Below are 144,179 nucleotides of genomic sequence, written 5' to 3'. Positions count from 1 at the left end.
GGAGAGAGATAGGGGCAGAATGGAGAGACATGGGGCAGAATGGAGAGACATCTGGGCAGAATGGAGAGAGATAGGGGCAGAATGGAGAGACATCTGGGCAGAATGGAGAGAGATAGGGGCAGAATGGAGAGACATCTGGGCAGAATGGAGAGACATCTGAGCAGAATGGAGACATGGGGCAGAATGGAGAGACATCTGGGCAGAATGGAGAGAGATAGGGGCAGAATGGAGAGACATCTGGGCAGAATGGAGAGACATCTGAGCAGAATGGAGAGAGATAGGGGCAGAATGGAGACATGGGGCAGAATGGAGAGACATCTGGGCAGAATGGAGAGAGATAGGGGCAGAATGGAGAGACATCTGGGCAGAATGGAGAGACATCTGAGCAGAATGGAGAGAGATAGGGGCAGAATGGAGACATGGGGCAGAATGGAGAGACATCTGGGCAGAATGGAGAGAGATAGGGGCAGAATGGAGACATGGGACAGAATGGAGAGACATCTGGGCAGAATGGAGAGAGATAGGGGCAGAATGGAGACATGAGGGCAGAATGGAGAGACATCTGAGCAGAATGGAGAGAGATGGGGGCAGAATGGAGAGACGTCTGAGCAGAATGGAGAGAGATAGGGGCAGAATGGAGACATGGGGCAGAATGGAGAGACATCTGAGCAGAATGGAGAGAGATAGGGGCAGAATGGAGACATGGGGCAGAATGGAGAGACATCTGAGCAGAATGGAGAGAGATAGGGGCAGAATGGAGACATGGGGCAGAATGGAGAGACATCTGAGCAGAATGGAGAGAGATAGGGGCAGAATGGAGACATGAGGGCAGAATGGAGAGACATCTGAGCAGAATGGAGAGAGATAGGGGCAGAATTGTTATGATTAGGTAATTCAGAACCACAATGGACCTTGAAGTTCAGAGCACACAAAGTGACCTGACAATAACCAAAAGACATAGGACGAGCTCTGAGACGTGGGAACTCTGCTGACCGCAATCCCTAATCCTATCCAACCACACTAGAGGCAGCCGTGGATTGCGCCTAACGCTCCCTATGCAACTCGGCACAGCCTGAGAAACTAGCTAGGCCTAAGATAGAAAAATAAGCCTACCTTGCCTCAGAGAAATACCCCAAAGGAAAAGGCAGCCCCCCACATATAATGACTGTGAGTAGAGATGAAAATACAAACACAGAGATGAAATAGATTTAGCAAAGTGAGGCCCAACTTACTGAACAGACCGAAGATAGGAAAGATAACTTTGCGGTCAACACAAAACCCTACAAACAACCACGCAGAGGGGGCAAAAAGACCCTCCGCACCGACTAACGGTACGGAGGTGCTCCCTCTGCGTCCCAGAGCTTCCGGCAAGCCAGAAAAATCAATAAAGCAAGCTGGACAGAAAAAATAGCAAACAAAAATAACACAAGCAAAACTTAGCTTATGCAGAGCAGACAGGCCACAGGAACGATCCAGGAGGAAGCAAGACCAATACTAGAACATTGACTGGAGGCCAGGAGCAAAGCACTAGGTGGAGTTAAATAGAGCAGCACCTAACGACTTCACCACATCACCTGAGGAAGGAAACTCAGAAGCCGCAGTACCACTTGTGACCACAGGAGGGAGCTCTGCCACAGAATTCACAACAGTACCCCCCCCCTTGAGGAGGGGTCACCGAACCCTCACCAGAGCCCCCAGGCCGACCAGGATGAGCCATATGAAAGGCACGAACAAGATCGGCAGCATGGACATCAGAGGCAAAGACCCAGGAATTATCTTCCTGACCATAACCCGTCCACTTAACCAGATACTGGAGTTTCCGTCTCGAAACATGAGAATCCAAAATCTTCTCCACAATATACTCCAACTCCCCCTCCACCAAAACCGGGGCAGGAGGATCAACAGATGGAACCATAGGTGCCACGTATCTCCGCAACAATGACCTATGGAATACGTTATGGATGGAAAAAGAATCTGGAAGGGTCAAACGAAAAGACACAGGATTAAGAACCTCAGAAATCCTATACGGACCAATGAAACGAGGCTTAAACTTAGGAGAGGAAACCTTCATAGGAATATGACGAGATGACAACCAAACCAAATCCCCAACACGAAGTCAGGGACCCACACAGCGTCTGCGATTAGCGAAACGTTGAGCCTTCTCCTGGGACAAGGTTAAATTGTCCACTTCATGAGTCCAAATCTGCTGTTACCTGTCCACCACCGTATCCACACCAGGACAGTCCGAAGACTCAACCTGCCCTGAAGAGAAACGAGGATGGAACCCAGAGTTGCAGAAAAACGGCGAAACCAAGGTAGCCGAGCTGGCCCGATTATTAAGGGCGAACTCAGCCAAAGGCAAGAAGGACACCCAATCATCCTGATCAGCAGAAACAAAGCATCTCAGATATGTTTCCAAGGTCTGATTGGTTCGTTCGGTCTGGCCATTAGTCTGAGGATGGAAAGCCGAGGAAAAAGACAAATCAATGCCCATCCTAGCACAAAAAGCTCACCAAAACCTCGAAACAAACTGGGAACCTCTGTCAGAAACAATGTTCTCTGGAATGCCATGTAAACGAACCACATGCTGGAAGAACAATGGCACCAAATCAGAGGAGGAAGGTAATTTAGACAAGGGTACCAAATGAATCATCTTAGAAAAGCGATCACAAACCACCCAAATGACCGACATTTTTTGAGAGACGGGGAGATCCGAAATAAAATCCATAGAGATATGTGTCCAAGGCCTCTTTGGGACCGGCAAGGGCAAAAGCAACCCACTGGCACGAGAACAGCAGGGCTTAGCCCGAGCACAAATCCCACAGGACTGCACAAAAGAACGCACATCCCGCGACAGAGACAGCCACCAAAAGGATCTAGCCACTAAATCTCTGGTACCAAAGATTCCAGGATGACCAGCCAACACCGAACAATGAACCTCAGAGATAACTTTATTCGTCCACCTATCAGGGACAAACAGTTTCTCCGCTGGGCAACGATCAGGTTTATTAGCCTGAAATTTTTGCAGCACCCGCCGCAAATCAGGGGAGATGGCAGACAAAATTACTCCCTCTTTGAGAATACCCGCCGGCTCAGACAAACCCGGAGAGTCGGGCACAAAACTCCTAGACAGGGCATCCGCCTTCACATTTTTAGAGCCCGGAAGGTACGAAACCACAAAGTCAAAACGGGAGAAAAACAGCGACCAACGAGCCTGTCTAGGATTCAACCGTTTGGCAGACTCGAGATAAGTCAAGTTCTTGTGATCAGTCAAGACCACCACACGATGCTTAGCTCCTTCAAGCCAATGACGCCACTCCTCGAATGCCCACTTCATGGCCAGCAACTCTCGATTGCCAACATCATAATTTCGCTCAGCAGGCGAAAACTTCCTGGAAAAGAAGGCGCATGGTTTCATCACCGAGCAATCAGAACTTCTCTGCGACAAAACAGCCCCCGCTCCAATTTCAGAAGCATCAACCTCGACCTGGAACGGAAGCGAAACATCTGGTTGACACAACACAGGGGCAGAAGAAAAACGACGCTTTAACTCTTGAAAAGCTTCCACAGCAGCAGAAGACCAATTGACCACATCAGCACCCTTCTTGGTCAAATGGGTCAATGGTTTAGCAATACTAGAAAAATTACAGATGAAGCGACGATAAAAATTAGCAAAGCCCAGGAACTTTTGCAGACTCTTCAGAGATGTCGGCTGAGTCCAATCATAGATGGCCTGGACCTTAACAGGGTCCATCTCGATAGTAGAAGGGGAAAAAATGAACCCCAAAAATGAAACCTTCTGAACACCAAAGAGACACTTTGATCCCTTCACAAACAAAGAATTAGCACGCAGGACCTGGAACACCATTCTGACCTGCTTCACATGAGACTCCCAATCATCCGAGAAGACCAAAATATCATCCAAGTATACAATCAGGAAATTATCCAGTTACTCTCGGAAGATGTCATGCATAAAGGACTGAAACACCGATGGAGCATTGGCAAGTCCGAAAGGCATAACTAGGTACTCAAAATGGCCCTCGGGCATATTAAATGCAGTTTTCCATTCATCGCCCCGCTTAATACGCACAAGATTATACGCACCACGAAGATCTATCTTGGTGAACCAACTAGCCCCCTTGATCCGAGCAAACAAATCAGATAGCAGCGGCAAGGGGTACTGAAATTTGACCGTGAATTTATTTAGAAGGCGGTAATCTATACAAGGTCTCAGCGAACCATCCTTCTTGGCCACAAAAAAGAACCCCGCTCCCAATGGCGACGATGACGGGCGAATATGACCTTTCTCCAAGGACTCCTTCACGTAACTCCGCATAGCGGCGTGCTCAGGTACAGATAAATTAAACAGTCGACCTTTAGGAAACTTACTACCAGGAATCAAATCGATAGCACAATCACAATCCCTATGCGGAGGTAGGGCATTGGACTTGGGCTCATCAAATACATCCCGGTAATCAGACAAGAACTCTGGGACCTCAGAAGGGGTGGATGACGAAATAGACAGAAATGGAACATCACCATGTACTTCCTGACAACCCCAGCTGGACACAGACATTGATTTCCAATCTAATACTGGGTTATGGACTTGTAGCCATGGCAACCCCAACACGACCACATCATGCAGATTATGCAACACCAGAAAGCGAATATCCTCCTGATGTGCAGGAGCCATGCACATGGTCAGCTGGGTCCAGTACTGAGGCTTATTCTTGGCCAAAGGCGTAGCATCAATTCCTCTCAATGGAATAGGACACTGCAAGGGCTCCAAGAAAAACCCACAACGCCTAGCATACTCCAAGTCCATCAAATTCAGGGCAGTGCCTGAATCCACAAATGCCATGACAGAATAAGATGACAAAGAGCAGATCAAAGTAACGGACAAAAGAAATTTTGACTGTACCGTACCAATGGTGGCAGACCTAGCGAACCGCTTAGTGCGCTTAGGACAATCGGAGAAAGCATGAGTGGAATCACCACAGTAGAAACACAGCCCATTCTGACGTCTGTGTTCTTGCCGTTCAACTCTGGTCAAAGTCCTATCGCACTGCATAGGCTCAGGTTTATGCTCGGATAATACCGCCAAATGGTGCACAGATTTACGCTCACGCAAGCGTCGACCGATCTGAATGGCCAAAGACATAGACTCATTCAGACCAGCAGGCATGGGAAATCCCACCATGACATCCTTAAGGGCTTCAGAGAGACCCTTTCTGAAAATAGCTGCCAGCGCACATTCATTCCATTGAGTGAGCACGGACCACTTTCTAAACTTCTGACAATAAATCTCTATCTCATCCTGACCCTGACACAGAGCCAGCAAATTTTTCTCTGCCTGATCCACCGAATTAGGTTCATCGTACAGCAATCTGAGCGCCAGGAAAAACGCATCAATATTACATAATGCAGGATCTCCTGGCGCAAGGGAAAATGCCCAGTCTTGAGGGTCGCCACGTAATAAAGAAATAATGATCCTAACTTGTTGAACTGGGTCACCAGAGGAGCGAGGTTTCAAAGCCAGAAACAGTTTACAATTATTTCTGAAACTCAGAAATTTAGCTCTATCTCCAGAAAACAAATCAGGAATAGGAATTCTTCGCTCTAACATAGAATTCTGAACCACAAAGTCTTGAATATTTTGTACTCTTGCAGTGAGATGATCCACACATGAAGACAGACCTTTAATGTCCATCACTACACCTGTGTCCTGAACCACCCAAATGTCTAGGGGAAAAAAAAAGGCAAAACACAGTGCAAAGAAAAAAAAAATGGTCTCAGAACTTCTTTTTTCCCTCTATTGAGAAGCATTAGTACTTTTGGCCTCCAGTACTGTTATGATTAGGTAATTCAGAACCACAATGGACCTTGAAGTTCAGAGCACACAAAGTGACCTGACAATAACCAAAAGACATAGGACGAGCTCTGAGACGTGGGAACTCTGCTGACCGCAATCCCTAATCCTATCAACCACACTAGAAATAACCGTGGATTGCGCCTAACGCTCCCTATGCAACTCGGCACAGCCTGAGAAACTAGCTAGGCCTAAGATAGAAAAATAAGCCTACCTTGCCTCAGATAAATACCCCAAAGGAAAAGGCAGCCCCCCACATATAATGACTGTGAGTAGAGATGAAAATACAAACGCAGAGATTAAATAGATTTAGCAAAGTGAGGCCCAACTTACTGAACAGACCGAAGATAGGAAAGATAACTTTGCGGTCAACACAAAACCCTACAAACCACGCAGAGGGGGCAAAAAGACCCTCCGCACCGACTAACGGTACGGAGGTGCTCCCTCTGCGTCCCAGAGCTTCCGGCAAGCCAGAAAAACCAATAAAGCAAGCTGGACAGAAAAAATAGCAAACAAAAATAACACAAGCAAAACTTAGCTTATGCAGAGCAGACAGGCCACAGGAACGATCCAGGAGGAAGCAAGACCAATACTAGAACATTGACTGGAGGCCAGGAGCAAAGCACTAGGTGGAGTTAAATAGAGCAGCACCTAACGACTTCACCACATCACCTGAGGAAGGAAACTCAGAAGCCGCAGTACCACTTGTGACCACAGGAGGGAGCTCTGCCACAGAATTCACAACACAAAATGGAGACATGGGGGCAGAATGGAGAGACGTCTGAGCAGAATGGAGAGAGATAGGGGCAGAATGGAGACATGGGGCAGAATAGAGAGACATCTGGGCAGAATGGAGAGAGATAGGGGCAGAATGGAGAGACTTGAGCAGAATGGAGAGACATCTGGGCAGAATGGAGAGAGATAGAGGCAGAATGGAGACATGGGGCAGAATGGAGAGACATCTGGGCAGAATGGAGAGAGATGGGGCAGAATGGAGAGACTTGAGCAGAATGGATTAACATCTGGGCAGATTGGAGAGATATAGGGGCAGAATGGAGACATGAGGGCAGAATGGAGAGACATCTGAGCAGAATGGAGAGAGATAGGGGCAGAATGGAGAGACATCTGAGCAGAATGGAGAGAGATAGGGGCAGAATGGAGACATGGGGCAGAATGGAGAGACATCTGAGCAGAATGGAGAGAGATAGGGGCAGAATGGAGAGACGTCTGAGCAGAATGGAGAGACATCTGGGCAGAATGGGAGAGATAGGGGCAGAATGGAGAGTCATGTGGGCAGAATGGATAAATGGGGGCAGAATGGAGACATGGGGCCAGAATGGAGAGACATAGGGTCAGAATAGAGAGGCATGAGAGCAGAATGGATAAATGGGGGCAGAATGGAGAATCATGTGGGTAGAATGGAGACATGGGGCCAGAATGGAGAGACATAGGGTCAGAATAGAGAGGTATGAGAGCAGAATGGAGAAATGAGGGCAGAATGGAGAGACATCTGGGCAGAATGGATAAATGGGGCAGAATGGAGAGACAAGGGGCAGAATGGAGAGACATTAGTGCACAATGAAGACATGTGGGCAAAATGGAGAAACAAGGGGCAGAATGGAGTCGCATGGGGAAGAATGGAGACTGTAGAGACGACATGGGGCAAGAGAGCGATGACATTTGGACACAATGGAAACAACATGGGGGCAGCATGGAGACGACATAGAGGCAGGATACAGTCACATGGGGCCAGGATGAGAGAATATTTGAGGCCAGGAATGGGAGAATACAATGGGCCAGGAATGGGAGAACACAATGGGTTAGGAATGGGAGAATATAAGGAGCCAGGAATGAGGATGCCACAAGGGGCCATGAATGAGACATGTGGGGTCCAGAATGGAGTACATATAGGAGCAGGATGTGGGACAGTATTACTATAGGGGTAAATTAAGAGATATTAAGAGACTATACACTATATACAGAGCTCTTGTGTATAATGTAACCAGTGATCACTGCATTACCTGTACATTGACACTATATACAGAGCTCCTGTGTATGTCATCGGTGATCACTGTGTTACCTGTACACTGTCTTGCTTTAGCTTGTCTGGTTGGCTGTCAAAATTGGGGGGACCCCATGCCATTTTGTTAAATGATTTATTTAGATAATTTAAAAAAAAATGTGGGGACCCCTCTATTCTTGATGACCAGCCTTGTTAATGCTGACAGCTGAGGGTTGCTGCCCGCAGCTGTCACTTTTGCCTGGCTGGTTATCAACAATACTGGGGAACCCACGCCGTTTAATTAATTAATTCATTCATTTAATTTATAGCGCAGGCAGCAGCTGATGAATACTCCCATCAGCTGCCGCCTGCTCTCACTGTTATTAGCAGCAGGAGGTGTAGGCTGATGGGAGTATACCGTCACACAGTGCAATTTTGATCGCTACGACGGCACGATTTGTGACGTTCGAGCGATATAGTTACGATATCGCAGTGTCTGACACGCTCCTGCGATCAGGGACCCCGCTGAGAATCGTACGTCGTAGCAGATCGTTTGAAACTTTCTTTCGTCGTCTAGTGTCCCGCTGTGGCGGCATGATCGCATGGTGTAACATGTATCGTATACGATGTGCGCATAGTAACCAACGGCTTCTACATCGCACATACGTCATGAAATTATCGCTCCAGCGTCGTAGATTACAAAGTGTGACAGCAGTCTACGACGCTGGAGCGATATTGTTACGACGCTGGAGCGTCACGGATCGTACCGTCGTAGCGATGAAAATTGCACTGTGTGACGGTACCCTAAGTCCCAACAGCCACCGCCTGCTCTCACTGATATCAGTTAAATATGGCTGTCAACATTCTCCCCTGCTCGCGCTGATCGCAGCAAGATCAGGGAGATCAGGGGAAAATGACGAGAGCTGTTTTCAGCACCCAGCGGCGGTGAACAACGTGAACACTACCACTGCTTCCCAAGCGCCGGTATGAATCGCACTAATAATACAGGGATGTCAACATCAGTGTGCATGTGTGCGGGACGTTTTGCGGCCCGTGCTGCTGTTAAAAATGGACATATCAGCTTATTTTGCCCATGGACACATGGTCCGTAGAAACACACTGACGTGTGTACAGACCCATTCACTTGAATGGGTCTACGTGTGTAAGTGTCTTCGATAAGTGTGAAAACTGTCACCACACGTACCAGACACACTGACATCTGACAGAGGCCTAACAAGTAGCAGAGATCTTGAAAAAAAATGAAAGTTGTAAAAAATGTATTGTACAGTGACTGTTATTTAGAAAGACATAAGACCTACCGTATATACTCGAGTATAAGCCGAGATTTTCAGCCCAAATTTTTGGGCTGAAAGTGCCCCCCTCGGCTTATACTCGAGTCACGGTAGTGGTGGGGTCGGCGGGTGAGGGGGAGAGGGCGCTGAGGTATACTTACCTAGTCCCAGCGATCCTCGCGCTGTCCCTGCCGTCCCACGGTCTTCGGTGCTGCAGCGTCTTCCCCTCTTCAGCGGTCACGTGGGACCGCTCATTAGAGATATGAATAAGCGGCTCCACCTCCCATAGGGGTGGAGCCGCCTATTCATTTCTCTAATCAGCGGTGCCGGTGACCGCTGACAGGAAGATGCTGCAGCACAGAAGACGGGGAGGAAGGCAGGGACAGCGCGAGGATCGCTGGGACTAGGTAAGTATGTTATATTCACCTGTCCGCGTTCCAGCCGCCGGGCGTCGCTCCATCTTCCCGGCGTCTGCGCTCTGACTGTTCAGGCAGAGGGCGCGATGACGCATATAGTGTGCGCGGCGCCCTCTGCCTGATCAGTCAGAGCAGAGACGCCGGGAAGATGGAGGCGCCGGGACCGGACGCTGGGAGCTGCAATCAAGGGAGGTGAGTATGTGGTTTTTTTTTTTATTGCAGCAGCAGCAGCAGCAGCGGCAGCACAGATTTATGTACAGCATCTATGGGGGCAGTATGAACGGCACACAGCACTATATGGGGGCAGTATGAACGGCACACAGCACTATATGGGGGCAGTATGAACGGCACACAGCACTATATGGGGGCAGTATGAACGGCACACAGCACTATATGGGGGCAGTATGAACGGCACACAGCACTATATGGGGGCAGTATGAACGGCACACAGCACTATATGGGGGCAGTATGAACGGCACACAGCACTATATGGGGGCAGTATGAACGGCACACAGCACTATATGGGGGCAGTATGAACGGCACACAGCACTATATGGGGGCAGTATGAACGGCACACAGCACTATATGGGGGCAGTATGAACGGCACACAGCACTATATGGGGGCAGTATGAACGGCACACAGCACTATATGGGGGCAGTATGAACGGCACACAGCACTATATGGGGGCAGTATGAACGGCACACAGCACTATATGGGGGCAGTATGAACGGCACACAGCACTATATGGGGGCAGTATGAACGGCACACAGCACTATATGGGGCATCTGTGCAGCATCTATGGGGCAATATGAACGGTGCAGAGCACTATATGGCACAGCTATGGGGAAATAATGATCTATTTTTATTTTTGAAATTCACCGGTAAATGCTACATTTCCACCCTAGGCTTACACTCGAGTCAATAAGTTTTCCCAGTTTTTTGTGGCAAAATTAGGGGGGTCGGCTTATACTCGGGTCGGCTTATACTCGAGTATATACGGTAATTATCTTAGTGTCAGCCCCACTTTACACTCATCAAAACATACAGACAACATGTTTTATCATTTTTTTATGGTATATAAATCAAAACAACAATAAATTGATCTGGAAGGATAAATCACACAAAATAACTGAAACATGGTGGGTTCTGGTGACATTTCCAGGTCTTGTTTGGCAATCACAGACAAGGTGAATTCTGGCAATGTTCCCGCACTAACTTTTTATCAAGTTATCACTGTGCCCCATTATATCACAACTAGGACCACATTATATAATGGTGATTCTACAATGGAGGGGCTGCAGGGGACACATACACAGCTTTCACCATTATGCTCCTGTTGATTTATAAATAATCCACCGTGGCCCAAATCTTTCTTACTAATACTTCATTGTACATTAACACAAAAACACAAAACAATAGAACAAAATTGCAATTAGCAATAACTCCCACCACCACAAACTATATATAAATGCATGGTATCACCATAATCGCGACCTGCAGAATAATGATATACTGTCATTTACAGCACATAGTGAATGGTAGAGACACGAAACCTCATAAATTGCTTTAAACCTCATAAATTGTCCTTTTTTTTCCATTACACCCGACCATCAGAACATTATTAAAAAAAAATTCAATACATTGTAAATACTCTAAGAATATTGTAAAATACAACTTGTCTCACAATAACTTAACTCTAATAAGGCTAAAAAAAAATAGTTATGACTCTTGGAATGCCAAGAGGAAACAAACTATAAAAAGTGCTGCGTACTCATAGAATTTTTTTTCAACATATGCTAATTCACCAGCAAGACCACTAATCAATAAAGATTTTGCTAAATGAGTACTGTTGGTGGTTCTTAAAGTATTTTGTGCGCTGATTCCGAATTTTTTTTTTTTTCAATAAATTTTGCCTACATATGAAGATATGCCCCTCCTGGTGTCCAAAATCTATTCCGAAAACTACGAGTGGAATATTGGTGGTGATGTGGAGGTAGTAGCCTTGGTGTTTGAGTTGTAACTTTATTACATGATGTTTTGTTCTTTTCTCTGCAGAGACCGCAAAAACCATTTCACAAAAAAAAACAGTGACCACCAAGAAACAATTTGACTCCTGGAAGAAATAATTTCCTGCATCAGCATCTGGTAGTTCAAGAAAAAAATTTCCGTCTGCCACTGCACCTAAAACTTGGGTTGATGAAGAACTTTGTCAAGGCTTTGGCTCGTGATGGCGATGGTTTTGCAGGCCTCAAAAACAAGTTTCCACAAATCAACGAGGTCAAGATCAAGAAAGGAATTTTCATGGGCCACAAGGGACATTTCGAAAGACACTGATTTTGACACAAAACTAAGCGAGACGGAGGCAACGGTGTGGTAGTCCTTCAAAAATGTAGTGGTGAACTTCCTTGGCAACCATAAAGCACCAAACTATAGAGACCTTGTGACTGAGTTATTACAACGCTACCAAGAATTGGGATGCAATATTTCTCTGAAGATACATTTCCTGGACTCACATTAAGATTTTTTTTTTCCTCGATAACCATGGAGCTGCCAGTGATGAGCACAGACAGCGTTTTCATCAGGACATCGCGCTACTTGAAGGCCATTATAAAGAGTAGTGGAGCTCAAAAATGCTCACAGACTACTTTTGGGGACTAAAAAGGGACACGCCTGCAGTTAAATATTCAAGAAATTCAAACCATTTTTTTTGCATAATTGAAAAAAAAAAAATTGTAGTTTTTGTTAAAAATAAAATGTTTAAAAATGTAAAAGCGTGTAACTAAAAATCCCTGCCTGATAGAAAAATTCTGAATGCAGAATTCGGATCAGGGGACAAATTACCATAAGAAATGCGCTATTTCATCCATTTAACACAAAAGAAATAAAATTTTGTAGGCCAGTGTAACCTGGATCTTCACAGCTCATTTATAGCAGACACCTTCTTATCCCTTCTGACTCTTTAACCCAGTGGCAACCTGTCCCCGACACTAACTGACACACCTGGACCTGGGTGTTTATAGACTCCCTGTCTGCTGCTGGGAGTTACCGGTGATATTTTAACTTCCTCCTGTTGAGGCTTGGAGCTATAGCCAGTCGGCTATCTTCCTGTTTGGTATTGCTGGAGGACATCTGTGTTACATCTCTGAGTCAACTCAAGATAAGTGTTCCTTGTATTCGTCTATCCCACCTGTTTTTAGTGGTAGTGGTGATCGACTAGTGCTCTCACTCAGTCATTCCCTAAGTAGGGCTTATCGCCAAGGTCAGGCAGGTGTTAGGTTCCTGCTCGGTGATAGGTGCAGAACCTATATAGGGATGTTTAGGGCAGACAGGGTGACTTTAGATCTGCCTAGGGGTCTCCCCCTTCCCTAGTGATGGGTTCCCTTCCCCTCATCCCTTCATGTTGCACTTAGTCTTTACTACAGTGTGCGTGACAGCAAGTATTATTTTTGTAACCAGTTTCCTGGCCCTCTACAATTCAGCAAAATGGAAGTCAGCTGGTCGTCATTTTGCAGAGTTGAAAAAAAATAATATTCTGGAGATGTTGCACAAACCAATATGCTCATCTCTATTTATTTCCAGGAATGAAGCTGTGTTGATACATGAGAGCTAATGAGGGCAGCAGGAGCCTGGATATAAAGACGTCACATTAAGCCTGTATTACTGAAAGGGACACGAAGAGTCTGAAACTAGGAACAGATTGTAAACTTTAAATCAGAAAACTTTGAGAATGAATGCGGAAATGAAGGAGGAAGCCTCAAACCTAATGTAACTCAATAACTACACCTAATGTGTACAAATTAGTTTTATCATGTCCTTATCTTTTATGTGTTGAACTAGAGAAAGCAGAAAAACATTAGCTCCTCTCACTATTAGTTCCTGAAATATATTGTGTACCAATCAGATGTTTTTAACCCTCCTGCTTGATTTGATATCTTTATAGAACCTTCCTTTACATGTAACGCAGCATGTAGAGGCTCGGTGAAGGTGGCAGTGAAGGTGTGGATGTGTCTGATGGGGTCACCCAGGACATAAAAGGACAACTGCCCGGCCTCATAATCCAGATGTATCCTGACTCTACCACTGGAGATACAGTAAGGTAAATGTTTTGTGCAACCATCATACATCACTGTACTCTTCGAATTTTCGCTCCCTCCAGATAAACACCAGGACTCATAATGTCCAAAGAGAGACCCATATCCCCTTCTGTTTACGCTGGGGTAACACATCCCCATCCTCCATGAATCTGATCTACTGATGTCCACATCCCAGTAATGTCGCCCTGAAGAAAATGTAGTGCTGCTTAGCACCTGGGGATGATGTCTGAATCTTTCATCTGTAGTATAACGATACCTTTTAATCTCTGTATAGTCTACACCTCTCAGGTCTTCAGATATATTAATGTTCTCATTTGCTGTCTTTACATCCAGTAATATGTCTGTAGGATCCTGATCATAGAAGGTCAGATTTACACATGTCATTATATCGGATAATGTTTGTGATATTTGTGAGATCAGCTCCTTTCCCCAATTTTCTCTATTATTTACCCAAAAGCCCTCATCATCACCTCTCAACTCCCCGAAACCATACACCTCACCCTTGTCTGGTTCCTGTAAGACAGTCACTGGATCTGTCATGTTACACAGCTCTTCAATATCCTTAACAATCTTGGACAGCTCATCCTTCTTTATTTCCAGCTTCTGGATCACATCAGACAGTGACAGTGACACCTCCTCTTCCAACCTGGAGAGTTGACTCAGGACCTTCTTCTCCAGGTCATCCACTTGTCTCCTGATGTCTACAAACAGGGTAGTGACTCTCTCGTTTGCATTTTCTTTGGTTTTTCTAAAGTGCTCCTCCAGACTCAGGACTTTTTCCTCAGTCTTCTCCTTCTTTGTTATCAGATTCTGCAGAACATTTCTCAGTGCCGCCTTCTTCTTCTCAGAGGCCTCATCCAGGGTCTCCACCTTGTGTCCTCGATGTTCTCCTGCTGAACAATAAACACAGATACAAGCATTGTCCTCAGTGCAGTAATATTCCAGGATCTTCTTATGGAAAATGCATTTCTTGTTCTTCAGGGAAGTGCTGGGATCAGTGAGGACGTGTTCTGGTCCTTTGCTGTGAACCCTCAGGTGATTATCACACAGAGAAGCCTCACAGTGTAGACAGGATCTAACAGCTGGTGCAGGAGAGTCCATACAGTAAGTGCAGCGGATCCCGGTGATCTCCTCCTGATGTAGCTCAGTAGACCGGAAGTTCTCCACCACATTACACAGAGTTATGTTCCTCCTCAGTGTCGGCCGCTCCTGAAACTCTTCTCTACATTCAGGACAGGAATAAACTCCAGACTCATCCTGTGTATTCAGGACCTGATCAATACAGACCCGGCAGAAGTTGTGTCCACATCTCAGGGTGACAGGGTCTGTATACAGGGTCAGACAGATGGAACATTCCAGCTCCTTTCTTAGACCTGCAGACGCCATCGCGGACAGCAGAAGGAAGTAGAATTCTGCAGCAAACACACTTTGTGTGTGATCCACTTTTATCAGAAAGGGAGCAGCTGAACCTGTCCTTCCGGTTGTATTTTCATGCTGCAAGTCCAGTGACACAGAGTATTTATTCCATGTTATCACCAGGTTCTCTGTGCTGTAAAGAAGTGTGTCCTTTGCAAAAATTACCAGTGTGTAGGTCATTAATTGTGAGAACTGTTTTAAGGTACCGTCACACTCAGCGACGCTGCAGCGATATAGACGAGCCGATCGCTGCAGAGTCGCTGTTTAGGTCGCTGTAGATAGAGCGCCCCCAGACGCAGGGCCGCGGGTTACTCGGTACCGGTCCTCTCTGTCTCAGTTCTGGGGTTGCCACGGTGGCTGGTGTTGTGAATTCTGTGGCTGAGTTCACTTCTGTGGTCACAAGTGGTATTGCAGTCTCTGGGCTTCCTCCCTCAGGTGTTTTGGTGAGCTCGTTGGCTGCCTTGCTATTTAGCTCCACCTGAGTCTGTCTTCCTTGCTCCTTGTCAATGTTCCAGTGTTGGATCTGAGCTACTGCATCTTTCCTTGGGCCTGCTGCTCTGCTAGATAAGTGCTTCTAGTTTGTTTTCTGTTTTTTCTGTCCAGCTTGTTATTATCTTTTGCTGGAAGCTCTGAGAAGCAAAGGGGTGCACCGCCGTGCTGTTAGTTCGGCACGGTGGGTCTTTTTGCCCCTTTGCGTGGTTTTCGTTTTAGGGTTTTTTGTAGACTGCATAGTTCTCTTTGCTATCCTCGCTCTGTCTAGAATATCCGGCCTCACTTTGCTGAATCTATTTCATTCCTACGTTTGTCTTTTCATCTTGCTAACAGTCATTATATGTGGGGGGCTGCCTATTCCTTTGGGGTATTTCTCTGAGGTAAGTCAGGCTTGTATTTCTATCTTCAGGCTAGTCAGCTCCTCAGGCAGTGCCGAGTTGCATAGGTAGTTGATAGGCGCAATCCACTGCTGCTTCCAGTTGTGTGAGGATAGATCAGGTACTGCAGTCTACAGAGATTCCACGTCTCAGAGCTCGTCCTATTGTTTTTGGTTATTGCCAGATCTCTGTATGTGCGCTGATTACTGCACGCTGTGTTGCCTGATTGCCAGCCATAACAGTACAAGGAGCCATTCAATGATTTCCAATAGAGGGAAAAAAGAAATCCTGACATCATTTTTTTTTCTTAGCTCTGTCTTCAGTCTTTTTTTTCCCCTAGACATTAGAGTGCTTCAGGACACAGCTGTGGACATGGATATTCAGGCTCTGTGCTCCTCAATGGATAATCTCGTTGTAAATGTACAAAAGATTCAAGATACTATTGATCAGAAATCGATGCTAGAACCAAGAATTCCGATTCCTGATTTGTTTTTTGGTGACAGAACTAAGTTCCTGAGCTTCAGAAATAATTGTAAGCTATTTTTGGCCTTGAAACCTCATTCTTCTGGTAATCCTATTCAACAGGTTTTGATTATTATTTCTTTTTTGCGCGGCGACCCACAGGACTGGGCGTTTTCTCTTGCACCAGGAGATTCTGCATTGAGTAATGTTGATGCATTTTTCCAGGCGCTGGGATTGCTTTACGATGAGCCTAATTCAGTGGATCAAGCTGAGAAAAATCTGCTGGCTTTATGCCAGGGTCAGGATGATGTAGAAGTATATTGTCAGAAATTTAGAAAATGGTCAGTACTCACTCTGTGGAATGAATCTGCACTAGCGGCTTTGTTCAGAAAGGGTCTCTCTGAAGCTCTTAAGGATGTAATGGTGGGATTTCCTATGCCTGCTGGTTTGAATGAGTCTATGTCCTTGGCCATTCAGATCGGTCGTCGCTTGCGCGAGCGTAAATCTGTGCACCATCTGGCGGTATTTTCTGAGAGTAAGCCTGAGCCTATGCAGTGCGACAGGACTATGACTAAAGTAGAACGGCACGAACACAGACGTCTGAACAGACTGTGTTTCTATTGTGGTGATTCTACTCATGCTATTTCTAATTGTCCTAAACGCACTAGGCGGTTCGATAGCTCTGCCGTTATTGGTACTGTACAGTCCAAATTCCTTTTGTCCATTACCTTAATGTGCTCTTTGTCATCATATTCTGTCATGGCGTTTGTGGATTCAGGCGCTGCCCTGAATCTGATGGATTTGGATTATGCTAAACGTTGTGGATTTTTCTTGGAGCCTTTGCGGTGTCCTATTCCGTTGAGAGGAATTGATGCTACACCTCTGGCCAAGAATAAGCCTCAGTACTGGGCCCAGCTGACCATGTGCATGGCTCCTGCACATCAGGAAGTTATTCGCTTTTTGGTACTGCATAATTTGCATGATGTGGTCGTGTTGGGGTTGCCATGGCTACAAACCCATAATCCAGTATTGGATTGGAACTCTATGTCGGTAACCAGCTGGGGTTGTCAGGGAGTACATGGTGATGTTCCATTTTTGTCTATTTCGTCATCCATTCCTTCTGACATCCCAGAGTTCTTGTCGGACTTTCAGGATGTATTTGAAGAGTCCAAGTCTGATGCCCTTCCTCCGCATAGGAATTGTGATTGTGCTATCGATTTGATTCCTGGTAGTAAATTCCCTAAGGGTCGTTTATTTAATTTGTCCGTACCTGAACACACCGCTATGCGCAGTTATGTGAAGGAGTCCCTGGAGAAGGGACATATTCGCCCATCGTCGTCACCATTGGGAGCAGGGTTCTTTTTTGTAGCCAAGAAGGATGGTTCGCTAAGACCGTGTATTGATTACCGCCTTCTTAATAAGATCACTGTTAAGTTTCAGTATCCCTTGCCATTGATTTCTGACTTGTTTGCTCGGATTAAGGGGGCTAGTTGGTTTACTAAGATTGATCTTCGTGGTGCGTATAATCTGGTGAGAATCAGGCAGGGAGATGAATGGAAAACGGCATTTAATACGCCCGAGGGTCATTTTGAGTATCTGGTGATGCCGTTCGGACTTGCCAATGCTCCATCTGTTTTTCAGTCTTTTATGCATGACATTTTCCGTGAGTATCTGGATAAATTCTTGATTGTTTACTTGGATGACATTTTGATCTTCTCAGATGATTGGGAGTCTCATGTGAAGCAAGTCAGAATGGTTTTCCAGGTACTGCGTGCTAATTCCTTGTTCGTGAAGGGATCAAAGTGTCTCTTCGGTGTGCAGAAAGTTTCATTTTTGGGGTTCATCTTTTCCCCTTCTACTATCGAGATGGATCCGGTTAAGGTTCAGGCCATCCAGGATTGGACTCAGCCGACATCTCTAAAAAGTTTGCAGAAATTCCTGGGCTTTGCTAATTTTTATCGTCGCTTCATCTGTAATTTTTCTAGCATTGCCAGACCATTGACCGATTTGACCAAGAAGGGTGCTGATTTGGTTAATTGGTCTTCTGCTGCCGTGGAAGCTTTTCAGGAGTTGAAGCGTCGTTTTTGCTGTGCCCCTGTGTTGTGTCAACCTGATGTTTCTCTTCCGTTCCAGGTCGAGGTTGATGCTTCTGAGATTGGTGCAGGGGCGGTTTTGTCACAGAGAGGTTCTGGTTGCTCAGTGTTCAAACCATGTGCTTTCTTTTCCAGGAAATTTTCTGCTGCTGAGCGTAATTATGATGTGGGCAACCGAGAGTTGCTGGCCATGAAGTGGGCATTCGAGGAGTGGCGTCATTGGCTTGAGGGTGCTAAGCATCGCGTGGTGGTTTTGACTGATCATAAGAACCTTACTTATCTTGAGTCTGCCAAGCGCTTGAATCCTAGACAGGCCCGTTGGTCGTTATTTTTTGCTCGTTTTGATTTTGTGATTTCATACCTTCCGGGCTCTAAAAATGTGAAGGCGGATGCTCTGTCTAGGAGTTTTGTGCCCGACTCTCCGGGGTTATCTGAGCCGGCGAGTATCCTCAAGGAAGGAGTCATTGTGTCTGCCATCTCCCCTGATTTGCGGAGAGTGTTGCAGAAATTTCAGGCTAATAAACCTGATCGTTGTCCGGCCGAGAAACTGTTCGTCCCTGATAGGTGGACTAGTAAAGTTATCTCTGAACTTCATTGTTCGGTGCTGGCCGGTCATCCAGGAATCTTTGGTACCAGGGAGTTGGTTGCTAGATCCTTCTGGTGGCCATCTCTGTCACGGGATGTGCGTGCTTTTGTGCAGTCCTGTGGAATTTGTGCTAGGGCTAAGCCCTGCTGTTCACGTGCCAGTGGGTTGCTTTTGCCCTTGCCGGTCCCGAAGAGGCCTTGGACACATATTTCGATGGATTTCATTTCTGACCTTCCCGTTTCTCAAAAGATGTCTGTCATTTGGGTGGTCTGTGATCGCTTTTCTAAAATGGTCCATCTGGTGCCCTTGGTTAAATTGCCTTCCTCCTCTGATTTGGTGCCTTTGTTCTTCCAGCATGTGGTTCGTTTACATGGCATTCCTGAGAATATTGTTTCTGACAGAGGTTCCCAGTTTGTCTCGAGGTTCTGGCGAGCCTTTTGTGGTAGGATGGGCATTGACCTATCTTTTTCCTCGGCCTTCCATCCTCAGACTAATGGCCAGACCGAACGAACCAATCAGACCTTGGAAACATATCTGAGATGTTTTGTTTCCGCTGACCAGGATGATTGGGTGTCATTTTTGCCGTTGGCTGAGTTCGCCCTTAATAATCGGGCCAGCTCGGCTACCTTGGTCTCTCCATTTTTCTGCAATTCTGGGTTCCATCCTCGTTTCTCTTCAGGACAGGTTGAGTCTTCGGACTGTCCTGGTGTGGATTATGTGGTGGACAGGTTGCAGCAGATCTGGACTCAGGTAGTGGACAATTTGACCTTGTCCCAGGAGAAGGCTCAGCTTTTCGCTAATCGCAGACGCCGTGTGGGACCCCGACTTCGTGTTGGGGATCTGGTTTGGTTATCTTCTCGTCATATACCTATGAAGGTTTCCTCTCCTAAATTTAAACCTCGTTTTATTGGTCCGTATAGGATTTCTGAGATTCTCAATCCGGTGTCTTTTCGTCTGACCCTCCCAGACTCCTTTTCCATACATAATGTATTCCATAGGTCGTTGTTGAGGAGATACGTGGCACCTATGGTTCCATCTGTGGAGCCTCCTGCCCCTGTTTTGGTGGAGGGGGAATTGGAGTATATTGTGGAGAAGATTTTGGATTCTCGTGTCTCTAGACGGAAACTCCAGTATCTGGTCAAATGGAAGGGTTATGCTCAGGAAGATAATTCCTGGGTTTTTGCCTCTGATGTCCATGCCCCAGATCTTGTTCGTGCCTTTCATGTGGCTCATCCTGGTCGGCCTGGGGGTTCTGGTGAGGGTTCGGTGACCCCTCCTCAAGGGGGGGGGTACTGTTGTGAATTCTGTGGCTGAGTTCACTTCTGTGGTCACAAGTGGTATTGCAGTCTCTGGGCTTCCTCCCTCAGGTGTTTTGGTGAGCTCGTTGGCTGCCTTGCTATTTAGCTCCACCTGAGTCTGTCTTCCTTGCTCCTTGTCAATGTTCCAGTGTTGGATCTGAGCTACTGCATCTTTCCTTGGGCCTGCTGCTCTGCTAGATAAGTGCTTCTAGTTTGTTTTCTGTTTTTTCTGTCCAGCTTGTTATTATCTTTTGCTGGAAGCTCTGAGAAGCAAAGGGGTGCACCGCCGTGCTGTTAGTTCGGCACGGTGGGTCTTTTTGCCCCTTTGCGTGGTTTTCGTTTTAGGGTTTTTTGTAGACTGCATAGTTCTCTTTGCTATCCTCGCTCTGTCTAGAATATCGGGCCTCACTTTGCTGAATCTATTTTATTCCTACGTTTGTCTTTTCATCTTGCTAACAGTCATTATATGTGGGGGGCTGCCTATTCCTTTGGGGTATTTCTCTGAGGTAAGTCAGGCTTGTATTTCTATCTTCAGGCTAGTCAGCTCCTCAGGCAGTGCCGAGTTGCATAGGTAGTTGATAGGCGCAATCCACTGCTGCTTCCAGTTGTGTGAGGATAGATCAGGTACTGCAGTCTACAGAGATTCCACGTCTCAGAGCTCGTCCTATTGTTTTTGGTTATTGCCAGATCTCTGTATGTGCGCTGATTACTGCACGCTGTGTTGCCTGATTGCCAGCCATAACAGGCTGGACCCGGTCCGTGACCCTGCTAAGGGGCGTCCAATAAAAGGGGTAATGAAAGTCGGCTAAGGTTTCGTGACGCCACCTGTGGTATTCGGTAAGGTCGACCGACGCTGCTCGGGGTCCACTGGGGTGATGTGATGGCAGCTAGATGGTATACCTTCCCACAGGTGAAGTGAGTTCCCAGGGCTTCCCAGTGGTGTAGGTGGCGATGGTGTGAGGTGCAGTCAATAACGAGGACACAGGGTTGCAGTCTCTTTACCTCTTTACTGGTGACTTCAGGATCCTCAATCCGGAGCACTGTCAACAGGGCTGTCTGAGACCGGCCGGTCCGAAGGCACATCCAGAGTTCCCTTTGCAGGTGGAAATCGTTACCTACCACTAGCGCCTGTGTGTTGTAGTGCTTCCCTGCTGAGCATTCGGGATAGTCCTCACAACTTCTGTTCTCGTTCTTTCTCGTTCTTTCTATTCTCCGTCCCCCAAGTTTGTTATGGCTAGGACGCACCCGTTTGACGGGAAGGCTCGGAGCTATTCTGGGACCCTAGAGACGCCCCTCTCCACGCTTGCCCCCTATGTCTGCTTAGGTGATGTATGGTAGACAGCCAACCTATAATTAACTGCCCTGCGGTATTTGAACTAAGGCATAAAGTCAGTTACTTCCTCGGTGTTCCGGTCACCGGCTACGCGCCTCAGTAGGATGTTGCCGCTCTCGGGGCACGACTCCTACTGGCTCTCCTTTGTGCTTGATCTCGTTTCTCACTGTCCACAATATCATTCGCTTCGTGTCCTTTCTTTAGATGCCACCGCAAGGTAGTGCAGGTGCGGCTCTGTAACAATCTGTCCTTGTCGCTAAGTCACTGCCAGGTTCCCACGCCTGACAGGGACCCCTCTGAATCTTCCCCGCAACACCCCCTGCCATGGGATGTTGCCTGGGCAAAACCCAGCCAGCTTCTGTCTAACTTCCTAGACAGGGAGCCCACGCCAATTTTTTCAGCGATTTAACCCTTAAATTGCTGAAAGCTGTTAAATTTAAGGGTTAAAGGCAATTTAAGGGTTAAATCGCTGAAAAAATTGGCGTGGGCTCCCGCGCAATTTTCTCCGCCAGAGTAGTAAAGCCAGTGACTGAGGGCAGATATTAATAGCCTAGAGAGGGTCCACAGTTTTTGGCCACCCCTGTCTAAAAACATCTGCCCCCAGCCACCCCAGAAAAGGCACATCTGGAAGATGCGCCTATTCTGGCACTTGGCCACTCTCTTCCCATTCCCGTGTAGCGGTGGGATATGGGGTAATGAAGGGTTAATGTCACCTTGCTATTGTAAGGTGACATTAAGCCAGATTAATAATGGAGAGGCGTCAATTCTGACACGTATCCATTATTAATCCATTTGCATTAAATGGTTAAAAAACACACACATTATTAAAAGGTATTTTAATGAAATAAAAACACAGGTTGTTTTAATATTTTATTGTACGCTCAATCCACTCGCTGAAGACCCTCGCTCTGTAACAAATAAAAAATAATAAACCAACAATATACATACCTTCCGTAGTACTGTAACGTCCCACGTTGTAAATCCATCTGAAGGGGTTAAAATATTTTTCAGCCACAAGCTCTGCTAATGCAGCGCTGCTCATGGCTGTAAACCCCAGCGAATGAAGGTAATGTAGGTCAATGACCTATAGTTACCTTCATTCGCGGTGATGCGCCCCCTGCTGGATGTCCTCATATGACCTCGAACCTGGGAACTTTTCCCACGCTCCAGGGACATCCAGCAGGGGGCGCATCACCGCGAATGAAGGTAACTACAGGTCATTAACCTACATTACCTTCATTCACTGGGGTTTACAGCCACGAGCAGCGCTGCATTAGCAGAGCTCCTGGCTGTAAAATATTTTAACCCCTTCAGATGGATTTACAACGTGGGACGTTACAGATCTACGGAAGGTATGTATATTGTTGGTTTATTATTTTTTATTTGTTACAGAGCGAGGGTCTTTAGTGAGTGGATTGAGCGTACAATAAAATATTACAACAAACGGTGTTTATTTCATTAAAATACTTTTTAATATTGTGTGTTTTTTTTTTTTAACTCTTTCATACAATTGGATTAATAATGGATAGGTGTCATAATTGACGCCTCTCCATTATTAATCTGGCTTAATGTCACCTTACAATAGCAAGGTGGCATTAACCCTTCATTACCCCATATCCCACCGCTACACGGGAATGGGAAGAGAGTGGCCAAGTGCCAGAATAGGCGCATGTTACAGATGTGCCTTTTCTGGGGTGGCTGGGGGCAGGTGTTTTTAGCGGGGGGGGGGGGAACAATAACCGTGGACCCTCTCCAGGCTATTAATATCTGCCCTCAGCCACTGGCTTTACTACTCTGGCGGAGAAAATTGTGCGGGAGCCCACGCCAATTTTTTCCGCGATTTAACCCTTAAATTTAAGAGCTAGAGCGCTGAAATTTTGCACATACACACTACTAACATTAGTAGTGTGGAATATGCAAAAAAAGGGGGATATGAGATGGTTTACTGTATGTAAACCATGTCTCAAATCATGTCGGGTTTTGGCAGGAGAATTGAAAAGCCGGTAATTGAATTACCGGCTTTCCTGCTATATCGCGCTGAAGTTAATATAAATATATATATATGTGTCTGAATGACATATATATATATATATATATATATATATATATATATATATATATATATTTATATATAAAACGAAACTCGACTTTTAAGTAGAGATCGCCGACCGCCGACCCGATCCCAGAGTGGGATCGGGTTGGGTTTCACGAAACCCGACTTTGCTAAAAGTCGGCGACTTTTGAAAAGTGCCGATCTGTTTCGCTCAACCCTAGTGGTAGGTATACCAATTACTAGGTTGTTCTTCATACCTGTTAACTTGTCTGTATATACAGCTCTGACAAAAATTAAGAGCCCACTGCACAGTTGTACAAAAATCCGCTTCTTTCCATGTCTGACAGCCATTCCATTCCAACCAGAGTTCACCTCATTCTACTTAATGTGCTTCTGATTAGGTGATCACCTGAACCAAATCTTATTTAACGATGGAAAGTATAAAAAAACCCTGCTGTGGTGTACACAATCCTCTTGCAGTAGGACAAGCTGGATGGCAAAACAAGTGCTAATAATATCCCAAAAATAGGAATGAAATATAATAACTTTTAACCATGCCTAAGGAAGTGAAAAGAAAAGTCTTGAGTAAGGAAAAGAAGGGCTCAATTCTGGCTTTACTAGCAGAGGGATACAGTGAGTGTCATGTTTCCTGCATCCTTAAAATTTCTAAGACGGCAGTCCATTACAACAAGGTCAAGCAGCAGATATTAGGGACAACAAAGCTACGGGCTGGCAGAGGGCGAAAACGACTCTCCACTGACCGGGTTGACTGTTATCTTGTTCGAATGTCACTCAGCAACCGCAGGATGACATCAAGTGACCTACAAAAGGAGTGGCAAATGGCAGCTGTGGTGAAGTACAGTTCATAACCGGCTCATAGAGGCAGGACTCAAGTCATGCAAAGCTAGAAAAAAGCCTTTTACCAATGAGAAGCAAAGGAGAGCCAGGCTGAAGTTTGCCATAGACCATAAGGATTGGACCATAGAGGGCTGGAGTAAGGTAATCTTCTCTGATGAGTCTAATTTTCATTGGTCGTCTAATGGTTAGACGGAGACCTAGCGAGGCGTACAAGCTACAGTGTCTTGCACCCACTGTGAAATTTGGTGGAGCATCGGTGATGATCTGGGGATGCCTCAATAAGGCTGGAAATGAGCAGGTTAATATTTGCAAAGGACGTATGAGTCAAGCTGCATACAAGGTTATCCTGGAAAAACAGTTGATTCCTTCTGCTCAGGCAATGTTCCCCAACTCTGAGGACTAGTTTTTCCAGCAGGACAATGCACCATGCCACAGAGCTAAAGAAAAAAAAAAAAAAACCGCCGCTCCTACCGCCTAGACACTGTCTGTGTCGGCGCATCCCACGGCACCTCCAGCTGCGGATTGTGCAACCCCGGACCGCGCATCCATTGCATCAGCAATGACTGCACATAGGTCCTTACTAAGGTGACAGACACGGCATGAAGGAACTTTTAACATTCCCGGCCTCACCCCATTTCCTCTGCTGGAAACCTCGAGCCTGCTGAGCCATATAAATAACCAACGTAACAATCCAGATTACAGCCAACCTGACCTTGGACAGATGTCTCAAATTTATCACTGGACTATACTACAGTTCCTGACCATTGCATAATAGAACAATTCAATCCGTCATCAGGGACACAGCCGGACTACCCGTACCTGGCTACATATTACTTTGTCCCTGTACTTACACGACGTATCACAAACAGTTCCTAAGGCACCATTTGTGAACAAGGCCACTGAGTGGCCGAAACGTTAAAACTTGCTGAAACTTGCTGCCTTACTGTTTTTGCCCTCACGTCTTCAATAAACTTTTTCACCTTAACGCATTTGAACTGGATGAGTGCAGTGTTTTGTTTTTTCTTCAGTTACTGGGGGTCTTTGGATCCCGTTCACTAGCACCATCAAGAAACTTTATGTATTTGTCGAGTGCTAGCTCTTTATTTTTTCATGCCACAGAGCTAGGTCAATCAATGTGTGGATGAAGGACCACCACATCAAATCCCTGTCATGGCCGCCCAATCTCTAGACCTGAACCCCATTGAAAACCTCTGGAATGTAGTCAAGAGGGAGAAGGATAGTCACAGGCAATCAAACAAAGAAGAACTGCTTAGATTTTCGTACCAGGAGTGGCATAAGGTCACCCAAAAGCAATGTGAAAGACTGGTGGAAAGCTGCCAAGACGCATGAAAGCTATGATTAAAAATCATGGTTATTCCACAAAATATCGATTTCTGAACTCTTCCTGAGGTAAAACATTAGTATTGTTGTTTCTAAATGATTATGAACTTGTCTTTTTGCATTATTTGAGGTTTGCAAGCACTGCTTTTTTTGACTATTTCTTGTTATCGGAAAATAAATACAAAATTTAGTGCTTAGAAATTCAAAGACATGTTGTCAGTAGTTTATAGCATTAAAGAGCAATTTAAATTTTACTCAAAAATATACCTCTAAAAAGAAAAATCAGACAAACTGAAAATTTTGCAGTGGTTTCTTACTTTTTGCCAGAGCTGTATGTTGCGTTGGTGTCTCCTGGCGCTTATCCTTCATCAGGGCTTGGCTTGAGGTCTCCTACTCCCACCTGGGAGAACATCTTGCTATCACGATTCCTCCTATCATTGTGTCTGGATGTTGTGAATGACAATTCTGTTGTCCAATCTAGGACAGGGGAGTGCTGAGCTGTGTGTTGAGTTACAGTTTAGCTGTCCTATCAGGACCAGGGTGTATTTATGTGTCTTCTGTTCAGAGTAATTACCTAGCTATTTAGCCAGCTCTCTGCCAAATGTAGCTTTGCTCAAGAGGTGTGTGTTTGCTCTGTGTTCCTAGTCAGGTATTCTGATCTTTGCTGCTCAACCTCGGATACACCTTGACCATCCATTTGCCTAGCCCCTTTTCGTGATCCGCTACCTTCTTAGAATTCTGACCTAGGACTGTTACCCGACTATGCCTTTTTCTCACCCCTCTGTTTATGTTGCATCCTCCTGACTTTTGATCTCGGACCTCTTGACTACCCAGCCTCATGGCTTGTCCGTGAGTAATGACTTACGCCACATGTAAACTCACTTTAGTTACTAGACCTCAATTTATTTTAGGAATTTCTCTAGCTTTTTATCATCTGTTTCCATTTGGAACTAAGGGTGAATGTTCGGCCAACAACTATTGTATAACCCCCATTAGAAGTTCCTGACTCCCGAAGAGCCAATTCCACCCTCCACTCACAGGACAGATCATCACAATGCTCAGGCATGTTTTCTTATAACTGGTATTTATTTAGCATAAAATCATAATAACAAAGCATCACTCATTGAAATCTAAGGGTTAATCACACAAGAACGAAACAATACTCTTAAGGTACCGTCACACTGAACGATATCGCTAGCGATCCGTGACGTTGCAGCATCCTGGCTAGCGATATCGTTGTGTCTGACACGCAGCAGCGATCAGGATCCTGCTGTGCCATCGTTGGTCGGAGCAGAAAGTCCAGAACTTTATTTTGTCGCTGGACCTCCTGCAGACATCGCTGAATCGGCGTGTATGACGCCGATTCAGCGATGTCTTCACTGGTAACCAGGGTAAACATCGGGTTACTAAGCGCAGGGCCGCGCTTAGTAACCCGATGTTTACCCTGGTTACCAGCGTAAACGTAAATAAAAACAAACACTACATACTTACATTCCGGTGTCTGTCCCCTCGCTGTCAGCTTCCCGCACTTACTGTGAGCGCCGGCCGGCCGTAAAGCACAGCGGTGACGTCACCGCTCTGCTTTACGGATGGCCGGTGCTGACAGTGCAGGAAAGCACAGTGCCGGGGGACAGACACCGGAATGTAAGTATGTAGTGTTTGGGTTTTTTTACGTTTACGCTGGTAACCAGGGTAAACATCGGGTTACTAAGCGCGGCCCTGCGCTTAGTAACCCAATGTTTACCTTGGTTACCAGGGGACTGGCATCGTTGGTCGCTGGAGAGCTGTCTGTGTGACAGCTCTCCAGCGACCACACAGCGACGCTGCAGCGATCGGGATCGTTGTCTAGATCGCTGCAGCGACAACCCCTTATCAATGGGCCCAGCAAGGTGGGAATAATAAAAAAGATCAACACTTACCTCCCAGACAGGCACCACACCTTCGCACTTACTTCTGGACTTGTGAGGGCTTCAGCCATCATATGGCATTGCAGGACATGGCAGCCAGTGCAAAGGAAAAGTGCCAGTATAGTAGTTGAGTATTGAGGTTTTTTTTATGTCCCTGTGCCCATTGATAAGGTTTTACAGTGGTGGACAATTCCTTTAACCAAGACCAAATGACAACTTTGACATCATGCTTTTTTTGTCTTATTGACTTCCTAAAACCGCAAATTCTTGGGCCTCATTCAGACATCCATGATTTTTCTCATACATTAGAACATGGATTGTTGTTCGTCAGTGTCCTGGTTCAGAGTTTGGTCAGTTGTACGTTTTCACTGATGAAACCATAAATCAATAAAAAAGCTAAATATCCCCTGTACATTGCAATGTTTATCATGGATGGAGCGAGGATTGCTCCCTGATTCTTTCTGTGTGACGTCAGTGATTTTTATGGACTATTGGTAATTTTTATCAAAAACAGAAGTGTCTCAGCAAAGAAATGCGTCATAAACCTTGATGAGTGTTTCATAAGTAAAAAACACAGAGCACGGTCATGAAAAATGGACGTCTGAATGAGACTTAAGGTATAGTCCTATCTCAAAACATCTCTGACTACAAGGTCCAGTCTTAAGGTACCTTCACACTGATCAACTTTCCAACGATCACGACCAGCGATACGACCTGGCCGTGATCGTTGGAAAGTCCTTGTGTGGTCGCTGGAGAGCTGTCACAGACAGCTCTCCAGCGACCAACGAAGCCGAAGTCCCCAGGTAACCAGGGTAAACATCGGGTTACTAAGCGCAGGGACGCGCTTAGTAACCCGATGTTTACCCTGGTTACCATTGTAAAAGTAAAAAAAAAAAAACACTACTTACATTACGGTGTCTGTCACGTCCCTCGCCGTCAGCTTCCCGCACTGACTGTGTGAGCGCCGGCCGTAAAGCAGAGCACAGCGGTGACGTCACCACTGTGCTTTACGGCCGGCGCTCACAGTCAGTGCGGGAAGCTGACGGCGAGGGACGTGACAGACACCGGAATGTAAGTATGTAGTGTTTGTTTTTTTTTACTTTTACAATGGTAACTAGGGTAAATATCGGGTTACTAAGCGTGGCCCTGTGCTTAGTAACCCGATGTTTACCCTGGTTACCCGGGGACTCATCGCTGGAGCGGCGTCACACACGCCGATTCAGCGATGACAGCGGGTGACCTGACGACAAAATAAAGTTCTGGACTTCTAGCTCCGACCAGCGATGTGACAGCAGGATCCTGATCGCTGCTGCGTGTCAAACACAACGAGATCGCTATCCAGGACGCCGCAACGTCACGGATCGCTATCATTCTCGTTCAAAGGTTGCTCAGTGTGACGGTACCATTACTGCCATCATGCCACTACAACTGCCAAAACAGGGACCATCAGATTAGAAAATATATATGAACTGGTGCTATGAACATCCCACCATGAGGTTTATCGATGAAAAAGCACAACTTGTCATTCAGAAAATGTCATTCTACAGTTAATCAAAAGGTAAAAAGGTCAGACTCATCACTCTTGCCAAGGGGTGACCAAACAGTATCTCAAAAAAATAGTAAAAAAAAATGTATATTTTTTCATTTCCCCCCCCCAAAAAAAAGTAATTTAGACTTAATTAAGCCCTAAAATGGTGGCATCAAAAATAAAACTCTACATCCCAAGAAATAAGCTACATCTAGAGAAAAATAAAGCAAAAATGTATAGCTCTTGGAGTAGATTTCTTCCATGTCATCCTGATATCTTTATAGAACCATCACATACAAATAACGCAGCATGTAGGGGCTCGGAGAAGGTGGCAGTGAAGGTGTGTAAGTGTCTGATGGGGTCACACAGCTCATAAAAGGACAACTGCCCGACCTCATAATCCAGACATATCCTGACTCTATCACTGGAGATCCCGTGAGGTAACCGGATCTCTTCACTCTCATGCAACAAGAAATACTTATTACAGTTATTGTATGCCTCCCCTCCATATAAAGCCCAGGATTTATTATTACATCCATAGTATGACTTAAAATGCCTCCTCTTTATACTGGGGTAACACATCCCCACGCACCACCGCCACGATTTACTCCACTCCACATCCCAGTAATGTCGTCCTGAGGTAAATCCTCTTATGCTCATCACCTGATATTTCTGGAATCTCGCCGCTTTCCCTGGATAGTTTTCTGATATTCCTGTCCAGGTCGCAGTTTTCAGGTCGTCTGATATAAGAATATCTTTACTAGCTGTGTTTACATCCAGTAATATGTCTGCAGGACCCTCCCCATAGATCCCTATCGTTCCTTCCACCATTACCCTCCCTCCAGGACCTCCAGGCCTGACCATTACATCTTCTCTTCCATAGTTTGCACCTGGTAAAGCTTGTCTGCGGCGGGAACGAAATCGGAAGCTCGGGGAACGAGGCCTTTTTCTGCCTTGTTTTGTAGGTGAGACAGTTGGTAGAAAAGTCATTATATCTGAGAGACCTGCATGTAACATCCCTCTAATTACATCGGCAGATCCCCATGTATCCATATCACCTCCATCATGTCCTCCTGTGCCCTCATCACCTCCATCATGTCCTCCTGTGTCCTCAACACCTCTATCATGTCCTCCTGTGGCCTCATCACCTCCCTCCTCCTCAGGATCACACAAGACACCGGTGTCTGGATCCTGCAAGACAGTCAGTGGATCCGTCATGTTACACAGCTCCTCAATGTGCCTTATCTTCCTGGACAGCTCGTCCTTCTTTACTTCCAGGTTCTGGATCACATCAGATAGTGACGCCTGCTCTTCCCACCTGGAGATCTCACCCAGGACCTTCTTCTCCAGGTCGTCCACCCGTCTCCTGATGTCTATAAACAGGGCAGTGACTCTCTCGGATTCTCTAGTTGCATTTTCTTGAGCTTTTCTCTTGCGTTCCTCCAGACTCTGGACTCTTTCCTCAGTCATCTCTCTTTTAGTGATCAGTTTCTGCAGAACATTTCTCAGTTTCTTCTTCTTTTTCTCAGAGGCCTCATCCAACATCTCCATCGAATGTCCCCGGTGTTGTCCGACCAAACAGCAGGACACACAAATACAAGCAGCGTCCTCAATGCAGAAATATTCCAAAATTCTCTTGTGGACAGAACATTTCCTAGTCTCCAGAGAAGTGCTGGGATCAGATAAGACGTGTTCTGCTGATTTGCTGTGAACTCTCAGGTGATCACCACACAGAGAAGCCTCGCAGTGTAGACAGGATCTAACAGCAGGTACAAGAGAGTGAATGCAGTAAGTGCAGCAGATCCCGGTGATCTCCTCCTGATGTGGCTGAGAAGACAGGAAGTTCTCCACTGCATTACACAAAGCTATGTTCCTCTTTAGTGCCGGCCGCCTCCGAAACTGTTCCCTACATTCAGGACAGGAATAAACTCCGAACTGTTCTTGTGCATTCAGGATGTGATCGAAACAGACCCGGCAGAAGCTGTGTCCACATCTCAGGGTGACAGGATCTGTATAAGTGCTCAGACAGATGGAACATTCCAGCACGTTTCTCAGACCAGCAGACGCCATCACTGACTGAACTGAAGCAGGATGAACTGAAAGCGGAATCCTCCAATAAACAACCAGTGGGTGTGATCCACATTAACCAGAAAGGGAGCGGCTTGTCTCTGGGATCTACAAACTTAAAGGGAACCTGTCACCCCGAAAATCGCGGGTGAGGTAAGCCCACCGGCATCAGGGGCTTATCTACAGCATTCTGTAATGCATTCTGTAATGCTGTAGATAAGCCCCCGATGTTACCTGAAAAAGGAGAAAAAGACATTAGGTTATACTCACCCAGGGGCGGTCCCGCTGCTGGTGCGGTCGGATGGGTGTCTCTGCTCCGCTGCGGCGCCTCCCATCTTCATTCCAAGACGTCCTCTTCTGATCTTCAGCCACGGCTCCGGCGCAGGCGTACTTTGTCTGCCCTGTTGAGGGCAGAGCAAAGTACTGCAGTGCACAGGCACCGGGCCTCTCTGACCTTTCCAGCGCCTGCGCAATGCAGTACTTTGTTCTGCCCTCAATAGGGCAGACAAAGTACGCCTGCGCCGGAGCCGTGACTGAAGATCAGAAGAGGACGTCTTGGAATGAAGATGGGAGGCGCTGCAGCGGACCAGCGACACCCATCTGACCGGACCAGCGGCTGGGTGAGTATAATCTAACGTCTTTTTCTCCTTTTTCAGGTAACATCGGGGGCTTATCTACAGCATTACAGAATGCTGTAGATAAGCCCCTGATGCCGGTGGGCTTACCTCACCCGCGATTTTCGGGGTGACAGGTTCCCATTAAGTACCATAGCTTAACCCCTTCAAGACCAACACCTTGTGGTACCTGCATAATGACTTTAAGGGCTCATCTCCACTTGTGAGGAAAACGGACGAGTGCAATCCGATAAAAAATCGGATTGCACTCGGACCAATGTTAATCAATATGTGACACTCCATTTGCGATTTTTTTCCCAGCCGAAATTGGACTGAGAAAAATCTGTGTCGGCTGAGAAAAAAATCGCAGCATGCTGCGTATTGCTGAGATTCTCAGACGAGACTCGCCAATGCAAGTCAATGGGTGCGAGAAAAAAAACGCACAGCACTCGCACCATCTATTTTTACGCACCCGTGTCCTTAGAAAAGCCGGCAATTCAGCGCAGAGTACAGTAAAATCACACTGACAGGTTAGATGAGAGTAGATATATACACATAGAATAGGTATATATACATATATATATATGTCAGGGAGACACCTATATATATATATTTATATTTAATGCAGCGCTAGATAGCTTTAAAGCTGGTAATTCAATTACCGGCTTTTTCTTTCTCCTTCACAAACCCGACATGATATGAGACCTGGTTTACATACAGTAAACCATCTCATATCACCATTTTTTTTTGCATATTCCACACTACTAATGTTAGTAGTGTGTATATGCAAAATTTGGGCGTTCTAGCTATTATATTTAAGGGTTAAATGGCGGAAAAAATTGGCGTGGGCTCCCGCACAATTTTCTCCGCCAGAGTAGTAAAGCCAGTGACTGAGGGCAGATATTAATAGCCTGGAGAGGGTCCATGGTTATTGGCCCCCCCCTGGCTAAAAACACCTGCCCCCAGCCACCCCAGAAAAGGCACATCTGGAAGATGCGCCTATTCTGGCACTTGGCCACTCTCTTCCCATTCCCGTGTAGCGGTGGGATATGGGGTAATGAAGGGTTAATGCCACCTTGCTATTGTAAGGTGACATTAAGCCTGGTTAATAATGGAGAGGCGTCAATTATGACACCTATCCATTATTAATCCAATTGAAAGAAAGGGTTAAAAAAAATACACACACACATTATTTAAAATTATTTTGTATAAATCATTTTTATTGAGCACAGCAATAAAGAATAAAGGTAAACAATACAAACTGGAAAATCTGTGCAATGATAGGCAGTAATTACAAGTCAAACAAGAGGAGCATTGTTACAGCATTTAAGACTTATAATTTAACTTTCTGATTAGTACTGCTATTGGCTGTCCTGAGATTATGAGGTAATAACAATAGAAAACAGCCGGGATAGTTGGTAACCATTGATAGGTTCCTTTGTATTCATTTAAAATACTATATATATATATATACATACATACATATACATACATACACATATATATACAATCAAACTGGGTATGGGGAGGACAAACATAGAAAGTCAGAGAGGGGAAAGAAAGGAGGGTAGGGAGAAGAAGAGAGGGATGGAAGAGGGTGAGGGAAATTCAGGGAAGGAGTGTGGCTGCCTCCGCATCCCAGCGGACAGAGCGCATGCCAAGAAACGGCCCGGACGCACACGAAAATAGACTAAATAATGTGTCGGGTTCTGGTAACCCAGAGGTCTAGTTCAGGAGTTTCCCTAAAAGCGATCCAGGGGGCCCATACGTTGTAGTTTTTTTCTGCGTTACCTGGTGGCTGGTTTATCAGCTGCTCCATTCTATAGATGTTATTAAGTTCTGCCACAAATTCTGTGCGGGAAGGAAATTTTTCTTGTTTCCAAAACCGAGGGATTAGATTTCTGACTGCGGTAAGAAAGTGTCTGAGGATGCCCCTCTTGAACCTAGATATTGACAAGTCGCATAAAGACAACAATGCTATACTTGGTGAAGGTTGGATCTGTGTGATAGACAGCTTATTATGAAGTTCAAAGACGGCCAACCACAAATCCTTTATGGGGGGGCAGTCCCACCAGATATGCATGTAAGAGCCAGTCTCCTTTAGACATCTCCAGCAGGTGTCAGGAGTCGTGGGGAACACCGCGTGCACCATGGAGGGGCATCTATACCATCTTGCTAGAATCTTATAGCTCCTCTCCTGTGATACTGCGCATAATGACGATCTGGACGAGAAGAGAAGAATTTTTCCCCTGTCTTCAGATGACAAGGGCCTTCCCAGATCGCCCTCCCATTTCGAGAAAAACAATGGCCAACCCTGCAGTGGAGCCCTCTTGAAAGATTTTATATAGCAGCGAGACAGTATGGTCCGGAGGGTTTGCTGATATGCAAAGCATCTCAAAGGGAGTTAGCGGCCTGCCAATATTGGTTTGTTTAGAGATTGAGTGGATATAACGTTTTAGTTGTTCATAGAAGAACCAATCAATAGAGTGTGATTCCTCCTCTGGGAATAATTCCCGAAGGGACTTCATCCCAGTTTCTTTTAAGTAGTCGTGGATGATGGGTTTGGAATCTTTTCTCTTATTTAGAAATGTCTCTCTATTCAGTCCCGCCGGAAAAGCAGAATTGTCATAAATTGGGATTAAGGGGCCCGGGAGAGTTGTGATCTGAAGGTCTTTGTTTCGGTTTTTAATAAGAAGCAATATGTTTCGCGTGAGGAAGGGTATGTAGGTGCCTGGTCCTAGCCCCCTGCCTCCTGTCCAAAGAACAACTTGGGAGTCGCATCCATTAAGATCGTTTTCTAGGTTTACCCACTTTTTGTTGTTTTTGCTATGATAAAGGTCTAGGATACAAGTTCCCAATGATGCATAACTATAAATCGCGAGATCCGGGAGACCCAATCCGCCTGTCGGTTTAGATCTACTCAATGTTGTATATGAAATACGTGCTCGGTTATGAGACCAAATAAAACGAGTGATTATTTGTTTGAGGCGGGAAAAGAAGGAAGCTGGTAGGTATAGGGGGATTGTTTGGAAAAAATATAAGAGGCGAGGCAGGAGGTCCATCTTAACTGCATTGATCCTACCCAGCCAGGACAATTGGAGCTTGTGCCATTTCTCCAAGTCTGAGTTTGTCTTCTGTAGGGTTGGCGCAAGGTTGGTTTCAAACAGTTTAGACGTTTTGCTTGTTATTTTAATACCTAAATAAGTAAGGGAATCAAAGCACCATTTAAATGGGAAGGTCTTCCTTAATTGATCCACCAAAGGAAGTTGGAGTGAAATGTTTAGGATTTCCGATTTATGGGAATTCATTTTGAAGTTACTTAGGTGGCCGAATTTATGTAGCTCCGAAATGATGTTTGGTAGACTCGTGGAGGGAGACGTAATATATAGCAGGATGTCATCTGCAAAAAGTGCTAGCTTGTGCTCTTCAGAACGTAGTTTTATACCATTAATTGATGGATTGTTTCTCAAGGCCACAGCTAAATGCTCCATTGTTAGGATATATAGATATATCCGATAGTGTGCCGTTTACCTTGACCTGAGCACTAGGAGAAGAATACAGGGCAGAGATCCTTCTCAGCATATTTTCTTTTAAGCCAATTTCCTCTAGGGTCTGAGAAATAAATTCCCAATGGACCCGGTCAAAGGCCTTTTCAGCATCAATTGACATGATACACAGGGGGTCCCCCTCTCTGCCCGCTCTGTCAATTAGAGAGATAGTTCGAATTGTATTATCCCTCGCCTCTCGTCCTGGAACGAAGCCCACCTGGTCCTGGTTTATTAGTTTTGGTAAAAGGGGACATAATCTATTGGCTAACATTTTTGCATATATTTTAATATCTAGGTTTATTAAAGAGATCGGGCGGTAATTATCACACGTAGAGGGGTCCTTGCCCGGCTTAGGGAGAACTGTTATGTGAGCGATGAGTGCCTGTGTAGGGAACGATCCCCCAAGGGAGACAAAATTGCAAGCTTTCAGAAGTATTGGACTAAGCAATGTGTTGAATGACTTGTAAAAGCCTGCTGAGTACCCATCAGGGCCCGGGCTCTTGCCCTGTTTCAAGGCGCTAATGGTTTCAGATACCTCCTCCACTGAGAATTCCTTTTCAAGATCAAGTAGATCACCTTCAGGCAGAGTGGGTAATTTGTGTTCCTGTAAATATGATTTGATTTTATTACGGAGAGAATGTAGTGGAGCCTCTTTATAGTGACCCGCTATGTTATATAGAGATTTGTAGTAGTCGCTGAAGTTGGAAAGAATATCTTTGGTGTTAAACACTTTCTTCCCCTCTTTGTTTTTAATAAAAGGAATGTAGGTATTGGGATTGCATTGATTGAGGGCTCTGGCCAAGAGTCTACCACTTTTATTGCCTAGCTGGTAGAAGCGGCTCTTGAGTCTTTCTCTGAGGCATTTAGATTTTTGGTCTATTATAGTTAGCAGTTTTGGTCTGGCCGAGGAGAGCCTAGCAAATGTGCTGGCCTCAAGATCTCGTTTATGTTTGTTTTCTAATTGGTGGATTTGTTCTGTTAAGCTAAGTATTTCCGCCGCTCTTTCTTTTTTTAACCTAGCGCCATGAGAGATGAGGACGCCTCTTATTACACTTTTCAAAGCCTCCCATTTTACAGTGGGGGACGTGGTGTCTTCCTCGTGGTCAGACAAGAAATCTGTGATTGTTTGATCAATCTTGGATTTACATATGGGATCCTGTAGTAGGTTTTCATTCAGACGCCAGGAGAAACCTGGTCTCGAGGCAGAATGAAGCGAGATTGTTAGGTAAATAGGAGCGTGATCCGACCACAATATCGACCCCACGTCCGCCTTTACCTGCATGTCGAGCAACTTATGTGAAACGAAAAAATAGTCTATTCTGCTGTAAGTGTTATGTATTTTTGAGAAGAAGCTATAGTCCTTAGTTGTTGGGTTAAGAACCCTCCAGACATCTACCAGTCTCATGCTGTGTAGCTGGGATCTTATTTTTTTAATAGAAGATGCAGGATATGAAGACTTACCCGAAGAGACATCCACCGCAGGGTTCATAGGAATATTAAAGTCGCCCCCAAGTATCACAGGAGAGGAACCAGCAAACTCCTCGAGACGTCTTTTGCATTCGGCTCCAAACTTCTGTTGCCCTTGGTTTGGGAAATATATACGTTAGCAATTACAAGTTTATGTGCTGCCCATGTGATAAGTAGGAAGATATATCTGCCGTGTTTGTCAATTTGTGAGTCTAAGATCTCAGGCACAAAGGATTTGTGGAAGGCTATTGAGACACCTTTTGACTTTGAAAATGGATTTGGGCAGTGATACCATTTAGGATAATTTTTCGTGATACAGTGTGGCACCACACCAGTTTTGAAATGTGTCTCTTGGAGCAGTAGCACAGAGACCCTCTGTTTGTGGCTATCAAATAGGACCCGCCGTCTTTTTTCTGGTATATTTAGCCCCTTAACGTTGAAGGAGCAAAATTTAACTTCATCCATTAGGGAAGAGACAGTAGGATGGAAGGGAAAAAGGCGGGGTAGAGAAGAAATAATAGAACATGGAAAACATAAAAGAAGGTGCGTTAGGATTAACGCACCAGGTCAGACTATACATCTGTGTAGTTAGGGCAAAAGAATGGAGAAGGAGGGGTCTCCTCCCCTCCCTTCACCCGTGCACCTTAGGTGGATAAGGGAAGCCAAGGGAAACACTGACCCCCCCATGAACTTGGTAGGTCCCATAAACGAGAACTTGCGAACATGTAACGTCTAGTTAAACATTGTAATAGTCCTTGCACCAGCGAGATGTCCCGCATGCCATCAGAGAGAAAAAAAAAAAAAAAGGGGGGGGGGGGGAAGGAATCCAGGGGAGAGGGAAGAAGGACAAATTCACCGATGACAGGCAGGACACCACGCGTCCAGGTGTTCAAAGAATAGGATCAAACCTTCAAGGTGAGCCCACAGTGAGACAGACCGCCCCGCCAGGAGACTCAGCCGATTAACAATAAGTGTTCATGAGACCACTCAACTGCAGCAGAGTATCTGAGTATATTGCAGCAATGATTAGAAACTAATTGAAACTAAGAAGAAAATGGAACAAGAGAAGAGAGAAAAACTTCATGGAGGATCTGAGGAGCCTTCGGTGGTATGACGATTCTTGGAACGGGGAACCTTGAGCCACCTTGGAGGAGCATCTGCAAGTGTCGGAGCCAGAGGCCATTCGGGAAGATCTATTAGTGGAAGTTCAAACGTGCCCAGGAAGTTAGCCAGATCCCCAATCCGGCGAAAGTATGCGCTTTTGCCACCTTTGAATGCTGTTAGTTGAAATGGGAACCCCCACCTGTAGGGGATATCTCTTTCCTTGAGAACCTCCAGCAAGGGTTTCAGAGCTTTGCGCAAGAATAGAGTGCGCCTGGATAGATCTGACAGGAGTAGGATTGGATGACCTTCAAACTGGAGGGATCCCTTTTTCCTGGAAGCCATCATGATGGCCTCCTTAATTCTGAAATAGTGCACCCTGCAGATGACGTCCCTAGGGCGCGACTCAGACGTGGGTTTAGGACCAAGGGATCTATGAATCCTGTCGAACTCAATGGTGTTATCCTCGTGGTCGCCAAGAATGTCCAGAAATATTCTCTGAACTGTACGGTCTAGGTCCTGAGGACTGACAGATTCTGGGAGGCCACGTATACGGATATTGTTACGCCTGTTGCGATTTTCCAGATCCTCAAGACCAGATGACATTTCCTCCAGTTTCATGGTGTGGTCCATTAAGATTTCTCTGTGTGCCTGAAGTTCCTGAGAGATATCTTCTTGTGTCTTTTCCACATCCTCTATACGCGATGTGAATTCTGTCTGTAAGTTATGTATCTCCTTTTTGTATGAGTTCTCAAGCCTGCACGCAAAACTTTCCAGATCCGTTTTGGTTGGAAGGGCTTTAATGTATTTACTCAGTTCAGCTATATTCATGTCCTCGGGCAAGTCTCCATCTCCACCACTGTTGCCTGTTGTTTTTTTAGGGGAGATATGTGGGGTCTGTGGCTCCCTTGAGGAACTATTTTTATGCGGGTTTTGCGACATTGCTGATCTGGTGTTCCTTGTTTGAAGTGGCTGGTTTAAGAACCGTTCCATGTCCTCTATAGGAGGCTCCTTGTGTAAGCTTGTGGGTTGTCCAGAAGACCTCTTAGTTTTACCCATATATGTCTGCTGCTATTAATTGCCTGTGGTAGTGTTCAGGGGAACATGGGGATGCAGCGGTCACCACATCAGGCAGAGCCCCCCATCAGCAAGCCCTCTCCGAGGTGCATTGGTTATGGTTTGAAGTTAGTGGGGCATATACAATGTCCTGATCCAGGAAAAGGGAGCCTCTATATCTTATAAACAATTCCAGCACTAGGTGTCACCAGAGGTCTGGGCTTGTAAATTGTAGGCTTGTTACGTGGTGTGCTGGAGTTCTTTCCTTCTTTTTTTTTTCCCCTTTCACCCCTTTCCCCTCTCTCTCCAATGCTATTGTATATGAGGCACAATGATAGCGCAGTGAAGGGCTATGGTGGGGTGGCCGCACCACTTCTGCAGCAAGGATGATAGGCAGAGCAATATGCAGGGGTGCCGGGTATTTTGGGTACGCCCGCCCTAGGACGGTGCTTCTCTATGAGGGGCCCCGTCCCCAAGATGGCGCCCACCCTCTCAGTGGCGGGAAAACAGTCAGCGCTGCCAGCACAATGGCGAGTGCCCCTTATATCAGTCCTACCTTCCTTGCCTTCTTTGGTGAGGCGCACTCTTCAAAGTTTCCCCAGCAGGGATTCTGGCTGAGCGTACCCGCGGCGTTCTCTTTGTGGGTGTTCACCATGCGCTGCCTGCTGGGCCTCCCTGTGCCGTCCGCAGAGCCTGAGGGGATCAGTGGAGCGCGGTCCTCGTACTTCACCCGCAGGGGTTCCAGCTGAGCACGCCTGCGGTGCTCTCACGGCGGGCGCCGCTGGGAATCCAAGGGCAGGAGGGTCTCTCCTTCACTGCCTCCTTAGCTCAGCGGGGGTCTGCAAGCTTCTTGTTGCCGCCGCTCACCTCTATTTAAAATTATTTTAATGAAATAAAAACAAAGGTTGTTGTAATTTTTTATTTAACGCCCAATCCACTCAGTGAAGACCCTCGTTCTGTGACAAAAAATAAAAAATAAACCAACAATATACTTACCTTCCACAGATCTGTAAAGTCCAACGATGTAAATCCTTCTGAAGGGGTTAAAACATTTTGCAGCAAGGAGCTTTGCTAATGCAATGCTACTCCTCGCTGCAAAACCCCGGGGAATGAGGCTAAATATAGATCAATGAGCTATATTTAGCTTCATTTGCGGTGAGGCGCCCTCTGCTGGATGTTCATAGATCGTGGGAACTTTCCTTGAAAGCCAGGGAGCTTTAACCCTTCATTACCCCATATCCCACCGCTACACGGGAATGGGAAGAGAGTGGCCAAGTGCCAGAATAGGCGCATCTTCCAGATGTGCCTTTTCTGGGGTGGCTGGGGGCAGGTGTTTTTAGCCAGGGGGGGGGCCAATAACCATGGACCCTCTCCAGGCTATTAATATCTGCCCTCAGTCACTGGCTTTACTACTCTGGCGGAGAAAATTGTGCGGGAGCCCACGCCAATTTTTTCCGCCATTTAACCCTTAAATATAATAGCTAGAACGCCCAAATTTTGCATATACACACTACTAACATTAGTAGTGTGGAATATGCAAAAAAATGGTGATATGAGATGGTTTACTGTATGTAAACCAGGTCTCATATCATGTCGGGTTTGTGAAGGAGAAAGCAAAAGCTGGTAATTGAATTACCGGCTTTAAAGCTGTCTCGCGCTGCATTAAATATAAATATATATATATAGGTGTCTCTCTGACATATATATATATGTATATATACCTATTCTATGTGTATATATCTACTCTAATCTAACCTGTCACTGTGATTTTACTGTACTCTGCGCTGAATTACCGGCTTTTCAAAGGAGACCCGTGCGTAAAAATCGGACAGCAATACGGATGTCATACGGATGTTGCGATAAAAAAATCGCATGACACTCGCATGACACTCGCATGGCACTCGCAGACGTTACATCAGTTTTTTCGGTCCGTAAATCGGACCGTTTTTTTCTCACACAAGTGGAGATGAGCCCTAAGGCTACTTTCACACTAGCGTTTTTTTTAATACGTCGCAATGCGTCGTTTAGGGGAAAAAACGCATCCTGCAAAGTTGTTTGCAGGATTCGTTTTTGCCCCATAGAGTAACATTACTGACGCATTGCGACGTATTGACACACGTCACAACCGTCGTGCGACGGTTGCGCCGTGTTGTGGCGGACCACCGGGAGCAAAAAAACGTTGAATGTAACGTTTTTTGCTGCCGACGGACCGCTTTTTCCGACCGCGCATGCGCGGCCGGAACTCCGCCCCCACCTCCCCGCACCTCACAATGGGGCAGCGGATGCGCCGGAGAAATGCATCCGCTGCACCCGTTGTGCGGTGCATCAAACGCTAGCGTCGGAATCTCGGCCCGACGCAATGCGACGGGCCGAATCCGACGCTAGTGTGAAAGTAGCCTTACTGGTACGAAGACAAAACCAGTATCTTTTTCTTTGATGTTTTGTGCAAAATGAGAAAAACAGAGGAGAAGGAAAATTTATAGTTTCTATAGTCTTAATTTCCAGAGCTTACGGTAAGTATTTTTCACTTTTTTTTTTTTAAATGATTGTAAAGTTTGAAATATAATCTCATGTTAACTTGATTTTTTCGGGATTTCGGGAGCCTACGCCATTTTTTTTTTTTTATTAAACGTTCAGTAAGAAACATAGGCCTTGCTATTATATATCTATGGATATATCCATAGATAAATCTATATGTCTATACATGGATAACTATATATGTATAGATATTACTATGGCTATATCGATCTATAGATATATTTATAGATAGATATATCTGTAGATACATAGATATATCTATCCATATATCTATCTGGCAGGTTTTTGCCGTCAGGCACAATCCGGCGAGTTTTGAAAAAACGGATTCGTGTTTTTTTTGTCCGCCGGATCCGTTTTTCTTCCTCATAGAGTTGTATTAGTGCCGGATTACGCCTGATGGCCTCACGTTTCATCCGTTTTTTGCCGGATCCGTCAGTACAGCTGTTTCCAGCGGACGGAGAAAACATACAGAAAAACTTTTTTTCCGTCCGGTGAAAAAACGCCCAGCGACAGATCCGGCGAAAAACTTATGAAACTGAGATGTGACATGATGAATCCGGACTCCAAATCCGGTTTTTCATGCATTTTTCCATTGAAATCGTGCACATTTTCCGTTCTCTCTCTCTCTCTCTCAAAAAAACGGATCAGTTGTATCCGTTTTTCACTATTTGCAATGGATCCGTTTTTTCAAAAATTGTTTTTTTTAGAGAGAGAGAACGGAAAATGTGCATGATTTCAATGGAAAAAATGCATGAAAATCCAGATTCATCAATCCACATCTCAGTTTCATGCATTTTGCGCCGGATCCGTCGCTGCGCGTTTTTTTCGCCGGACAGAAAAAACTTTCCTCTGTATGTTTTCTCCGTCTGCTGGAAACAGCTTTTTTGACGGTTCCAGCAAAAAACGGATGAAACGTGTGGCCATCAGGTGCAATCCGGCGCTAATTCAACTTTATGAGAAAAAAAAGGATCCGGCGTAAAAAAACAGATCCGTTTTTTTTCAAAACTCGCCAGATTGTGCCTGGGGGCCAAAACCTGATGTGTGAAAGTAGCCTAACTATCCATATATCTATGTACATCTATACCATTCCTTCTATCTATCTATCTATCTATCTATCTATCTATCTATCTATCTATCTATCTATCTATCTATCTATCTATCTCTGTGTGTAATGGAGTGTGGATTGGACAAATGTAAAAGAGGAGGTTGGACAAGAAATTACATCACAAATCTTTTTTTTTTTTGTTCAATAATACATCTTTATTTAGCTTTCAAAAATGCATACAAAAACGCATCAAAAAACCGCATCAAAAACAAATGCAAAAATGCATCAAAACCGCGCAAAAAACGTATCTGCGTTTTCTGCCAAGAGCTGCGGATTTAGTGCAGGCAAATCTGCAACGCGTGCAAGTACCCTTATGCAGTTTTTGGTGCAGTTTTGGTGCAGGAGGAGGGAGAGGAGGGGTTTGGGTGTGTTCTGGAGTGGGTATGCTAGGTTCGGGCTTAGAGGCCAGTGCAATGCATCATGGAACTTGTAGTACTAGAGCACAATAACTCAGGAGAAAGGAAGGTGTCGATTAACCCCATGAGAGCTGGATCCAGCACTGACGATGTGCTGAAATAAACACAGTGGATGTTTTCAGTGGCACATAATAGCAAGATTTATGAAAGCAAAACAAAACAAAAAAAGTTATAGTAGTGGACAACTTCTTTAAGTATATAATTCCACATGTGTTAATTAATAGTTTTGTTGCCGTCAGTGTGAATTTACAATTTTCATAGTCATGAAAATACAGAAAAATCTTTGACTGAGAAGGTGTGTCCAAACTTTTGGTCTGTACTGTATCTGACCACACTCACATTTGGAATTGACGGTGACCTTGTGCTCCAAGGCGCGCAGACCCCTCCTGGGTCGTTACCAAAGCCAAGAATCCCAAACGGGCATTTTATCTGGCAATATAAACCCCCAAACAAACCCCCAAATATAACAGAAAGCATGGAAAGTCGACTTCTAAAGCAGATAGATGAAGCTGCAACCCATAATGAGGTCCTGGTTATGGGGGACTTTAACTACCCGGATATTAACTGGGAAACAGAAACCTGTGAAACCCATAAAGGCAACAGGTTTCTGCTAATAACCAAGAAAAATTATCTTTCACAATTGGTGCAGAATCCAACCAGAGGAGCAGCACTTTTAGACCTAATACTATCTAATAGACCTGACAGAATAACAAATCTGCAGGTGGTCGGGCATCTAGGAAATAGCGACCACAATATTGTGCAGTTTCACCTGTCTTTCACTATGGGGACTTGTCAGGGAGTCACAAAAACACTGAACTTTAGGAAGGCAAAGTTTGACCAGCTTAGAGATGCCCTTAATCTGGTAGACTGGGACAATATCCTCAGAAATGAGAATACAGATAATAAATGGGAAATGTTTAAGAACATCCTAAATAGGCAGTGTAAGCGGTTTATACCTTGTGGGAATAAAAGGACTAGAAATAGGAAAAACCCAATGTGGCTAAACAAAGAAGTAAGACAGGCAATTAACAGTAAAAAGAAAGCATTTGCACTACTAAAGCAGGATGGCACCATTGAAGCTCTAAAAAACTATAGGGAGAAAAATACTTTATCTAAAAAACTAATTAAAGCTGCCAAAAAGGAAACAGAGAAGCACATTGCTAAGGAGAGTAAAACTAATCCCAAACTGTTCTTCAACTATATCAATAGTAAAAGAATAAAAACTGAAAATGTAGGCCCCTTAAAAAATAGTGAGGAAAGAATGGTTGTAGATGACGAGGAAAAAGCTAACATATTAAACACCTTCTTCTCCACGGTATTCACGGTGGAAAATGAAATGCTAGGTGAAATCCCAAGAAACAATGAAAACCCTATATTAAGGGTCACCAATCTAACCCAAGAAGAGGTGCGAAACCGGCTAAATAAGATTAAAATAGATAAATCTCCGGGTCCGGATGGCATACACCCACGAGTACTAAGAGAACTAAGTAATGTAATAGATAAACCATTATTTCTTATTTTTAGTGACTCTATAGCGACAGGGTCTGTTCCGCAGGACTGGCGCATAGCAAATGTGGTGCCAATATTCAAAAAGGGCTCTAAAAGTGAACCTGGAAATTATAGGCCAGTAAGTCTAACCTCTATTGTTGGTAAAATATTTGAAGGGTTTCTGAGGGATGTTATTCTGGATTATCTCAATGAGAATAACTGTTTAACTCCATATCAGCATGGGTTTATGAGAAATCGCTCCTGTCAAACCAATCTAATCAGTTTTTATGAAGAGGTAAGCTATAGGCTGGACCACGGTGAGTCATTGGACGTGGTATATCTCGATTTTTCCAAAGCGTTTGATACCGTGCCGCACAAGAGGTTGGTACACAAAATGAGAATGCTTGGTCTGGGGGAAAATGTGTGTAAATGGGTTAGTAACTGGCTTAGTGATAGAAAGCAGAGGGTGGTTATAAATGGTATAGTCTCTAACTGGGTCGCTGTGACCAGTGGGGACCGCAGGGGTCAGTATTGGGACCTGTTCTCTTCAACATATTCATTAATGATCTGGTAGAACGTTTACACAGTAAAATATCGATATTTGCAGATGATACAAAACTATGTAATGCAGTTAATACAAGAGAAGATAGTATTCTGCTACAGATGGATCTGGATAAGTTGGAAACTTGGGCTGAAAGGTGGCAGATGAGGTTTAACAATGATAAATGTAAGGTTATACACATGGGAAGAAGGAATCAATATCACCATTACACACTGAATGGGAAACCACTGGGTAAATCTGACAGGGAGAAGGACTTGGGGATCCTAGTTAATGATAAACTTACCTGGAGCAGCCAGTGCCAGGCAGCAGCTGCCAAGGCAAACAGGATCATGGGGTGCATTAAAAGAGGTCTGGATACACATGATGAGAGCATTATACTGCCTCTGTACAAATCCCTAGTTAGACCGCACATGGAGTACTGTGTCCAGTTTTGGGCACCGGTGCTCAGGAAGGATATAATGGAACTAGAGAGAGTACAAAGGAGGGCAACAAAATTAATAAAGGGGATGGGAGAACTACAATACCCAGATAGATTAGCGAAATTAGGATTATTTAGTCTAGAAAAAAGACGACTGAGGGGCGATCTAATAACCATGTATAAGTATATAAGGGGACAATACAAATATCTCGCTGAGGATCTGTTTATACCAAGGAAGGTGACGGGCACAAGGGGGCATTCTTTGCGTCTGGAGGAGAGAAGGTTTTTCCACCAACATAGAAGAGGATTCTTTACTGTTAGGGCAGTGAGAATCTGGAATTGCTTGCCTGAGGAGGTGGTGATGGCGAACTCAGTCGAGGGGTTCAAGAGAGGCCTGGATGTCTTCCTGGAGCAGAACAATATTGTATCATACAATTATTAGGTTCTGTAGAAGGACGTAGATCTGGGTATTTATTATGATGGAATATAGGCTGAACTGGATGGACAAATGTCTTTTTTCGGCCTTACTAACTATGTTACTATGTTACTATGTAATATATTATGAGGTAACAGACCCCGAGGAGCATCCAAGGTCTGGTGAGTTTAAAGAAGGGAGGAATGTAAGGGGGTGGACAAAAAGAGAGATCCCTTCAGTTTGAGACCTAATGGAGTGTCTGATAGTAATCTATAATAATAGTAATTTGTATTTATATAGCGCCAACATATTCCGCAGCGCTTTATTTAATCTATTGGTTAAACAGTGTTGTATGAGAGAAAGTCGCATCAGCAGGAACTTTAAGATGACATACCTGGTTCCTGAGAGGGAGAGGACGAAACAGACAACAGATCAGGTGGTAGTTGTGATGCAGGTAATAGTTATAAAAGACTCAGGAGGGTGGAGAAGAAACAAAGTCGAAATCTGGACCTGTTGCAGAACAGACGTCTGAGGCTGTTGAGTTGTCTTATAGCCAACATTATGAGAGACCAGAACAGAGTGAAGGAACTGAGAGAACAGATCCAAGTGAAGGAATTCCAAAACCAGATCCAAGTGAAGGAACCAAGAGACCAGATCCAAGTGAAGGAACCAAGAGATCAGATCCAAGTGACCAGAACCAGAGACTGGGAGATCAAAATCAAATGAGCAGAGCCAAAGCCGAAAGGAAGACCGCCAGGTCGCAGAAGAGGGATGTACGTGTGAGCTATAACCTCCATTGTAGATGTACGGTACAAAAACAGGGGACCAGGGCAATGCTTCAGGGAATGGAGGCTGCCAGTGTGAGGGGCATGGAAAGTGACACTTAGATCCGGGACTTGCGGCCTAACGGCAGAGTATCATAGACTCTTGCTAGGGCCTGTACCACGTTTCATATTGCCTAGACAGTGACAACAGTTGGGGGCCCGATAGAGTCAGTGACACACTTAGGGTTAAGACATTAGGACCAAGATGCCTTTGATGATACTAGAGTTTAGCTGTACTAATAGGAATAGGTGTGTGCAGTTAGAATTGTGCAAATATTCAGAGTAGCCAAATTTACTGTATTTTCACTGTTCATTATATTCATTGATTTTGTTCCATAGGCACCCCATTAACTGTGTTAAATAGATAAAATAAGTGTTGGATAAGTTGCCACTGTCTCCTCATTCTCTGTTCTGTTCCATTTGTGCACCTGTTGACATTGGCAGTGTCGGCAGGATGCAACACTCGAAATTGCAGACCAGTCGGTAACTGAGGCCATTTACTAATGTGGGACTGGGTCGAACATCTAAAGAGTATGTTAACCAGACCTGTCCTTTAGCTTCTCATGTCTCATCTATAGGAACTTGAATTACAGGAAAACATCACCCTGCGGTGATACAGGACACTTCCAGAACAATACCCATGCTTCTATTCACTACACAGCTCCCAAAAAGTGTCGCTAGGTGCTTATTGACAGGTTAAATAGATTAATCTAGTGCACGACAGCTTTCTTGAAAAACGTGAGCAATCTTAGGTCACAAACCACAAGTAAAAGTGTCGAGTTTGGGATGTGCTGGCAGAATGGAATGCCAAGATGCCCAGGTGCAGAAGTGGCTGAAATATTCCTGCATTAGAGAACAACGTGTTTCGAGAACAGTATGTTCTTTTCTTCAGATCCAACCTTTTAAAGATTGTAATTCCAGCTACAATTTCGACAAATAGACACTCAGAAACAGATGGTCTTTTGAATGTACTATTTCCACAGCTATGAAGAGTGAATCGAATAAAGACAGTCAAGGAGAATTCTGGCCGAGCGGTTTTTAGGCAAAGATTAAAAATGATAATAATTCTTGCAAAGGAGAAAAGGTGGGAGACTCTGATGGCTCAGACTTGGGATGAACGGATCCATGAAAACCCAACAAATTCATTCAGAATTTCCTAAAATTCGTTGTCATGGCCACTCCTTCTGCGGTCGTGCCTGCTGCCGGGACCACCGCCGCTCCTCCCGCTGGCGCGCATCCTCTCCTTCATTCTTCTCTGCTCCCTGGTTCTCGTCGGGTGCGCGTGTCCACCGCCCACTCCAGCACTTCCGCTTTCTGATTTACAGGCGCTCTGTATCTCCTCTCTGTGATCCTGGAGGACCATGACCCGGAAGTCCTTCAGCACTCCATATATTTAAGGCGATTCCTTCCTCTGCTCCTTGCCTGTCTGTCATTTGTGCTTCTGTGACTCAGGTCCACCTTTGTCTTTGCTCTGCCTGTTCTGAGTCTCCGCTCTGTCCAGCCAGTTCAGCTTCTCTGCCTTTCCCAGGCTTCCTTGTCTCCTTGTCCAGTCCTTGTCTCCTTCCCAGTGTCCACTCCGTACTCTGTTAGTCTGGTGTCTCTGTCCTGTCCTGCCCTGCTTCCTTTGTGTCTTCCCCTTCCCAGTGGTCCTTTGGTCTCGCCTGCACTCAGCTCTTACCAAACTGTACTTCATCTTACCCCGCTCTGTCCGTCCTACGCCTAGCTTCTCTATTTTGTACCTCCTACTACCTGTCCCCGGGTTCCAGCTTCTGCGGCAAAAGTCTCCCTTGGGTCTGCCCCTAACGCTCCCAGTATAGGGGGTGGTCTACCTGGTCAGCTCACCCTTGGGAGGTTCGTTGTTGTGGATCTGTGGGTCCACTCCAGGTGTTCCAAAAGATCTCACATTCGTGAAGTTAGATGAAATTGAATCTTGAGGATATTTTCTCCCCAACCTTCCCTAATACCCTTCGGCTTCCCACCCGGTCCACCAATCGTCTCCTTTCTTCTTATCTCACTGGGTCTTTCAGTAAATGCCACCACTGCCTGTGACCTCGAGTCGCAATGCGTCACAACACCCAGAGGGAGAGGAAAAAGAAAGAGGAGCCGATTGAAAAATTTGGGGAGCAAGTGGTAAAAAGAAAGAGTTGTAGAACATCCCTTGTAGATTATGAACCCTTGTGGACAGGGTCCTCTCTCGTACTCTACCAGTCGTGACTTGTATTGTTTAAGATTATTGTACTTGTTTTTATTATGTACACCCCTCCTCACATGTAAAGCTCCATGTAATAAATGGCGCTATAATAATAATAATAATAATAACATGCATTGTTTTCTGTGTCCCTAACTTCGTCACCCAGTGGTCAACATCCTTCCTATTCTGTCCTTTTGTTAGGAGAATTTGGACAATTATCTCTCATGATATATTATGGAGCATCCATCCTGACTGGTATCACACATGGTAAGATTAGATACTTGGCTCAGCAGACGGTATCATACAGGAAAGGCAATCTGTGCCTCACTCAAGTTCCTGGTTCCTCAGCAGGCCTCCTCTTGTACTGGGGGAGGGGTCCAAACCCATCTCCATGACAGTCAGGTTGTATACATGGGGAGCTTTAGCAACTTCTCTACTCCAGAGCCGCAAACACACTGAGGGGAGGACACCGGAGGGTAAATAGTGGAATTATTTTGGCACGAGATTAAGGTTAGTAATAATACTTCCCTTACTGATTGCGATCGGTTGCCTCACTGCGGCTTCTGTAATGTTTCTCCTGCCAGGGTCGGTAGTCCAGGATGTATTGTTGGCCACTGTGATATAAAAGGATGAGAACGACTCGGAGGTTTCTCCTACTCGGCAAATTATCGTTGGTATGAAGGGTTCTGTGCCTCGATCATTGTGTCAAATTTCCAGTAACAGAAATCTCTAGGAATTGTTAACAGGGTCTTATCACTCCATCAAGCCCTTCATTCAAGAAATTAGTGGTGGTCTAACACAGTGTTACTCAAGCTGTGGAGCGGTGTTGCCAGTGAGACGCCCCCCAGTTTTCGGGAAGGCCAGCTTGTGATGGTAGGTATCGTAGGAATCAATGTATTAGCAAAGTTCTTTCTTTCAAACTTTTTCGGGAGTCTCTACCTCTGCAATGAGGAAAACTTTTGCAGCTGAACATACAACAGTGGTACAACATGCTTGATGTTATAGTTGACAGGTGGTGGCACAATGTGCCTGATGGTTATGGATCACAAGAGGTGGCACAATGTGCTCGATGGATTACAGATCACAGGAGGTGGCACAATGTGCTTGATGGTTACAGATCACAGGAGGTGGCACAATGTGCTTGATGGTTACAGATCAGAGGAGGTGGCACAATGTGCTTGATGGTTATAGATTACAGGAGGTGGCACAATGTGCTTGATGGATTACAGATCACAGGAGGTGGCACAATGTGCTTGATGGTTACAGATCACAGGAGGTGGCACAATGTGCTTGATGGTTACAGATCACAGGAGGTGGCACAATGTGCTTGATGGTTACAGATTACAGGAGGTGGCACAATGTGCTTGATGGATTACAGATCACAGGAGGTGGCACAATGTGCTTGATGGTTACAGATCACAGGAGGTGGCACAATGCGTTTGATGGTTATAGATTATAGGAGGTGGCACAGTGTGTTTGGTGGTTAAAGATCACAGGAGGTGGCACAATTTGTTTGATGGTTACAGATCACAAACGATGGAACAATGTATTTGATATTTACTAGTGATGAGCGAGTATACTCGTTGCTCGTGTTTTCCCGAGCTCGCTCAGGTGGTCTCCGAGTATTTGTTAGTGTTCGGAGATTTAGTTTTCATCACCTCAGCTGAATGATTTACAGCTACTAGCCAGGCTAAGTACATATGGGGGTTGCCTGGTTGCTAGGAAATCCCCACATGTATTCAAGCTGGCTAGTAGCTGCAAATCATTCAGCTGAGGTGATGAAAACTAAATCTCCGAACACTAACAAATACTCGGAGATCACCCGAGCAACGAGTATACTCGCTCATCACTGATATTTAGAGACCACTGGAGGTGGAATAATGTGCTTGACGGTTTCAGACCAGATGAGGTGGCACAATGTGTTTGATGGTTACAGATGACAGGAGGTGAGGCAGTGTGCTTGCTGAATTACAGATCACAGGAGATTGCACAATGTGTTTGATGGTTACAGATCACAGGAGATAGCACAGTGTGTTTGATGGTTACAGATCACAGGAGGTTGCACAGTGCGCTTGATGGTTATAGATCACAGGAGGTGGCACAATGTGCTTGTTGGTTACAGATCACAGGAGGTGGCACAATGTGCTTGATGGTTACAGATCACAGGAGGTTGCACAATGTGCTTGATGGATTACAGATCACAGGAGGTGGCACAATGTGCTTGATGGTTACAAATCGCAAGAGGTAGCACAGTGTGCTTGATGGGCTACAATCACAGGAGCTGGCACAATGTGCTTGATGGTTACAGATCACAGGAGGTGGCACAATGTGCTTGATGGTTACAGATCACGGGAGATGGCACATTATGCTTGATGGATTACAGATCACAATAGGTGATAGAACTTATAGGGAAGCTACTCTGAAACTGGGCTTAGAGCTTCCCCTTCTGGTCTGGAGTTAGGAAGGTGTTGTATGTTTGGATTACCTGATTAGGGGATCCCTCCTTGTGTCCAGGCATGACATCACCACCCTCGTGAGGAAGGCAATGACATTGTAGCTACCGGACTCCTGGGGTGCTATATTCCCCCCTAATACAATTCAGAACTCCCGGGCTGAGGAAACAAAAAGAAAGCATTATAACAGGGGAACAATTATTAAAGTTTACAGGGTTTTCAAAAAATATAAAAAAAATTACAAAACCAAAACAGTCAGAATTGACCAATTAAGTTCCTGGGGCAACTCTGGTCCATTTGTGTTCCCTCCAGACTTTTGAGTTGCCTAGGTGGGAACAACCCCAACCCACCCTTGCTTTGTTCCCGGATGTGGCTACGGGACTCTCTGTTGGTGGGCCTGGTCTTCAGCCACGCCAGCGGTTTATTTCCTAGGCCAAACCAGGGTAACTATATACAAAGGATCCTGGCCACACATAGTCCTGTGGCCCAATTGTCCTTTATTATGCATTAAAAGTTCATACAGTAGTCTCTGTAGGTACTCACTCTTTAACGGTTGCTAACTTATACATTTTAACTTATTTACACATTTTCAAAACATTCAGATTTTAGTCCTTATTTTAGTCCTTATACCTGGCTGGGATCTGACCTCTGGTACTACGAGTAGATTTGCGCAGTACAGGTGTTGATAGTGTCCTGACAGGATTCACTATACTTTCTATCACTGGTGTAGTGTGTTGACTATGAGCTACGCTACTGGTGATTCTACGTAGCACAGGTATACCTAATCTCCTACGACTGCTATGCTCTCTGTGGGCATGACACATTCACCGTTGGCAGGGGGTGGACTCTCTTGCTCCGCTGCTGGTGTGGCATCTGCTGCTTGAGCTTGTGGGTCTTCAGGTTGGTCTAGAGTTTCTGCTGCTATACGTGCAGTAGGTTGGGGAAAGATCAGGGCAGGTACTACGATGGCTTGGTTTACCTGTGTCCATGACTGGGGAAAATCTCCAAGAATGGTATGGATTGTCTTTTCCTTCTCTTCTATGGGTTTAGGGGTATCTTGGTCTTTCTCTCTGTCTCTCAGTTGGTCAGGGCATACCTTCAGATGATCTCTTGATAGTGCTGTTGAGGTTTCTCCTCCATTTTGACCGATGAGGCACACCTTGGTGTTATCAAAGTTTGAGGGCATGATGGTGTATGGTTCGGCCTCCCACTGATCATCCAGTTTGTGCATTCTTCTTTTGACAACTTGTTCTGCCTTCCTCCTTGTATGATGCTGTGTGGATTCTAGCATACAGCTAAACCTTCATCCAGTTCCTTAGGAAAATGGCTACTCTTGGGAAACCAGGGGGGGCGATTCTAGTCAGAACATAAGCTTAAAGTGAAATGCTCCTGGATACAGGAACAGAATAAATGTGTACCTACTGACTAGTGTTGAGCATTCCGATACTGCAAGTATCGGGTATTGGCCGATATTTGCTGTATCGGAATTCCGATACCGAGTTCTGATATTTTTGTGATATCGGAAATCGGAATTGCAAGTACCTAGTCATCTTCAGTGTGTGCGGTGCGTATGGTTCCCAGGGTCTGAAGGAGAGGAAACTCCCCTTCAGGCCCTGGGATCCATATTAATGTAAAAAATAAAGAATAAAAATAAAAAATATGGATATACTCACCCCTCCGACGAACCCTGCAAGCGTCCGCCTCCGTTCCTGAGAATGCTGAGAGTGAATACCTTCGATGACGTCGCGGTCACGTGAGTGGTCAGGTGACCGGCCACCTGACCGCGACGTCATCGAAGGTCCTTCACTCTCTGCATTCTTCTCTGCCTCTGTCTTGCTTGGGACAACCTTCTTTCCACACATTCCTTTACTTTGCGACATTTCTGTTACCGCTCTGTATCCCAGTCTGCATCTGGTGATGTTGTGTCAGGTGTCAAGACTCCCATGTCGAAGTCAAGTGTCGAATACCCGCTCATATTCTCGGACCACCCGGTAAGCCCCACGCCTTTGGTGCGCAGGAGTCGAATCAGTGCCTACGTGTAACTTCTGACACCAATCCTCCAGCTGTTCTGCAGAGCCATTGTCCTCGCTGTTGTACATTTGATAACCTTTTTTTGGTTTTTCAATTGTTTTTCAATTTGTCTGTTGCTTGTCTAACTTTAATTGTCTCAATAAAACTTAATAATATTAAAAATAGTTAACCGTTTGTGGTGATCCTTGCCTTTACACGCTACTTTTTCCTCTTTTTTTTGTCTCTATTATACATATTAATAACGCCACCATATATTGTATATTTATGTATTGACTAGCATCGGGTATTCTAGAATATGTATGCTGTTTATTTATGAAGATTTCAGAATAATGCAATGAATAAACAGGATTCGGCCGGCTGTGCGCAACCAATTACCGAAGCATGGTTCAAATCTCGCGTCAGTTCGCGGACAGACTGCGTCTGTCGCTGATTGTTCGCAGCCGGCCGGGCGCGACCAATCAGTGAAGCCAGGGCCAGCTGCAGGTTTTTGAGGACCCCGGGCGAAAGAGTCTCACAGCCCACGTAGCATATAACACAGCCCATGTAGTCTATAGCACAGCCACGTAGTATATAGCACAGCTACGTAGTATATAACACAGCCATGTAGTATATAGCACAGCCACATAGTATATAGCACAGCTACGTAGTATATAACACAGCCATGTAGTATATAGCACAGCCACATAGTATATAGCACAGCCCACATAGTATATTGCACAGCCACGTAGTATATTGCACAGCCACGTAGTATATTGCACAGCAATGAAGTATATAGCACAGCCCACGCAGTATACAACACAGTCCACGTAGAATATAGCCCAGCCCACGTAGAATAATAATAATAATAATAATCTTTATTTATATAGCGCCAACATATTCCGCAGCGCTTTACAGTTTAACAGTTTCAAACACAAAAGTCATAAGTAACAACGTTAACAATACAATAATTAAAGCACAATAAGCCGCCCCTGCTCGTGAGAGCTTACAATCTACAATGAGGAGGGGGAGATGCAAAGTACAGGTGTGTATTTACAATGATGTATTTACAATGATGTATTTACAATCATGGTCCAGCCATCTTCAGGGGGTGGGGGGTAGATGGAGATAGTGAATGGGCTACACACACACAAACATAACATAACTTTGAGCGAGCGCCTAAAACTATGCAAATTATGGATGGTCCTAATATCTTGGGGTAGAGCATTCCAGAGGATTGACGCAGCACGGGAGAAGTCTTGGAGTCGGGAGTGGGAGGTACGGATTAGTGCAGAGGTTAGTCGAAAGTCATTTGCAGAGCGCAGTGGTCTGTTAGGCTGATAGACAGAAATGAGGGAGGAGATGTAAGGGGGTGCCGCACTGTGGAGAGCTTTGTGGGTGAGAACAAGTACTTTGAATTGTATCCTGTAATGAATGGGTAGCCAGTGTAACGACTGGCGAAGAGCGGATGCGTCCGAGTAACGATTAGCCAGATGGACGACCCTGGCTGCTGCATTAAGGATGGACTGGAGAGGGGAAAGTCGAGTAAGGGGGAGGCCAATTAATACAGCGTTACAGTAGTCCAGGCGGGAGTGGATCAGGGCGACAGTGAGGGTTTTAGCTGTCTCCATGGTGAGAAAAGGGCGGATTCTAGAGATGTTCTTTAGGCGTAAGCGGCACGAGCGGGCAAGAGATTGTATATGGGAGGTGAAGGAGAGATCGGAGTCAAACATAACACCCAGACAGCGCGCCTGCTGCCGGGGTGTTATTATGGTGCCACCCACGGAGAGGGAAATTGTCATGATCCCAATGGCAGGGGATCACAAAAGGACAAGCACACAAAAAAACAGAACAAGCTCTAGGGTGATGGAAACTGAGCTGACCACGATCCTGAACCTAATTCACAACACTAGCAGTAGCCGGGGAACGTGCCTACGATGATTCTAGACGTCTCGCGCCAGCCGAAGGACTAGCTTCCCCTATTAGAAGAAACAAAGACCTCTCTTGCCTCCAGAGAAACACCCCACAGAAATAGCAGCCCCCCACATGTAATGACGGTGAAATGAGAGGAAAGCACATACGTAGTAATGAAAACAGATTCAGCAAAATGAGGCCCGCTAAAACTAGATAGCAGAGGATACAAAAGTGAACTGCGCGGTCAGCGAAAAACCCTACAAAAAACCATCCTGAAATTACCTGAACTCATGTGCCAACTCATGGAACATGAGGAGTAATATCAGCCCACTAGAGCAACCAGCAACAAGGAATCACATAACTGCAAGCTGGACTAAAACAAAAATAAAGCAAAACGTGGAACAGGAAAATCAAAAACTTAGCTTGTCCTGATGATTACAGAAGCGGAAAGCAGAGGTAACAAGACACACTGATTACATTGATCGCCGGCGAGGAAATGACAAGAAAGCCAGGTTAAATAGGAAACTCCCATATCCTGATAGAACAGGTGGACACCAGAGACCGCAGAGAACACAAGTCACCCAGTACCATCTGTAACCACCAGAGGGAGCCCAAAAACAGAATCCACAACAGTACCCCCCCCTTGAGGAGGGGTCACCGAACCCTCACGAGAACCACCAGGGCGACCAGGATGAGCCCTATGAAATGCACGGACCAAATCAGCAGCATGAACATCAGAGGCAACCACCCAAGAATTATCCTCCTGACCATAACCCTTCCACTTGACCAAATACTGAAGTTTCCGTCTGGAAACACGAGAATCCAAGATCTTCTCCACAACATACTCCAATTCTCCCTCCACCAGCACCGGAGCAGGAGGCTCAAGCGAAGGAACAACAGGTACCTCATACTTCCGCAACAACGACCGATGGAACACATTATGAATAGCAAACGATGCCGGGAGATCCAAACGAAACGACACAGGGTTAAGAATTTCCAAGATCCTATAGGGACCGATAAACCGAGGCTTGAACTTAGGAGAAGAGACCTTCATAGGAACAAAACGAGAAGACAACCACACCAAGTCCCCAACACGAAGTCGAGGACCCACGCGGCGACGGCGATTAGCAAACTGCTGAGCCCTCTCCTGGGACAACTTCAAATTGTCCACCACATGACTCCAAATCTGATGCAACCTATCCACCACCATGTCCACTCCAGGACAATCAGAAGGCTCCACCTGACCAGAGGAAAAACGAGGATGAAACCCCGAATTACAAAAGAAAGGAGAAACCAAGGTAGCAGAACTAGCCCGATTATTAAGGGCAAATTCGGCAAGCGGCAAAAAGGTAACCCAGTCATCTTGATCAGCAGAAACAAAACACCTTAAATAAGTTTCCAAGGTCTGATTAGTTCGTTCCGTCTGGCCATTCGTCTGAGGATGGAATGCAGACGAAAAGGACAAATCAATGCCCATCTTAGCACAGAACGTCCGCCAAAATCTAGACACAAACTGGGATCCCCTGTCAGAAACAATGTTCTCCGGAATCCCATGCAAACGAACCACGTTCTGAAAAAACAGAGGGACCAACTCAGAGGAGGAAGGTAACTTAGGCAAGGGGACCAGATGAACCATCTTAGAAAAGCGGTCACATACAACCCAGATGACGGACATTTTTTGAGAGACAGGGAGATCCGAAATAAAGTCCATGGAGATGTGCGTCCAAGGCCTCTTCGGGATAGGCAAAGGTGACAACAATCCACTGGCCCGAGAACAGCAAGGCTTAGCCCGAGCGCAAACTTCACAAGACTGCACAAAAGAACGCACATCCCTCGACAAGGAAGGCCACCAAAAAGACCTGGCCACCAAGTTTCTAGTACCAAATATTCCAGGATGACCTGCCAACGCAGAAGAATGGACCTCGGAGATGACTCTACTGGTCCAATTATCCGGAACAAACAGTCTTTCAGGCGGACAACGATCAGGTTTATCCGCCTGAAACTCCTGCAAAGCACGTCGCAAGTCTGGGAAGACAGCCGACAAAATCACCCCATCCCTAAGGATACCAGTGGGCTCAGAATTTCCAGGGGAATCAGGCACAAAACTCCTAGAAAGAGCATCCGCCTTCACATTCTTTGAACCTGGCAGGTATGAAACCACAAAATCGAAACGGGAGAAAAACAGTGACCAACGAGCCTGTCTAGGATTCAGACGCTTGGCAGACTCAAGGTAAATCAGATTTTTGTGATCAGTCAAGACCACCACACGATGTCTAGCACCCTCAAGCCAATGACGCCACTCCTCAAATGCCCACTTCATGGCCAAAAGCTCCCGATTAACAACATCATAATTCCGCTCAGTGGGCGAAAACTTTCTAGAAAAGAACGCACATGGCTTCATCACCGAGCAATCGGAGCTTCTCTGTGACAAAACCGCCCCCGCTCCAATCTCAGAAGCATCAACCTCAACCTGAAAAGGAAGCGAAACATCTGGCTGACGCAACACAGGAGCAGAAGAAAACCGGCGCTTAAGTTCCTGAAAGGCCTCCACAGCCGCAGGAGACCAATCAGCAACATCAGCACCCTTCTTAGTCAGATCCGTCAAAGGCTTAACAACACTAGAAAAATTAGTTATGAAACGACGATAAAAATTAGCAAAGCCCAAGAACTTCTGTAGACTCTTAAGAGATGTAGGCTGCGTCCAGTCACAAATAGCTTGAACCTTGACGGGATCCATCTCAATAGTAGAAGGGGAAAAAATATACCCCAAAAAAGAAATCTTCTGGACTCCAAAGAGACACTTTGAACCTTTTACAAACAAAGAATTGGCCCGCAGGACCTGAAACACCTTCCTGACCTGCTGAACATGGGACTCCCAGTCATCAGAAAAAACCAAAACATCATCCAAATACACAATCATAAATGTATCCAGATATTCACGGAAAATATCGTGCATAAAGGACTGGAAGACAGAAGGAGCATTAGAAAGTCCAAAAGGCATCACCAAATACTCAAAATGGCCCTCAGGCGTATTAAATGCGGTTTTCCACTCATCACCCTGCTTAATCCGCACAAGATTATACGCACCCCGAAGATCAATCTTAGTGAACCATTTAGCCCCCTTAATGCGAGCGAACAAATCAGTCAACAATGGCAAAGGATACTGATATTTGACCGTAATTTTATTCAAAAGACGGTAATCTATACAAGGCCTCAAGGAACCATCTTTTTTGGCCACGAAAAAAAAACCTGCTCCCAAAGGAGATGAAGATGGACGGATATGTCCCTTTTCCAAGGACTCCTTAACATAATCCCGCATAGCAGTATGCTCTGGCACTGACAGATTGAACAAACGACCTTTAGGAAATTTACTGCCAGGAATCAAATCTATAGCACAATCGCAATCCCTGTGAGGAGGAAGCGAATTGAGCTTAGGCTCCTCAAAAACATCCCGATAATCAGACAAAAATACAGGAACCTCAGAAGGAGTAGATGAAGCGATAGAAATCGGAGGTGCATCATCATGAACCCCCTGACATCCCCAGCTTAACACAGACATCGCCTTCCAGTCCAAGACTGGGTTATGAGTTTGTAACCATGGCAGACCAAGCACTAAGACATCATGTAAATTATACAGTACCAGGAAGCGAATCACCTCCTGATGAACGGGAGTCATACGCATGGTCACGTGTGTCCAGTACTGAGGTTTATTCATAGCCAAAGGTGTAGAGTCAATTCCTTTCAAAGGAATAGGGACTTCCAGAGGCTCCAGACTAAACCCACAGCGGTTGGCAAATTACCAATCCATAAGACTCAGGGCAGCGCCTGAATCCACATAGGCATCGACGGAAATGGCTGATAATGAACAAATCAGAGTCACAGACAGAATGAACTTAGACTGTAAAGTACTGATGGCAACAGACTTATCAACCTTTTTTGTGCGTTTAGAGCATGCTGATATAACATGAGCTGAATCACCACAATAAAAACACAACCCATTTTTCCGCCTATAGTTTTGCCGTTCACTTCTGGACTGAATTCTATCACATTGCATTGTCTCAGGTGCCTGTTCAGAAGACACCGCCAAATGGTGCACAGGTTTGCACTCCCGTAAACGCCGATCAATCTGAATAGCCATAGTCATAGACTCATTCAGACCTGTAGGCGCCGGGAACCCCACCATAACATCTTTAATGGCCTCAGAAAGGCCATCTCTGAATTTTGCAGCCAGAGCGCACTCATTCCACTGAGTAAGCACCGACCATTTCCGAAATTTCTGACAATATATTTCTGCTTCATCTTGCCCCTGAGAGAGAGCCAATAAAGCTTTTTCAGCCTGAATCTCTAGGTTAGGTTCCTCATAGAGCAAACCCAATGCCGGAAAAAACGCATCCACATTGAGCAACGCAGGATCCCCTGGTGCCAATGCAAATGCCCAATTCTGAGGGTCACCCCGCAGGAAAGATATTACAATTTTGACTTGCTGAGCAGGGTCTCCAGAGGAGCGAGATTTCAAAGAAAGAAACAACTTGCAATTGTTCCTAAAATTCAGAAAACTAGATCTATCTCCAGCAAAAAACTCTGGGATAGGAATTCTAGGCTCAGACATAGGAGCATGTACAACAAAATCTTGTATATTTTGAACCTTAGCAGCAAGATTATTCAGGCTGGAAGCCAAACTCTGGACGTCCATGATAAACAGCTGAGGTCAGAGCCATTCAAGGATTAAGAGGAGGTAAGACGCAGCCAGGCTGCAATTAAGGCTAGGCAGCAAACTCTGAGGGAAGGAAAAAAAAAAAAAAAACTTCCTCAGACAACTTTTCCTCCTACTTCAGCCAATACGATTACCACTTTTGGGCCGGCGATACTGTCATGATCCCAATGGCAGGGGATCACAAAAGGACAAGCACACAAAAAACAGAACAAGCTCTAGGGTGATGGAAACTGAGCTGACCGCGATCCTGAACCTAATTCACAACACTAGCAGTAGCCGGGGAACGTGCCTACGATGATTCTAGACGTCTCGCGCCAGCCGAAGGACTAGCTTCCCCTATTAGAAGAAACAAAGACCTCTCTTGCCTCCAGAGAAACACCCCACAGAAATAGCAGCCCCCCACATGTAATGACGGTGAAATGAGAGGAAAGCACATACGTAGTAATGAAAACAGATTCAGCAAAATGAGGCCCGCTAAAACTAGATAGCAGAGGATACAAAAGTGAACTGCGCGGTCAGCGAAAAACCCTTCAAAAACCCATCCTGAAATTACCTGAACTCATGTGCCAACTCATGGAACATGAGGAGTAATATCAGCCCACTAGAGCAACCAGCAACAAGGAATCACATAACTGCAAGCTGGACTAAAACAAAAATAAAGCAAAACGTGGAACAGGAAAATCAAAAACTTAGCTTGTCCTGATCATTACAGAAGCGGAAAGCAGAGGTAACAAGACACACTGATTACATTGATCGCCGGCGAGGAAATGACAAGAAAGCCAGGTTAAATAGGAAACTCCCATATCCTGATAGAACAGGTGGACACCAGAGACCGCAGAGAACACAAGTCACCCAGTACCATCTGTAACCACCAGAGGGAGCCCAAAAACAGAATCCACAACAGGAAATGTCAGATTTAGGGAGGTTAGTAGATGGTGGGAGCAGAAGAAGTTCAGTTTTGGAGAGGTTGAGTTTCAGATAGAGAGCGGACATGATGTTGGAGACTGCGGACAGACAGTCAGTGGCGTTCTGTAGTAGAGCTGGGGTAAGGTCAGGGGATGACGTATATAGTTGTGTGTCGTCGGCATAAAGATGGTACTGAAAGCCAAATCTGCTGATGGTCTGTCCAATTGGGGCCGTGTAGAGGGAGAAGAGAAGGGGGCCAAGGACTGAGCCCTGAGGTACCCCGACAGCGAGAGGAAGAGGAGATGAAATGGAGCCAGCGAACAGAACACTGAAGGAGCGGTCAGAAAGGTAGGAGGAGAACCAGGAGAAAGCAGTGTCCTTAATGCCTAGTGACTGGAGCCTAGAGAGAAGGAGAGGGTGGTCAACAGTGTCAAAAGCTGCAGAAAGGTCGAGCAGAATGAGCAGAGAGTGGTCACCATTACGTTTTGCTGTCAGAAGGTCGTTGGTCACTTTGATGAGTGCAGATTCTGTCGAATGTAGGGGGCGGAAACCGGACTGTGAAGGGTCTAGGAGGGAGTGAGTGGAGAGGTAACGGGTAAGGCGGGAGTATATCAGGCGCTCCAAGAGTTTAGAGATGAAGGGGAGATTGGAGACCGGTCTGTAGTTGTTTGTGCAGGATGGGTCGAGGGTGGGTTTCTTTAGTAATGGAGTAATGATAGAGGAGAGGGAGAGATTAAAGATTGTAGTTAGGTGACTTGTGACAACTGGAGAGAGAGACTGGAGGAGATGTGAGGGAATGGGGTCGGTAGTGCATGTAGTCGGACGAGAAGAGGAGAGGAGCTTGGAGACTTCTTCTTCTGTGAGGGGATCGAATGTGGAGAGTGAGCCAGGGGCAATGAGGGGAGGGATGGGAGTCACTGAACTTAGTTGTTGGGAGCGGATTTCCTGACGGATATTGTCTATTTTCTCTATAAAGTGGGAGGCCAGGTCACCAGCACAAATATCTGTGATAGGGGCTTGTGCTTTTGGCCTGAGGAGGGAGTGAAAGGTGTCAAAAAGTTTCTTGGGGTTGTTGGATAGTGAGGAGATCAGAGTGGTAAAGTAGGTCTGTTTAGCGAAGTGAAGGGCAAAGTTATAGGTCCTTAACATAAATTTGTGTTTTCCTCCATAAGCATTCAGCACACCTAGAGCATCGCTGGAGAAATTGGGTTTGCGATGTAAGCCAGGGCTGTTTTATTCTGTGTTTGGAGGTTCTGAGGGTGAGGGGAGCTACTTGGTCAAGGGTGCTTCTAAGAATATAACAAAGCCCGTAAATAGCACAGCCCACGTAATATATAGCACAGCCCATGCAGTATATAACACAGCCCACATAGTACATAACACAGCCACATAGTATATAGCACAGCCACGTAGTATATTGCACAGCCACATAGTATATAGCACAGCTACGTAGTATATAACACAGCCATGTAGTATACTGCACAGCCCACGCAGTATGTAGCACAGCCACGTAGTATATAGCACAGCCATGTAGCATATAACACAGCCACGTAGTATATTGCACACCCCACGCAGTGTATAACACAACCCACATAGTATATAGCACAGCCCACGCAGTATATAACACAGCCACGTAGTAAATAGCACAGCCCACGTAGTACATAACACAGCCCACGTAGTACATAACACAGCCACGTAGTATATAGCACAGCCACATAGTATATAGCACAGCCAACGTAGTATATAACATAGCCCATGCAGTATATAACAGCCCACGTAGTACATAGCACAGCCCACGTAGTATATAGCACAGCCCACGTAGTATATAACACAGCTCACACAGTATATAACACAGCCCATGCAGTAAATTACACAGCCCACATAGTATATAGCACAGCCACGTAGTACATAGCACAGCCCACGCAGTATATAGCACAGCCCACGTAGTATATAACACAGCCCACGTAGTGTATAACACAGCCCATGTAGTATATAACACAGCCCACATAGTATATAACAGCCCACATAGTATATAGCAATGTGTGCACCATATCCCTGTTAAAAAAATAATTTAAATAAAAAATAGTTATATACTCACCTTCTGGCGGCCCCTGGATCCAGCCCAGGCCTTTAGCGATGCTCCTCGCGACGCTCCATTCCAAGTTATGCATTGCGGCAAAAACACGCGATGATGTAGCGGTATCGCGAGACCACTGTCATCTGGGGTCATTTCCGCAATGCATTCTTGGGACCGGAGCGTGGCGAGGAGCGAGAAAGACTGCCGCGGACGCCGGAAGGTGAGTATATAATGATTTTTTTTATTATTATTATGTTTAACATGTTATTTTTTATATGTTTTTACTATAGTGAACAGGGCAGTGAGAATCTGGAATTGCTTGCCTGAGGAGGTGGTGATGGCGAACTCAGTCGAGGGGTTCAAGAGAGGCCTGGATGTCTTCCTGGAGCAGAACAATATTGTATCATACAATTATTAGGTTCTGTAGAAGGACGTAGATCTGGAGATTTATTATGATGGAATATAGGCTGAACTGGATGGACAAATGTCTTTTTTCGGCCTTACTAACTATGTATGTTACTATGTTACTATTGATGCTGCATAGGCAGCATCAATAGTAAAAAGTTGGTCACACTTGCAGGGTTAATGGCAGCGTTAACGGACGGCTAAAACGCTATGTGGGCGCTGACTGGAGGGGAGTAGGGAGGGGCCTGTTGCTGATTGGTCGCGCCCAGCCGGCCACAACCAATCAGCGACGCGGGATTTCCGTGACAGACAAACAGACGGAATTGGACCTTAGACAATTATATATATAGATTGGACTCGCTTATGTCTGAATAATATTGCAACACAGTACACGTGAATAGCACATTTATTACACACAAATAACGCCGCCTTATACTGTATATTTATTTCCCTTGCTTCTATAAATAATACTGCACTACAATGCATATGAATAATACCACATTTATTACACATAAATAACGCCGCCATATACTGTGTATATAAATAATTCTGCTACAGTTTATGTAAATAATATATCATTTACTATACATAGAAATATCGTTGTTGTGTCCTGTGCTTTAATAGTTTTCCTCTGGCTCTGTGTTTGTTTAAGGGGTCTGATGTGTGTATGTTATGGGGTAACAGCTTTGCGCTTAGTATTTGGTCACTTCCTAGAATGTTTCTGATGTTCTTTCAAGCATCTAGTTAATAGGAACTTTCACTGCATTTCCACCTTTCGTCCACTAGAGGGCAGCATTGATGCAGGAATGCAGTCTCCACACACTGACTTCCCTTCAGTTCTGAGCCAGGATCAGGATTTGCCCCAAGTAAGGAAATAACTTTACTGCCTGTTAAATTTTAACCTAATGACAATAAGTGGTTGGACGTCTGATAGAAAGACTCCGAATCCCCTGCACGAACATAAGACATGAGCGGGTCGCCTTCTGCCACAACTGGAGGGACCTCTCTGCACATAGAGTAAATGTATGAATAGGATTATAAATCCATAGACAGTGAGCTCCCCCTAGTGGTGACTGCAGGCCGCCTGGATTTTGTCATTTATTCTGTTTTGTGGTGGGGGGGGGGGGGGGGCGGCATGTTGTCTAATCTGTGATGCTTTATAAAATATGTCCTGCATAGATTCACCCTACAGATGTGCAAATCTGCTGTGGTGGCCATACTCCAAGAGACCGTGACCTGTGGTGACCATACTCCAAGAGACCGTGACCTGTGGTGACCGTACTCCAAAAGACCATGACTTGTGGTGACCATACTACAAGACACTATGACTTGTGGTGACCGTACTCCAAGAGACCGTGACATGTGATGACCATACTCCAAGAGACCATGACTTGTGGTGACCATACTCCAAGAGACCATGACCTGTGGTGACCATACTCCAAGAAACCGTAACCTGTGGTGACATTACTCCAAGAGATAGTGACCTGTGGTGACCGTACTACAAGAGACCATGACTTGTGGTGACCATACTCCAAGAGATAGTGACCTGTGGTGACCGTACTACAAGAGACCATGACATGTGGTGACCGTACTCCAAGAGACCGTGGCCTGTGGTGACTGTACTCCAAGAGACTGTGACATGTGGTGACTGTTCTCCAAGAGACCATGACATGTGGTGACTGTTCTCCAAGAGACCATGACATGTGGTGACCGTACTCCAAGAGACCGTGACTTGTGGTGACCGTACTCCAAGAGACCATGACTTGTGGTGACCATACTACAAGAGACCATGACTTGTGGTGACCGTACTCCAAGAGACCGTGACATTTGATGACCATACTCCAAGAGACCATGACTTGTGGTGACCATACTCCAAGAGACCATGACCTGTGGTGCCCATACTCTAAGATACCAAGACATGTGGTGACCTTACTCCAAGAGACCGTGACATGTGGTGACCTTACTCCAAGAAACCGTAACCTGTGGTGACATTACTCCAAGAGACTGTGACCTGTGGTGACCGTACTCCAAGAGACCATGACTTGTGGTGACCATACTCCAAGAGACTATGACTTGTGGTGATCATACTCCATGAGACCATGACTTGTGGTGACCGTACTCCAAGAGACCATGACATGTGGTGACCTTACTCCAAGAAACCGTAACCTGTGGTGACATTACTCCAAGAGACTGTGACTTGTGGTGACCATACTAGAAGAGACCATGACTTGTGGTGACCATACTCCAAGAGACTATGACTTGTGGTAATCATACTCCAAGAGACCATGACTTGTGGTGACCGTACTCCAAGAGACCATGACATGTGGTGACCTTACTCCAAGAGACTGTGACATGTGGTGACCATACTCCAAGAAAACATGACCTGTGGTGACCATACTCCAAGAGACTATGACATGTCGTGACTGTTCTCCAAGAGACCATGACCTGTGGTGACAGTACTCCAAGAGACCGTGACCTGTGGTGGCTGCTGTACTCCAAGAGACCGTGACATGTGGTGACTGTTCTCCAAGAGACCGTGACATGTGGTGACTGTTCTCCAAGATACCTTGACATGTGGTGACCTTACTCCAAGAGACCGTGACATGTGGTGACCGTACTCCAAGAGACCGTGACATGTGGTGACCTTACTCCATAAAACCGTAACATGTGGTGACCATACTCCAAGAGATCGTAACTTGTGGTGACCGTACTCCAAGAGACCGTGACTTGTGGTGACTGTACTCCAAGAAACCGTAACCTGTGGTGACTGTACTACAAGAGACCATGACTTATGGTGACCATACTCCAAGAGACCATGACATGTGGTGACCGTACTCCGAGAAACCGTGACCTGTGGTGACCGTACTCCAAGAGACCATGACTTGTGGTGACCGTACTACAAGAGACCATGACATGTGGTGACCGTACTCCAAGAAACCGTGACCTGTGGTGATCGTACTCCAAGAGACCATGACCTGTGGCGACCATACTCCAAGAGACCGTGACCTGTGATGACCATACTCCAAGAGACCGTGACCTGTGGTGACCATACTCCAAGAGACCGTGACCTGTGGTGACCATACTCCAAGAGACCGTGACCTGTGATGACCATACTCCAAGAGACCGTGACCTGTGGTGACTGTACTCCAAGAGTCCATGACTTGTTGTGACCATACTCCAAGAGACCGTGACCTGTGATGACCATACTCCAAGAGACCGTGACCTGTGATGGCCATACTCCAAGAGTCCATGACTTGTTGTGACCATACTCCAAGAGACCGTGACCTGTGGTGACCATACTCCAAGAGACCGTGACCTGTGATGACCATACTCCAAGAGACCGTGACCTGTGGTGACTGTACTCCAAGAGTCCATGACTTGTTGTGACCATACTCCAAGAGACCGTGACCTGTGATGACCATACTCCAAGAGACCGTGACCTGTGGTGACTGTACTCCAAGAGACCATGACTTGTGGTTACCATACTCCAAGAGACCGTGACCTGTGGTGACCATACTCCAAGAGACCGTGACCTGTGGTGACTGTACTCCAAGAGTCCATGACTTGTTGTGACCATACTCCAAGAGACCGTGACCTGTGATGACCATACTCCAAGAGACCGTGACCTGTGGTGACTGTACTCCAAGAGACCATGACTTGTGGTTACCATACTCCAAGAGACCGTGACCTGTGGTGACTGTACTCCAAGAGACCATGACTTTTTCACCTTCTAATTTCAGTACCTACTAAAAACGATCTTCAAAGGAGACCATTTGTGGGGTAGATGGGACCTCTCTATAAGGCTCTGGCACAGCCTGAGGACTGTGTATATAGCACCACTTCCTATAGTTTTGCTTATGGCGGCACTCCACATTCCCTGGTAATATTGTCAGGCGTGGAGCAGGAAGGCATGTTCTTTATTGCGTGTCACTCTATGACAGTACTTCCCTAGTTGTAGTTGTCATATATGCTTTTGATTGGTCAATTTTCGGAATAGTCTTTATCCTTTTGTTTTAACCTTTTGTTGTTGTAGAGTCTGTGCTACTCCTTCACATATCTGGCAATCCCGAAACCTAAAGCAGATATGATAGCACATAATTCATACCTATCGCTTTTTTGCCCTTTTTTTCCTCCGTCTTCTCATTTATAGGTAGGAGGGGAGGTTGTTTATGGTTGAATTGAGGGGGGGGGGGAGCATTCATGTCTTCCTGGAGGGCAGATAATACAGCGAGGAAGGAAAGCACACAAACAGAAGTTGAGGGAGAGCGGGAGAATCACATAGACTGTGTATGAGTGTGAAGAGGAAGTAGAGAACCCACTACAGACTCGGGGAGGGAAATCAAACCTTTCCCAGCACAAAGGAGCTATAGAAGGAGAAATCAGCTCAGGAATGAAGCTGTGCTCAGACATAAGAACCTTACATCCAGCCTGTATTACTGAGAGGAACACGACCAAAAGAAAGAAGTCTGAAACCAGGAGCAGGTAGTCATCTCCATACCAGAAGGTCTGAGAATGAATAAAGAAGCAGCCCGTAACCTTTTTAACTCTTTAAGTGTAGTGCCAAAGATGTGCCTTTGGGTGAAATGAGAGTGCAGTTTTCCTTTTGGCCACCAGATGTCAGTGCTGTACCTAGCGGGCGCAACAAGTGCAGCTGCATCTCCCCATAGACAGCAGTGACAACAGTAACTACATAAGGGTGTAAGGCAAAAGAAAAAACAAAAAACCTACAATTCCCGTCACCAAGCGATGGGTCGCAGGATGGCGGTAATGTTCCGCAGCTAATCAGACGGAATGGTTGTACCGCGTGGCACCATGGTGTACCCACCGTGCCTCCTCTCCACCTGCGTTCTTATGACCTGGAGATCGCAGGTGATGCTCTAAAGCCGCAGCTGCTCCCCCCCGAAATCACCGTCAGCAGCATGAGTACGAGCAAGCGGAATAAACCTCGGGAGCACAATGCTGCGCTCTAATTCCGCCACTCTTGGCAATTAAGTTGTGGGGCAAACCTCTCGCCTCGCCGCCTCTGCTCTGCGCAAGCAACCTGAATTCTAGAAAATGAGGTCCCTGCTGAGGAGAAAGCGGAAAACGCTGATACTTCTACTCCAGTCACAGCCAAAGCTGCACTCAATGTGATGTCGGCAGCTCCTGCTGGTTCAGTGTCTGCATATTACACTGCTGATATCAGGTAGAATTGTGAGCGCAGCTCTGGATGTGACTGGAGGATAAAGCTTCAGGCTTTTTTTTAATAAAGGGACGTACATTTTTTTCTGTCCTTTTGTCATTTCAGAGCCACCGCGCCGGACACTTTGAGCACGTGGCGCACATGAACATGATCGACAGCGAATCGCCGAGACTCAGGATTCCAGCCAAGATTTCTTTCCTTAAGTTGTCGGTGGAGGAAGCGGATCCCGCAGGTAAAGAGGAGCGGCGACGGGTCACAGAGTAGATCCAGTCCATCTATCGCAGAGCTGAGTGCGTCAGGTGCAGCAGAGCTGAGTGTGTCAGGTGCAGCAGAGCTGAATGCGTCAGGTGCAGCAGAGCTGAGTGTGTCAGGTGCAGCAGAGCTGAATGCGTCAGGTGCAGCAGAGCTGAGTGTGTCAGGTGCAGCAGAGCTGAGTGTGTCAGGTGCAGCAGAGCTGAATGCGTCAGGTGCAGCAGAGCTGAGTGTGTCAGGTGCAGCAGAGCTGAATGCGTCAGGTGCAGCAGAGCTGAATGCGTCAGGTGCAGCAGAGCTGAGTGTGTCAGGTGCAGCAGAGCTGAGTACATCAGGTGCAGCAGAGCTGAGTGTGTCAGGTGCAGCAGAGCTGAGTGCGTCATATGCAGTAGAGCTGAGTACATCAGGTGCAGCAGAGCTGAGTGTGTCAGGTGCAGCAGAGCTGAGTGCGTCAGATGCAGCAGAGCTGAGTACATCAGGTGCAGCAGAGCTGAGTGTGTCAGGTGCAGCAGAGCTGAGTGCGTCAGATGCAGCAGAGCTGAGTACATCAGGTGCAGCAGAGCTGAGTGTGTCAGGTGCAGCAGAGCTGAGTGCGTTATATGCAGCAGAGCTGAGTACATCAGGTGCAGCAGAGCTGAGTGTGTCAGGTGCAGCAGAGCTGAGTGTGTTAGGTGCAGCAGAGCTGAGTGTGTTAGGTGCAGCAGAGCTGAATGCGTCAGGTGCAGCAGAGCTGAATGCGTCAGGTGCAGCAGAGCTGAGTGTGTCAGGTGCAGCAGAGCTGAATGCGTCAGGTGCAGCAGAGCTGAGTGTGTCAGGTGCAGCAGAGCTGAATGCGTCAGGTGCAGCAGAGCTGAGTGTGTCAGGTGCAGCAGAGCTGAATGCGTCAGGTGCAGCAGAGCTGAGTGTGTCAGGTGCAGCAGAGCTAAGTGCATCAGGTGCAGCAGAGCTGAATGCGTCAGGTGCAGCAGAGCTGAGTGTGTCAGGTGCAGCAGAGCTGAGTACATCAGGTGCAGCAGAGCTGAGTGTGTCAGGTGCAGCAGAGCTGAGTACATCAGGTGCAGCAAAGCTGAGTGTGTCAGGTGCAGCAGAGCTGAGTGCGTCATATGCAGTAGAGCTGAGTACATCAGGTGCAGCAGAGCTGAGTGTGTCAGGTGCAGCAGAGCTGAGTGCGTCAGATGCAGCAGAGCTGAGTACATCAGGTGCAGCAGAGCTGAGTGTGTCAGGTGCAGCAGAGCTGAGTGCATCAGATGCGGCAGAGCTGAGTACATCAGGTGCAGCAGAGCTGAGTGTGTCAGGTGCAGCAGAGCTGAGTGCGTTATATGCAGCAGAGCTGAGTACATCAGGTGCAGCAGAGCTGAGTAACATAGTAACATAGTTAGTAAGGCCGAAAAAAGACATTTGTCCATCCAGTTCAGCCTATATTCCATCATAATAAATCCCCAGATCTACGTCCTTCTACAGAACCTAATAATTGTATGATACAATATTGTTCTGCTCCAGGAAGACATCCAGGCCTCTCTTGAACCCCTCGACTGAGTTCGCCATCACCACCTCCTCAGGCAAGCAATTCCAGATTCTCACTGCCCTAACAGTAAAGAATCCTCTTCTATGTTGGTGGAAAAACCTTCTCTCCTCCAGATGCAAAGAATGCCCCCTTGTGCCCGTCACCTTCCTTGGTATAAACAGATCCTCAGCGAGATATTTGTATTGTCCCCTTATATACTTATACATGGTTATTAGATCGCCCCTCAGTCGTCTTTTTTCTAGACTAAATAATCCTAATTTCGCTAATCTATCTGGGTATTGTAGTTCTCCCATCCCCTTTATTAATTTTGTTGCCCTCCTTTGTACTCTCTCTAGTTCCATTATATCCTTCCTGAGCACCGGTGCCCAAAACTGGACACAGTACTCCATGTGCGGTCTAACTAGGGATTTGTACAGAGGCAGTATAATGCTCTCATCATGTGTATCCAGACCTCTTTTAATGCACCCCATGATCCTGTTTGCCTTGGCAGCTGCTGCCTGGCACTGGCTGCTCCAGGTAAGTTTATCATTAACTAGGATCCCCAAGTCCTTCTCCCTGTCAGATTTACCCAGTGGTTTCCCGTTCAGTGTGTAATGGTGATATTGATTCCCTCTTCCCATGTGTATAACCTTACATTTATCATTGTTAAACCTCATCTGCCACCTTTCAGCCCAAGTTTCCAACTTATCCAGATCCATCTGTAGCAGAATACTATCTTCTCTTGTATTAACTGCTTTACATAGTTTTGTATCATCTGCAAATATCGATATTTTACTGTGTAAACCTTCTACCAGATCATTAATGAATATGTTGAAGAGAACAGGTCCCAATACTGACCCCTGCGGTACCCCACTGGTCACAGCGACCCAGTTAGAGACTATACCATTTATAACCACCCTCTGCTTTCTATCACTAAGCCAGTTACTAACCCATTTACACACATGTTCCCCCAGACCAAGCATTCTCATTTTGTGTACCAACCTCTTGTGCGGCACGGTATCAAACGCTTTGGAAAAATCGAGATATACCACGTCCAATGACTCACCGTGGTCCAGCCTATAGCTTACCTCTTCATAAAAACTGATTAGATTGGTTTGACAGGAGCGATTTCTCATAAACCCATGCTGATATGGAGTTAAACAGTTATTCTCATTGAGATAATCCAGAATAACATCCCTCAGAAACCCTTCAAATATTTTACCAACAATAGAGGTTAGACTTACTGGCCTATAATTTCCAGGTTCACTTTTAGAGCCCTTTTTGAATATTGGCACCACATTTGCTATGCGCCAATCCTGCGGAACAGACCCTGTCGCTATAGAGTCCCTAAAAATAAGAAATAATGGTTTATCTATTACATTACTTAGTTCTCTTAGTACTCGTGGGTGTATGCCATCCGGACCCGGAGATTTATCTATTTTAATCTTATTTAGCCGGTTTCGCACCTCTTCTTGGGTTAGATTGGTGACCCTTAATATACATCAGGTGCAGCAGAGCTGAATGCGTTATATGCAGAAGAGCTGAGTACATCAGGTGCAGCAGAGCTAAGTGCATCAGGTGCAGCAGAGCTGAATGCGTCATATGCAGCAGAGCTGAGTGCGTCAGGTGCAGCAGAGCTGAGTGTCAGGTGCAACAGAGCTGAGTGTCAGGTGCAACAGAGCTGAGTGTGTCAGGTGCAGCAGAGCTGAGAGAGTGTCAGGTGCAGCAGAGCTGAGTGCGTCAGATGCAGCAGAGCTGAGTGTCAGGTGCAGCAGAGCTGAGTGCGTCAGATGCAGCAGAGCAGAGCTGCCTCTGGTGTCTGCGCTGTTACCTGTGACCGGAATTCTCAGGGGAAAGTGAAATTTCTGTTCCTCAAATGTCAAAGATATTCCTGATCGGAATAGTAATGTGGCTGCGACAGATCTCCGGGAGCAACGAGGAATGAAGAGCGAGGAATGAAGAGCGAGGAATGAAGAGCGAAGAATGAAGAATGAAGAGCGAGGAATGAGGAACGAGGAATGAAGAATGAGGAACAAGGGACGAGGAACAAGGAATGAAGAATGAGGAACGAGGAATGAAGAACGAGGAATGAAGAACGAGGAATGAAGAATGAGGAATGAGGAATGAAGAACGAGGAATGAAGAATGAGGAATGAAGAATGAGGAACGAGGAATGAAGAACGAGGAATGAAGAATGAGGAATGAAGAATGAGGAACGAGGAACAAGGAATGAAGAACGAGGAATGAAGAATGAGGAACGAGGAACAAGGAATGAAGAATGAGGAACGAGGAATGAAGAACGAGGAATGAAGAACGAGGAATGAAGAATGAGGAACGAGGAACAAGGAATGAAGAACGAGGAATGAAGAATGAGGAATGAAGAATGAGGAACGAGGAACAAGGAACGAGGAACAAGGAATGAAGAATGAGGAACGAGGAATGAAGAACGAGGAATGAAGAATGAGGAATGAAGAATGAGGAACGAGGAACAAGGAATGAAGAACGAGGAATGAAGAATGAGGAACGAGGAACAAGGAATGAAGAATGAGGAACGAGGAATGAAGAACGAGGAATGAAGAACGAGGAATGAAGAATGAGGAACGAGGAACAAGGAATGAAGAACGAGGAATGAAGAATGAGGAATGAAGAATGAGGAATGAGGAACAAGGAATGAGGAACGAGGATTGAAGAGCGAGGAATGAGGAAAAAGGAATGAGGAATGAAGAGCGAGGAATGAGGAAAAAGGAATGAGGAATGAGAAATGAAGAACGAGGAACAAGGAATGAAGAACGAGGATGAAGAATGAAGAATGAAGAGCGAGGAATGAGGAACGAGGAATGAAGAATGAGGAATGAAGAGCGAAGAATGAAGAATGAAGAGCGAGGAATGAATAATGAGGAACGAGGAATGAAGACCGAGGAATGAAGAATGAGGAACAAGGAATGAGGAACGAGGATTGAAGAGCGAGGAATGAATAACGAGGAATGAGGAATGAGGAATGAGGAAAAAGGAATGAGGAACAAGGAATGAGGGACGAGGATTGAAGAGCGAGGAATGAATAACGAGGAATGAGGAACGAGGAATGAAGAACGAGGAATGAGGAATGAAGAGCGAGGAATGAGGAAAAAGGAATGAGGAATGAGGAATGAAGAGCGAGGAATGAAGAACGAGGAGTGAGGAATGAAGAACGATGAATGAAGAACGAGGAACGAAGAACGAGGAATGAAGAACGAGGAATGAGGAATGAAGAGCAATGAATGAAGAACGATGAATGAGGAATGAAGAGTGAGGAATGAGGAACAAGGAATGAAGAATGAGGAATGAAGAGCGAGGAATGAAGAACGAGGAATGAGGAACAAGGAATGAAGAACGAGGAATGAGGAACGAGGATTGAAGAGCGAGGAATGAGGAATGAAGAGCAAGGAATGAAGAACAAGGAATGAGGAAGGAAGAGTGAGGAATGAGGAGCGAGGAATGAGGAATGAAGAGCGAGGAACAAGAAATGAGGAACGAGAAATGAGGAATGAGAAACGAGGAACGAGGAATGGGGAATGAAGAACAAGGAATAAGGAATAAGGAATGAAGAGTGAGGAATGAGGAATGAAAAATGAGGAACGAGGAAAGAGGAGCGAGGCATGAGGAATGAAGAATGAGCAATGAGGAACAAGGAATGAGGAGCAAGGAATGAAGACTGAGGAATGAAGAACAAGGAATGAAGAACAAGGAATGAGGAATGAAGAGTGAGGAATAAGGGATGAACAACGAGGAATGATACATGAAGAATGAGGAATGAAGAACAAGGAATGAAGAACGAGGAATGAGAAACGAGGAATGAAGAATGAAGAATGCTTCTGTCAACAGACGAATAAAGGAAAAAATGATGAGAATCCCAAAACAAAGGAAAAAAACAATCTTATCATGTATCTCTGTATACAGGGAGCTCCCCCTAGTGGTGACTGCAGACAGGATCTTATCATGTATCTCTGTATACAGGGAGCTCCCCCTAGTGGAGGCTGCAGGCAGGATCTTATCATGTATCTCTGTATACAGGGAGCTCCCCCTAGTGGAGGCTGCAGGCAGGATCTTATCATGTATCTCTGTATACAGGGAGCTCCCCCTAGTGGAGGCTGCAGACAGGATCTTATCATGTGTCTCTGTATACAGGGAGCTCCTCCTAGTGGTGGCTGCAGACAGGATCTTATCATGTATCTCTGTATACAGGGAGCTCCCCCTAGTGGTGGCTGTAGACAGGATCTTATCATGTATCTCTGTATACAGGGAGCTCCCCCTAGTGGTGGCTGCAGACAGGATCTTATCATGAATCTCTGTATACAGGGAGCTCCCCCTAGTGGTGGCTGCAGACAGGATCTTATCATGTATCTCTGTATACAGGGAGCTCCCCCTAGTGGTGACTGCAGACAGGATCTTATCATGTGTCTCTGTATACAGGGAGCTCCTCCTAGTGGTGGCTGCAGACAGGATCTTATCATGTATCTCTGTATACAGGGAGCTCCCCCTAGTGGTGGCTGTAGACAGGATCTTATCATGTATCTCTGTATACAGGGAGCTCCCCCTAGTGGTGGCTGCAGACAGGATCTTATCATGTATCTCTGTATACAGCGAGCTCCCCCTAGTGGAGGCTGCAGACAGGATCTTATCATGTGTCTCTGTATACAGCGAGCTCCTCCTAGTGGAGGCTGCAGACAGGATCTTATCATGTGTCTCTGTATACAGGGAGCTCCCCCTAGTGGTGGCTGTAGACAGGATCTTATCATGTATCTCTGTATACAGGGAGCTCCCCCTAGTGGTGGCTGTAGACAGGATCTTATCATGTATCTCTGTATACAGGGAGCTCCCCCTAGTGGTGGCTGCAGACAGGATCTTATCATGTGTCTCTGTATACAGGGAGCTCCCCCTAGTGGAGGCTGCAGACAGGATCTTATCATGTGTCTCTGTATACAGGGAGCTCCTCCTAGTGGTGGCTGCAGACAGGATCTTATCATGTATCTCTGTATACAGGGAGCTCCCCCTAGTGGTGGCTGTAGACAGGATCTTATCATGTATCTCTGTATACAGGGAGCTCCCCCTAGTGGTGGCTGCAGACAGGATCCTATCATGTATCTCTGTATACAGGGAGCTCCCCCTAGTGGTGGCTGCAGACAGGATCCTATCATGTATCTCTGTATACAGGGAGCTCCCCCTAGTGGTGACTGCAGACAGGATCTTATCATGTATCTCTGTATACAGGGAGCTCCCCCTAGTGGTGGCTGCAGAAAGGATCTTATCATGTATCTCTGTATACAGGGAGCTCCTCCTAGTGGTGGCTGCAGACAGGATCTTATCATGTATCTCTGTATACAGGGGCTCCCCCTAGTGGTGACTGCAGACAGGATCTTATCATGTATCTCTGTATACAGGGAGCTCCCCCTAGTGGTGCCTGCAGACAGGATCTTATCATGTATCTCTGTATACAGGGAGCTCCCCCTAGTGGTGACTGCAGACAGGATCTTATCATGTATCTCTGTATACAGGGAGCTCCTCCTAGTGGTGGCTGCAGACAGGATCTTATCATGTATCTCTGTATACAGGGAGCTCCCCCTAGTGGTGGCTGCAGTCAGGATCTTATCATGTATCTCTGTATACAGGGAGCTCCCCCTAGTGGTGGCTGCAGACAGGATCTTATCATGTATCTCTGTATACAGGGAGCTCCCCCTAGTGGTGGCTGCAGTCAGGATCTTATCATGTATCTCTGTATACAGGGAGCTCCCCCTAGTGGTGGCTGCAGACAGGATCTTATCATGTATCTCTGTATACAGGGAGCTCCCCCTAGTGGTGGCTGCAGACATGATCTTATCATGTATCTCTGTATACAGGAAGCTCCCCATAGTGGAGGCTGCAGACAGGATCTTATCATGTATCTCTGTATACAGGGAGCTCCCCTAGTGGTGTCTGCAGACAGGAACTTATCCTGTATCTCTGTATACAGGGAGCTCCCCCTAGTGGTGACTGCAGACAGGATCTTATCATGTATCTCTGTATACAGGGAGCTCCCCCTAGTGGTGGCTGCAGACAGGATCTTATCATGTATCTCTGTATACAGGGAGCTCCCCCTAGTGGTGGCTGCAGACAGGATCTTATCATGTATCTCTGTATACAGGGAGCTCCCCCTAGTGGTGTCTGCAGACAGGATCTTATCATGTATCTCTGTATACAGGGAGCTCCCCCTAGTGGTGGCTGCAGACAGGAACTTATCCTGTATCTCTGTATACAGGGAGTTCCCCCTAGTGGTGACTGCAGACAGGATCTTATCATGTATCTCTGTATGCAGGGAGCTCCCCCTAGTGGTGGCTGCAGACAGGATCTTATCATGTATCTCTGTATACAGGGAGTTCCCCCTAGTGGTGGCTGCAGACAGGATCTTATCATGTATCTCTGTATACAGGGAGCTCCCCCTAGTGGTGTCTGCAGACAGGATCTTATCATGTATCTCTGTATACAGGGAGCTCCCCCTAGTGGTGACTGCAGACAGAATCTTATCATGTATCTCTGTATACAGGGAGTTCCCCCTAGTGGTGGCTGCAGACAGGATCTTATCATGTATCTCTGTATACAGGGAGCTCCCCCTAGTGGTGTCTGCAGACAGGATCTTATCATGTATCTCTGTATACAGGGAGCTCCCCTAGTGGTGACTGCAGACAGAATCTTATCATGTATCTCTGTATACAGGGAGTTCCCCCTAGTGGTGGCTGCAGACAGGAACTTATCCTGTATCTCTGTATAGAGGGAGCTCCCCTAGTGGTGTCTGCAGACAGGAACTTATCATATATCTCTGTATACAGGGAGCTCCCCCTAGTGGTGACTGCAGACAGGAACTTATCATGTCTCTCTGTATACAGGGAGCTCCCCCTAGTGGTGACTGCAGACAGGATCTTATCATGTATCTCTGTATACAGGGAGCTCCCCCTAGTGGTGGCTGCAGACAGGATCTTATCATGTATCTCTGTATACAGGGAGCTCCCCCTAGTGGTGGCTGCAGACAGGATCTTATCATGTATCTCTGTATACAGGGAGCTCCCCCTAGTGGTGGCTGCAGACAGGATCTTATCCTGTATCTTTGTATACAGGGAGCTCCCCCTTGTGGTGTCTGCAGACAGGAACTTATCATGTCTCTCTGTATACAGGGAGCTCCCCCTAGTGGTGTCTGCAGACAGGATCTTATCATGTATCTCTGTATACAGGGAGCTCCCCTAGTGGTGACTGCAGACAGAATCTTATCATGTATCTCTGTATACAGGGAGTTCCCCCTAGTGGTGGCTGCAGACAGGAACTTATCCTGTATCTCTGTATAGAGGGAGCTCCCCTAGTGGTGTCTGCAGACAGGAACTTATCATATATCTCTGTATACAGGGAGCTCCCCCTAGTGGTGACTGCAGACAGGAACTTATCATGTCTCTCTGTATACAGGGAGCTCCCCCTAGTGGTGACTGCAGACAGGATCTTATCATGTATCTCTGTATACATGGAGCTCCCCCTAGTGGTGGCTGCAGACAGGATCTTATCATGTATCTCTGTATACAGGGAGCTCCCCCTTGTGGTGTCTGCAGACAGGAACTTATCATGTATCTCTGTATACAGGGAGCTCCCCCTAGTGGTGGCTGCAGACAGGATCTTATCATGTATCTCTGTATACAGGGAGCTCCCCCTACTGGTGGCTGCAGACAGGATCTTATCATGTATCTCTGTATACAGGGAGCTCCCCCTAGTGGTGGCTGCAGACAGGATCTTATCCTGTATCTCTGTATACAGGGAGCTCCCCCTTGTGGTGTCTGCAGACAGGAACTTATCATATATCTCTGTATACAGGGAGCTCCCCCTAGTGGTGACTGCAGACAAGAACTTATCATGTCTCTCTGTATACAGGGAGCTCCCCCTAGTGGTGGCTGCAGACAGGATCTTATCATGTATCTCTGTATACAGGGAGCTCCCCCTAGTGGTGACTGCAGACAGGATCTTATCATGTATCTCTGTATACAGGGAGCTCCCCCTAGTGGTGGCTGCAGACAGGATCTTATCATGTATCTCTGTATACAGGGAGCTCCCCCTAGTGGTGGCTGCAGACAGAATCTTATCATGTATCTCTGTATAAAGGGAGCTCCCCCTAGTGGTGACTGCAGACAGGATCTTATCATGTATCTCTGTATACAGGGAGCTCCCCCTAATGGCGGCTGCAGACAGGATCTTATCATGTATCTCTGTATACAGGGAGCTCCCCCTAGTGGTGGCTGCAGACAGGATCTTATCATGTATCTATGTATACAGGGTGCTCCCCCTAGTGGTGGCTGCAGACAGAATCTTATCATGTATCTCTGTATAAAGGGAGCTCCCCCTAGTGGTGACTGCAGACAGGATCTTATCATGTATCTCTGTATACAGGGAGCTCCCCCTAGTGGTGGCTGCAGACAGGATCTTATCATGTATCTCTGTATACAGGGAGCTCCCCCTAGTGGTGGCTGCAGACAGGATCTTATCATGTATCTCTGTATACAGGGAGCTCCCCCTAGTGGTGGCTGCAGACAGGACCTTTTCATGTGTCTCTGTATACAGGGAGCTCCCCCTAGTGGTGACTGCAGACAGGAACTTATCATGTCTCTCTGTATACAGAGAGCTCCCCCTAGTGGTGACTGCAGACAGGATCTTATCATGTATCTCTGTATACAGGGAGCTCCCCCTAGTGGTGGCTGTAGACAGGATCTTATCATGTATCTCTGTATACATGGAGCTCCTCCTAGTGGTGATTGCAGACAGGATCTTATCATGTATCTCTGTATATAGGGAGCTCCCCCTAGTGGTGGCTGCAGATAGGATCTTATCATGTATCTCTATATACAGGGAGCTCCCCCTAGTGGTGACTGCAGACAGGATCTTATCATGTATCTCTGTATACAGGGAGCTCCCCCTAGTGGTGGCTGTATACAGGATCTTATCATGTATCTCGGTATACAGGGAGCTCCCCCTAGTGGTGGCTGCAGACAGGATCTTCTCATGTATCTCTGTATACAGGGAGCTCCCCCTAGTGGTGGCTGCAGACAGGATCTTATCATGTATCTCTGTATACAGGGAGCTCCCCCTAGTGGTCGCTGCAGACAGGATCTTATCATGTATCTCTGTATACAGGGAACTCCCCCTAGTGGTGACTGCAGACAAGATCTTATCATGTATCTCTCTATACAGGGAGCTCCCCCTAGTGGTGAATGCAGACAAGATCTTGTCATGTATCTCTGTATACAGGGAGCTCCCCCTAGTGGTGGGAATTACACTTGGTCAGAATTATAAATTATCCTATTTAAATGATATAATATATGTATGATTAAGAGACAATGTAGAATATCAGAGGACTCTGCCCAAAAGGCCGACTCGAGGCCGATGTTTTCATGTCATGTTTATTGATTTTGGGAGCAAACGCCCTTTTGCACCTTAGATTTTCCAGGATCACCCTCGGCTCTGTCGATTAAACCGAGCAATTAAAATGAGAGTTTCTGATTGATTTTTCCCCTCACCATGGACACATCGACTCGCTCTGCTTTGCTAATTGGGGGATGATAATTGAATAATAGATTGAAATTTTGCCAAGGAAAATTAATTAGGAAGCGACATGATATTTTATCACAAATCTCGATATGTTCCTCGGCTCGGAGATTATTTGTTTGTGGGAAGCCGGCGCTGGTGGCGCCTTCTCTCACCTGTCTCGGAAACATAATTAACGGTTCCTGTCCCTCGGGGATGCAGGTAACGGTGCTCACTGGCTGGGTGCAAAATCCTTATTATACTGGAGGCAGTGCCATCTCGGTTATTGTTGGCCAGTAAAATTGTTTATTTTTCTTTTTTTGCAAAAAAAAATATTACTCACCTGCAATACCAGACTTAGCCTTCTCCACAGGGGTGGTGCTGTCTTTCATAGAAAGCTGCTATTTTTTCTAATCCCACATAGAAAGACATAAATAAAATCTCTTTACTTTTAGTCAGCGGCCAAATTCAGAATTCTCCTTTTATTACATTGTTGGAGTTCAGAGATGACAATGGCTCGATGGGTGAAAATGATAATGACCAGTGTGGTGTCAAATGAGATGATTTTTGAAGTGTCAGGGCAAGAAAAACTACTCTTGAAGACCCCAAATGGTGATGACATCTTTCATTATACCCAATGAGGTTAGGTTTTCCCAAGGTGAGGTCTGAATTTGGACCTCATGAAGAAAATTTGGCCAAACGCTGGTCTATGTCTCCTTACCCCCCGATATCCATCAGCCTGGAGACCAAAAGTATCAAGCGTTTGATATCTCCCCCGACATCATCTGTCCCACCAAATTGGTGGGAATCTAGTGTGTATTGTGGCTTCAATATGACCTGGAGAAGTCCCTTGGCAATCAAAAAACGAGCATTTACGATAAGTCTTCTGATGGGCAACTTGGACAAAACCAGAAGGTGGTCAAAGGCCGACTTTCGAAAGCCAAACACTGGGACGACATGAGCTTTTAACGGTTCTTGATGTCTATTTTTCCATGTATCCATTGGACCCTTCCACCATGACCATAGTGGATGTATCCATTGGACCCTTCCACCATGGCCATAGAGGATGTATCCATTGGACCCTTCCACCATGGCCATAGAGGATGTATCCATTGGACCCTTCCACCATGACCATAGTAGACACTGTGAATTTTTTAGTCCCAGTGAACCCAAGTCAGAAATTTTCAACAGTTTTTCATCTCCTGATGGGTTATTTTATCTTCTGCTCTTCACCATTTGACTCACGGTGACTAATAAGATAATTGAAGAAGCCTAACGGTTGACGTAGACTGCCTATGGTAATTTCCGTTATTGAAAAAAGATGAAGAAATTATGTGCCGAGAATTAGGATATATAGAGAAACCTGGGTCACATTAACTCCACCTTGTAGATAATGGGACACTGGTTCATCATCAGACGTCAGAGCTTGGAACACAACGTACAACTTTTTGTTTCTTGGTTAAGACGCATCTATAATTATGGGTGAAATTAGATCTAAAAATATCCATAATTTCAGGCTAAAATGAAAGTGCATTAGATCAGCGACGAGGTCGTGACGGAAAAGCCTCTCAAGGGAGCCTTTCTTTCCACTTTTGCTGGTTAGGTTACTACGTGGCTAGGATATGATTCATTAATGGGATCCTGGCTTTCTGAAAGCGCCTTGTTCTGTTTTTGGACTCATCTGTAATTATCGCCCCCCCTGCAGTTCCATTTTTTCTCTTCTTCTTTTTGATTCAGGGCTCAGAGAGAAGAAAATCAATGCGTCAGATCTGGCAGGGGTGAGTACCCAAGAATAATGGGACTTTATTCTACTACTTTGCATTGGGTTCTTTTTGTTAATGGTAAGCTAGTAGTAGAGTAGAAAGGACAAATCTCCCCCGAATATGATGGGCATGTCAAAGAGATGATGGGCAAATTAAGGTAGGCTTCTGAAATTTGAGATATCCAAGGAGAACAAGGATGGGGCAGTTTGATTTTGGCTCCTTCCTTCAGAAGACATCTGTGGTTTGACCCTGTTATACACAACCTTTGTGGACAGATCTGTTTCAGTCTTTTTGGACCTTATTGGCAAAGTCTATATTAACAATGTGGATGGATCAAGCAAAAGGGGACCACAGAGGAGAGACAATTCCATAGCAAGAGCACACTGGGGTCTGTTATGCGTGGTGGTCCATGTCTCCATCCAATTTTTGTAAAGGGGCAGTCACTCTAATCCTCCTTCTCTTGGGAAAGTATCTATTCCCAACCCCTATTGTGCCCCTGAATGCCTGAGCTCAGTCGTAGGGATGAAAAAAAGTTGAAGCTTCTGTGACGCCCAAGGGATTCGATATTTCTTTAGGCAGCCTAGGCGGTCTCCATTTTGTTCTGAGCATGCCATGAGAGTTTGCAAATATCACGTTATCCATGGAGAAGAAGAATGGGATAACTTAGGGAAACCTGCTATGTGAGCCTTCCCTAAACAGTTGTCTTGGTTGACTCCTTTTGATCCTCCTACCTGGAGAAGAAGATTGGGGTAACTTAGGGAAACCAGCTACGCGAGTCTTCCTTAAGCAGTTGTCTTGGTTGCCTCCTTTTGATCCTCCTACCTGGAGAAGAAGAAGGGGGGTAACTTAGGGAAACCTACTACATGAGCCTTCCCTTTGCAGTTGTCTTGGTGCCTCCTTTTGATCCTCCTACCTGGAGAAGAAGAATGGGATAACTTAGAGAAACCTGCTACATGAGACTTCCCTAAGGAATTGTCTTGGTTGCCTCTTTTTGATCCTCCTACTTGGAGAAGGAGAATGGAGTAATTTAGGGAAACCTGCTACATGGGTCTTCCATAAGCAGTTGTCTTGGTTGTCTCCTTTTGATCCTCCTAGGTGGAGAAGAAATATGGGATAACTTAGAGAAACCTGCTACGTGAGCCTTCCCTAAGCAGTTGTCTTGGTTGACTATTTTTGATCCTCCTACTTGGAGAAGAATTGGGTAGCTTAGGGAAACCTGCTATATGGGCCTTCCCTAAGCAGTTGTCTTAGTTATCTCCTACCCTCTGGACAGGTCCTGTTCTTGCCCTCAATGTGCCTTTTTTGCACCAGTGCTTGAAGTCATCCATAAAAAAAATGTTGAAGCTTCTTCAAACTGAAATTTGCTAACTTTCAGAAAGTGTAAGTGACCTCCCGTTTTTTCCAGGATAGTTCGCATGAATCACATTATCTATGGAGAAGAAAAATGGGGTAAATTAGGGCAACCGGCTATATGAGCCCCCCTGTTGTGAATTCTGTGGCAGAGTTCACTCCTGTGGTCACAAGTGGTACTTCGGCTGATTCTCTCTGGGAGCTTCCGTTTGTGGAGGAAACTGGTACTGCTGCTTCTGAGTTTCCTCCCTCAGGTGATCTGGTGAGCTCGTTAGCTGCTTCTCTACTTAACTCCACCTAATGCTTTGATCCATGCTTCCTGTCAATGTTCCAGTGTTGGACTTGTGTATCTCTGGATCATTCCTGTGGCCTGCTGCTCTGCATAGCTAAGTGCTTCTTTGCTATTTGTTGCTATTTTTTCTGTCCAGCTTGTCTATTTGTTTTGCTGGAAGCTCTAGGACGCAAGGGGTGTACCTCCGTGCCGTTAGTTCGGTACGGAGGGTCTTTTTGCCCCCTTTGCGTGGTTTTCTTTAGGGTTTTGTGTAGACTGCAAAGTTATCTTTCCTATCCTCGTTCTGTCTAGAATATCGGGCCTCACTTTGCTGAATCTATTTCATCCCTACGTTTGTCTTTTCATCTTACTCACAGTCATTATATGTGGGGGGCTGCCTTTTCCTTTGGGGTATTTCTCTGAGGCAAGGTAGGCTTATTTTTCTATCTTCAGGCTAGTTAGTTTCTCAGGCTGTGCCGAGTTGCATAGGTAGCGTTAGGCGCAATCCACGGCTGCCTCTAGTTGTGTTTGGAGAGGATCAGGGATTGCGGTCTACAGAGTTCCCACGTCTCAGAGCTTGTTCTATTATTTTGGGTTATTGTCAGATCACTGTATGTGCTCTGATCGCTATGTACATTGTGTTACTGAATTGCCTTTCACAACAGTACAGGAAGCCAAAAGTACTAATGATTCTCAATAGAGGGAAAAAAGAAGTTCTGAGACCATTTTTTTTCCTTTGCACTGTCATTTGTCTTTTTTTTCCCCTAGACATTTGGGTGCTTCAGGACACAGGTGTTACAATGGACATTAAAGGTCTGTCTTCATGTGTAGATCAGCTCACGGCAAGAGTTCAAGATATTCAAAATTTTGTGGTTCAGAATTCTTTGTTAGAACCGAGAATTCCTATTCCAGATTTGTTTTTTGGAGATAGAACTAAATTTCTGAGTTTCAAGAATAATTGTAAACTGTTTCTGGCTTTGAAACCTCGCTCTTCTGGTGACCCAGCGCAACAGGTTAGGATCGTCATTTCTTTTTTGCGTGGCGACCCTCAGGACTGGGCATTTTCTCTTGCGTCAGGAGATCCTGCATTAAGTAATATCGATGCGTTTTTCCTGGCGCTTGGATTGCTGTACGATGAGCCTAATTCAGTAGATCAGGCAGAAAAGAATTTGCTGGCTCTTTGTCAGGCTCAGGATGAGATAGAGCTATATTGCCAGAAATTTAGAAAATGGTCCGTGCTCACTCAATGGAATGAATCTGCGCTTGCAGCCATTTTCAGAAAGGGTCTCTCTGAAGCCATTAAGGATGTCATGGTGGGATTTCCTATGCCCGCTGGTTTGAATGAGTCTATGTCTTTGGCCATTCAGATCGGTCGACGCTTGCGTGAGCGTAAATCTGTGCACCATTTGGCGGTATTACCTGAGATTAAACCTGAGCCTATGCAGTGCGATAGGACTTTGACCAGAGTTGAACGGCAAGAACACAGACGTCTGAATGGTCTGTGTTTCTACTGTGGTGATTCCACTCATGCTATCTCTGATTGTCCTAAGCGCACTAAGCGGTTCGCTAGGTCTGCCACCATTGGTACTGTACAGTCAAAATTTCTTCTGTCCGTTACCTTGATCTGCTCTTTGTCATCATATTCTGTCATGGCATTTGTGGATTCAGGCGCTGCCCTGAATTTGATGGACTTGGAATATGCTAAGCGTTGTGGGTTTTTCTTGGAGCCCTTGCAGTGTCCTATTCAATTGAGAGGAATTGATGCTACGCCTTTGGCCAAGAATAAGCCTCAATACTGGACCCAGCTGACCATGTGCATGGCTCCTGCACATCAGGAGGTTATTCGCTTTCTGGTGTTGCATAATCTGCATGATGTGGTCGTGTTGGGGTTGCCATGGCTACAAGCCCATAATCCAGTATTGGATTGGAATTCCATGTTGGTGTCCAGCTGGGGTTGTCAGGGGGTACATGGTGATGTTCCATTTCTGTCAATTTCGTCATCCACCCCTTCTGAGGTTCCAGAGTTCTTGTCTGATTACCGGGATGTATTTGATGAGCCCAAGTCCGATGCCCTGCCTCCGCATAGGGATTGTGATTGTGCTATCAATTTGATTCCTGGTAGTAAATTCCCAAAAGGTCGACTGTTTAATTTATCCGTGCCTGAGCACACCGCTATGCGCAGTTATGTGAAGGAATCCCTGGAGAAGGGGCATATTTGCCCGTCATCGTCGCCATTAGGAGCAGGGTTCTTTTTTGTAGCCAAGAAGGATGGTTCGCTGAGACCGTGTATAGATTATCGCCTTCTTAATAAGATCACTGTTAAATTTCAGTACCCCTTGCCATTGTTATCTGATTTGTTTGCTCGGATTAAGGGGGCTAGTTGGTTCACTAAGATAGATCTTCGTGGTGCGTATAATCTGGTGAGAATCAGGCAAGGCGATGAATGGAAAACTGCATTTAATACGCCCGAGGGTCATTTTGAGTATCTAGTGATGCCGTTCGGACTTGCCAATGCTCCATCAGTGTTTCAATCCTTTATGCATGACATCTTCCGTGAGTACCTGGATAAATTCCTGATTGTGTACTTGGATGACATTTTGATCTTCTCGGATGATTGGGAGTCTCATGTGAAGCAGGTCAGAACGGTTTTTTAGGTCCTGCGTGCTAATTCTTTGTTTGTGAAGGGATCAAAGTGTCTCTTTGGTGTGCAGAAGGTTTCATTTTTGGGGTTCATCTTTTCCCCTTCTACTATCGAGATGGATCCGGTTAAGGTCCAAGCCATCCATGATTGGACTCAGCCAACATCTCTGAAAAGTCTGCAAAAGTTCCTGGGCTTTGCTAATTTTTATCGTCGCTTCATCTGCAATTTTTGTAGTGTTGCCAAACCATTGACCGATTTGACCAAGAAGGGTGCTGATTTGGTCAATTGGTCTTCTGCTGCTGTGGAGGCTTTTCAGGAGTTGAAGCGTCGTTTTTCTTCTGCCCCTGTGTTGTGTCAACCAGATGTTTCTCTTCCGTTCCAGGTCGAGGTTGATGCTTCTGAGATTGGAGCAGGGGCTGTTTTGTCACAGAGAGGTCCTGGTTGCTCAGTGATGAAACCATGCGCTTTCTTTTCCAGGAAGTTTTCGCCTGCTGAGCGAAATTATGATGTGGGCAACCGAGAGTTGCTGGCCATGAAGTGGGCATTCGAGGAGGAGGCTTGAAGGAGCTAAGCATCGCGTGGTGGTATTGACTGATCATAAGAACTTGACTTATCTCGAGTCTGCCAAGCGCTTGAATCCTAGACAAGCTCGTTGGTCGTTGTTTTTTGCCCATTTTGACTTTGTGATTTCGTACCTTCCGGGCTCTAAAAATGTGAAGGCGGATGCTCTGTCTAGGAGTTTTGTGCCCGACTCTCCGGGTTTATCTGAGCCAGCGGGTATCCTCAAGGAAGGAGTAATTGTGTCTGCCATCTCCCCTGATTTGCGGCGGGTGCTGCAAAAATTTCAGGCTAATAAACCTGATCGTTGCCCAGCGGAGAAACTGTTTGTCCCTGATAGGTGGACGAATAGAGTTATCTCTGAACTTCATTGTTCGGTGTTGGCTGGTCATCCTGGAATCTTTGGTACCAGAGAGTTAGTGGCTAGATCCTTTTGGTGGCCGTCTCTGTCGCGGGATGTGCGTACTTTTGTGCAGTCCTGTGGGATTTGTGCTCGGGCTAAGCCCTGCTGTTCTCGTGCCAGTGGGTTGCTTTTGCCCTTGCCGGTCCCGAAGAGGCCTTGGACACATATCTCTATGGATTTTATTTCTGACCTTCCCGTTTCTCAAAAGATGTCAGTCATTTGGGTGGTCTGTGATCGCTTTTCTAAGATGGTCCATCTGGTACCCTTGTCTAAATTGCCTTCCTCCTCTGATTTGGTGCCTTTGTTCTTCCAGCATGTGGTTCGTTTGCATGGCATTCCAGAGAATATTGTTTCTGACAGAGGTTCCCAGTTTGTTTCGAGGTTTTGGCGAGCCTTTTGTGGTAGGATGGGCATTGACTTGTCTTTTTCCTCGGCTTTCCATCCTCAGACTAATGGCCAGACTGAACGAACCAATCAGACCTTGGAAACATATCTGAGATGCTTTGTTTCTGCTGATCAGGATGACTGGGTGTCCTTTTTGCCTTTGGCTGAGTTCGCCCTTAATAATCGGGCCAGCTCGGCTACCTTGGTTTCGCCGTTTTTCTGCAATTCTGGGTTCCATCCTCGTTTCTCTTCGGGACAGGTTGAGTCTTCGGACTGTCCTGGTGTGGATACTGTGGTGGACAGGTTGCAGCAGATTTGGACTCAGGTAGTGGACAATTTGACCTTGTCCCAGGAGAAGGCTCAACTTTTCGCTACTCGCAGATGCCGTGTGGGTCCCCGACTTCGTGTTGGGGATCTGGTTTGGTTATCTTCTCGTCATATTCCTATGAAGGTTTCCTCTCCTAAGTTTAAACCTCGTTTTATTGGTCCGTATAGGATTTCTGAGGTTCTTAATCCTGTGTCTTTTCGTCTGACCCTCCCAGATTCTTTTTCCATACATAACGTATTCCATAGGTCATTGTTGCGGAGATACGTGGCACCTATGGTTCCATCTGTTGAGCCTCCTGCCCCGGTTTTGGTGGAGGGGGAATTGGAGTATATTGTGGAGAAGATTTTGGATTCTCGTGTTTCAAGACAGAAACTCCAGTATCTGGTTAAATGGAAGGGTTATGCTCAGGAAGATAATTCCTGGGTTTTTGCTTCTGATGTCCATGCTCCTGATCTTGTTCGTGCCTTTCATGTGGCTCATCCTGGTCGGCCTGGAGGCTCTGGTGAGGGTTCGGTGACCCCTCCTCAAGGGGGGGGTACTGTTGTGAATTCTGTGGCAGAGTTCACTCCTGTGGTCACAAGTGGTACTTCGGCTGATTCTCTCTGGGAGCTTCCGTTTGTGGAGGAAACTGGTACTGCTGCTTCTGAGTTTCCTCCCTCAGGTGATCTGGTGAGCTCGTTAGCTGCTTCTCTACTCCATGCTTCCTGTCAATGTTCCAGTGTTGGACTTGTGTATCTCTGGATCATTCCTGTGGCCTGCTGCTCTGCATAGCTAAGTGCTTCTTTGCTATTTGTTGCTATTTTTTCTGTCCAGCTATCCTCGTTCTGTCTAGAATATCGGGCCTCACTTTGCTGAATCTATTTCATCCCTACGTTTGTCTTTTCATCTTACTCACAGTCATTATATGTGGGGGGCTGCCTTTTCCTTTGGGGTATTTCTCTGAGGCAAGGTAGGCTTATTTTTCTATCTTCAGGCTAGTTAGTTTCTCAGGCTGTGCCGAGTTGCATAGGGAGCGTTAGGCGCAATCCACGGCTGCCTCTAGTTGTGTTTGGAGAGGATCAGGGATTGCGGTCTACAGAGTTCCCACGTCTCAGAGCTTGTTCTATTATTTTGGGTTATTGTCAGATCACTGTATGTGCTCTGATCGCTATGTACATTGTGTTACTGAATTGCCTTTCACGACACCCCCCATTCTAAACAGTTGTATTGGTTTCTTCCTGCTCCCAATGTGTCTTTGGGAGCTTGAAATCATGACCATAAAAAAGGTTGAAACTTCTCCAGTGTCCGTGGAATTTGCCAACTTTCAGGGAGTCTAGGTGATCTCCCTTTTTTCCAAGAGCCTCCTGGACATGACGGGAGAGTTTGGGGTAATCTAAGGCAAATGGTTGTGGAGCACCCCCAGACACAGGGCCGCTGGTTACTCGGTACCGGTCCTCTCTGTCTCAGTTCTAGGGTTGTCACGGTGGCTGGACCCGGTCCGTGACCCTGCTAAGGGGCGTCCAATGAAAGGGTGATGTAAGTTTGTCAAGGGTTCATGACGCCACCTGTAGTATTCGGTCAGGGTGACCGACGCTGTGTAGGGGTCCGCTGGGGTGATGGAATGGCAGCTGGATGGTAAACCTTCCCACAGGTGAAGTTTATTCCCAAGGCTTCCCAGTAGTGTAGGTGGCGATGGTGTGAGGCGCAGTTAATAACGAGGACACAGGGTTGCAGTCTCTTTACCTTTTTACTGATGACTTCGGGATCCGCAATCCAGAGCACTGTTAACAGGGCTGTCTGAGTCCGGCCGGTATGAAGGCACATCCAGAGTTCCCTTTGCAGGTGGAAATTAGTGCCTACCAACTAGTGCCTGTGTGTTGTAGTTCTTCCCTGCTGAGCATTCGGGATAGTCCTCACAACTTTCGTATTCGTTCTTTCTCTCTCTCCGTCCCCCAAGTATATCTGGCTAGGACACACCCGTTTGACGGGAAGGCCCGGAGCTATTCTGGGACCCTAGAGACGCCCCTCTCCACGTTTGCCCCCTATGTCTTCTTAGGTGATGTATGGTAGACAGCCAACCTATAATCAACTGTCCTGCCGCTGTTTGAAGTAATGCTTGGAGTCAGTTACTTCCTCTGCGTTCCGGCCACCGGCTACGCGCCTCAGTAGGATGTTGCCGATCTCGGGGCACGACTCCTACTGGCTCTCCTTTGTGCTGTGAAGTTTCTCTTTTCTCCACAATATCCTTCGCTTCGTGTCCTTCCTTAGGATGCCGCCGCAAGGTAGTGCAGGCGCGGCTCCGTACGTTCTGTCCTTTCTGCTAGGTACCTGTCAGGAACCCACCCCTGACAGGTCCTCCCTGGAGCTCTCCCAGGCTGCGTTCTGTTCTAACTTCCTATCCAACCTCCAGTTTTACCAGTGGCCTAATACATAGTGCCTTTTGCTCCCCCTGGTGGCCGGAGTGTGAAGTGTAATGTGTGACTGTGATACCTGGTCAGGTGAACTTCTTTAGTGCAATCAGACATAACATCACTCCCCTTAGTGGCAGAGCGACATTACTGCAACGACCAGGACTCTGGGGCGCAGCAGTTGCATATGTCCCCTTAAACAGTTGTCTTGGATTCCACCAAATGAACTTTCTACCCTTAGTAAAGTCACAGTTCTTGCCCTGAATGTGCCTCTAGATATTAAGTTATTAAAACTTCCTACAAATTTAACCAGAGACAACTGTTTGCGGACAGCTTTGTTTTGATCTATTGGATCTCATCAGCAAGGTGTTGGCTAGTTATGTATGATACTGGACTTCTGGGACTCCATAAATAGGGGATCTGCTTAAGGCTGGATGCACCCATCAATGTATGGACTAATGATGCACGGACCGGCCGAGGATCTCCTGACCTTAATTCGATTGCCCCATCTATGGCTATGAGGCTGCTGTGTTTGAGTCAGAAGAACCACATCCGGTTTGTGAATTGTGGTCCATACTTGGCCTCAAAACACAGAATCCGGCATTGGGTCACCTCTTTGATTATTTCCCATTGGGTGGTCAACGTCCATCTCCAGTGGCCAGAGAGGAGGGCTGTACCAATATGTAAAACACGGACGTCAAATTTAGTTATGATATATTCTCTCTAATTTTTGTAGGAAGTGGACATTTGTTCCAAACTGCTAGAACAAGTGAAACAAGATGTGCACCTAAGTGACGGGAAAGAGAGAAACGGGCCAGAAAATTCTACGACCTCCCGGTAGGTAAAGACATTGAGGCTTTTTGAAATCACAACTAAAGGTAAATCCGTCCAGATAGAATTTTCCTAATCCTGATTGTAGAGCGGTATAATAATCCGGCATCCGCCTCTGACCTCTACCTACCTCTGCTTCATTGTACAGCTCCTCCGCCAAAGAGAGAAGGAACAACAAAGGTAGACGAGAGGAAAACGTCAACAGGACGCAGAAAGGTGACCAAGAAGATGTAGAATGGGCCAAGGCCAAGGAAAAGGTTAGAAGTCGGACGTCAATGTGATACATTCAACTTCTTGAATTTGTGCCATGGCCCCCTCTTAAAGTGACTTCACCATAATGCGTATCGAGAAACCCGATCCCACTGATCGTTAGGATCCAGGGTCCATAGCGCTACGAAAGCACAACAACTGATTGTTTATCTTCTTCTCTTCTGATCTGAAAAATGCAACTTTCACATTTCGGAATCGCTCAGAGGTCCAAGAGGTTGACCTCCATCAATTAGTGAGGCAATATCCTAAATAAACTAATATTTATTATTCTTCCTTTTAAAGGGGTTTTCCATAAATAATCTTAATGTCGGTAATCAATGTGTGATTCGTCGAGGTTCAACCTTTCCAACACTCAGTAGAAAACGAGAATGAGATAAAGCCTCAGAACCAGGCACAGAAGTGTATCTGTACTTTGAGCTGTGCCTGGTTCTGAGGCTTTATCTAATTCAGAAAAGACTGAAGGTCACCATTGGGGTCTCTGGGGTAGGACCCTAGTTAAGTGAATAGCCTATCCTAATGATGAACAAGACACTACCTCAACCAAATGTGACCTCGACTATTTTTTAAGGTCAGGGGTGGTGTCTTTTGGTGGTGATGCAAAACTTAACTACCCATGGTAAGTGAATACTAAGCTCTCAATCTTTCTTATTGATCCTGTATCACAGGTTGAAGTCTTCTTGGATTTTCCCGGATCTGTGGCTGCTATGGAACATAGGTAAGATTTGCTGTATCCAGATCAAAGATAATTATCATCTATGTTTTTATTCAGAAACAGCGCCACTACTGTCTCCAGGCTGTGTCTGGGATTGCAGCTTAATGGCATTAACATCATACCATCATATAATATATATATATTACATATAGCCCACATGCTACATGTTAGGTGCACGTGTATCTGGTGTTCCCACTATATATTTATTGTTCAGTGTTGGCGCAAACATTATAATAAAATGTCTTTATTATGTAGAAATCAATCCAAAGCCCACGGATCTTCAGAGAGCTCCTCAAAGAATGGCGGAGGAAGAGGTCAACCGGTGAGTATCAAGTCTTGTGTCTCTCAGAAATTATTATTTATTTTATTTTGATAGATACTGTAATATAATTTCTACATCTTCTTGTATATAGGGAAGTGCACCATGCTGGTATAACCTGGGCATCTCCTGTATATAAGTATATATGTACAGCCGGTATAACCTGGGCATCTCCTGTATATAATTATATATGTACAGCCGGTATAACCTGGGCATCTCCTATATATAATTATATATGTACAGCTGGTATAACCTGGGCATCTCCTGTATATAATTATATATGTACAGCCGGTATAACCTGGGCATCTCCTATATATAATTATATATGTACAGCTGGTATAACCTGGGCATCTCCTGTATATAATTATATATGTACAGCCGGTATAACCTGGGCATCTCCTATATATAATTATATATGTACAGCTGGTATAACCTGGGCATCTCCTGTATATAATTATATCTGTACAGCCGGTATAATCTGGGCATCTCCTGTATATAATTATATATGTACAGCTGGTATAACCTGGGCATCTCCTATATATAATTATATATGTACAGCTGGTATAACCTGGGCATCTCCTGTATATAATTATATCTGTACAGCCGGTATAATCTGGGCATCTCCTATATATAATTATATATGTACAGCTGGTATAACCTGGGCATCTCCTGTATATAATTATATCTGTACAGCCGGTATAACCTGGGCATCTCCTATATATAATTATATATGTACAGCTGGTATAACCTGGGCCTCTCCTGTATAAAATTATATATGTACAGCTGGTATAACCTGGGCATCTCCTGTATATAATTATATATGTACAGCTGGTGTAACCTGTGTATCTCCTGTATATAATTATATATGTACAGCTGGTATAACCTGGGCATCTCCTGTATATAATTATATCTGTACAGCCGGTATAACCTGGGCATCTCCTGTATATAATTATATATGTACAGCTGGAATAACCTGGGCCTCTCCTGTATATAATTATATATGTACAGCTGGAATAACCTGGGCCTCTCCTGTATATAATTATATATGTACAGCTGGTATAACCTGGGCATCTCCTGTACATAATTATATATGTACAGCTGGAATAACCTGGGCATCTCCTGTATATAGTTATATATGTACAGCTGGTATAACCTGGGCATCTCCTGTATATAATTATATCTGTACAGCCGGTATAACCTGGGCATCTCCTATATATAATTATATATGTACAGCTGGTATAACCTGGGCCTCTCCTGTATATAATTATATATGTACAGCTGGTATAACCTGGGCATCTCCTGTATATAATTATATATGTACAGCTGGTGTAACCTGTGTATCTCCTGTATATAATTATATATGTACAGCTGGTATAACCTGGGCATCTCCTGTATATAATTATATCTGTACAGCCGGTATAACCTGGGCATCTCCTGTATATAATTATATATGTACAGCTGGAATAACCTGGGCCTCTCCTGTATATAATTATATATGTACAGCTGGAATAACCTGGGCCTCTCCTGTATATAATTATATATGTACAGCTGGTATAACCTGGGCATCTCCTGTATATAATTATATATGTACAGCTGGAATAACCTGGGCCTCTCCTATATATAATTATATATGTACAGCTGGTATAACCTGGGTATCTCCTGTATATAATTATATATGTACAGCTGGTATAACCTGGGCATCTCCTGTATATAATTATATATGTACAGCTGGTATAACCTGGGCATCTCCTGTATATAATTGTATATGTACAGCTGGTATAACCTGGGCATCTCCTGTATATAATTGTATATGTACAGCTGGTATAACCTGGGCATCTCCTGTATATAATTATATGTGTACAGCTGGTCTAACCTGGGCATTTCCTGTATGTACGCTAATTATATATGTACAGCTGGTATGAGTTCTACATGTTCTTGTATATAGTGGTATGGATCATGCTGGTATAACCTGGGCGTGGGAGTCTTCACATGAGTACTTCTGTGTCCTTCCGGTCAGATGTGGTTTTGCAGACAGTGGTCCTTCTGTCCTCATTTTGGGAGAATAAACCCAGAATTCCTGATCTCAGCGTTCCTTGTCTCGCTCCCATCAGCTGAGATTCCCGCAGGGTTTATCGGATCATTTGTCCCATTTGGTGCCGTCGTTATGATGACACCTGCACAGAATTAGGCCGGGACCCATGTGGCCATGACAAGACGTGTGGATGCGAAGACTTCACTCACGGCTGATGCTTCCGTCAGTAGCGCAGGATATTTGAAAATTCTAATTTACTTCGTCTCTATATAAAAAGTTTCATTATAATTTTAGATTTCATCTTCTCCATTCACACCCAAAGCTGCTTTCAAAATGATTTTGGCTGCCGTTGTCTATAGGCGGGTGTCAGTCATGTGACCTGGCATAACCGCTGGTAGCCATGGGTAAGAAATCAGAATTTACGACAATCAGTTACATGCACCTCTGGTCTGGGGTCTGTGTGTCAGGGTCTGCATTGGGGCCTTTTTTAGGGATCTGGTGTCTGGATTTAAGAGTTTGGTCTGAGGTCTGTACTTAATTAAGGGGTCCGATCTGGGGTCTGTGTGTCAGGGTCTGCATTGGGGCCTTTTTTAGGGATCTGGTGTCTGAATTTAAGAGTTTGGTCTGAGGTCTGTACTTAATTAAGGGGTCCGGTCTGGGGTCTGTGTGTCAGGGTCTGCATTGGGGCCTTTTTTAGGGATCTGGTGTCTGAATTTAAGAGTATGGTCTGAGGTCTGTACTTAATTATGGGGTCCAGTCTGGGGTCTGTATCTTTTGGGGGATGCTATAGGAGGTTTGCATTTTTTAAGGGGACCAGTCTAGGGTGTGTGTTTAGTTGAGGACATGATCTGGTAACAGGTACTGTTAGTCTAGATGGGTTTGTATTTATGCAATGAGGACTCTTAGTTTAAGAGTCTGGCCTGGAGATCTATTTACAATTGTGCTCAAAAGTTTACCTACCCCAGCAGAATTTTTTCCTTTTTGGCCTTTTTTTCAGAGAATATGATGATGCACAGAAGTTGTTGACACAAATGGGTGTGAATGGCTCCAAAAGGAACATCCTCACCTGTGACCTGTTTGCTTGTAATCAGTGTGTGCATAAAAGCTGAGTGAGTTTCTGGGATCCAGATAGACTCTTGCATGTTTCATCCAGCCACTGACTTTTCTGGATTGTGATTCATGGGGAAAGCAAAAGAATTTTTAACGGATCTACGGGAAAAGGTAGCTGAGCTGTATAAAACAGGAAAGGGATACAAAAAAATATCCAAGGAATTGATAATGCCAGTCAGCAGCGTTCACACTGCGATTAACAAATGGAAAATCAGGGGCTCTGTAACAATACAATCACGGTCAAGTAGACCAACAAAAATGTCATCCACAACTGCCAGGAAAAGTGTTCAGGATGCAAAGAAAAACCCACAAATAACATCAGCTGAAATACTGGACTCTCTGAAAACTAGCAGTGTGGCTGTATCAAGATGCACAATAAGGAGGCACTTGATGAAAAATGGGACAGAAGAAAGCCATTACTGCGCAAATGCCACAAAGTATTTCGCCTACAATACACAAAACAGCACAGAGACAAACCTCAAAACTTCTGGAACAAGGGAATTTGGAGTGATGAGACCAAAATTCAACTTTTTGGCCACAACCATAAACGTTACATTTGGAGAGAGGTCAACAAGGCCTATGATAAAAGGAACACCATTCATACTGTAAAGCATGGAGGAGGATCACTGATGTTTTGGGGATGTGTGAGCTACAAAGGCACAGGAAACATGATCAGAGTGGAAGGAAGGATGAATGCAGAACGTTGTCAGCAAATACTGGAGGCAAATTTGCACTCATCAGCCCTGAAGCTGCACATGGGACGTGCTTGGACGTTCCAACATAACAGTGATCCAAAACTCAAGGCCAAGTCGACCTGTCATTGGCTACAGCAGAATAAAGTGAAGGTTCTGGAGTGGCCATCTCAGTCTCCTGACCTCAGCATCATTGAGCCACTCTGGGGAGATCTCAAGCTCGCAGTTCATGCTAGACAGCCCAGGAATTTACAGGATCTGGAGGCTTTATGCCGAAGAGAGTGGGCAGCTTTACCATCTGAGAAACTGAGAAAATAAAGAACCTGATCCACAACTACCACAAAAGACTTCAAGCTGTCATTGATGTTAGAGGGGGCAATACACGGTATTAAGAAATGGGGTGTGTGAACTTCTGATCAGGGTCATTTGGATGTTTTGAGTTGTCATTAGGATTTAAGAAGAGAAAACACAGTAGATGACAATAAATGGCTTCACCCAACCACTAACCATGAGTGGAGGAAAAGTTTTGGTGTCATCATTCATGTTCTCTGAAAAAAGACCAAGAAAGCAAAAGTTCTGCGGGGGGGGGGGGGGGGGGAAATGTTGAGCACAACTGTATTTGGGGTCTGTATTTATTTAAGGGTCTGGTCTAGGTTCACTGATCCTCTAGGTCTGATCTGGGGTCTGTGTTTATGGGTTTTCGGTTAGTCTAGGGATTCTGGCCGGGGGCTGTATTTATTTAGGGTATGATTTCAGGTCTCTCTTAGTTTAGGAAGTCTGGTCTTGGGTCTGTTTGTATTTACTTAGACTCTTGTTTGGGGTCTTCATTAGCCTTGTGGTCTGGGGTCTTTATTTAGGGTCTGGTTTGGGGGTCTCTATTAGTCCAGGGGTCTGGTCTGTAGTCTGTATATATTTCGGGGATCTAGTCTGAGGCTATAACTGGTTGATGGCCTCTGGTCTTCATACTTTGTTCTTCAGTATCTCTCTGAATTCTCTGTATGACTCTCGCAGACAGATACAGCAGAGTCCCAGCTTCGGTGTGTAGCATCCCTTGCCCCCAGGGAGTCAGAGCCCTCGGTAGTGTCAGCAGCTGCTTCCCTCCAGCCATCCTGGATCAGGGGCCCCTGGGGCCAATTGTTGAAGACTTAAAATAGAGACCACAAGAGATCAAACTTTGTGTCAAGCGTCAAGGTGACCGGCGACTCCCGAGAGACATAACCTCCAGGCAGCTAATGATAAGCGTCACATTATACATATGAAAAAATTGATTTGTTTTGCTCAGTACATTGCTGGGAGGCTCAGGTGGCCTTCTGCCCAGTAATGCAGATGGGCGTCCATGGATTCCCAGAGTAGGGTAGATGGTGGGGCTGCCGGGTAATGGACCCTTACAAAGAAAATCCTTCCTGGCTTCAAACGTGGATCAACAAGCTTTCCAGAAAATAAATATAGACAGCCCAAACTGTAACTTTAGCAGCTTTTCATTCTACAAAAGAATCCAGACCCCTATTAAATAGTAAATCAACTGTCACCACAATCTAGGCAGAAAGTTCCACAGTGACACCGAGTTTAGAGAAAAGAATCCCCTGCTCTTACCGTGAAAAATCCCCTGCTCTTACCATGAAAAATCCCCTGCTCTCACCGTGAAGAATATCCTGCTCTTACAGGAAAGAATCCCCTGCTCTTACCGTGAAGAATATCCTGCTCTTACAGGAAAGAATCCCCTGCTCTTACCGAGAAGAATCCCCTGCTCTTACCGTGAAGAATCCCTTGCTCTAACCGTGAAGAATCCCCTGCTCTTACCGAGAAGAATCCCCTGCTCTTACCATGAAAAATCCCCTGCTCTTACCGTGAAAAATCCCCTGCTCTTACCATGAAGAATCCCCTGCTCTTACCATGAAGAATCCCCTGCTCTTACCGAGAAGAATCACCTGCTCTTACCGAGAAGAATCCCCTGCTCTTACCGAGAAGAATCCCCTGCTCTTACCATGAAAAATCCCCTGCTCTTACCGTGAAGAATCCCCTGCTCTTACCGTGAAGAATCCCCTGCTCTTACCATGAAGAATACCCTGCTCTTACCAAGAAGAATCCCCTGCTCTTACCGAGAAGAATCCCCTGCTCTTACCGTGAAGAATCCCCTGCTCTTACCGAGAAGAATTCCCTGCTCTTACCTTGAAGAATCCCCTGCTTTTATAGTGAAGAATCCCCCGCTCTTATAGTGAAAAATCCCCTGCTCTTATAGTGAAAAATCCCCTGCTCTTACAGGAAAGAATCCCCTGCTTTTACAGTAAGTAATCCCCTGCTGTGACAGTAAATAATAATCTGATTTTACAGTAAATAATCCCCTGCTCCTACAGTAAATAATCTTTTGATCTTACAGTAAATAATCCCCTGCTGTTACAGTAAAGAATCCTCTGCTCTTACAGTAAGGGTACCGTCACACACTGCCATTTCGATCGCTACGACGGTACGATTCGTGACGTTCCAGCGATATCGTTACGATATCGCTGTGTCTGACACGCAGCAGCGATCAGGGATCCTGCTGAGAATCGTACGTCGTAGCAGATCATTTAGAACTTTCTTTTGTCGCTGGATCTCCCGCTGGCATCGCTAGATCGGTGTGTGTGACACCGATCTAGCGATGCGATCTAGCGATGCGTTCGCTTGTAACCAGGGTAAACATCGGGTTACTAAGCGCAGGACCGCGCTTAGTAACCCGATGTTTACCCTGGTTACAAGCGTAAAACTAAAAAAAAACAAACAGCACATACTTACATTCTGGTGTCCGTCAGGTCCCTTGCCGTCTGCTTCCCGCACTCAGTGACTGCCGGCCGTAAAGTGAAAGCAGAGCACAGCGGTGACGTGCTTTCACTTTCACTTTACGGCCGGCAGTCAGTGAGTGCGGGAAGCAGACGGCAAGGGACCTGACGGACACCAGAATGTAAGTATGTGCTGTTTGTTTTTTTTTACGCTGGTAACCAGGGTAAACATCGGGTTACTAAGCGCGGTCCTGCGCTTAGTAACCCGATGTTTACCCTGGTTACCCAGGGTCCTCGGCATCGTTGGTCGCTGGAGAGCTGTCTGTGTGACAGCTCCCCAGCGACCACACTACGATTTACCTACGATCACGGCCAGGTCATATCGCTGGTCGTGATCGTAGGTAAATCGTATAGTGTGACGGTACCCTAAGGGTGCGGGTCCACGGTCCAGATTGTTGGTGCTTTGGATGGAGCGGAAAACCAGCTCCGCCCAAAGCGCCGCCCCCTTCTGTACGTGCGGTGATTCCAGATGTTTTCATTGCACACATCCAGAATCTCTGCACCCCATACATAGGACCCTGTTATTTACCTTCGGCGACGGAGCATCGTCGCAAGGTAAACAGACATGCTGCATTCTAAAAAGACACGCCGCATGCCCGTAAACGCAGGGCCACCAGATGCATGTTCGCACACATAGTGGAGACGGGATTTCCTAAAATCCCCTCCACTATGCTGTAACATCCGCAGCTAATCTGGATGTAATCTGGCCTGTGGACACATACCCTAAAGAATCCCCTGATTTTACAGTAAATAATCCTCTGCTCTTACAGTAAATAATCCTCTGCTCTTACAATAAAGAATCGTCTGCTCTTACAGTAAATAATCCCCTGCTCTTACAGTAAATAATCTCCTGATTTTACAGTAAATAATGCCCTGCTCTTACAGTAAATAATCCCATGCTCTTACAGTAAATAATCTCCTGATTTTACAGTAAATAATCCTCTGCTCTTACAGTAAAAAATCCCCTGCTCTTACAGTAAATAATCCTTTGCTCTTACAGTTAAGAATCCCCTGCTCTTACAGTAAATAATCTCCTGCTCTACTGTAAACAATTACCTGCTCTTACAGAAAATAATCACCTGCTCTCACAGTAAATAATCCCCAGCTCGTAAATAATCCCCTGCTCTTACAGTAAATAATCCCCTGCTCTACAGAAAAGAATCCCCTGCTCTTACAGCAAAAAATCCTCTGCTCTTACAGTAAAGAATCCTCTGCTCTTACAGTAAAGAATCCCCTGCTCTACAGTAAATAATCCTCTGCTCTTACAGTAAATAATCCCCTGATTTTACAGTAAATAATCCTCTGCTCTTACAGTAAATAATCCCCTGATTTTACAGTAAATAATCCTCTGCTCTTACAGTAAATAATCCCCTGATTTTACAGTAAATAATCCTCTGCTCTTACAGTAAATAATCCCCTGCTCTTACAGTAAAGAATCCCCTGCTCTACAGTAAATAATCCCCTGCTCTACTGTAAACAATTACCTGCTCTTACAGAAAATAATCACCTGCTCTCACAGTAAATAATCCCCAGCTCGTAAATAATCCCCTGCTCTTACAGTAAATAATCCCCTGCTCTACAGAAAAGAATCCCCTGCTCTACAGAAAAGAATCCCCTGCTCTTACAGCAAAAAATCCTCTGCTCTTACAGTAAAGAATCCCCTGCTCTTACAGTAAAGAATCCCCTGCTCTACAGTAAATAATCCCCTGCTCTTACAGTAAATAATCCTCTGAGAATCCCCTGCTCTACAGTAAATAATCCCCTGCTCTTACAGTAAATAATCCTCTGCTCTTACAGTAAATAATCCCCTGATTTTACAGTAAATAATCCTCTGCTCTTACAGTAAATAATCCCCTGCTCTTACAGTAAATAATCCCCTGCTCTTACAGTAAAGAATCCCCTGCTCTTACAGTAAATAATCCTCTGCTCTTACAGTAAATAATCCCCTGATTTTACAGTAAATAATCCTCTGCTCTTACAGTAAATAATCCCCTGCTCTTACAGTAAATAATCCCCTGCTCTTACAGTAAAGAATCCCCTGCTCTTACAGTAAATAATCCTCTGCTCTTACAGTAAATAATCCCCTGATTTTACAGTAAATAATCCTCTGCTCTTACAGTAAATAATCCCCTGCTCTTACAGTAAATAATCCCCTGCTGTTACAGTAAAGAATCCCCTGCTCTTACAGTAAATAATCCCCTGTTCTACAGTAAAGAATCCCCTGCTCTTACAGTAAAGAATCCCCTGCTCTTACAGTAAATAATCCCCTGTTCTACAGTAAAGAATCCCCTGTTCTTACAGTAAAGAATCCCCTGCTCTTACAGTAAAGAATCCTCTGCTCTTACAGTAAAGAATCCCCTGCTCTTACAGTAAAGAATCCTCTGCTCTTACAGTAAATAATCCTATGCTCTTACAATAAAGAATCCTCTGCTCTTACAGTAAAGAATCCTCTGCTCTTACAGTAAATAATCCCCTGCTCTTACAGTAAAGAATCCCCTGCTCTTACAGTAAACAATTACCTGTTCTTACAGTAAATAATCCCCTGCTATTACAATAAAGAATCCTCTGCTCTTACAGTAAATAATCCCCTGCTCTTACAGTAAAGAATCCCCTGCTCTTACAGTAAATAATTCCCTGCTCTTACAATAAAGAATCATCTGCTCTTACAGTAAATAATCCCTTGCTCTTACAGTAAAGAATCCCCTGCTCTTGCAGTAAATAATCCCCTGCTCTTGCAGTAAATAATCCCCTGCTCCACAGTAAATAATCCTCTGCTCTTACAGTAAATACTCTTCTGCTCTTACAGTAAAGAATCCTCTGCTCTTACAGTAAATAATCTCCTGCTCTTACAATAAAGAATCCCCTGCTCTTACAGTAAATAAACCCTGCTCTTACAGTAAATAATCTTCTGCTCTTACAGTAAAGAATCCTCTGCTCTTACAGTAAAGAATCCTCTGCTCTTACAGTAAATAATCCTCTGATCTTACAGTAAATAATTCCCTGCTCTCACAGTAAAGAATCCTCTGCTCTTACAGTAAATAATCCTCTGCTCTTACAGTAAATAATTCCCTGCTCTCACAGTAAAGAATCCTCTGCTCTTGCAGTAAATAATCCTCAGCTCTTACAGTAAATAATCCCTTGCTCTTACAGTAAAGAATCCTCTGCTCCTACAGTAAAGAATCCTCTGCTCTTACAGTAAATAATTCCCTGTTCTCACAGTAAATAATCCTCAGCTCTTACAGTAAATAATCCCTTGCTCTTACAGTAAAGAATCCCCTGCTCTTACAACAAATAATCCTCTGCTCTTACAGTAAAGAATCCCCTGCTCTTACAGTAAAGAATCCTCTGCTCTTACAGTAAAGAATCCCCTGCTCTTACAGTTAAGAATCCCCTGCTCTTACAGTAAAGAATCCCCTGCTCTTACAATAAAGAATCCTCTGCTCTTACAGTAAATAATCCCCTGCTCTTACAGTAAATAATCCCCTGCTCTTACAGTAAATAATCCTCTGCTCTTACAGTAAAGAATCCCCTGCTCTTACAGTAAAGAATCCTCTGCTCTTACAGTAAATAATCCCCTGCTCTTACAGTAAATAATCCCCTGCTCTTACAGTAAAGAATTCACTAATTGTAAAGTGAAGAATGCCCTGCTCTTGCAATAAAGATTCCCCTTCTCTTACAAGAAATAATCCACTGCTCTTAGAGTAAAGAATCAGTATGCAAGGGTTTTAGCAGAAGTTGTGGATTTCCTCCTTTAGCCCATTATATTGACATTTTTGGATTTTATGTGTTTTTTTTACTGTTTCCAGGACTCCATTCCCAACACCAGACTCAACGCCAACTTCTTGAGAGACCATGAAAAGGCCACCGAGGCCGTACTACTGAGTTCCCGAAGTCAGAGGAGCAAACGACCTCAAGCTTTGGACTCTCCTGGATCTACCATGAAGCCTCGAAACCAAGATGCCAAGATGGTGGAGAAACCTTCCAGCCTTGTAGACAGCATAGCACCGGAGTCCGTTACTGGCACCGAAAGGTGACCTTGTGGAGAGATCCCGTCATGATCCTGTGTTGTGTATCATGGGAAACAATCATTTTTGTAGCGTTATCTCACAGGAACGGGGAACTGTTTGTCCTTTTTGACCTGAGAGTCTCCATCTAAATTTGTAATCGTTATTGTCCTTGAAGTTTGGACTTGAGTAAAGTGAAATAGTTTGGCTGCTATGGACCTTGTGCCAGACCCCTCACGCTACATTTGTGAGGGAGTTCAGTTTTTGGACTTGGCTTTAGTCATGACATTTTTCCTAAATAAAGTTTTAGGTGGATAAACCCTTTAAAAATGAATACAGCGTTAACTTGTATATATTTTGGGACATTCCAACTTTTTGCTTCTGGTGATGGCTTACTGTACAACCTAATATTACATCACATTGTGGAATGATGAGCCTGATTACAGACAGCCAAAACTGTTCCCAGTGTCTCGTGGAGAAGGGAGTCCATCATTAGATAACCCATTAATTCTTCATCATTGGTAGATTCATCCTTCTTCTTCATAGGTGGGGTTTTCTGCTTCCTCTAGGGTGGAGCCAGTCTCTTTCCAAATTGGAGAAGTCATCCTTCTACTTCATAAGTGGTGTAATCTTCTATTGGTGGTGCTTGTTCCTCATAGGTGCTTCCTTGTGGGTTCTGTTTCCTCATGGGTGAAGTCATCTTGTTTCTTCATGAGTAGAGTCATCCTGGTTCCTTATGGGCGAAGTCATCTTGTTTCTTCATGAGTAGAGTCATCCTGGTTCCTCATGGGCGAAGTTATCTTGTTTTTTCATGAGTAGAGTCATCCTGGTTCCTCATGGGTGGAATCAAACTGCTTCCTCATAGGTGGAGTTTTTTGCTTCCTTATGGATGGAGTCATTGTCTTTCCTCATTGGAGGAGTAATCCTGCTGTTTTATGAGTGGGTAATACTTCTATATTGGGGAACTATGCTTGTTTCTCGTAGGTGCTTCCTTGTGGGTTCTGTTTCCTCATGGGTGAAGTCATCTTATGTCTTCATGAATAGAATCATCCTGGTTCCTCATGGGTGAAGTCATCTATTTCTTCCTGAGTAGAGTCATCCTAGTTCTTCATGGGTGGAATCATTCTGCTTCTTCATAATGGGAGTTTTCTGCTTCCTCATAGATGGAGTAATTATCTTTCCTCATTTGAGGAGTACCTCAATCCTGCTGCTATATGAGTGGGTAATACTTCTCTATTGGGGAACCAAGTTTGTTCCTCATAGGTACTTGCTTGTGGGGTTTTATTTCCTCATGGGTGAAGTCATCCAGTTTTTTTCATGAGTAGAGTCATCCTGGAGCCTCAGGAATGGAGTCATTCTGCTTCCTAATTGTTGGACTCATGCTGCTTCCTCATAGTTGAAGTCATTATTTTTCCTCATAGTTCATTGTTCTTCCTCTTATGTGGAGTAATTCTGCTTCCTTGTAGGTGTAGTCATTCTACTTCCTTGCAGGTGGAGTCATTCTGCTTCCTCATAGTTGGAGTCATTGTTCTTCCTCATGGGTGGAGTAATTCTGCTTCCTTGCAGGTGGAGTCATTCTGCTTCCTAATAGTTGGAGTCATTGTTCTTCTTCATAGGTGGAGTCATTCTGCTTCCTTGTAGGTGTAGTCATTCTGCTTCCTTGTAGGTGGAGTCATTCTGCTTCCTTGTAGGTGTAGTCATTCTGCTTCCTTGCAGGTGGAGTCATTCTCCTTCCTCATAGTTGGAGTAATTGTTCTTCCTCGTAGGTAGAGTCATTCTGCTTCCTTGTAGGTGGAGTCATTCTGCTTCCTCATAGTTGGAGTCATTGTTCTTCCTCGTAGGTGGAGTCATTCTGCTTCCTTGTAGGTGGAGTCATTGTTCTTCCTCGTAGGTGGAGTCATTCTGCTTCCTTGTAGGTGGAGTCATTCTGCTTCCTTGCAGGTGGAGTCATTCTGCTTCCTTGTAGGTGGAGTCATTCTGCTTCCTTGTAGGTGGAGTCCTTCTGCTTCATTGCAGGTGGAGTCATTCTGCTTCCTCATAGTTGAAGTTATTGTTCTTCATAGGTGGAGTCATTCTGCTTCCTTGTAGGTGTAGTTATTCTGCTTCCTTGAAGATGGAGTCATTCTCCTTCCTTGAAGATGGAGTCATTCTTCTTCCTTGTAGGTGGAGTCGTTCTGCTTCCTCATATGGGAGGTCATCCTTCTAGTCCTTTCCATAAGGGTTAACAAAAGAGGGGGAATCAACCCAAGGGTTGCAATACTCTTCTATCTTACATGGTATGGTGGGAGAAAAAATTGGGGCATTAACTTTCTGGATTGGGGTCCCATTTTGATCCCTTTGGAAACCACACATGACTTTGCCCAAAGTTGTCAGGGCCTAATATGTCAGTAAAATGGACCTTATCACCTGAATGATGAAGATAACAGCAGCTCTGGATCTCTGCAAATTTGTGTTCATGTTGAAGAGGTTGAAACAGCGCCACTCCTTTACATAGGTTGTTTCTGGTATTGCAGCTGAAGTCCAATGAAGTGAATATGGCAGAGCTGCATGCAGCATGTGATGTGGTGGCGCTTTTTTGGGATGAAAGCAGCCAAATTACCGATCAGATGATATATTGATTAAAGCTTGACAGCATTCAAAAAGCCTCATCTGCACCACTAATATGCCCCCTACAGGCTGTAATGAAGGGGTTCACAGGCATCATCATATCCTTATGGTGGGTTTCACCACCACAAGTCATCACCTGTAATGATATTAAAGTCCCGAACCGGTAATCCTGGACCCTCTTGTATGGAGGGTCGGTAATTTCCTCCTTAAATCCTCTGTGTTAAGTTATGACCATCACTAACAACATTATTCCAGGAGAAGTCATTGCATCCATTAGATTTCTGATTAGGATGCAGCGTCACGATCTCCGCTCCTGGATTGTGCTTTGCAAATCCCAATTCTTGCGACTGAAACTTAAAGGGGTCAGCGTACGAAATATCTCATCAGGTATAGTCATGTAGTAAAGCTAATCACATCATTCATATTTATTTAAAGGGACATTGCTCTTAAAAAAATGTGTCTTATACTCCAGTCACATCCAAAGCTGCACATAAAATTCTGTTCAACTTTAGTACTTAAAACTGCATGAACTCTCTAACTCTCCATCTAACCCTATCCCTAACCCAATGTCTAACCCTATTTCTAACCCTATCCCTAATCTTAACCGTAACCCTAACTCTAGTCCTAAACCTAACCATAACCCTATTCGTAGTCCTAACCCTAGCTCTATCCATAATTCGTAACCTGACCATAGCCCTATCCCTTCTCTTAAACCTAACCCTTACCCTACTTCTAACCCTAGCCCTAAGCCTAGTCCTACACCTAACCCTAGCCCTAACCATAGTCCTAACCCTAGTCCTATCCATAGTCCTAAATGTAACCCTTACCTTACTTCTATTCCTAGCCCTAAGCCTAGTCCTAAACATAGCCCTAAGCCTAACCTTAGTTAAGGTTAAGAAAAAAATATAAAAAAAAGTTAACACCGAACTTATTAAAGAGGTTTCCCAGTACTTTTATATTGATGGCGATACCCAGCACCCCCCCCTTCACCCCACACACACACACACACACACACACACAAACACACAAACACACACCCCTGGTCAGCTGTTCATGGCGCCGGCTGCGGCTAGAAATGATCAGTTGTGGAGTGGAGCAGCCGATGACAAACTCATCTCCCTACGCCTGGAGTTCTTCTGCTTCCTCGTCATTCTCTTGCAAAACCCGAGCGCTGAGACAATGATTGTGGATTTTAGATCGTAACCTGTAATTAGCGAACGTTCAGTATCATTAATATCAAGAAAGAATTTGCACAGCGGTGAAATAATTACATCTGCTGCGTGCGACCTGCAAATCCTCCGCACATACAGCTCTGCTACAACGCCCGCATTAAGGGCTTAGGAGGTCGGAGGCTGGAAGTGCCAAGACCAAAACCAAGTGTTGGGCAGATGGCAATTTCCCAGAGGTGTAACTTCAGGACCCCCCAATGAAAAATCTGCAACCAGGTCCTCACCTACAATGTTATACATGGGGTTATGGGTGGTCGTAGGGAATTGGTGGTCTTAGGGAATGGATGGTCGAACGGTATGAGTGGTCGCATGGAATAAGTGGTCGTAGGGATTGTGTGGTCGTAGGGAATGGGTGGTCATAGGGAATGGGTGGTCATTGGGATTGGGTGGTCATAGAGATTGGGTGGTCATAGGGATTGGGTGGTCATACGGATTGGGTGGTCATAGGGATGGAGTGGTCATTAGGAATGGGTGGTCATTGGGAATGGGTGGTCATAGGGATTGTGTGGTCATACGGAATGGGTGGTGATAGGGATTGGGTGGTCATAGGGATTGTGTGGTCATACGGAATGGGTGGTCATAGGGATTGGGTGGTCATAGGGATTGACTGGTCATTGGGAATGGGTGGTCATAGGGATTGTGTGGTCATACGGAATGGGTGGTCATAGGGATTGGGTGGTCATAGGGATTGGGTGGTCATAGGGATTGACTGGTCATTGGGAATGGGTGGTCATAGGGATTGTGTGGTCATAGAGAATGGGTGGTCATAGAGATTGGGTGGTCATAGGGATTGGGTGGTCATAGGGATTTGGTGGTCATACGGATTGGGTGGTCATAGTGATGGAGTGGTCATAGGGATTGGGTAGTCATAGGGATTGACTGGTCATTGGGAATGGGTGGTCATAGGGATTGGGTGGTCATAAGGAATGGGTGGTCATAGGGATTGTGTGGTCATACGGAATGGGTGGTCATAGGGATTGGGTGGTCATAGGGATTGGGTGGTCATAGGGATTGACTGGTCATTGGGAATGGGTGGTCATAGGGATTGTGTGGTCATACGGAATGGGTGGTCATAGGGATTGGGTGGTCATAGGGATTGGGTGGTCATAGGGATTCACTGGTCATTGGGAATGGGTGGTCATAGGGATTGTGTGGTCATAGAGAATGAGTGGTCATAGAGATTGGGTGGTCATAGGGATTGGGTGGTCATAGGGATTGGGTGGTCATACGGATTGGGTGGTCATAGGGATGGAGTGGTCATTGGGAATGGGTGGTCATTGGGAATGGGTGGTCATACGGATTGGGTGGTCATAGGGATGGAGTGGTCATAGAGAATGGGTGGTCATTGGGAATGGGTGGTCATTGGGAATGGGTGGTCATAGGGATTGGGTGGTCATAAGGAATGGGTGGTCATAAGGAATGGGTGGTCATACGGATTGGGTGGTCATGGTCAGGGTTTGCAATCCCGATTGGTTCCATATGAGACTTATATGTTGTATGTTGTGCAGTGAGCAGGGGGAGCAGGGGGTGACCGGTGAGGAATGGAACATTTATGGGGTAATTTCCAGGTATTATCAGGGGACGATCATTACTTCTCCGCTTTTATGTGTCCTACTTTACTTTGGCTTCAATTTATTAGCAGTTTGGTTGCCAGTGACAACCTGGGCTTTTATCATCCGCAGCGCTCCGCCGTGAGTGAGAGCTTTCATTACCTCCTCCCCCCCCGAATTGTCCTTTACAAACAGGCGGCAAAAGAATCAATATGCAATGCTGCAATAAATCAACCGCTTATCTCTAGCAAGCGGGAACAGAAAACTTCCTTCTCGAGTGAGGAAATTAACCTTAAAGGCAATGGCCACCCTACAAAATCCTGTGCTGATAAATACCTTAATATCTCTTTTTTTTGTTACACAGCTTCAAATCACTTTCAGAGTTTTACATGATAAAATTTTGGCTACCTATAGTCACCAGCAGAGGGAGCTCACTGTATACTGCATCATTATTGAGACAAAGTATAAATCTGTATATAGTGAGCTCCCTCTAGTGGTGGCTGTATAAATCTATATGTAGTGAGCTCCCTCTAGTGGTGACTGTATAAATCTATATGTAGTGAGCTCCCTCTAGTGGTGACTGTATAATCTGTATGTAGTGAGCTCCCTCTAGTGGTGGCTGTATAATCTGTATGTAGTGAGCTCCCTCTAGTGGTGGCTGTATATATAAATCTGTATGTAGTGAGCTCCCTCTAGTGGTGACTGTATAAATCTGTATGTAGTGAGCTCCCTCTAGTGGTGGCTGTATTAATCTGTACAGAGTGAGCTCCCTCTAGTGGTGGCTGTATATATAAATCTGTATGTAGTGAGCTCCCTCTAGTGGTGACTGTATAAATCTGTATGTAGTGAGCTCCCTCTAGTGGTGGCTGTATTAATCTGTATGTAGTGAGCTCCCTCTAGTGGTGGCTGTATATATATATAAATCTGTATGTAGTGAGCTCCCTCTAGTGGTGGCTGTATAAATCTGTATGTAGTGAGCTCCCTCTAGTGGTGGCTGTATTAATCTGTACAGAGTGAGCTCCCTCTATAGTGGTGGCTGTATAATCTTTATGTAGTGAGCTCCCTCTAGTGGTGACTGTATAAATCTGTATGTAGTGAGCTCCCTCTAGTGGTGGCTGTATTAATCTGTATGTAGTGAGCTCCCTCTATAGTGGTGGCTGTATAAATCTGTATGTAGTGAGCTCCCTCTAGTGGTGGCTGTATTAATCTGTATGGAGTAAGCTCCCTCTAGTGGTGGCTGTATTAATCTGTATGTAGTGAGCTCCCTCTAGTGGTGACTGTATAAATCTGTATGTAGTGAGCTCCCCCTAGTGGTGGCTGTATAAATCTGTATGTAGTGAGCTCCCTCTAGTGGTGGCTGTATATATAAATCTGTATGTAGTGAGCTCCCTCTAGTGGTGGCTGTATAATCTGTATGTAGTGAGCTCCCTCTAGTGGTGGCTGTATATATAAATCTGTATGTAGTGAGCTCCCTCTAGTAGTGGCTGTATATATAAATCTGTATGTAGTGAGCTCCCTCTAGTGGTGGCTGTATTAATCTGTATGGAGTAAGCTCCCTCTAGTGGTGGCTGTATTAATCTGTATGTAGTGAGCTCCCTCTAGTGGTGGCTGTATATATAAATCTGTATGTAGTGAGCTCCCTCTAGTGGTGGCTGCATATATAAATCTGTATGTAGTGAGCTCCCTCTAGTAGTGGCTGTATATATAAATCTGTATGTAGTGAGCTCCCTCTAGTGGTGGCTGTATTAATCTGTATGGAGTAAGCTCCCTCTAGTGGTGGCTGTATTAATCTGTATGTAGTGAGCTCCCTCTAGTGGTGACTGTATAAATCTGTATGTAGTGAGCTCCCCCTAGTGGTGGCTGTATAAATCTGTATGTAGTGAGCTCCCTCTAGTGGTGACTGTATAAATCTGTATGTAGTGAGCTCCCTCTAGTGGTGACTGTATAAATCTGTATGTAGTGAGCTCCCTCTAGTGGTGACTGTATAAATCTGTATGTAGTGAGCTCCCTCTAGTGGTGACTGTATAAATCTGTATGTAGTGAGCTCCCCCTAGTGGTGGCTGTATAAATCTGTATGTAGTGAGCTCCCTCTAGTGGTGGCTGTATATATGTATGTAGTGAGCTCCCTAGCTCTAGTGGTGGCTGTATAATCTGTATGTACAGTATATCACAATATCACACCCGTCACATCATATACAGTTATATGAAAAATTTTGGGCACACCTATTAATCTTAAGCTTAATGTTTTATAAAAATTGTTTTTTTTTGCAACAGCTATTTCAGTTTCATATATCTAATAACTGTTGGACACAGTAATGTTTCTGCCTTGAAATGAGGTTTATTGTACTAACAGAAAATGTGCAATCTGCATTCAAACAAAATTTGACAGGTGAATAAGTATGGGCACCTCACCAGGAAATTGACATTAATATTTAGTAGATCCTCCTTTTGCAAAAATAACAGCCTCTAGTCGCTTCCTGTAGCTTATAATGAGTTCCTGGATCCTGGATGAAGGTATTTTTGACCATTCCTCTTTACAAAACAATTCTAGTTCAGTTAAGTTTGATGGTCGCCGAGCATGGACAGCCCTCTTCAAATGATCCCACAGATGTTCAATGATATTCAGGTCTGGGGACTGGGATGGCCATTCCAGAATAGTGTAATTGTTCCTCTGCATGAATGCCTGAGTAGATTTGGAGCGGTGTTTTGGATCATTGTCTTGCTGAAAGATCCATACCCTGTGTAACTTCAACTTTGTCACTGATTCATGAACATTATTGTCAAGAATCTGCTGATACTGAGAGGAATCCATGCGTCCCTCAGCTTTAACAAGATTCCCAGGCCGGCATTGGCCACACAGCCCCAAAGCATGATGGAACCTCCACCAAATTTTACTGTGGGTAGCAAGTGTTTTTCTTGGAATGCTGTGTTTTTTGGCCGCCATGCATAACGCCTTTTTGTATGACCAAACAAGTCAATCTTGGTTTCATCAGTCCACAGGACCTTCTTCCAAAAAGAAATTGGCTTCTCCAAATGTGCTATTGCATACCTCAGCCGACTCTGTTTGTGGCGTGCTTGCAGAAACGGCTTCTTTCGCATCACTCTCCCATACAGCTTCTCCTTGTGCAAAGTGCGTTGTATAGTTGACCGATGCACAGTGACACCATCTGCAGCAAGTTGATGCTGCAGCTCTCTGGAGGTGGTCTGAGGATTGTCCTTGATTGATCTCACCATTCTTCTTCTCTGCCTTTCTGATGTTTTTCTTGGCCTGCCACTTCTGGCCTTAACAAGAACTGTACCCGTGTTCTTCCATTTCCTTACTATGTTCCTCACAGTGGAAACTGACAGGTTAAATCTCTGAGACACTTGTTTGTATCCTTCCCCTGAACAACTATGTTGAATAATCTTTGTTTTCAGATCATTAGACAATTGTTTTGAGGAGCCCATGATGCCACTCTTCAGAGGAGATTCAAACAGGAGAACAACTTGCAAGTGGCCACTTTAAGTAGCTTTTCTCATGATTGCATACACCTGGCTATGAAGTTCAAAGCTCAATGAGGTTAGAAAACCAAAAAAAGTGCTTTAGTAAGTCAGTAAAAAGTAGGTAGGAGTATTTAAAACAAGAAAACGATAAGGGTGCCCATACTTATGCACCTGTCACATTTTGTTTGAATGCAGATTGCACATTGTCCTTTCCACTCCCCTCGAAACGGGGTTTGCCTACGACGCGTATCCCCCCTGTACTGCTGCAGGGGGGAAGTGGGAACCACCTCCGGGGTGCGGAGACCACGGCCGGACGCACGGGGGCCTGATCAACTCCCGGACCGTAAAAAAAAAAAAAAAAAGAGAACAATAAACCTCATTTCAAGGCAGAAACATTACTGTGTCCAACAGTCATTAGATATATGAAACTGAAATAGCTGTTGCAAAAAAAACAATTTTTATAAAACATTAAGCTTAAGATTAATAGGGGTGCCCAAACTTTTTCATATAACTGTATATATATATATATATATATATATATATATATATATATATATATATAGCTATTAAAGTCCACTTTTTTCATCATTTATTGGAGTGCTGCTTCCTTTTTTCTTTTTTATTGTTTATACAAATGTATATATTTGTTTGAATTTTTCCATATGGTGCTCCGTTTTTTTTCTTTTATATATTTTATAACATATTTTTATGGAACACCATCGGAGGTCTATCACTGGGATACAATGTACAGTAGTCAGTGTGCAGCTTGTATAACAGTGTAAATTTGGTGGCCTCTAAATAACAATCAGCCATTAATGTCTAAACCACCGGCTACAAAGGTGCTTTCTGTCAGCACTAATTATTTGCTGCAAATTTGCAATCAGGGATATTTTATATTCACTGCATAGTGATCTGTCCCACGCTGGTGTGCTGTAGGGTGATCTCCTTGATTACTTCCACATTAAAAGATGACAATCGCAGACCAAATCTGGTTGAAACTTTGACATTTTCTTAATATTTTGTGGTAAAGAACAATTATTGGATATTGTGGCTTAAAGGGTAACGATACACTTGAAAGTTACAACTCCTAGGCGAGGCACAACATCTTGATGGTTTCAATACACACAAGTTATAGTTATAGAACCGAACTGTAGCAACTATAACCAAAAAGTGTGTGACCCTCTCGCTCAGGTCCCTGCTCACTTCACAGTAGTCAAATCCGACAACTGTTACTACGCACAAGTCATACTAGCCACCAAATGTCAGATGGATATTCCTCCTTCCTGAGGCTGTATTCTATAGAATCTTGCTAGTTCTCACCCAGGCCCGATCCCGTAGGGACATTCTCCTCTTGCTAGATCTCACCAAGGCCCAATCCTGTAGGGACATTCTCCTCTTACTAGATCTCACCAAGGCCCGATCCTGTAGAGCCATTCTCCCCTTACTAGATCTCATCCAGACCTGATCCTGTAGGGCCAGTCTCCTCTTACTAGATCTGATCCAGACCTGATCCTGTAGAGCCATTCTCCTCTTACTAGATCTCACCCAGGCCCTATCCTGTAGGGACATTCTCGTCTTGCTGGTTCTCACCCAGGCCCTATCTTGTAGGGACATTCTCCTCTTGCTAGTTCTCACCCAGGCCCTATCCTGTAGGGACATTCTCCTCTTGCTAGTTCTCACCCAGGCCCTATCTTGTAGGAACATATTCCTTTTGCTAGTTCTCAGCCAGGCCCTATCCTTTAGGGCCATTCTCCTCTTGCTAGTTCTCACACAGGCCTGATTCTGTAGGGCCATTTTCCTCTTGCTCGTTCTCACCAATGCCATATCCGATAGGGACATTCTCCTCTTGCTGGTTCTCACCCAGGCCCTATCCTGTAGGGACATTCTCCTCTTGCTAGTTCTCACCCAGGCCCTATCCTGTAGGGACATTCTCCTCTTGCTAGTTCTCACCCAGGCCCTATCCTGTAGGACCATTTTCCTCTTGCTAGTTCTCTTCAATGCCCTATCCTGTAGGGACATTCTCCTCTTGCTAGTTCTCACCCAGGCCCTATCCTGTATGGACATCCTCCTCTTGCTAGTTCTCACCCAGGCCCTATCCTGTAGGGACATTCTCCTCTTGCTAGTTCTCACCCAGGCCCTATCCTGTATGGACATCCTCATCTTGCTAGTTCTCACCCAGGCCCTATCCTGTAGGGACATTCTTCTCTTGCTAGTTCTCACCCAGGCCCTATCCTGTAGGGACATTCTCCTCTTGCTAGTTCTCACCCAGGCCCTATCCTGTAGGGACATTCTCCTCTTGCTGGTTCTCACCCAGGCCCTATCCTGTAGGGACATTCTCCTCTTGCTGGTTCTCTCCTAGGTCCTATCCTGTAGGGCCATTTTCCTCTTGCTAGTTCTCACCAATGCCCCATCCTGTAGGGCCATTTTCCTCTTGCTAGTTCTCACCAATGCCCTATCCTGTAGGGCCATTTTCCTCTTGCTAGTTCTCACCAATGCCCTATCCTGTAGGGCCATTTTCCTCTTGCTAGTTCTCACCAATGCCCTATCCTGTAGGGCCATTCTCCTCTTGCTAGTTCTCACCAATGCCCTATCCTGTAGGGACATTCTTCTCTTGCTGGTTCTCACCCAGGCCCTATCTTGTAGGGCCATTCTCCTCTTGCTAGTTTTCACAGAGGCCCGATCCTGTAGGACCATTCTCTTCATTAGGCCGGGGTCACACTTGTGAGAAACTCGCACGAGTCTCTCGTCTCAATATCTGGCACTCGGGACCAGAGTGTGCGGCTGCATGTATCTCTATGCAGCTGAGCGCTCCGGGCCAAGTGCCGGTGGCAGTGCTGGGTATTGAGACGCAAGACTTGTGCAAGTTTCTCGCAAGTGTGACCTTGGCCTTACTCAAACTCTACTCTCCCCAGGTCAATTTAGTCTATGTCAATGACCATAGCAGATTCCATCAACATTAACCCGACTCAGGCTGACATTAAACTCAAACTATCCTGATTCAGTGGTGGTCAGTACAGAGCACGGCATGCCACCCTCGTCCATGGCCAACCTCCCTAGCCCACAATAACAAGTAATCCTAGCTTGCAATCTGCTCTTGTGGCAACCAGGCATTGTACGTCTCCTCTTCCAAACATTTGGACTAGTCAATGTCCATACAGCTTTCCTCAAGAAGATGTCAAAAATTTCCCTCAAACCCATGACCCATTGCTGACCACATTCATCTACGCCCCTTCTACACTCATTCAAACCTTTTGAATGTACGAATGGATGCTGATAATGGAGAACCCAGTGTCATGCAAAGGAACCACCTGGAAACATTGCTTTTCAAGACGTTTTTACGAATTCTTGGGAGATTGACCAACTTCTGGGAGGTGTCAGTTTTTTCGATAGATTTGGCAAAAATAGGCTGTGGAGGCATCATACTGTGTGGTGGTGACTGTGAGGGCATCATACTGGGTGGTGGGGGACGTGAGGGCATCATACTATGTGGGGCATCATACTGTCTGGGGGAAATGTGGGGGGTATCTTGGCATGGAGGCATTGTGAGGGTGTCGTATTGCATGGAGATACACTATCAGGGCATGATATTGCGTGGGGGGAGCTATGGGAGCATCTTTGCATGGAGGCACTGTGGTTCCATGATACTGTGTGTTGGGGAACAGTTTGGGCATCACACTGTTGGGAATTGTGGGGGCATCTTTGCATGGAGGCAATATCAGGGCATCATACTGTGGGAGTATTGGGACAACATTATACTATGTGGGGCATTATGCTTTCTGGGGGGAAATATGGGGGCATCTTTGTGTGGAACACTATGGGGGTATCAAATTGTGGGGCGGACAGTGGGGGCATCTTTGCATGGGTTCACAGAGTCATCATACTGTGCAGTGGGGAGGAACAGTGCAGTTATTACACTGTGTGGTGGGAATTATGGGGGCATATTTGCATAGAGGCACTGTGGAGGCACCATACTGTGTGGGGGGCTATAGGGGCATGCTGTTGTCTGGTGGGGAACTGTTATGGCATGATATTGCATGGGAGGAACTCTGGGGGCATGTTTGCATGGAAAGACTGTGGACGCATAATACTATAAGTGTGGGACAATCCACTATGGGGGCAACATACTGTGTGGGGGACCTATGGGAACATCATACTGTTTGTGTAAGAGGTCAATGAGGTAGCACCAATGTGTGTGGGATGCACCTTGGAGGTTCTTATTGTGTGAAGGTCAAAAAAGGGGTTTTAAGCTATGTATAAGCACCAAGGTACTTTTTTAAGAGCACTATTTTTGTAAGGGCGCATAAAAAGGACTGAGGGAGTGGTTTAGGTGTCAAAAAAATTGCCACTGTGCCTGTCAGAAAAGGTGCCCCTTTCTCCTGTCCTTCATATTTGGGAGGTATAAATACTTTACCTCGCACATTCCCCTGTTGACATGTATTCATTGCAAGTAGGATCAGGGGTGCAGCTGTAGGGTTTGCAGAGGTAGCCGAAGATCTGGGTTGCAGAGGGAGCAGAAGATCTGGGTTGCAGAGGGAGCAGAAGATCTGGGTTGCAAAGGGAGCAGGAGATCTGGGTTGCAGATGGAGCAGGAGATCTGGGTTGCAGAGGGAGCAGGAGATCTGAGTTGCAGAGGGAGCAGGAGATCTGGGTTGCAGAGGTAGCAGAACATCTGGGTTGCAGAGGGAGCATGAGATCTGGGTTGCAGAAGGAGCAGGAGATCTGGGTTGCAGAGGGTGCAGGAGATCTGGGTTGCAAACAAAGCAGAAGATCTGGGTTGCAGAGGGAGCAGGAGATCTGGGTTGCCGAGGGAGCAGAAGATCTGGGTTGCAGAGGGAGCAGAAGATCTGGGTTGCAGAGGGAGCAGGAGATCTGGGTTGCAGAGGGAGCAGGAGATCTGAGTTGCAGAGGGAGCAGGAGATCTGGGTTGCAGAGGTAGCAGAACATCTGGGTTGCAGAGGGAGCATGAGATCTGGGTTGCAGAAGGAGCAGAAGATCTGGGTTGCAGAGGGTGCAGGAGATCTGGGTTGCAAACAAAGCAGAAGATCTGGGTTGCAGAGGGAGCAGGAGATCTGGGTTGCCGAGGGAGCAGAAGATCTGGGTTGCAGAGGGAGCAGAAGATCTGGGTTGCAGAGGGAGCAGGAGATCTGGGTTGCAGGGAGAGCAGAAGATCTGGGTGCAGAGGGAGCAGGATATCTGGGTTGCAGAGGGAGCAGGAGATCTGGGTTGCAGAGGGATCAGGAGATCTGGGTTGCAGAGGGAGCAGGAGATCTGGGTTGCAGAGGGATCAGGAGATCTGGGTTGCAGATGGAGCAGGAGATTTGGGTTGCAGAGGGAGCAGGAGATCTGGGTTGCAGAGGGAGCAGGAGATCTGGGTTTCAGAGGGAGCAGAAGATCTGGGTTGCAGAGGGAGCAGGAGATCTGGGTTGCAGAGGGAGCAGGAGATCTGGGTTGCAGAGGGATCAGGAGATCTGGGTTGCAGAGGGATCAGGAGATCTGGGTTGCAGAGGGAGCAGGAGATTTGGGTTGCAGAGGGAGCAGGAGATCTGGGTTGCAGAGGGAGCAGAAGATCTGGGTTGCAGAGGGAGCAGGAGATCTGGGTTGCAGAGGGAGCAGGAGATCTGGGTTGCAGAGGGATCAGGAGATCTGGGTTGCAGAGGGATCAGGAGATCTGGGTTGCAGAGGGAGCAGGAGATTTGGGTTGCAGAGGGAGCAGGAGATCTGGGTTGCAGAGGGAGCAGGAGATCTGGGTTGCAGAGGGAGCAGGAGATCTGGGTTGCAGAGGGAGCAGGAGATCTGGGTTGTAGGGGGAGCAGGAGATCTGGGTTGCAGAGGGAGCAGATGGTCCTGGGCCCCGTATATGAGCCTGGTGATTGGCCAATCTGCCACTATAGTAGTCCCCTATATTATAAATGGCTTATTGCAGATCTGGGGGCTCTTAGATATTTTTCGTTGGGGTCTAGAAGCCAAGTTATAGGGGGCGCTCCACTGCTAATTAGATGACATTATTGTGACTGTTATATCTATAGCGCTGGAGACAGCCGCGACCTCGCCCCGTGGGTCGGGAGCATTACGGTGTCACCCGCAGGACTCTGCTCTATAATGAGGCTGGCATTAAACCTCAGCGGATAGGAATTTCCAGGAATGAAGTGCTTAGAAGAACACCACGGAAACATCCATTAAAGGGGAGAGCGCGGCTTATTTTGGCACCGGAGGTCGCGGCAGCGGCGACTTTTCTCTGATTGCGACGGAGAGAAAATAATATAATAGCTCGTTATTACAGATTCCCGAGGGCGAGTCTACATAGAAATGTCAGCGCCGGGTGTCAATTCTATAAATATGCAGTAAGGGCGGACGTCCGCGTAGCAGGTCATTGTCCTAGTGGCGAAATACGAGCTCATTAGTGGCAGATCCAATCTATACATCTAATCAGTGCGACGCGTCTACCTATATCTAACATTCCGGGGCATCATGCATCTCGAGAAATATTGGTAACCCTAGAATGGAGGGACCCCAGCATGTCTGTGCAGGAAGGAGAAGTAGTCTATTGTACAGCGGCCTGAACGTCTCCTGGACGCTCTCCTACGGTGATCACCCAGCATGCTTTGCCTGGATTTCGGTGGTGAGTGGATAAATCAGTCTTCTACCACTCTTTCCACCTTCGGTGATGAAGAGCAGGTCTCGAGCTGCAGACATTTTTTCACTTGCTGAAAAAGACCGAACTCCTGGGACTGTGGAGGTTTGTCCATCTGGTAGCACCAGAGGTGTACCCACTGTGCCCGGACTGCCAGAGTGACACCCAAACCTGCCAGCGTGTACTTCTTGGCATCCTGTAGGGCAAGGTCATAGTGTGCTTTTTATGGTTCTGTGGTAAGGTATGGAGCTAGAACCTCTGCCCATTGCTCTGGGGGCAGCTTCTCTATGCCTGCCACCCTCCCACGTAACATAGTAACATAGTAACATAGTTAGTAAGGCCGAAAAAAGACATTTGTCCATCCAGTTCAGCCTATATTCCATCATAATAAATCCCCAGATCTACGTCCTTCTACAGAACCTAATAATTGTATGATACAATATTGTTCTGCTCCAGGAAGACATCCAGGCCTCTCTTGAACCCCTCGACTGAGTTCGCCATCACCACCTCCTCAGGCAAGCAATTCCAGATTCTCACTGCCCTAACAGTAAAGAATCCTCTTCTATGTTGGTGGAAAAACCTTCTCTCCTCCAGACGCAAAGAATGCCCCCTTGTGCCCGTCACCTTCCTTGGTATAAACAGATCCTCAGCGAGATATTTGTATTGTCCCCTTATATACTTATACATGGTTATTAGATCGCCTCTCAGTCGTCTTTTTTCTAGACTAAATAATCCTAATTTCGCTAATCTATCTGGGTATTGTAGTTCTCCCATCCCCTTTATTAATTTTGTTGCCCTCCTTTGTACTCTCTCTAGTTCCATTATATCCTTCCTGAGCACCGGTGCCCAAAACTGGACACAGTACTCCATGTGCGGTCTAACTAGGGATTTGTACAGAGGCAGTATAATGCTCTCATCATGTGTATCCAGACCTCTTTTAATGCACCCCATGATCCTGTTTGCCTTGGCAGCTGCTGCCTGGCACTGGCTGCTCCAGGTAAGTTTATCATTAACTAGGATCCCCAAGTCCTTCTCCCTGTCAGATTTACCCAGTGGTTTCCCGTTCAGTGTGTAATGGTGATATTGATTCCCTCTTCCCATGTGTATAACCTTACATTTATCATTGTTAAACCTCATCTGCCACCTTTCAGCCCAAGTTTCCAACTTATCCAGATCCATCTGTAGCAGAATACTATCTTCTCTTGTATTAACTGCTTTACATAGTTTTGTATCATCTGCAAATATCGATATTTTACTGTGTAAACCTTCTACCAGATCATTAATGAATATGTTGAAGAGAACAGGTCCCAATACTGACCCCTGCGGTACCCCACTGGTCACAGCGACCCAGTTAGAGACTATACCATTTATAACCACCCTCTGCTTTCTATCACTAAGCCAGTTACTAACCCATTTACACACATTTTCCCCCAGACCAAGCATTCTCATTTTGTGTACCAACCTCTTGTGCGGCACGGTATCAAACGCTTTGGAAAAATCGAGATATACCACGTCCAATGACTCACCGTGGTCCAGTCTATAGCTTACCTCTTCATAAAAACTGATTAGATTGGTTTGACAGGAGCGATTTCTCATAAACCCATGCTGATATGGAGTTAAACAGTTATTCTCATTGAGATAATCCAGAATAACATCCCTCAGAAACCCTTCAAATATTTTACCAACAATAGAGGTTAGACTTACTGGCCTATAATTTCCAGGTTCACTTTTAGAGCCCTTTTTGAATATTGGCACCACATTTGCTATGCGCCAGTCCTGCGGAACAGACCCCGTCGCTATAGAGTCCCTAAAAATAAGAAATAATGGTTTATCTATTACATTACTTAGTTCTCTTAGTACTCGTGGGTGTATGCCATCCGGACCCGGAGATTTATCTATTTTAATCTTATTTAGCCGGTTTCGCACCTCTTCTTGGGTTAGATTGGTGACCCTTAACCCCTTTACCCCCAAGGGTGGTTTGCACGTTAATGACCGGGCCAATTTTTACAATTCTGACCACTGTCCCTTTATGAGGTTATAACTCCGAAACGCTTCAACGGATCCTGGTGATTCTGACATTGTTTTCTCGTGACATATTGTACTTCATGATAGTGGTAAAATTTCTTTGATAGTACCTGCGTTTATTTGTGAAAAAAACGGAAATTTGGCGAAAATTTTGAAAATTTCGCAATTTTCAAACTTTGAATTTTTATGCAATTAAATCACAGAGATATGTCACACAAAATACTTAATAAGTAACATTTCCCACATGTCTCCTTTACATCAGCATAATTTTGGAACCAATTTTTTTTTTGTTAGGGAGTTATAAGGGTTAAAAGTTGACCAGCAATTTCTCATTTTTACAACACCATTTTTTTTTAGGGACCACGTCTCATTTGAAGTCATTTTGAGGGGTCTATATGATAGAAAATGCCCAAGTATGACACCATTCTAAAAACTGCACCCCTCAAGGTGCTCAAAACCACATTCAAGAAGTTTATTAACCCTTCAGGTGTTTAATAGGAATTTTTGGAATGTTTAAATAAAAATGAACATTTAACTTTTTTACACAAAAAATTTACTTCAGCTCCAATTTGTTTTATTTTACCAAGGGTAACAGGAGAAATTGGACCCAAAAAGTTGTTGTCCAATTTGTCCTGAGTACGCTGATACCCCATATGTGGCAGTAAACCACTGTTTGGGCGCATGGGAGAGCTCGGAAGGGAAGGAGCGCTATTTGACTTTTCAATGCAAAATTGACAGGAATTGAGATGGGACGCCATGTTGCGTTTGGAGAGCCACTGATGTGCCTAAACATTGAAACCCCCCACAAGTGACACCATTTTGGAAAGTAGACCCCCTAAGGAACTTATCTAGAGGTGTGGTGAGCACTTTGACCCACCAAGTGCTTCACAGAAGTTTATAATGCAGAACCGTAAAAATAAAAAATCATATTTTTTCACAAAAATTATATTTTTGCCCCCAATTTTTTATTTTTCCAAGGGTAAGAGAAGAAATTGGACCTCAAAAGTTGTTGTCCAATTTGTCCCGAGCACGCTGATACCCCATATGTGGCAGTAAACCACTGTTTGGGCGCATGGGAGAGCTCGGAAGGGAAGGAGCGCCGTTTGACTTTTCAATGCAAAATTGACAGGAATTGAGATGGGACGCCATGTTGCGTTTGGAGAGCCACTGATGTGCCTAAACATTGAAACCCCCCACAAGTGACACCATTTTGGAAAGTAGACCCCCTAAGGAACTTATCTGGATGTGTGGTGAGCACTTTGACCCACCAAGGGCTTCACAGAAGTTTATAATGCAGAGCCATAAAAATAAAACAAAATTTTTTTCCCACAAAAATTATTTTTTAGCCCCCAGTTTTGTATTTTCCCTAGGGTAACAGGAGAAATTGGACCCCAAAAGTTGTTGTCCAATTTGTCCTGAGTACGCTGATGCCCCATATGTGGGGGGGAACCACCGTTTGGGCGCATGGGAGGGCTCGGAAGGGAAGGAGCGCCATTTGGAATGCAGACTTAGATGGAATGGTCTGCAGGCGTCACATTGCGTTTGCAGAGCCCCTAATGTACCTAAACAGTAGAAACCCCCCACAAGTGACACCATTTTGGAAATTAGACCCCCTAAGGAACTCATCTTGATGTGTTGTGAGAGCTTTGAACCCCCAAGTATTTCACTACAGTTTATAACGCAGAGCCATGCAAATAAAAAATATTTTTTTTTCCACAAAAATTATATTTTAGCCCCCAGTTTTGTATTTTTCCAAGGTTAGCAGGAGAAATTGGACCCTAAATGTTGTTGTCCAATTTGTCCTGAGTACGCTGATACCCGATATGTGGGGGGGAACCACCGTTTGGGCGCATGGGAGGGCTCGGAAGGGAAGGAGCATCATTTGGAATGCAGACTTAGATGGATTGGTCTGCAGGCGTCACATTGCGTTTGCAGAGCCCCTAATGTACCTAAACAGTAGAAACCCCCCACAAGTGACCCCATATTGGAAACTAGACCCCTCAATGAACTTATCTAGATGTGTTGTGAGAACTTTGAACCCCCAAGTGTTTCACTACAGTTTATAACGCAGAGCCGTGAAAATAAAAAATCTTTTTGTTTTCCCACAAAAATTATTTTTTAGCCCCCAGTTTTGTATTTTCCCAAGGGTAACAGGAGAAATTGGTCCACAAAAGTTGTTGTCCAATTTGTCCTGAGTACGCTGATACCCCATATGTTGGGGTAAACCCCTGTTTGGGCACACAGGAGAGCTCGGAAGGGAAGGAGCACTGTTTTACTTTTTCAACGCAGAATTGGCTGGAATTGAGATCGGACGCCATGTCGTGTTTGGAGAGCCCCTGATGTGCCGAAACAGTGGAAACCCCCCAATTATAACTGAAACCCTAATCTAAACACACCCCTAACCCTAATTCCAACGTTAACCCTAACCACACCTCTAACCCTGACACACCCCTAACCCTAATCCCAACCCTATTCCCAACTGTAAATGTAATCTAAACCCTAACCCTAACTTTAGCCCCAACCCTAACTGTAGCCCCAACCCTAACCCTAACCCTAGCCCTAACCCTAGCCCTAACCCTAGCCCTAACCCTAGCCCTAACCCTAGCCCTAACCCTAACCCTAGCCCTAGCCCTAGCCCTAACCCTAACCCTAACCCTAGCCCTAACCCTAGCCCTAACCCTAGCCCTAGCCCTAATCCTAGCCCTAACCCTAGCCCTAACCCTAGCCCTAGCCCTAACCCTAGCCCTAACCCTAGCCCTAGCCCTAAACCTAGCCCTAACCCTAGCCCTAACCCTAGCCCTAGCCCTAACCCTAGCCCTAATGGGAAAATGGAAATAAATACATTTTTTTTTATTTTTCCCTAACTAAGGGGGTGATGAAGGGGGGTTTGATTTACTTTTATAGCGAGTTTTTTAGCGGATTTTTATGATTGGCAGCCGTCACACACTGAAAGACCCTTTTTATTGCAAAAAATATTTTTTGCAATACCACATTTTGAGAGCTATAATTTTTCCATATTTTGGTCCACAGAGTCATGTGAGGTCTTGTTTTTTGCGGGACGAGTTGACGTTTTTATTGAAAACATTTTTGGGCACGTGACATTTTTTGATCGCTTTTTATTCCGATTTTTGTGAGGAAGAATGACCAAAAGCCAGCTATTCATGAATTTCTATTGGGGGAGGCGTTTATACCGTTCCGCGTTTGGTAAAATTGATAAATCAGTTTTATTCTTCGGGTCAGTACGATTACAGCGATACCTCATTTATATCATTTTTTTATGGTTTGGCGCTTTTATACGATAAAAACTATTTTACAGAAAAAATAATTATTTTTGCATCGCTTTATTCTCAGGACTATAACTTTTTTATTTTTTTGCTGATGATGCTGAATGGTGGCTCTTTTTTTGCGGGACAATATGACGCTTTCAGTGGTACCATGGTTATTTATATCTGTCCTTTTGATCGCGTGTTATTCCACTTTTTGTTCGGCGGTATGATAATAAAGCGTTGTTTTTTGCCTCGTTTTTTTTTTTTTTTCTTACGGTGTTTACTGAAGGGGTTAACTAGTGGGACAGTTTTATAGGTCGGGTCGTTACGGACGCGGCGATACTAAATATGTGTACTTTTATTGTTTTTGTTTTTTTATTAAGATGAAGAAATGTATTTATGGGAATAATATTTTTTTTTTTTCATTATTTTGGAATATTTTTTTTTATTTTTTTTACACATTTGGAAAATTTTTTTTTTACTTTTTTACTTTGTCCCAGGGGGGGACATCACAGATCAGTGATCTGACAGTTTGCACAGCACTCTGTCAGATCACTGATCTGACATGCAGCGCTGCAGGCTTCACAGTGCCTGCTCTGAGCAGGCTCTGTGAAGCCACCTCCCTCCCTGCAGGACCCGGATCCGCGGCCATCTTGGATCCGGGGCTGGAGGGAGCAGGGAGGGAGGTGAGACCCTCGCAGCAACGCGATCACATCGCGTTGCTCCGGGGGTCTCAGGGAAGCCCGCAGGGAGCCCCCTCCCTGCGCGGTGCTTCCCTGCACCGCCGGCACATCGCGATCATCTTTGATCGCGGTGTGCCAAAGGTTAATGTGCCGGGGGCGGTCCGTGACCGCTCCTGGCACATAGTGCCGGATGTCAGCTGCGATAAGCAGCTGACACCCGGCCGCGATCGGCCGCACTCCCCCCGTGAGCGCGGCCGATCGGCTATGACGTACTATCCCGTCCAGGGTCAGATAAGCCCAGGGCACCTCGACGGGATAGTACGTCTAAGGTCACAGAGGGGTTAATATAGGGTTTTCATTGTTTCTTGGGATTTCACCTAGCATTTCATTTTCCACCGTGAATACCGTGGAGAAGAAGGTGTTTATAATATGTTAGCTTTTTCCTCGTCATCTACATCCATTCTTTCCTCACTATTTTTTAGGGGCCTACATTTTCAGTTTTTATTTTTTTACTATTGATATAGTTGAAGAACAGTTTGGGATTAGTTTTACTCTCCTTAGCAATGTGCTTCTCTGTTTCCTTTTTGGCAGCTTTAATTAGTTTTTTAGATAAAGTATTTTTCTCCCTATAGTTTTTTAGAGCTTCAATGGTGCCATCCTGCTTTAGTAGTGCAAATGCTTTCTTTTTACTGTTAATTGCCTGTCTTACTTCTTTGTTTAGCCACATTGGGTTTTTCCTATTTCTAGTCCTTTTATTCCCACAAGGTATAAACCGCTTACAGTGCCTATTTAGGATGTTCTTAAACATTTCCCATTTATTATCTGTATTCTTATTTCTGAGGATATTGTCCCAGTCTACCAGATTAAGGGCATCTCTAAGCTGGTCAAACTTTGCCTTCCTAAAGTTCAGTGTTTTTGTGACTCCCTGACAAGTCCCCCTAGTGAAAGACAGGTGAAACTGCACAATATTGTGGTCGCTATTTCCTAGATGCCCGACCACCTGCAGATTTGTTATTCTGTCAGGTCTATTAGATAGTATTAGGTCTAAAAGTGCTGCTCCTCTGGTTGGATTCTGCACCAATTGTGAAAGATAATTTTTCTTGGTTATTAGCAGAAACCTGTTGCCTTTATGGGTTTCACAGGTTTCTGTTTCCCAGTTAATATCCGGGTAGTTAAAGTCCCCCATAACCAGGACCTCATTATGGGTTGCAGCTTCATCTATCTGCTTTAGAAGTCGACTTTCCATGGTTTCTGTTATATTTGGGGGTTTGTAACAGACCCCAATGAGAATTTTGTTACCATTTTTCCCTCCATGAATTTCGACCCATATGGACTCGACATCCTCATTTCCTTCGCTAATATCCTCCCTTAAAGTGGACTTTAGACAAGACTTTACATAGAGACAAACCCCTCCTCCTCTCCGATTTTTACGATCCTTTCTAAACAGACTGTAACCCTGTAAGTTGACTGCCCAGTCATAGCTTTCATCTAACCATGTCTCGGTTATTCCCACTATGTCAAAGTTACCTGTAGATATTTCTGCTTCTAGTTCTTCCATCTTGTTTGTCAGGCTTCTGGCGTTTGCGAGCATGCAGTTTAGAGGATTTTGTTTTGTTCCAATCTCCTCACTGTGGATTGTTTTAGAAATGTTCTTACCTCCCTTCTGAGTATGTTTTCCTGGATCTTCTTTGTTCAAGTCTAATGTTTTGTTTCCCGTCCCCTCTTCTTCTAGTTTAACGCCCTCCTGATGAGTGTAGCGAGTCTTCTGGCGAATGTGTGTTTCCCAGGTTTGTTGAGGTGTAGTCCGTCTCTGGCGAGGAGTCCATCGTACAAGTAATTCACACCGTGGTCCAGGAATCCGAATCCTTGTTGTCTGCACCATCGTCTTAGCCAGTTGTTTGCATCAAGGATCCTGTTCCATCTCCTGGTGCCATGCCCGTCTACTGGAAGGATAGAAGAAAAAACTACCTGTGCATCCAGTTCCTTTACTTTCTTCCCCAACTCTTCAAAGTCTTTGCAGATTGTCGGTAGGTCCTTCCTTGCCGTGTCATTGGTGCCAACATGTATCAGAAGAAATGGGTGGACGTCCTTGGAGTTGAAGAGCTTTGGTATCCTATCGGTCACATCCTTGATCATCGCACCTGGAAGGCAGCATACTTCTCTTGCAGTTATGTCCGGTCTGCAGATGGCTGCTTCTGTGCCTCTCAGTAGTGAGTCTCCCACCACCACCACTCTTCGTTGCTTCTTGGCTGTACTTTTTGCTGTCACTTGTTGCTGTGTGCCCTTTTCTTTTTTGCTTGCTGGTATTGCTTCATCCTTAGGTGTGCCATCTTCATCCTCTACAAAGATTTGATATCGGTTCTTCAGTTGTGTGGTTGGTGATTTCTCCATGGTCTTCTTGCTTCTTTTGGTCACATGCTTCCACTCATCTGCTTTTGGAGGTTCTCTGACACTTTTTTCACCTTCTATGACCAGTAGAGATGCTTCTGTTCTGTCTAGAAAGTCTTCATTCTCTTTGATGAGTTTCAAAGTTGCTATTCTTTCTTCCAGACCCCGCACCTTTTCTTCTAAAAGGGCCACTAGTCTACACTTCTGACAGGTGAAATTGGATTCTTCTTCTGGTCGATCTGTGAACATGTAGCACATGCTGCAGCTCACCATGTAGGTTGTCACATCTGCCATGTTGCTCCTAGATCCTGCTGACTTGCTGTGTGTTTTCCTTCTTGTGTAATCTACTCAGCCAAGCTCTCTTGCAATAATGTCCTACAGGCAAAAATTTGCGCGCCGTACGGCGCGCGGTTTGGTGATTCTTTCCAAGCAGCTGGTCCCGGCTGTACCCAACGATCTTCTAGCTTAGGGAGACTCTTCGCTTTTCCCAGAAGGCACCTGGAATATGCAAATTAGCCTCCTCAAGCTTGAATCCCTGGTTGGACGTACAGTCAGGAAAGCCAGGCATCATCCTCCAGAGTCATATTCTGTAAGGTCTCCTGTACTGTTCGCTTCTCCAGGTTACCTTCACTGGGACTGCCAGGTGGTGCCATCTCCCGGACGCAGACAATTTCTGCTAGTTGAGCCATCTGCTGCTGAACCTGCTGTAACTGCTGTTGCTGAACCTGCTGTAACTGCTGCTGCTGAACCTGCTGTAACTGCTGCTGCTGAACCTGTGGTAACTGCTGCTGAACCTGCTGTAGCTGCTGCTGCTGAACCTGCTGTAGCTGCTGCTGCTGAACCTGCTGTAACTGCTGCTGCTGAACCTGCTGTAACTGCTGCTGCTGAACCTGTGGTAACTGCTGCTGAACCTGCTGTAACTGCTGCTGAACCTGCTGTAACTGCTGCTGCTGAACCTGCTGTAACTGCTGTTGCTGAACCTGCTGTAGCTGCTGCTGTAACTGCTGCTGCTGAACCTGCTGTAGCTGCTGCTGAACCTGCTGTAACTGCTGCTGAACCTGCTGTAACTGCTGCTGCTGAACCTGCTGTAGCTGCTGCTGAACCTGCTGTAACTGCTGCTGAACCTGCTGTAACTGCTGCTGCCGAACCTACAGTAACTGCTGCTGCTGAACCTGCTGTAGCTGCTGCTGAACCTGCTGTAACTGCTGCTGAACCTGCTGTAACTGCTGCTGCTGAACCTGCTGTAACTGCTGCTGCTGAACCTGCTGTAACTGCTGCTGAATCTGCTGTAGCTGCTGCTGAACCTGTTAAAGCTGCTGCTGAACCTGCTGTAACAACTGCTGCTGAACTTGCTGTAACTTCTGCTGCTGAAGCTGCTGTAACTCCTGCTGCTGAAGCTGCTGGAACTCCTGCTGCTGAACCTGCTGTAACTCCTACTGCTGAACTTGCTGTAACTCCTGCTGCTGAAGCTGCTGGAACTGCTGCTGAACCTGCTGTAACTGCTGCTGAACCTGCTGCTGCTGTAACTGCTACTGCTGAACCTGCTGTAACTGCTGCTGCTGAACCTGCCGTAAGTGCTGCTGCTGTAACTGCTGCTGCTGAACCTGCTGTAACTGCTGCTGCTGAACCTGCTGTAGATGCTGCTGCTGAACCTGCAGTATCTGCTGCTGCTGAACCTGCTGTAACTGCTGCTGCTGAACCTGCTGTAACTGCTGCTGCTAAGCCTGCTGTAACTGCTGCTGCTGCTGAATCTGCTGAAACTGCTGTTTGAACTCCTGCTGCTGCTCTTGCTGTTGAAACCGCTGGACCAGGAGATGGTTATTCTCCTCTTGGGTCAGCTGCTGCTGCTGCAATTGTAGATTGTCCTGGACCAGTTGCTTAACAAGCTCCTCCATGCTTTCAGACTGTGTTAGCAATGTTGTACCCAGGACGTTCAGTTTTTTACACTACAATCACTTGTGCTCTCTGGGACTTCACACCCTGTGCGGTCTCTTCCCAGAGAGTGATTTCGGCATGTCACTCTCTCTCTTTCGCTCCAACACAAATCCACTCTGGTCAGCTTCCCCAGCTGACTGACTAAAGGTACCTTCACACATAACGATATTGTTAACGATATCGTTGCTATTTGTGACGTAGCAACGATATCGTTAATGAAATCGTTATGTGTGACAGCGACCAACGATCAGGCCCCTGCTGTGCCATCGTTGGTCGCTGAATAAAGTCCAGAACTTTATTTCGTCGCTGGACTCCCTGGAGACATCGCTGGATCGGCGTGTGTGACACCGATCCAGCGATGTCTTCACTGGTAACCAGGGTAAACATCGGGTAACTAAGCGCAGGGCTGCGCTTAGTAACCCGATGTTTACCCTGGTTACCATGCTAAAAGTAAAAAAAAACAAACACTACATACTTACCTACAGCCGTCCGTCCTCCAGCGCTGCGCTCTGCACTCCTCCTGTACTGGCTGTGACGTCACCGCTCTGCTTTCCGGCTCACAGCCAGTACAGGAGGAGAGCAGAGAAGCAGAGCGCAGCGCTGGAGGACAGACAGCGGTAGGTAAGTATCTAGTGTTTGTTTTTTTTTACTTTTAGCATGGTAACCAGAGTAAACATCGGGTTACTAAGCGCGGCCCTGCGCTTAGTTACCCGATGTTTACCCTGGTTACCGGCATCGTTGGTCGCTGGAGAGCGGTCTGTGTGACAGCTCTCCAGCGACCAAACAGCGACGCTGCAGCGATCCGGATCGTTGTCGGTATCGCTGCAGCGTCGCTAAATGTGAAGGGGCCTTAAGGTGAACATCTAGCCTGGTTATATGCAGAGCCAGCTAGGTGCAAAAAATCAGAGCCTGTAGTGCTAGGATGTAACCCTAGCCTACCTGGCTATATATATATATATATATATATATATATATATATATATATATATGTGTATACTTGTACAGCCCATACGGACTGACCATTTTAGATTATATTTACTGACAAGGGCAGGATGTTGTACCGGACCCTGGCAATTTATTTGTACTAGGACCCAGAAATTTCTAACAGCAGCCTTGCCATAGAGTATATCAAAAAGTGCAGCCGAACTTTGATGTGGTCATAAATCGGCTGAGAGGAGCTCAGAAAGAAACACTTGAGTTACAAACTGCTGACAGAATGAGCTCACTGGGGGATTCTCAGTGAGCTCATTCTGCAGCCATCAATGTGGAGGAAACAAAGGGCTTGTAGTAGTCAAAGGGGGCAAAATTTAGAATGAAACATGACTTCAAAAATTATTTATAGCCCAAATTACACGCAATTAAGTAAAAGAATATATATTGGTAGTCACTCAGCTTTTCCAGGAATTGATAAAACTGGTAAATGACTGATTTTGTTGCACTCTTGAGGGGTAATGCTCTTTGGGCCCTCCACTATAATTTGCTGTCTCCTTGATATGACAAGCCGAGGAGTACGAGAACATTGCAGCTCTCGCCCGGCGTGCGCCCTCCTAGCCTGTACTTATCCGTGGCACGTTCTCATCTCACGCCGGCTCTCGAACAAAGCTTTCCGCTTCCTCGATCCCGGCCTGACGCAGCTGCGCTCCCAACATATTTAATTCATGACCCAATTATCACTTCCACATCCGAGCAGTCGTCTCCGTCGCTGCCGCCAGGGATCGGCGGCGGGTGGGTGCATTACCCAGGACGTAACCCTATGGTGCGGGTTCACAGGTAGCAAGCGGCAAAAAAAATGTCGTATTCTTTAAATGACCACATTCACTTTTACAGTATCATGTTCTGGAAAAAAAAATCAATTGTGGTGGAATCCTGAAAAAAAAAAAAATGCAATACCGCCATTGGGTTTTCTTATTATACAACTAGTGTCGTAATTAGAGTCGGAGCAAATTTTGGACCTGGGTCCCCACTTGCACCTTGGTCAAATGTATGGGTCCTTGTAACCTATAATGACCTGCGTGTTCTCCCCCATGTAATAATCACTCCCATCGTGGCCCCCATCCTGTAATAATGTCTCTAATCCTAGGCCCCTTCCTGTTATAATATCTCCTGTCCTGAGCCTCTCACTATTATAATGTCCTCCAGCGTGGGACCCTTCCTGGTATAATGTCCCCCTTCCTGTTATAATTAGCCTCCGCCTGGACCCCTTCCTGGTATCATGTCCCCTGTCCAATGCACCTTACTATAACAATGTCCCCCAGTCTGGTATAATGAGCCCCGTTCTGGTATAATAACCCCCATCATGAGCCTCTCCCTGGTATAATATCCTCCATCCTTGGCCACTTCATGCTATAATGACGCTCATCCTGGTATAATGCCCCCCATACTGGTCCCCTTCCTTGTATAATGTCTCCCATCCTGAGCCCCTTCCTGGTATAATGCTCCCATCCTGGGCCTCTTCCTTATATAATTCCCTTCATCCTGGGACCCCTCCCTTATATAATTCTCCCTATCCTGGGGCCCTTCCTTGTATAATTCTCCCCATCCTGGGCCCTTTCTTGGTACAATGCTCCCATCCTGAGCCCCTTCTTGGTACAATGCTCCCATCCTGGGCCGCTTCCTTGTATAATTCTCCCCATCCTGGGCCCTTTCTTGGCACAATGCTCCCATCCTGAGCCCCTTCTTGGTACAATGCTCCCATCCTGAGCCCCTTCCTGGTATAATGCTCCCATCCTGGGCCCCTTCCTTGTATAAATCTCCCCATCCTGGACTCCTTCCTTGTATAATTCTCCATATCCTGGGCCTCTTCCTTGTATAATTCCCCCCATCCTGGGCCCTTTCTTGGTACAATGCTCCCATCCTGAGCCCCTTCTTGGTACAATGCTCCCATCCTGAGCCCCTTCCTGGTATAATGCTCCCATCCTGGGCCCCTTCCTTGTATAAATCTCCCCATCCTGGAATCCTTCCTTGTATAATTCTCCATATCCTGGGCCCCTTCCTTGTATAATTCCCCCCATCCTGGGCCCCTTCCTTGTATAATTCCCCCCATCCTGGGCCCCTTCCTTGTATAATTATCCGCATCCTGGGCCCCTTCCTTGTATAATTCTCCCCATCTTGGGCTCCTTCTTGGTACAATGCTCCCATCCTGGGCCCCTTCCTTGTATAGTTCTCCCCATCCTGAGCCCCTTCTTGGCACAATGGTCCAATCCTGAGCCCCTTCCTGGTATAATGCTCCCATCCTGGGCCCCTTCCTTGTTTAATTCCAACCATCCTGGGCCCCTTCCTTGTATAATTCTCCGCATCCTGGGCCCCTTCCTGGTATAATGCTCCCATCCTGGGCCCCTTGTATAATTCTCTGCATCCTGGGCCCCTTCCTGGTATAATGATCCCATCATTGGCCCCTTCCTTGTATAATTCTCCCCATTCTGGGCCCCTTTCTTGTATAATTCCAACCATCCTGGGGCCCTTCCTTGTATAATTCCCCCATCATGGGGCCCTTCCTTGTATAATTCCCCCATCCTGATCCCCTTCCTTGTATAATTTCCCCATCCTGGGCCCCTTCCTTGTATAATTCTCCCCATCCTCGGCCCCTTCCTTGTATAATTCCCCCCATCCTGGGCCCCTTCCTTGTATAATTCCCCCCATCCTGGGCACCTTCCTTGTATAATTCTCCCATCCTGGGCCCCTTCCTTGTATAATTCTCCCATCCGGGGCCCCTTCCTTGTATAATTCCCCCCATCCTGGGCCTCTTCCTTGTATAATTCTCCCCATCCTGGGCCCCTTCCTTGTATAATTCTCCGCATCCTGGGCCCCTTCCTGCTATAATGTAATGCTCCCATCCTTGGCCCCTTCCTTGTTTAATTCTTTCCATCCTGGGCCCCTTCCTTGTATAATGCTCCCATCTTGGGCCCCTTTCTTGTATAATTCTCCCTATCATTGGTCCCTTCCTTGTATAATGCTCCCATCCTGGGCCCCTTCCTGGTATAATGTAATGCTCCAATCCTTGGCTCCTTCCTTGTATAATTCTTTCCATCCTGGGCCCCTTCCTTGTATAATTCTTTCCATCTTGGGCCCCTTCCTTATATAATTCTCCCCATCCTGGGCCCCTTCCTTGTATAATTCTCCGCATCCTGGGCCCCTTCTTGGTATAATGCTCCCATCCTTGGCCCCTTCCTTGTATAATTCCCCCCATCCTGGGCCCCTTCCTTGTATAATTCTCCCATCCTGGGCCCCTTCCTTGTATAATTCTCCCATCCTGGGCCCCTTCCTTGTATAATTCTCTGCATCCTGGGCCCCTTCCTTGTATAATTCTCCCATCCTGGGCCCCTTCCTTGTATAATTCTCCGCATCCTGGGCCCCTTCCTTGTATAATTCTCCCATCCTAGGCCCCTTCCTTGTATAATTCCCCCCATCCTGGGCCCCTTCCTTGTATAATTCTCCCATCCTGGGCCCCTTCCTTGTATAATTCTCCCATCCTGGGCCCCTTCCTTGTATAATTCCCCCCATCCTGGGCCCCTTCCTTGTATAATTCCCCCCATCCTGGGCCCCTTCCTTGTATAATTCCCCCCATCCTGGGCCCCTTCCTTGTATAATTCCCCCCATCCTGGGCACCTTCCTTGTATAATTCTCCCATCCTGGGCCCCTTCCTTGTATAATTCTCCCATCCTGGGCCCCTTCCTTGTATAATTCCCCCCATCCTGGGCCCCTTCCTTGTATAATTCCCCCCATCCTGGGCCCCTTCCTGGTAAAATGTTCCCCATGCAATTCTGGCATTTTAATTATTATTTATTTAGATATTTTTAATTAAAAATATATATTTTACTTTTTATATAATTTTGGGAATATTTAAAACTATTTTTAAACCCCCTAGGGGACTTGAACATGTGATCACATTTTGCTAAAACATTTTAATTTCACATTATATGGTGAAATGAAGGATCTCTAATGAAACCAGCTCCGTACACTGTTCGCTCGTCAGGGAGGGGTTAATTTCGGCTTCTACAATACTTATAAGAGGCTTATGGAGGGGCTAAAATGGATGTCGGTGCATTTCACAGATTTCACTTGGAACTGTGTAATACTATGTTCTGCCAGTGGTGGCGCTGCAGGAAATCGCCAGAAAAACAATTATGATTACACAATTATTATGAGTAGTTACCAGTGTTTGCCTGTAGGGGGCGATAGAGAGTCACACGAATTCTGTAATAATAACATATAGGCGGATAGGACGACAATTACCCGGAGCCGCTCTCACATTTCTCAGCTTTTCTCCTGTCGTTTCTTATTGCCGGCTGGGATGTACTTGACATTTCAGGTCGATGAACAAGTCGCAGAATGGCGGCTCCGCACTCATCCGGCTATTAGTACTGGAAGGAAAACGAGTTGTTGTTTTTTCATGACATCTGAATAAAATTGGCTCTTGTATAAAGAACGACAGCAAAGCTAAAAAAAGAGGACCCCTTTTACTGTACCCCAAACTGCCAATTCCATAATATATGTATTTGTCTGCATTATACAGTCACTGTGTACATACATTACATTATACCCCAGAGCTGCACTCACTATTCTGCTGGTGCAGTCACTGTGTACATACATTACTGATCCTGAGTTACCTCCTGTATTATACTCCAGAGCTGCACTCACTATTCTGCTGGTGCAGTCACTGTGTACATACATTACATTACTGATCCTGAGTTACATCCTGTATTATACACCAGAGCTGCACTCACTATTCTGCTGGTGCAGTCACTGTGTACATACATTACATTACTGATCCTGAGTTACCTCCTGTATTATACTCCAGAGCTGCACTCACTATTCTGCTGGTGCAGTCACTGTGTACATACATTACATTACTGATCCTGAGTTACATCCTGTATTATACACCAGAGCTGCACTCACTATGCTGCTGGTGCTGTCACTGTGTACATACATTACATTACTGATCCTGAGTTACATCCTGTATTATACCCCAGAGCTGCACTCACTATTCTGCTGGTGCAGTCACTGTGTACATACATTACATTACTGATCCTGAGTTACATCCTGTATTATACCCCAGAGCTGCACTCACTATTCTGCTGGTGCAGTCACTGCGTACATACATTACATTACTGATCCTGAGTTACACCTGTATTATACACCAGAGCTGCACTCACTATTCTGCTGGTGCTGTCACTGTGTATATACATTACATTACTGATCCTGAGTTACATCCTGTATTATACTCCAGAGCTGCACTCACTATTCTGCTGGTGCAGTCACTGTGTACATACATTACATTACTGATCCCGAGTTACATCCTGTATTATACCCCAGAGCTGCACTCACTATTCTGCTGGTGCAGTCACTGTGTACATACATTACATTACTGATCCTGAGTTACATCCTGTATTATACTCCAGAGCTGCACTCACTATTCTGCTGGTGCAGTCACTGCGTACATACATTACATTACTGATCCTGAGTTACACCTGTATTATACACCAGAGCTGCACTCACTATTCTGCTGGTGCTGTCACTGTGTACATACATTACATTACTGATCCTGAGTTACATCCTGTATTATACTCCAGAGCTGCACTCACTATTCTGCTGGTGCAGTCACTGTGTACATACATTACATTACTGATCCTGAGTTACATCCTGTATTATACACCAGAGCTGCACTCACTATTCTGCTGGTGCTGTCACTGTGTATATACATTACATTACTGATCCTGAGTTACATCCTGTATTATACCCCAGAGCTGCACTCACTATTCTGCTGGTGCAGTCACTGTGTACATACATTACATTACTGATCCTGAGTTACATCCTGTATTATACACCAGAGCTGCACTCACTATTCTGCTGGTGCAGTCACTGTGTACATACATTACATTACTGATCCTGAGTTACATCCTGTATTATACACCAGAGCTGCACTCACTATTCTGCTGGTGCAGTCACTGTGTACATACATTACATTACTGATCCTGAGTTACATCCTGTATTATACACCAGAGCTGCACTCACTATTCTGCTGGTGCAGTCACTGTGTACATACATTACATTACTGATCCTGAGTTACATCCTGTATTATACCCCAGAGCTGCACTCACTATTCTGCTGGTGCAGTCACTGTGTATGTACATTACATTACTGATCCTGAGTTACATCCTGTATTATACCCCAGAGCTGCACTCACTATTCTGCTGGTGCAGTCACTGTGTACATACATTACATTACTGATCCTGAGTTACATCCTGTATTATACCCCAGAGCTGCACTCACTATTCTGCTGGTGCAGTCACTGTATACATAAAGTACATTACTGATCCTGAGTTACCTCCTGTATTATACACCAGAGCTGCACTCACTATTCTGCTGGTGCAGTCACTGTGTACATACATTACATTACTGATCCTGAGTTACATCCTGTATTATACACCAGAGCTGCACTCACTATTCTGCTGGTGCAGTCACTGTGTACATACATTACATTACTGATCCTGAGTTACATTCTGTATTATACCCCAGAGCTGCACTCACTATTCTGCTGGTGCAGTCACTGTGTACATACATTACATTACTGATCCTGAGTTGCATCCTGTATTATACCCCAGAGCTGCACTCACTATTCTGCTGGTGCAGTCACTGTGTACATACATTACATTACTGATCCTGAGTTACATCCTGTATTATACTCCAGAGCTGCACTCACTATTCTGCTGGTGCAGTCACTGTGTACATACATTACATTACTGATCCTGAGTTACATCCTGTATTATACTCCAGAGCTGAAAAATTGCAACAAAGAGACGAAAACTCCCCTGCTGGTGACTGTAGCAGTAATTATGGCCTGTAATAACGACCCTCATTTTGCTGGAAAAATAATTCTTCTCACCTTCCCACACTTCCCCGACGCGCGTTTTCCTTTTTTACATCCTGCACAGAAGCCAGCAACTGATTTCGGCGTGCCTGCTATGGGCGACGCAAAACGTCACTGCTATATGCCGCAAGTGACTGGCGCACCGACGCACGTCCAGCTGAAATAGTCACGAGCCCCTCTATAACACGGGCTAAATCGCGGTTGCACCCTCTTTTTACATCCCTGGCACTTGGGTATTTGTAGGCCACAGTAAAACGTTGGAGTTTCCCCAGGATTGCCCCATAGCTATCGCTCTCGTTTCTGGGGAGAACGCTCGGGGTGACCAGCTTTTAGGACACGGCAGGTGGGGAATAAGACGTCCATATTTGCTTTTTCTTCCCGGTCGGTAATTAGTAGATGAAAGAGCGCGTCCGTAAATGACAGCAACCTTAGAAGTCGCCGCCGTCTCTTTTTTTTCCTTTGGTCTTTACAGATATCTCCGCTCTCCGGCCATCACCATCAAAGAACTTTTCACTCCGAGACCAAATATCGTGCGGAGAGACGGGAACATTCTAATTAGCAGATCAGTAGATACGTGGATTTAATGGCGTCTCTTTGTGTCCCGGTATCGGCTCATCTGACTCGGCCATTGCCCGAGAATATTGATATGTTTTAGGCAAATAATGGATTCTCTTAAAATTTATGAACAGAAGAAGATGATTACAGCTGGAAAAAAAAAATCACAAAAAGTTCCACCAAGACGTATGGACTACCGGGGTGAGAGGACAACCGGTCTCGGCCCATACCCTGGTCATCTCTGGTGCCCACATGTCATGACGTCGTGGGGCCAAGTAAGAACCAGAGGCTCCGAGGATACCAAGTGTGAAGACCAGATGATTACAGCTGGAAAAAAAAAATCACAAAAAGTTCCACCAAGACGTATGGACTACCGGGGGGAGAGGACAACCGGTCTCGGCCCATATCCTGGTCATCTCTGGTGCCCACTAAGCTCCATAATGTCATGACGTCGTGGGGCCAAGTAAGAACCCGAGGCTCCGAGGATACCAGGTGTGAAGACCAGATGATTACAGCTGGAAAAAAAATCACAAAAAGTTCCACCAAGACGTATGGACTACCGGGGGGAGAGGACAACCGGTCTCGGCCCATATCCTGGTCATCTCTGGTGCCCACTAAGCTCCATAACGTCATGACGTCGTGGGGCCAAGTAAGTACCAGAGGCTCTGAGGATACCAGGTGTGAAGACCAGATGATTACAGCTGGAAAAAAAAAATCACAAAAAGTTCCACCAAGACGTATGGACTACCGGGGGGAGAGGACAACCGGTCTCGGCCCATATTCTTGTCATCTCTGGTGCCCACTAAGCTCCATAATGTCATGAAGTTGTGGGGCCAAGTAAGAACCAGAGGCTCCGAGGATACCAGGTGTGAAGACCAGGTGATTACAGCTGGAAAAAAAAAATCACAAAAAGTTCCACCAAGACATGTGGACTACCGGGGGGAGAGGACAACCGGTCTCGGCCCATATCCTGGTCATCTCTGGTGCCCACTAAGCTCCATAACGTCATGACGTCGTGGGGCCAAGTAAGTACCCGAGGCTCCGAGGATACCAGGTGTGAAGACCAGCCGGCATGGAGGACAAGAGTGGAGGTCAAGCCAAACCAGCGTGAATCGAATTGTTCAGTTATTTTAGTACTTCAGTTTTTCCACCTAAATTTCCTAAAAATTCAAGGCCATGAAACGTCAAACATTCCTGGTTCTCTGTGTTTGGAATATGAAGCATTTGGCCAAATTTTCCCCATCTAGCCACACCCACTTTGCAGACCACACCTCCTCAGCTTCCCGTTTCCCGCTCAGTGTGCACCACGCCCTCTTTTACAGGCCACGCCCACTCCACGCTTCCTGTACATTCCGGTTCCCGCTTCCTGACTATCATCCCGGCATCATGTACAAGAAATATAAAAGTTTAGCCAACTCTTCCCGAAGTCTAATTTTTTTTCCGGGAGCCTCAGGGAATCTTGGGGAGTTGGAAAATATGATCAAAATTCAGTGGTGTAACTAAAGTCCTCTGGACCCAAGAGCAAAATTTGGCCAGCATGTTGGTCAGCTGTATGGACTTCTGAAATAATGCCTTCCGTCTTGGCCCTTATTCTGTAATAATGTACCCCGCCCTGTAATAATGTCCCATTCCTGGCCCCATACTGTTGTTATGTCCCTCATCCTAAGTACCTTCTAGTAATAATGTCACCTATCCTGTAGTAATTCACCCCATCCTGTAATAATGTCCCCTATCCTGGCCACATACTGTAATAATGTCCTCCATCCTGGACCCCTTACTGTAATAATGCATCCTTCCTGTTAGAATGTCCCCATCCTGTAATAATGTTCCCTATCCTGGCCACATACTGTAATAATGTCCTCCATCCTGGACCTCTTACTGTAATAATGACAACCTCCTGTTAGAATGTTCCCATTCCTGTAATAATGTCCCCCATCCTGGCCCCGTCCTGTAATATTGTCCCCTATGCTGGCCCCTACCTGTAATAATGTCCTCTATCCAAAGTCTGATCCAGTAATAATGTTTCCCATCCTGTAATAATATTTCCAATCCTGCAGTTATGTCCCTCTTTCTGTAGTAACTCCCCCAACCCGTAATAATGCCCCCTTTCCTGGCCCAATCCTGTAATAATTTCCCTATCCTGGCCTCTCCCTGTAATAATGTACCTTGTCCTGTAATAATGTCCCCAGTCCTGCGCATCCTGTAATAATATCCCCATCCTTTCCCCATCCTGTAATAATGTTCCCAGTTCTGTAGTAAAGTCCCCATCCTGTAATAATGTCCCCTATCCTATCCTCGTCCTGTAGTAATGTCCCCATCCTGGCCTCATATTGTAATAAGGTCCCTTGTCCTGTAATAATGTCCCCTATCCTGACTCCATCCTATAATAATGTCCCCTATCCTGGCCCCTTCCTGTAATAATGTCCCTGATCCTGACCCCATCCTGTAATAATGTTCCCTGTCCTATCCTGACCTCATCCTGTAATAATGTCTCCTGTCCTGGCCTTATCCTGTAATAATGTTCCCGATCCTGACCCCATCCTGTTATAATGTTCCCTGTCCTCTATCCTGGCCCCCTTCCTGTAATAATGTCCCCTATCCTGGCTCCTTCCTGTCCCCTATCCTGGTCTCTTCCTGTAATGTCTCCCATCCTGAGCCCCTTCTTGCAGTAGTATCCCTCTCCTTCTAAAAGAATAACCCAATTATCTTCACCTTGCTCCTGTGGTACACAGTGTCGGCCTCTATTGCCGATGTAGGGGGGTTGTCAGCGCATGTCAATAACGCCATACGCCCCCCGTCAGCATGCGACGGGCATGCTGACGTCAGAAGCCGGCCCCTGATAGGCCGGTGGCCGCCATATCTCTCGCAGTGCAGGGAGCTGGCGGATCTCTGCACCGCAATACACTTGAGCTGAAATCGGGGCTGCGATATTAAGGGGATCACGGTCACCCCTCTTAGGCTTATTCCAGGTCCCCTTTAAGCTTTCTGACTTGTTTCTCGCGTTGCCATGTTCTCCTGTCTGTGTTCCTTTCATCACCTGTTTGCTGTTACCATGGCGACAAGGCAATTTTGGCTTCAAAATGACTATAATGAAAAGTGAACACTTCATGAAAACTTCCCAGATCTTACATTCGGGGAGATGCCATCCATCGGCGATATCAGAAAAATAAATGATGGCCAGGGCCCACCAGGGCCAATATGCCCCATCAAAAAGGGGACCCATCATCTTTTGTGCCCAGCAGGGGTATAAAGGGCAGGATTTACCAATAGGTGGTGATGGAGGCAGCAAGTCATAAAGGTAACATGAATGTCCCTGGTGGTCAGGGTTCATGATTCTTGGTGAGCCAGAGGAGATTAATGTCAACATCCGGATATGAAAAGGTTTAATGCCCAAATCCCTGGTGGGCTAGTGTAGTTAAGGCGTTTATGGTAAAGTCCTGGGGTCCAGGGTAGAGAATCACTCCTGGGTTTGGGCCATGGAGGGGAAAGATCTTTACCCCTGGATCAAAAAAACTAACATCCCTGGTGGTCTAGAGTAGTTAAGGGTTTTATGCTGTGATCTCCGATATCTAGGGCAGAGATGGGATTCATTTTCTGCATCACTGGGGTTCTTGACCAATAAAGTGGGTTAATATCTCCATCCCTGGGAGGCTAGGGTAATAAAGAGGTCAAAGTTATCAATAATGAAGATTTGGGGTATTGAAGGGAGTCTGATCCCATACGTGGTGGTCCGGGATAGTGAGGAGCTTAATATTAGCACTCAGTATAATCTGGGGCATTTAAAGGGTTATTGCCAACATCTCTGGTGGTCTAGGGTAGTTAGGGATAAGATAACATCTCTATTGGTATGGAGTAGTCAAGAAATTTTAGGTAGCATCCCTGGTGGTCTAGGGTAATCAGTTTAATGTGACATCCCTGGTGGTCTAGGGTAATCAGTTTAATGTGACATCCCTGGTGGTCTATGGTATAAGGAACTTTTAGGTTACATCCCTGGTGGTCTAGGGTATAAGTAACTTTTAGGTGACATCCCTGGTGGTCTATGGTATAAGGAACTTTTAGGTGACATCCCAGGTGGTCTATGGTATAAGGAACTTTAAGATGACATCCTTGGTGGTCTATGGTATGAGGAACTTTAAGGTGACATCCCTGGTGGTCTAGGGTATAAGGAACTTTAAGGTGACATCCCTGGTGGTCTATGGTATAAGGAACTTTTAGGTTACATCCCTGGTGGTCTAGGGTATAAGGAACTTTAAGGTGACATCCCTGGTGGTCTAGGGTATAAGGAACTTTAAGGCGACATCCCTGGTGGTCTAGGGTATAAGGAACTTTAAGGTGACATCCCTGGTGGTCTATGGTATAAGGAACTTTAAGGTGACATCCCTGGTGGTCTAGGGTATAAGGAACTTTAAGGTGACATCCCTGGTGGTCTATGGTATAAGGAACTTTAAGGTGACATCCCTGGTGGTCTATGGTATAAGGAACTTTTAGGTTACATCCCTGGTGGTCTAGGGTATAAGGAACTTTTAGGTGACATCCCTGGTGGTCTAGGGTATAAGGAACTTTTAGGTGACATCCCTGGTGGTCTAGGGTATAAGGAACTTTAAGATGACATCCCTGGTGGTCTAGGGTATAAGGAACTTTAAGATGACATCCCTGGTGGTCTAGGGTATAAGGAACTTTAAGGTGGCATCCCTGGTGGTCTAGGGTATAAAGAACTTTAAGGTGACATCCCAGGTGGTCTATGGTATAAGGAACTTTAAGATGACATCCCTGGTGGTCTATGGTATAAGGAACTTTAAGGTGACATCCCTGGTGGTCTATGGTATAAGGAACTTTTAGGTTACATCCCTGGTGGTCTAGGGTATAAGGAACTTTAAGGTGACATCCCTGGTGGTCTATGGTATAAGGAACTTTAAGGTGACATCCCTGGTGGTCTAGGGTATAAGGAACTTTAAGGTGACATCCCTGGTGGTCTATGGTATAAGGAACTTTAAGGTGACATCCCTGGTGGTCTATGGTATAAGGAACTTTTAGGTTACATCCCTGGTGGTCTAGGGTATAAGGAACTTTTAGGTGACATCCCTGGTGGTCTAGGGTATAAGGAACTTTTAGGTGACATCCCTGGTGGTCTAGGGTATAAGGAACTTTAAGATGACATCCCTGGTGGTCTAGGGTATAAGGAACTTTAAGATGACATCCCTGGTGGTCTAGGGTATAAGGAACTTTAAGGTGACATCCCAGGTGGTCTATGGTATAAGGAACTTTAAGATGACATCCCTGGTGGTCTATGGTATAAGGAACTTTAAGGTGACATCCCTGGTGGTCTATGGTATAAGGAACTTTTAGGTTACATCCCTGGTGGTCTAGGGTATAAGGAACTCTAAGGTGACATCCCTGGTGGTCTATGGTATAAGGAACTTTAAGGTGACATCCCTGGTGGTCTAGGGTATAAGGAACTTTAAGGTGACATCCCTGGTGGTCTATGGTATAAGGAACTTTAAGGTGACATCCCTGGTGGTCTATGGTATAAGGAACTTTTAGGTTACATCCCTGGTGGTCTAGGGTATAAGGAACTTTTAGGTGACATCCCTGGTGGTCTAGGGTATAAGGAACTTTTAGGTGACATCCCTGGTGGTCTAGGGTATAAGGAACTTTAAGATGACATCCCTGGTGGTCTAGGGTATAAGGAACTTTAAGATGACATCCCTGGTGGTCTAGGGTATAAGGAACTTTAAGGTGACATCCCTGGTGGTCTATGGTATAAGGAACTTTTAGGTGACATCCCTGGTGGTCTAGGGTATAAGGAACTTTTAGGTGACATCCCTGGTGGTCTAGGGTATAAGGAACTTTTAGGTGACATCCCTGGTGGTCTAGGGTATAAGGAACTTTAAGATGACATCCCTGGTGGTCTAGGGTATAAGGAACTTTAATGTGACATCCCTGGTGGTCTAGGGTATAAGGAACTTTTAGGTGACATCCCTGGTGGTCTAGGGTATAAGGAACTTTAAGGTGACATCTCTGGTGGTCTAGGGTATAAGGAACTTTTAGGTGACATCCCTGGTGGTCTATGGTATAAGGAAATTTAATGTGACATCCCTGGTGGTCTAGGGTATAAGGAACTTTAAGATGACATCCCTGGTGGTCTATGGTATAAGGAACTTTAAGATGACATCCCTGGTGGTCTAGGGTATAAGGAACTTTAAGATGACATCCCTGGTGGTCTATGGTATAAGGAGCTTTAAGGTGACATCTCTGGTGGTCTAGGGTATAAGGAGCTTTTAGGTTACATCCCTGGTGGTCTATGATATAAGGAACTTTAAGGTGACATCTCTGGTGGTCTATGGTATAAGGAGCTTTAAGGTGACATCCCTGGTGGTCTATGGTATAAGGAACTTTAAGATGACATCCCTGGTGGTCTATGATATAAGGAACTTTTAGGTGACATCCCTGGTGGTCTATGGTATAAGGAACTTTTAGGTGACATCCCTGGTGGTCTATGGTATAAGGAACTTTAAGATGACATCCCTGGTGGTCTATGATATAAGGAACTTTAAGGTGACATCTCTGGTGGTCTATGGTATAAGGATCTTTTAGGTGACATCCCTGGTGGTCTATGGTATAAGGAACTTTTAGGTGACATCCCTGGTGGTCTATGGTATAAGGAGCTTTAAGGTGACATCTCTGGTGGTCTAGGGTATAAGGAACTTTTAGGTGACATCCCTGGTGGTCTATGGTATAAGGAACTTTTAGGTGACATCCCTGGTGGTCTAGGGTATAAGGAACTTTTAGGTGACATCCCTGGTGGTCTAAATTAGAGATGTTAGTGTGAGTATTCCTGGGGGAAGGTTTTATTTCCGCACTTGTGGGGATGGGAGAAGGAGAAG

General features: G+C 45.6%; 3 protein-coding genes across 3 annotated transcripts; 1 reads left to right on the top strand and 2 right to left on the bottom strand.

Moving 5' to 3' along the window:
• Window positions 1-13,449: 13,449 nt before the first annotated feature.
• On the bottom strand, window positions 13,450-15,060 carry LOC138674413 (E3 ubiquitin-protein ligase TRIM11-like). The gene has a single exon (XM_069762260.1). It carries the CDS (start codon window positions 15,058-15,060, stop codon window positions 13,450-13,452), a length of 1,611 nt encoding a protein of 536 aa, XP_069618361.1.
• Window positions 15,061-29,023: 13,963 nt separating this feature from the next.
• Window positions 29,024-31,503, bottom strand: LOC138675071 (E3 ubiquitin/ISG15 ligase TRIM25-like). The gene has a single exon (XM_069763043.1). The coding sequence runs from the start codon at window positions 31,486-31,488 to the stop codon at window positions 29,683-29,685; it is 1,806 nt and encodes a 601-aa protein (XP_069619144.1). The 5' UTR covers window positions 31,489-31,503; the 3' UTR covers window positions 29,024-29,682.
• Window positions 31,504-39,319: 7,816 nt separating this feature from the next.
• On the top strand, window positions 39,320-103,397 carry LOC138674412 (pre-mRNA-splicing factor 38B-like). Its single transcript, XM_069762259.1, has 8 exons — window positions 39,320-39,378; window positions 46,767-47,011; window positions 69,045-69,118; window positions 91,027-91,127; window positions 91,270-91,378; window positions 92,057-92,106; window positions 92,359-92,425; window positions 102,879-103,397. Exons 1-8 carry the CDS (start codon window positions 39,320-39,322, stop codon window positions 103,104-103,106), a joined length of 933 nt encoding a protein of 310 aa, XP_069618360.1. The 3' UTR covers window positions 103,107-103,397.
• Window positions 103,398-144,179: the final 40,782 nt, after the last annotated feature.

This window comes from Ranitomeya imitator, chromosome 4 (assembly GCF_032444005.1).
Source record: "Ranitomeya imitator isolate aRanImi1 chromosome 4, aRanImi1.pri, whole genome shotgun sequence".
Lineage (NCBI taxonomy): Eukaryota > Metazoa > Chordata > Amphibia > Anura > Dendrobatidae > Ranitomeya > Ranitomeya imitator.
This window is presented reverse-complemented; position numbering and strand designations above follow the sequence as displayed.

Coding starts and splice junctions, on each gene's coding strand:
- LOC138675071 (XM_069763043.1), bottom strand. CDS start 31,488: ATGGCGTCTGCTGGTCTGAGAAACGTGCTGGAATGTTCCATCTGTCTG.
- LOC138674413 (XM_069762260.1), bottom strand. CDS start 15,060: ATGGCGTCTGCAGGTCTAAGAAAGGAGCTGGAATGTTCCATCTGTCTG.
- LOC138674412 (XM_069762259.1), top strand. CDS start 39,320: ATGGGGATGCAGCGGTCACCACATCAGGCAGAGCCCCCCATCAGCAAG. Junction 39,379..46,766: donor ATCAGCAAGCCCTCTCCGAG/GTGCATTGGTTA, acceptor GTTGTCTTATAG/CCAACATTATGAGAGACCAG. Junction 92,426..102,878: donor GCGGAGGAAGAGGTCAACCG/GTGAGTATCAAG, acceptor TACTGTTTCCAG/GACTCCATTCCCAACACCAG.